This window comes from Acipenser ruthenus, chromosome 10 (assembly GCF_902713425.1).
Source record: "Acipenser ruthenus chromosome 10, fAciRut3.2 maternal haplotype, whole genome shotgun sequence".
Lineage (NCBI taxonomy): Eukaryota > Metazoa > Chordata > Actinopteri > Acipenseriformes > Acipenseridae > Acipenser > Acipenser ruthenus.
The window spans coordinates 25,415,707-25,559,885 of NC_081198.1; the positions used below are offsets into that span (position 1 = coordinate 25,415,707).

At 41.7% G+C, this 144,179-nt stretch overlaps 1 protein-coding gene across 1 annotated transcript; it reads right to left on the reverse strand.

Moving 5' to 3' along the window:
* Positions 1-279: 279 nt before the first annotated feature.
* On the reverse strand, positions 280-80,024 carry LOC117404073 (sterol 26-hydroxylase, mitochondrial-like). The gene is made up of 9 exons (XM_034006751.3): positions 79,718-80,024; positions 69,612-69,802; positions 32,874-33,073; positions 31,683-31,880; positions 30,681-30,844; positions 27,659-27,825; positions 2,949-3,030; positions 1,989-2,192; positions 280-801 (listed from the first exon to the last, which is right to left on the reverse strand). Exons 1-9 carry the CDS (start codon positions 79,952-79,954, stop codon positions 685-687), a joined length of 1,560 nt encoding a protein of 519 aa, XP_033862642.1. The 5' UTR covers positions 79,955-80,024; the 3' UTR covers positions 280-684.
* Positions 80,025-144,179: the final 64,155 nt, after the last annotated feature.

Consider the following 144,179-nt stretch of genomic DNA (forward strand, 5'->3'; position numbering starts at 1 on the left):
GTAGGGTTCTCTTGGAACCACTGATGCGTGAGCAAGATGGGCAGATTTTCACCATCTGTGAATTATTAAACAAAATACAAATATAAATAAATGTAAACATTACAACAGATTAGTGAAACGTACCCTTCTTGGACTGGACAGAGCGATGCAGCTGGTGTCTTTTTCATTCAAAAAAACATTTGAAAGAAATCGTGCAGCTCTATGCAATCATTTACCGGAAGCAAACTAAACCAGGTTCCAGGTTCCTAAATGCAGTAAAACAGGTAATGCACAATAAGGCAAATGTTTGCTGTATTTATTTTGAAGTGATAAAATTATATTTATTCAAAACTATTCCTTCAGAAATGGAGATCTTCACAGGGAACTACATATTACACAGCAATGGGTACATTTCAAGGAAATCGTGAAATCTGTAATAATCATGAAAAAATTACATCCTAAATTATAAGCACATTTAATGCCAATTTGCTAGGTGGTTCTGATAGCTGTAGAGATGTACACAGCACACAGTAGTGCATACAGACAGGAAACAGTGGGGTATCTCAATAAGAATGAGTTTCAGTATTCATCACACTGGTCTGAGTCACTCTCTAGATACACTGTCCCCAATGTAAACTCTATAACGTGTGACATGCTTTGCCAGCTCATCCCAGACAGCTGTCCTGGAGCACGTGGGCACCCCCTTCAGTCCCTCGAGATGAAGTGCAGGTTGATGGGGCCCCCAGGGATCATGAGGGTGCGTGTTCGGGGCTGAACCTCCCTATCGTTGGGCTCCGGCTGGACCTCAAAATGCTGCATCAGCTGGAAACACAGACATGACACGATTCTATCATTATGACACCTTTGTGTTGACTCCCAGCTTGCGAGATTTACATTGCCAATCTCTGCATGGTCATGAAGCATCACTTTCAAAAGATGGGCAGAATGAAATACATATGCATTAGGTAAATTATATATTTAATATATATTTAAGCAATAAAATCCTTGTATAAAATCATATCTGTCTTGTACTTCCATTCACTATATACAGTGCCTATAGAAAGTCTACACCCCCTTTCAAAATGTTCACCTTTTGTGTATTGTTAATGGAAGAAAGACCCATAAATAAAAAAAAATAAAAAAAGCAATGAGTGAGTAGGGAACAGGTTAACAGCTAACTGCTCTACCTGCTGGAAAGCGGTTATGTCAACTTGAGAATAGTTCCATGTTAGTGAGTTACATAGGTCTGTACAGTACATACAGATACGTAAGTATTCACAGTACATACAATTGCCTCCACTGTATCTCCTTCGCAAGCGATAAAGCATTGATGAAGGTCAACTTCAAATATACAAGCAGTCATGTCTGAACTGTATTTTTCAGGTATTGCAATGGTTTATAGCAACTATACTGTCTCCATCTCCACCCATACAGTCACTTTAAAGCCAAGGTGTTTATTAGGGTGACAGGTAATACCAGGAAATAAAGAAACATGCACGTTACTACCTATTTCTTAAAGTAATAAATTCCCCCTACTTATAATATGAATCATAACCAACAGTATGCCATGAACAGAGGGAGTGAGAGGGAGAGTAGAGAGCCGCTTAACAGAGGAGACAGGGAGAGCAGAGAGGTGCTGAAGAGAGACAGGGAGTCCTCTCTCACCTCCGACAGGAGAGCAGAGAGAAGCTGAAGAAAGACAGGGAGTCGTGTCTCACCTCCGACAGGAGAGCAGAGAGAAGCTGAAGAGAGAGACAGGGAGTCGTGTCTCACCTCCGACAGGGAGAGCAGAGTGGAGCTGAAGAGAGAGACAGGGAGTCGTGTCTCACCTCCGACAGAAGAGCAGAGACAAGCTGAAGAGAGACAGGGAGTCGTGTCTCACCTCCGACAGGAGAGCAGAGAGAAGCTGAAGAGAGAGACAGGGAGTCATGTTTCACCTCCAACTGAGGTTTCAGAGAGAGGACAGAGAGCTGGAGTTCAGAGAGAGAGAGGTGCAGCTGGTTTCTCACCCTGGACAATGCGAAGTACATCTCCAGCTCTGCCACTCTCTTCCCCACGCAGGCCCGCACCCCGACCCCAAAGGGGATAGAGCTGTAGGGGTGGTGTCTGAACTTGCATCCATCCCGCAACCAGCGCTCCGGCACAAACTGCTCCGGCTCGGGGAAGTTGCTCTCATCATGGGACGCAGCGTAGTGGCACAGGTGGAACTGCGTCTGGAACCAGACAGGCACACAGACACACAAATGAAGCACATATGACAAATCAGGCACTGCCAACTCTTACAGAGACTGAGCCCTGGCAGTGATGGGTACAGTACTTCAGTGGCAATACTGTCACAGCAATGGGGTTAGCTATCCCTTACAGAGACAGGGCCCTGGCAGTGATGGGTACAGTACTGCAATGGCAATACTGTCACAGCAATGGGGTTAGCTATCCCTTACAGAGACAGGGCCCTGGCAGTGATGGGTAAAGTACTGCAATGGCAATACTGTCACAGCAATGGGGTTAGCTATCCCTTAGAGACTGGGCCCTGGCAGTGAGTAATGTGTTACTGGTGTCACGCTGTAAGCACTAGTTAAAAGTTAGAATACAGATAAAATATAAAATTCAAGATGATTTTCTGATGGTGTTGTAGTTTTGCTGCTTTAGTCAGAAGCAGTAGCATGCTTGTTTCCTTCACGGGACAGTGGAAAGACATCTTCAAGGCTCCTGTTCCCTGGAGTTGAAACATATTTTAGGGGTGTACACAAACTGTGGTGAAGGGGAAACTAATAAAATAAAATAAAAGAAAGCCAACCACAAAGCATATAGTATAAAACTGAATCCTATTTTATTATAAAACATGATTGTGGGAGTTGTTTTATATTAAATTTTGAAAGTGCTAACTTTGCTGTCAAGCAAACCCTAACTACATGGACTCCAGGTTCTGGAATAAGCCATCTCTCTGCATTGTATTTGGGTGTTCCTACCTGTCGTGGGAACCAATAGTTGTCCAGTATAACTTCATTGTCTACCATCAGACGACCATTTCCTGGCACAACAGGGTACAACCTGTGGAGAAGAGGTGGGTACAAGACACCAGGGAATCAGACTTCCACTCAAAGGACTGCAATGAAATTGAGTCTGAATTGTAAAGCTGTTAACACATTCTACCTGCCAAGTGATTAGAACATGGTACTGCAGCAGTTGCCATGGTTAAAACTTTACAAGCACATAAATATAGTAAGGGAATAATTCAATCATGTTACATTTTAAGTCTTAGTAGTCAGGAGGAAAACATATTCCTTCCAGAAAACTTATTTTTTATTAATATTTATTGCATTTATGTAGTGCTTTTTATACAAAAGTATCGCAAAAGCACTGTACAGTACATAGCAGAAAAAAAGAACAACCCACAATACATTTGTATAGCATGTCACACATACAACTGCTACAGTCACACCATTTAAATAACTGTATATACATAATAATAATAATAATAATAATAATACAAATGCAGCAATTTTAAAGTTATTAAAACCCACTAAGAAAGCCATTTTATAAAAGTGCGTTTTTAGTCGACTTGAAAACTGTAACGGTCCCAGCTTCCCTGACAAACGAAGGCAGAGCATTCCATAATTTAGGAGCTCTACAAGAAAAAGCCCTGCCTCCCGTGTTGCTTTTGTTGACCCTAGGAATAACCAGCAGCTCCGCATCCTGTGATCTCAGAGTGCGGTTTGGAAGATACGGGGTCAGTAACTCCTGCAAATAACTGGGTGTTAATCCATTCAGGGCCTGTAAACTACCAGCAAAATCTTAAAATCAATTCTATACTACACAGGGAGCCAGTGGTAATATGTTCACTTTTCCTGGTTTTAGTCAGATTTCTAGCGGCGGTATTCTGAACAAGCTGCAAGCGAGATACCACACGTTTTAGGACACCAGAAAAAAGTGCATTACAATAATCAATTCTAGATGAAACAAAGGCATGCATTAGTCTCTCGGCATAAGATACGGAAATAACTGGTCTAAGTTTGGCTATATTTCTCAAATGGTAAAAAGATACTTTAGTAACTTCCCTAATATGAGTTTCAAATGAGAGATCAGGATCAAAGATGACCCCCAAACTCTTAATTCCTAGTTTAAATTTTGATGAGAGACTGCAAGGGTCAAGCTCATGTAATCCCACATTACCTTTTAGTTGGTTCTGTGAGCCCACTAGCAGAACCTCTGTTTTATCTGAATTCAACATTAGAACATTCTGTGACATCCAGTGCTTGATATCTGTGAGGCAAGTAGCTAATCACACCCAGACAGAAGAAATTTCTGGCTTTAGGGACAAATATAGCTGGGTAACATCAACATAGCAATGGAAGTTCACTCTGTGTCTGTGGATTGTATCGCCTAACGGTAGTATATATAATGAAAACAACAAGGGACCTAGAAGGGGCCCTGTGGAACACCACAGACAACTTCAGATAATGCTGACTTTACCTCCCCAATAGAGACGAACTGAAACTGAAATCAGACAGATAAGATTTGAACCAGGATAGGACAAGGCCAGACAGTCCTACTGGGCTTTCCAGATGATTCAGTAGCATGGAATGGTTTACAGTATCAAAGGCAGCACTTAGATCAAGAAGAATTAAAACTGATGAAAACCCAAGTCATAGTTTATCAGCAGATTGTTCACAACTTTGACAAGGGCTGTCTCGGTGCTATGTGCAGCACAAAAACTAAACTGAAACTTCTCAAATATACCATTAAGTTAGAAATGTTTGTAATTGAATTGCAAGAGCTCTCTCTAGAGCCTTATCTAAGAATGGTAGGTTGGAGATTGCCCTATAGTTATTGAGGATTTTAGGGTCCAAATTGTGTTTCTTAAGCATAGGCTTTACCACAGCTACCTTAAGTGCTGAGGGAACTATACCGGAGGAAAGTGAACCATTTATAATGGTTTTGTAGGAATCGGATCAAGAGATCATGTAGTAGCTCTCATTGTTGAACTAGCTCTGTCAGTTCCTGTAAGGTAATCAAAGAAAAAGCCCCCATAGTAGCCTTAATAGGTGTAGTTGGTAAAATTGTGCCGGAGTCCTCCTTAATAGAAGGTGTCTGTGGAATCTCATCTCTGATGTATAGTATTTTATTTTTAAAAGAAATGTAAAAATCACCTGTGAGAGGAGCCAATGTCAAGGGTAGAACTATTAAGGGAAGGATTAATTAATTTATCTAGGGTAGCAAAAATAAATCTAGGATTACTTTTACTTGTTTCAATTAAATTCAAATAATTTGATGATCTAGCCAAGCCAGAGCCTTCCTATATTTAACCAGATGGCCCTTCCATGCGATGTAATGAACATGCAATTTAGATTCCTGCCATCTCCATTCTATTTTACAACCCTCATATTTCATCTTAAGAGTTGTATCATTGAACCACATTGAGCTTTTTTCAAAAGAGTTTTGATTGGTGTAACAGTATCTGAGAGTGATGGAGATGAATATAATATTAGTGGGTACACACTGTAGAAGAAAGATAGACAGGACAGAAGAGACGGAGGGGTAGCGCTATACATAAGAAATAGTCTTAAAGCCCGCATGCAGTACTTGCAATAGACACAAAAATAGGAGGAGTGGCAAACACTGATGCAGCAGCATTCAGAACTGGGCAGACACATGGCAAATGACATTTAATAGAGAAAAGTGTAAAGTATTGCATGCAGGCAATAAAAATGTGCATTATAAATATCATATGGGAGATACTGAAATTGAAGAAGGGAACTATGAAAAAGACCTAGGAGTTTATGTTGACTCAGAAATGTCTTCATCTAGACAATGTGGGGAAGCTATAAAAAAAAGGCCAACAAGATGCTCGGATATATTGTGAGAAGTGTTGAATTTAAATCAAGGGAAGTAATGTTAAAACTTTACAATGCATTAGTAAGACCTCACCTAGAATATTGTGTTCAGTTCTGGTCACCTCATTACAAAAAGGATATTGCTGCTCTAGAAAGAGTGCAAAGAAGAGCAACCAGAATTCTCCCGGGTTTAAAAGGCATGTCGTATGCAGACAGGCTAAAAGAATTTAATCTATTCAGTCTTGAACAAAGACGACTATGCGGCGATCTGATTCAAACATTCAAAATCCTAAAAGGTATAGACAATGTCAACCCGGGGGACTTTTTTGACCTGAAAAAAAAGGACCAGGGGTCACAAATGGAGATTAGATAAAGGGGCATTCAGAACAGAAAATAGGAGGCACTTTTTCCACAGAGAATTATGAGGGTCTGGAACCAACTCCCCAGTAATGTTGTTGAAGCTGACACCCTGGGATCCTTCAAGAAGCTGCTTGATGAGAGTCTGGGATCAATAAGCTACTAACAACCAAATGAGCAAGATGAGCAGAATGGCCTCCTCTCGTTTGTAAACTTTCTTATGTTCTTATTTATTTGCAGTCATCTTTCCTATAATATCTATTTATTTTCCAAAAGCAACCCCAGTTGTTTATAAATCCCAGCCCTTCTTGCACACACCAACCACCCAGCCAAGTATTTAAGGCCCTAATTCTACTAAATACTTCATCCCCACAACCAACAACGGGTAGTAGACCTGAGAGAATAATTCTGCATCCTAACTTTTTCAGCTGTCTTTCAGAATTTTCTGTTCTCTATATGGTGGTCTCCCGGCACGCACCATAAACCGACTGCAGCTAGTCCAGAATGCCGCTGCCAGGATCCTTACCAGATGTAAAAAACGTGATCACATCACCCCCCCGTCTTGCCCAGCTGCACTGGCTACCTGTAAAGTTCAGGATTATTTTCATAACTCTCCTGCTCACCTATAATGCCCTTCATCACACGTCCCGAGTACCTCCTCAACCTGCTGACCTGCTATGTCCCTACCCGCAAGCTGACGTCCTGTCACTCTGGCTTGCTTGTTATCCCCAAGCAAAAGTGCACCACACTTGGAGAACGCTCGTTTAGCTTCATAGTTCCGACTCTCTGGCTCTTCATGGAACTCTCTCCCAGCTTTGGTTTGTGATGCTCCCACCGTCGCTTGCTTTAAATCAACTCTCAAGACCCACCTGTTCTCTCTTGCTTTCCATGCTCTTTAAGCCTGATATCTGCTTTCAGCTGCTGTGTTGCTGCTACTGTTTCATTTATTATGTTACTATCATGTATTATGCACTTTCCACTGTATTTAATGTATTAGAAGGTCCCGTTTTTCGCAATTAAAAGAAAAAAATAGATAGACTGTCATTACTCCCACACAGTTTGGGAACCCCTGCCTTATGTCATTTGTACCAGCATGTACAATGACCACAGACTCTCTCTTATGATTTAATAATCTGTGCACTCGATTCAATATCCTTTACTTTTGCTCCAGGGAGGCAGGTAACAACCCTATTTACGGGATCTTTACGGCTAAAATCAATGGAATCACCTACTAACAACACCTCACCCCTGTGTTCATCCACCACTAGGTCATCATTGCTAAATTCTTGGACTCTATTAGCTAGATCAATCTCCTCTCTATGTTCACTGCTCGGCGTCGTCCTCCTCTTCGTACTTTTTCTAACAGTTACCCAGTCCCCACTCACTTCCTGCCTTTCATCCATATTTACCTTCTCAGGTCCCTCTACATGTATTATTATTATTATTATTATTATTATTTATTTCTTAGCAGACGCCCTTATCCAGGGCGACTTACAATTGTTACAAGATATCACATTATACATTATTTCACATACAATTACCCATTTATACAGTTGGGTTTTTACTGGAGCAATCTAGGTAAAGTACCTTGCTCAAGGGTACAACAGCAGTGTCCCCCACTGGGGATTGAATCCACAACCCTCCGGTCAAGAGTCCAGAGCCCTAACCACTACTCCACACTGCTGCCCGTGGAGCTGTACGTGTAACTGTCATGCTGTGGCACTGAAACGTCACATGGAGCAACCGTATTTATAAAGTTAAAATCACAGTCGTTTTCAGTGTCACCGTCAGTATCCAAAACTAACCAAGTGTTATTCATTTTAAAACCGATGGGGGCCAAGGTGTTCTGTTGTCAATTCAACGCTTGTCTTCTTTCTATTCCTTAAGGATATTATCTTCAAGTATTGCTCAGACAGCTTCCAGTCCTGGGTTTGTCAATTACAAATGATGTTTCTCTGTACCTGTTGATTATGCTTCGGATACCACACCTTGAGAATCGAGTGATGTGAGCTATTTACCTATGTAAACCAGTCCGCATGGACAAGTTAACATATACAGTAAATTACTCCTGTGGGCTTACAGTTAATGAAACCTTGAGTTTTTATCTTTTTACCTGATCGTGGGTGATTAATAGTTTTAGTATTTACAGTATTGGAGCAGTGGACATAATGGCCACATTTAAAATCTATCTGGTGGATTAGATAACCATGTAACTGCTTTGTCCACTTTTGGAATAAATGAATGAATCAATTTGTCTTTCATGTTTAGTGCATGGTTAAAAGCAATACAGGGCAGTTTATCTGTTATCGAATTCAAGGAATGATCACTTTTTAGTACCTGCCAATGTTTGAAAAATATTATCGTTAGACAAATAATGAAATTCAGAGGTAAAACACACAGTTAGATCATTTTTAGTGTTTTTAACTTTCTTATTCAGAAGTACCTCTTTAGCTTTGTATATTGTTTCTTTAAGAATACGGTCACCATATCCCCGGGTAATACATTTGGAGTGCATTTCTTCAGATTTAATTTCAAATTCAAATTTACCTTTCGGTATATTTCTTATCAGTGATGAGGATGTTGACTTTTTGCCAGTAACGAATTCCAATCCGTTGGTTTATTGAATACAGCAGTTTGTAAGGTGCTGTTCTTACCTTTAGATATTTCTAAGTCTAACAAATGTATTCTAGATATGAATCTAGATCAGATTCATATTTAAATTGTATATGACTATTTGAGGAATTAATATAATCCACAAAATGATCAAGCCGAGTCTTTGATCCTGACCATAAATAAGATATCATCAATGTACCTAAGCCATAGAGAGATAACGGTAAAAAGATTATTATTGTAGATTAATTTCTCCTCCCAAAATCCCATATACAAATTGGCATAATTGGGAGGAAATGCTGCACCCATTGTTGTACCCTTTATCTGCGAAAAATACTGACCTTCAAACACAAAATAATTGGAATTTAAGCACAAATCAAGTAAATCTATTACATAAATAAAATACACGCAAGGACACACAGACCCAGTATGGAATAACCATACTGGGTCTGTGTGTCCTTGCGTGTATTTTATTTATGTATGATTATTGTTTTCATTTGTATTATTATTATTATTATTATTATTATTATTATTAAGAAGAACATAAGAAAGTTTACAAACGAGAGGAGGCCATTCAGCCCATCTTGCTCGTTTGGTTGTTAGTAGCTTATTGATCCCAGAATCTCATCAAGCAGCTTCTTGAAGGATCCCAGGGTGTCAGCTTCAACAACATTACTGGGGAGTTGGTTCCAGACCCTCACAATTCTCTGTGTAAAAAAGAGCCTCCTATTTTCTGTTCTGAATGCCCCTTTATCTAATCTCCATTTGTGATCCCTGGTCCTTGTTTCTTTTTTCAGGTCAAAGAAGTCCCCTGGGTTGACATTGTCTATACCTTTTAGGATTTTGAATGTTTGAATCAGATTGCCGCGTAGTCTTCTTTGTTCAAGACTGAATAGATTCAATTCTTTTAGCCTGTCTGCATACGACATACCTTTTAAACCCTGGATAATTCTGGTTGCTCTTCTTTGCACTCTTTCTAGAGCAGCAATATCCTTTTTGTAACGAGGTGACCAGAACTGAACACAATATTCTAGGTGAGGTCTTACTAATGCATTGTAAAGTTTCAACATTACTTCCCTTGATTTAAATTCAACACTCTTCACAATATAGCCGAGCACCTTGTTGGCCTTTTTTTTATAGCTTCCCCACATTGTCTAGATGAAGACAAAGTCAACATAAACTCCTAGGTCTTTCATAGTTCCCTTCTTCAATTTCAGTATCTCCCATATGATATTTATAATGCACATTTTTATTGCCTGCATGCAATACTTTACATTTTACACTATTAAATGTAATTTGCCATGTGTCTGCCCAGTTCTGAATGCTGTCTACAGTGTTTGCCACTCCTCCTATTTTTGTGTCGTCTGCAAATTTAACGAGTTTGCTTACTATACCAGAATCTAAATCATTAATGTAGATTAGGAATAGCAGAGGACCTAATACTGATCCCTGTGGTACACAATAAGTACTGTAAAACAAATAAAAACAGCGCAAGTCAAGACTCAAACCGGTCCACTGGTCCTGGACCAGGGATGGTATCGCTGTTTCTTACCACAATACCACCTTTGAACTGATTCTGAACGGTGATTAACCGAGCAGACAGTAAAATGAACCAAGATGAACGATCAGTTCACAGCCGCACGGTGCCTGAGCACTAGAGCTGTGCTGTACAGTACCTCTCAAGGCACGGTTCAGTGAGTTACACTCAGTGGTTGTACACTTGGTTGATACCTTTGGTCCGGTCAGGTGGTACACTGTACGATATGATTCGGGTACCCAGGTGCAGTAACCTCATATACCGAGACCAAGGCGGCACGAAACACTGCGGGAAAGATGGCAAGCAATCAGATCCAACGCAGAGCTGAGCCCAGCAACTGCTAGTGAATCGGAGTGGTAACCTCGTTCGATGTACAGAATACCGGCAGGAACGGGAGCAGGCCTGGACCCACAGTTACCACGGGAGCGATCTATAGGGAAGCCCACCTACAGCGCTCTGGTTAATCCAACAGTCCAAAAACTATGGAAACCTATTGGAGTCCTAACAGTCTTCACATTAACTGCAATTAAAAAGCATTACAAAATCCCAATAAACACAGAGGGAGAAAACTGCAAGCTGTAAGGAAATTTGATAGTCCATATTAATACATTGTTTGTATGGTACTTTCAATAGAGAGATATTGAGCACAGAGTTTAGGTGGGGTATTTTGGAATGCAAAGTGTGTCTCAGTACATTGCAGTTTGACTAGATAGGACCATTTATGGGCATTTGTGGAAAGGGTCTCTGTTCTGTTCTGTTTTGGTTGCATGGGGGAATGGGAGAATCTCAAAAGAATCTACAGATGCAAAGGAATGTTTGTGAGGCTTGGCGACTGGCCACGTACACAGGTTTAGGTGGGCAGGGTCTCAAATGATGTCATTATAGGGGAGTGTTCCATGTTATTAAAAAGTGACTGCAGCCATTGTCTGTTGCACAGATTCCACCCACTTTGACCCAGAGCATTTGTCTCTGCTTTCTTCAAATAGTTATATTCTTGTATTACACCAACAAACATATTTTTGACTTTCACTAATATTGTTTTTCAGTTTTCATCAGTTTTTCCCTACAAAGCAGAACTAAATGTGACAACGAGACACTGAGGGAGAAAACTGAAAGCAGTTTTAACCCGAAGCATGCGTCTCGGTCCAACCGTATTTCTGTGAAAGGAAACAGAAAAATACACACGAGAAACAGTAAACACTTGATTACCATTAATTAGGTATCATTAGGTATTATTTTCATAATAAAAAAACAACCTTTTTATTTTCAACTTCAACGAAGTTAGCAGCCTGAGAGAGAACACAAGTACAGACTTAAGTTATTCGATCCCGGTGAAGGGGCGAAGGAGCTTCTGGCTTCACACGTGGCACAAGGCTGCTAAGGGACGAACGAAAACCACGGCTGAGTCCACAATACGTGCAAATAGCAATTACTATAAAACACGTAAATATAAATCGCATATTCAACACTTATCTGTTCGGAGTCTTGCTCGTCTCAAGTCAGATGAAAGGAAAAATGATGAGGAGATCTGTGTTGCAGTATATTTATGCCCTCGGGGGCAGGCATGACTGCGTCACAGGCTCTGACGAGCAGTCTTTGTTATATCTATTCAGGTTACAGGGTCTTTAAGGATAAATACCCATGAGGTAATGGTTACATTTCGTACTTGATAGGGAATGAAAGGTACGCATTACATTTTGGGGTTCAATATGGAGGTTTGAAGAGTTACAGAAATAAATTAATACAAAACTAAAAATGTACAGTACATTTAATAATGATCATGCGTATTATAACAATTAACATTTCAATCATCATCAATCATTTTTTGTACTTATTCCTCAATGTGAAAGTGTGGTGGAGTCCCTATGTTGCAGCCAAATCCGTTACAACACACTTACCTCAGGATATATCTGCCAACACAGAATATCTGTAAGCTTGAGAAATATTTTAGACAGATACTACCCTTATGGAAATGTAATATGCACAAAATATATTACAGAATATAGTATAGGTCTGACCGTGCACTCGCTGCAGTGCTGTGTGTTGCAAAGGATTGTGGGAAGCGGGAGGTACTGTTGTTTGCTGGGGATTTGGGGTTTTATAATGCTCTGTAATTGCTGTTGTGCAAGTGTGTTGGTTTTGTGTTGTTAATGGTGCTTTATGTTACCATAGGTAGTTGTTTGTGTTCCTATGGTGGGCTATGCTCTTTCCAGACTTGCTTGTCTCTTTGACTTATTACACTATGCATTACTAGCAGCTGATAAGGGTGATAAGTCTTAAGAACATAAGAAAGTTTACAAACGAGAGGAGGCCATTCAGCCCATCTTGCTCGTTTGGTTGTTAGTAGCTTATTGATCCCAGAATCTCATCAAGCAGCTTCTTGAAGGATCCCAGGGTGTCAGCTTCAACAACATTACTGGGGAGTTGGTTCCAGACCCTCACAATTCTCTGTGTAAAAAAGTGCCTCCTATTTTCTGTTCTGAATGCCCCTTTATCTAATCTCCATTTGTGACCCCTGGTCCTTGTTTCTTTTTTCAGGTCAAAGAAGTCCCCTGGGTCGACATTGTCTATACCTTTTAGGATTTTGAATGTTTGAATCAGATCGCCGTGTAGTCTTCTTTGTTCAAGACTGAATGATTCAATTCTTTTAGCCTGTCTGCATACGACATGCCTTTTAAACCCGGGATAATTCTGGTTGCTCTTCTTTGCACTCTTTCTAGAGCAGCAATATCCTTTTTGTAACAAGGTGACCAGAACGGAACACAATATTCTAGGTGAGGTCTTACTAATGCATTGTAGAGTTTTAACATTACTTCCCTTGATTTAAATTCAACACTTCTCACAATATATCCAAGCATCTTGTTAGCCTTTTTTATAGTTTCTCCACATTGTCTAGATGAAGACATTTCTCAGTCAACATGAACTCCTAGGTCTTTTTCATAGTTCCCTTCTTCAATTTCAGTATTTACCATATGATATTTATAATGCACATTTTTATTGCCTGCGTGCAATACTTTACACTTTTCTCTATTAAATTTCATTTGCCATGTGTCTGCCCAATTCTGAATGCTGTCTGATCATTTTGAATGACCTTTGCTGCTGCAACAGTGTTTGCCACTCCTCCTATTTTTGTGTCGTTTGCAAATTTAACAAGTTTGCTCACTATACCAGAATCTAAATCATTAATGTAGATTAGGAATAGCAGAGGACCTAATACTGATCCCTGTGGTACACCACTGGTTACCTCGCTCCATTTTGAGGTTTCTCCTCTAATCAGTACTTTCTGTTTTCTACATGTTAACCACTACCTAATCCATGTGCATGCATTTCCTTGAATCCCTACTGCGTTCAGTTTGAGAATTAATCTTTTATGCTGGACTTTGTCAAAAGCTTTCTGGAAATCTAAATAAACCATGTCGTATGCTTTGCAGTTACCCATTTTCAATGTTGCATCCTCAAAAAAGTCAAGTAGATTAGTTAGACACGATCTCCCTTTCCTAAAACCATGCTGGCTCTCTTTTTGTGGATCGGTATTACGTTTGCATTTTTCCAGTCTGTCGGTACAACCCCTGTGTCAAGAGACTGTTGCATGATCTTGGTTAGCGGTTTGTAAATAACTTCTTTCATTTCTTTGAGTACTATTGGGAGGATCTCATCCGGCCCAGGGGATTTGTTTATTTTAAGAGCTCCTAGTCCCTTTAACACTTCTGCCTCTGTTATGCTAAAGTTATTTAAAACTGGATAGGAACAGATCAGCATGTGGGGCATGTTGTCCGTGTCCTCCTTTGTAAAAACCTGTGAAAAGTAATCATTTAATATATTTGCTATTTTTTTTTCTTCATCTATGATTTTGCCATTTGTGTCTCTTAGACATTTAACCTCCTCTTTGAATGTTCTCTTGCTGTTATAATATTGGAAAAATATTTTGGAATTGGTTTTAGCCCCCTTAGCAATATTGATTTCTATCTCTCTCTTGGCCTTTCTAACTTCTTTTTTGACTTGTGTTTGCAGTTCCAAGTACTCTTTCTGTGTACTTTGTTTTTGGTCCCTTTTAAACGCTCTGTAAAAGTGCCTTTTTTCGCTGAATATTTTTTTTAATTGATCTATTAAACCATTTTGTTTCAGATTTAGATTTGTCTACTTTTGGGATGTAATTGTTTTGCGCCTCTAGTACTACATTTTTAAAAAAGAACCATCCTTTTTCTGTGGATGTTTTCTCTATTTTACTCCAATCTACTTCTATTAGTTTCTGTTTCATACCTTCGTAGTTTGCTTTTCTAAAATTGTAAACCTTAGCTTTAGTCATTACTTTTGGGGTTTTAAAAAATATTTCAAATGAGACCATGTTGTGATCGGAGTTCGCAAATGGCTCTCTGACCTCTGTTTTAGTTATTCTGTCTTCATTACTTGAAAATACTAAGTCAAGGCATGCCTCCCCTCTAGTCGGTGCCTTGACAAATTGCGTTAGGAAGCAGTCATTTGTCATTTCCACCATTTCAATTTCGTCCATCGTGCCCCCCGTCGGGTTTTCCCATTTTATATGGGGGAAGTTGAAATCCCCCATTAGTATGGCTTCTCCTTTTCTACACACATTTCGAATGTCATTGTATAACAGATTATTTTGCTCAGCGTCTGAATTTGGCGGTCTATAGCATGCTCCTATTATTATGCCCTTTGAATTTGTGTCCATTATTCTGACCCATATTGATTCTGCATTGTTTTCTTTGTCCTGATTTAACACCTGGGCTTCAAGACTATTTCTTATGTATAGTGCTACCCCTCCATCTCTTCTGTCCTGCCTGTCTTTCCTATACAGTGTGTACCCACTAATATTATATTCGTCTCCATCACTCTCAGACAACCAAGTTTCTGTAACACCTATCACGTCGTAGTTACTTGTTAGTGCAGTAGCTTCAAGTTCTAACATTTTGTTTCTGAGACTTCTAGCATTAAGATAAATACATTTAATAGTTGTCTTACCTGAGTTGTTGCCCTTGTTTTGATGTGGTCTCCCTTCTGTTCTTTTGTTTTCTCCCCCCTTCCTTTCTAGTTTAAATGCTTCTGAACCTCCTCAAGGATCCTTTCTCCGAGTAGATTTGTTCCCTTTCTGTTTAAGTGCAGTCCGTCCCACCTGTATAGATAGTCCTTGTTGTAGAATGTGCTCCAATGTTCAAGAAAGGTGAAGCCTTCCTGTGTGCACCACGATTTCAGCCATGCATTTTGATTTTGTATTTCCAGCTGTCCATATGGTCCTTTGCAAGGCGCCGGCAGTATCCCAGAAAATACCACAGTTTTGGTCTTGTCTTTTAATTTCCTTCCTAGCTCTCTGAATTTGTTTTGCAGGGATCTTGGTCTGTCTCTTCCAATGTTGTTTGTACCGATGTGGACGACTACTACCGGGTCGTCTCCTGTTCGTTCTAGGAGCCTGTCCACGTTCTCAGTGATGTGCTTGACTGAGGCTCCTGGAAGGCAGCACACTGTTGTAGTAAGGGGGTCCAAACTGCGAACTGAACTTGCTTTGTTTCTCAATATGGAGTCCCCAACAATCATGACCTCCCTTCTTTTTGCTGCCTGGCCAGCACTGTTTATAGGGTCTTGGATGTTGTTTCTTTTGTTATCTTGATGTTTGTTTTGGTAATCTAAATGTTGAAGTGGCTCAAATGTGCTGGATGTCTGGATTTCTGGTGGTTGTGTTTGACGAAGTTTCTTTTTTTCCCTGCTTCTGCCTATCTGTACCCAGCTGTTTCGACACTCTTCCATCTCCCTGGTGGCTTTCAGTCTGCTAGGAGTGCAGACTTCCATGACTTGTAGGTGTGTCAGCTCCTCAAGTTCCTGTTGCTGTCTCATTTCCTCCAGCTCCTTTTCTAGCAGGCTTAATCGCTGAAGCAAGTCCTGGATCGTGCAGCACTTTACACAAACTTGGTTAAGCTCTGTTGGGTTTTCTCGGATTTCCTACATCATGCAGTTGTCACAGATTACTGGCTTGAAGACCATTTTTTTTGGAAGTTTAGTTTAGCTTCTGCAGTTGTCAACCTGCTTTCAAACTGCTTCTAACTGCGTTGTACTTGTTCACGACTGTACTTCTCCCACGATGTCGCTTCCACACGCTGTTGCTGGGAAGCCTGGCTGTCTTTTGTTTGTGTTTGTTCTGCGGGCTCCACCCCTCCCCCGTGTCTCAGAACGCCGCGGGATTTGAATCAGCTGCTCAGAGTTTCAGCTTATCAGAAAAATACACGCAGCTGCAAGGCTTTAAGCTGCAATGTTTTCTGATTAAAGCAACTCCAGATTTAAAGATGTAATTCCTCCTTTCTGCTTCTAACTGTGTTGTACTTGTCCATGACTGTACTTCTCCCACGATGTCACTTCCACAACTCAAAAAAAGGATAAAAAGAGCAGTTCATTTGTCCTTGCCTCTTCAGTGACCACCACACACACACACACACACACACACAGCTGCATGTGGTCCAAAGCCAGGTTATCGCTGCGCTGCACCCTAGTGCAGCACCGTGCGCTTTCATGGACTGTGCTCCTGACTGCCTACCGCAGCCACTCAAGCCTGTGTATCCACCACAGTGTATGCTATGCGCTACCCTGGGTCGTGTTGACAACACACGGTTAAGGCTAGGCGCCTCTCGGTGCTTAGACGCTCCATGCCTCGGTGCTTAGCATCCCACCATGTCAATAACACCTGCACTCGGTGCTCCGATTCTTCGGTGCACCAGTACTGTATTCTACCTCACTCAGTGTTCTCGGTGCTTCTGCACCTTTTGGTGCCCGAGTGCTTCAATACACCGGTCTATACCCTCCCGTGTTTAAACAACGCCCTTCGGGCCATACAGACATCAAGCATGGCTAAATTTCACACTTACACGTCCTGCACAACTCCCCCTGCTAGCACGGCTGAGCCGTATGGGGCGTTGGGAGCCTCTGGCCTGGCAGCAGGCTCTAGCCCTTGCTCTGACCCCGGCTCAGCCCCCTGCACCGGGGGTCACCCCGGATGTTACAGAACCGGATGTCAGCATAGCTGAAGAGGTCCATGATACATTTTCGATCGCAGTTTCATTGGATGGTGGCTCCTTCCTTCAGAAGCAGCCCTACCTCCCCTGACCATTCCTTGGACCAGCAAGGCGTCTCGGCAGGTAGCCCAGTGCTCCCCTTCTGTACTCTGGTACGGGAGCAAACAAGACGCTGGTGTCCGCCGTACTCACCAGTCTGTCCAGCCGGGCGAATGGTTTATCACACTGGACCGAAAGGACGCGGATTCCACATTTCTATTCATCCAGCGCACAGGAAGTATCTCCGCTTTGCCTTTCAGGGGAGCAGCTTTCCGTGCTGCCATTTGGCATCTCCTCAGCCCCCCGCACGTTTTCAAAGTGCATGGATGACACTCTAGCTCCCTTGCGGCTGCAAGGAATCAGGGTGATGAACTACCTGGATGACTGGTCAATCTGTCCCAGTCGCAGGAAGGAGCAGTGGCCCACACAGCAATTGTGACGAGCATCTGTTGAGGCTGGGTCTCACTCTAAACGATGCCAGAGTCAATTAATACCGGTGTACGGTCTACTTGGGTCTCGGCTGGATTTCCTTACGATGCAAGCCTAACTGTCGGATGACAGAGCAGCTGCCATTTGCAACTGTCTGGCCCGGTTCAACAAGGGTTCACAGTACAACTGGTATTGTGTTAAAAACTATTGGGTCTGATGGCCGCGGCCTCATCAGCCACCCAACTGGGGTTACTCCACATGCGCCCGATCCAAGTGTGGCCTTCTGGCTACACCGCAAGCGCGACAGACACCGTCGGCTGAACGTGTCTTGCCTATGCTGGGAAGCCCTACACTGGTGGAGGCAAGCCTCTCACCTGAGCGGAGGCGTATGGATGGGAGTGATACACAACTTACTTTCCCTCCGGGCTGTCCATCTCCAGGGAATGGTGAACTGGGCGGCGGACCTTCTCTCCAGGGAGGTCCTCATCGTCAGAATGGCCCAAAGCGCTTTTGTATGCTTTCCTGCCGATGCCGCTGCTCCCTGCCTTCCTCCAGAAGGTCAGGAGAGACAAGGCAACAGTTCTCCTGGTGGTCCCCAGATGGCCCAGGAGATTGCTGCTCCTGCAAGGCCAGCCACTGCGCATCCATCTCCTGAGCCAGGCAAAAGGCACCTTCTGGCACCCAGAACTCTAACTGTGGGTCTGGCCCCTGAACGGGACCGCCTGTCTGCTTTTAGGGCTCTCAGACGCAGTTGTCAGTACACTGCAGAACGCTAGGGCCTCCTCCACAGGAGAGTTGCACAAATATAAGTGGAAGTATTTTCAAAATTGCTGCATGACCAGAGGTCATGACCCCAATTATTGCCCTATAGCAACTATTTTCTGTAAGATCTGTTAGACGCAGGTCAATCCACCTCTACATTGAAAGTGTATCTAGCAGCCATATCTGCATGCCATGTCCCCATTGACTCAGTGTCTCAGGCGCTCATATACAGCAACCCGTTTTTTGAAGGGTGCTCGGCGGTTACGACCTCACAGGTGGGCCGTTCTCCCCAAATGGAGCCTTGATATTGTACTGGAGGCTCTCACAAAGGCCCTGTTTGAGCCCATACACTCCATAGAGCTGAACTATCTGTCTATGAAGACAGCCTTCCTCTTGGCTAGCACCTCAGCAAAGCGGGTCAGTGAGCTACAGGCACTGTCGGTGTACAGCTCCTGCATGCATATTTCGGAAGATGGCAGCAGGGTGTCACTACGTACAAACCCTGCTTTCCTCCTAAGGTGATCACAGCCTTCCACATGAACCAGTCTGGGGAACATCCTCTGTCCGGTGCGGGCATGGATGTGTTACAGGAGCTCTGCGTCATTCTTACCAGCTCTTTGTCCGATTCGGGATACAGACCCTAGGACGGCCGCCCTTGAAGCAGCAACTGTCGCACTGCATTGCGGACACAGTCTCGACTGCTTATGATAGTGCCCGGCTTGCCCCCACCTGGGAGGGTAGCCACGCATTCTACCAGAGGGTTGGCTATATCTTGGGGCCTCGATGTCCGATATCTGTATTGCGACTCGCTGGGCTACGCCGCATACTTTCTCTAAGTTCTATCGCCTCAAAGTGATAGATCCTTCCTTGCCTTCAGTAGGCACGAGGGTCCTTGAGGTTGCACACTCACACTTCTAACCTTGGGTTATGCGGTTCCAACACATCCCTCGTATGCTGCTGTTCTGTCTCCCTCACTCTGGTACACTTTCCCATAAGTATGTTGTTGGTCGTCTTCGACTTGAAAGGGAACGTTCGGTTACTTACCGTAACCCTGGTTCCCTGAAAGAGAAAACGACCAACAAACCTTGCAAGGTCGCATTGGTCACCCTCATGGGTTCGATGCAAAAAGAGAAATGGCTTCTGTGGGCTGACTGTTTTGAATCCTCTGTGGCGGGATCGAGGACATCACCCCAGGAAGGGCCTATCGGCAGCTCTAATATAAAGAGCTCAGTAAATACCTACCAATAGGCAGGCATATCCCATAAGTATATTGTTGGTTAGCTTCTCTTTCAAGGTATGGTGAACGATTTTGCAGTATTATGTTCCTGAGCAGTTGTCATGTGATTAGTTATGTTATCAGTGATGTAGCTGTTACCCAAATCCTGCATGCTCTGCACACTGGTTTTCCATCCTGAACTACAAAGGCCTCAATTTTTTTTCATACCCAAAATATCCCCAGATGGATCATTTTATCCATTTGGCAGGGGAAAGAGGTCACTTTCGTTACTTGTACCATATACAGTGCCTTGCAAAAGTATTCAGACTCCTGACCAATTCTCTCATATTATTGAATTACAAATGGTATATTGAAATTTTGTTGTTTGATATTTTATTTTAAAGCACTGAAACTCAAAATCAATTATTGTAAGGTGACATTGGTTTTATGTTGGGAAATATTTTTAAGAAAAATAAAAAACTGAAATATCTTGCTTGCATAAGTATTCAACCACCACACATTAATATTTGGTAGAGCCACCTTTCGTGCAATAACAGCTTTAAGTCTTTTGGGGTAAGTATGTACCAGCTTTGCACAGTGTCGAAGTGATTTTGGCCCATTCTTCTTGGCAGATTTGATCCAGGTTGTTCAGGTTGGTTGGACGATGCATGTGGATCGCAATTTTCAAATAGTGCCACAGATTCTCAATGGGATTGAGATCAGGACTTTGACTAAGCCACTGTAGGACATTCACCTTTTTGTTCTTGAGCCACTCCAATGTTGCTTTGGCCTTGTGCTTGGGATCATTGTCCTGATGAAAGGTGAATTTCCTCCCAAGCTTGTTTTTTAGCGGACTGAAGCAGGTTCTCTTGCAGTATTTCCCTGTATTTTGCTCCATCCATTCTTCCTTCAATTTTAACAAGATGCCCAGTCCCTGCTGATGAGAAGCATCCCCACAGCATGATGCTGCCACCACCATACTTCACTGTAGGGATGGTGTGTCTTGAGGCATGGGCAGTGTTAGGTTTGCGCCACACATAGCGCTTTGAGTTTTGGCCAAAAAGCTCTATCTTGGTTTCATCTGACCACAAAACCTTTTCCCACATCACAGCTAGGTCACTCTCATGCTTTCTGGCAAACTCCAGACGTGCTTTCAGATGGTACTTTTTGAGTAACGGCTTCTTTCTTGCCACCCTCCCATACAGGCCAGTGTTATGCAGAGCTCTTGATATGGTTGACTGGTTCACCATTACTCCACTCCCAGCCACTGAACTCTGTAGCTCCTTCAAAGTGATTGTTGGCCTCTCTGTGGCTTCTCTCACAAGTCTCCTTGTTTGAGCGCTGAGTTTTGAGGGACGGCCTTTTCTTGGCAGTGCCTGGGTGGTGTGATGCAGCTTCCACTTCCTGATTATTGATCCAACTGTGCTCACTGGGATATCCAAACACTTGGATATTATTTTGTACCCTTTCCCTAATCTATGCATTTGTATTACTTTGTCTCTAACTTCTGTAATGCTCTTTGGTCTTCATTTTCCTTCAGATTCACAGCCTGACCAATTATCTTTCAACAGTGGGTTTTTATCCAGAAAATGTGACAGCAACTTTAATGGTTCACAGGTGGAGGCCAATGGTAAGGTAATTGTGTCCTCGTTAGGGCAATTTCATTCATCGGTGTAAACTGGGAGCTTCCACAGCACAGGGGTTGAATACTTATGCAAGCAAGATATGTTTTGCTTGTTTAGTTTCAACACAACTGTTTCCTATGCTGAACACCACACAGTTTAAACAGCAATTAGGAGCTGGGTAGTGACAGAAACCCTTGAGCTACTTTTGCATACCTTGGTAAACCGTGAACTGGGTAACCATGGTATAGAAAAATGGTTGCGGTTTCCAAACCGTGGCAGTCTATACCACGGTATACCGTGACATCCCTAACACTAATATTATTTTTCATGGTAGACACACAGAAGAAGGTCTGTTTCATTATGTGTGATAACTGTAACTTTAAAGTGTGTAGACATCATATCAGGTAGCATGTAGGCCAGGGATGGCAAACCTTTTTTAGCTGGAGTGCCCAAAGTTGGATTTTTTTTTTTAATATACGTCACTAAGTGCCAAGGGTGCCAATGATTAATTAGGGGTGTAAAAGGTTATACGGCGGCTAAACAGTAACTTTTTAAAACAATATTTACTTTCCTTTTTTTGTAATTAAGTTTTTATTAAGCAAACATACCAAAAAAACAGCAATCCACAATACAAAATAATCAAGAACATTACATGAACTAGGACAGAACCCTTCCATCAGCCCTCATCCCCTCGCAACCTCCCCAAACCCTGAACCCTCCTCCCCCTCTGTTGTCTGGAGAGAAGGTGTGGGGAACAATATTTACATTCCTATGACTAATGGGACTTCTGCTGCTGAATATCCGCTGACATTTTTTCAACCCATGGTTCATAGTCAGTCATTTTTAGAGCAACACATGCAGTACTCATGTCATCTGTCAGCCTGTTGCGCATGTTAGAAGTGAAATTGCTTTTCATTGCTTTGAAAGAATTTGGCAAAGAATTCCAGACTTTCAATATCTCATTTTCTGCACTTTCTGCTTTTTCCCCATCTACTCTGTCACACTCAATCTGCTGTAATGTTACATGCAGATCAGTGAATTTTCTTTTCCACACTGCACTTTCTTGAAATTCCAACAATTCCATTTCCAAACTTTCAAGTCCCAGCCATTCCAACTTGGAAATATTCAGCTGGTCAAACATGGCTGTGTCAGGACTGCTCATGAAAGACAGTGTTGCCTCCATGTTGCGGAACTGAATAAACCTGGCCGCAAATGCTTCCCTTGAAGCCCCCACGATTTTGGAAAACTGGTGGTAAACTTCCTGCAGATTACTGGGACTGTCTGCAAAGTGTGCAGATTTCTGCAAATGTGTTTTCAGGTTTGGGAAGTATTTGAGCTGTCCACAGTTAATGTCTCTTTCAAACACCTGTAACTTTCTTTCAAAAGCCCTGATATCCCCAAACATACTTTCAGCTGTTTTGCCAAAACCCTGCAATTTTTTGTTCACGTCATTAAAATGTTTGGTGAAGTCAGTGAAAAACATGAGGTTGTTAAGCCACACAATATCAGTGAGCTGTGGATAGTTTTCCCCTTTTTCATCCATGAACAGCCTTATTTCATCTAAACAGGCCACAAATCTCTCCAGCAGTCGTCCTCGGCTTAGCCACCTGACGTTATTATACATCAATAACGTAGAGTACTGTGACTGAACCTCATCAAGAAGCATCTGGAATTGGCGGAAATTTAGAGCTCGAGCCATGATGTAATTTACAATCTTTGTGACTATCTTAAGGATGTCATCCAGTTTCTTGCTGCTATCTCTAGCTGACAAGGCTTCCTGATGGATCAAACAGTGAAACTGGACAACTGGATGTTTTGCCTCCTGCACAAGGTACTGAATGAAACCTGATGTTGCACCAACCATGCTAGGTGCACCATCAGTTGTAACAGAAACTACTTTTTCCAAGCTGATATTTTCAGCCAAAAATGCCCCTCTGACAGCATTAAAGATATCATTCCCTGTTGTCCTCCCTGGCAGAGATAACAGTTTCACTAATTCTTCCTGCATGTTTTCACCAGCTGCATAATGCACGATTACTGCTAACCTTGCATGGTTACTGACATCAGTACTTTCATCCAGACACAGTGAATAAAACTCTGACTTTTGCAACTCAGCGGTGAGCTGCTGGCTAACATCTTCAGCCATGCGCAGGATTCTGTCTTTGACAGTATTTCTACTGAGTGGCATATCTGTGATGCGCTGCACAATCTTATCCTTGTTAGAGAAGTCATGAAATAAACCAGCACTAGCCAGCATGGCACTCTTGATATATTCACCATCGGACAAGGGTTTGCCATGCTTTGCAATGCAATGAGATAATTTGAAGCTTGCAGCCACCAAATGGTTTGTTTTTTTAAGATAATTACTAAAAACAAGAGTCTGGTTTTGAAACCTCCTCACTGCCCTTTGAAGGAATTCTTTCCTTTCACTCTCATTAAGATCTGTAATGTTTTATGTTTTTGTGGTTGGTGTCAAAATGGCGTTTTACACTTGAGGTTCGATAAACAACACTTTCATTACAAATAATACACAGCGTTTTCCCTTTACTGTCAACCATTCCAAATGTTTCTGTCCAACCCTCCTGGAAGGATCTACCACTATCTGTCTGAAGTTTAGCTTTTTTGATTGTGCTCATTTTCTTAACCTTCACTTCACTTTTCAGTTAACTGACGAGAATGTTTTTCTTCAGAAGCATGCTGAAACAGGTTGTCTTACTATCTCCCCAGAAGAGGTCTCTATACAACAGCAGCTTTCAGCATGAACAGCTATCCCACTATTGCAGATATTTGCTGGGTGCCACTTAACAAAAAATGGCCACAGTTAATAATGCCCACCACATCCCCTCCCCCCATCCCCATCATAACTGCCAGACCAAACATACACTCTCTCTCTCTTCAACCCCATCCCACTCCTGTTCCCCTTTATATTTCACTGGGCACTTAATGCTGGTCTCCCCTCACCTCCCATAATTTCCACTTGTCCCTTAGAACTCGCAATCTGTTCTAAGCAATTCCCTTACATTCCCCATTCCCTGTCCCTAAGTACACTGCACATTCTAATCTACACTCACATGCTGTTCTTGCTGGACACTGCAGACGGAGAGCGTGGCTGTGGTAGAAGGCAGTGGAAGACTACTTCGCTGCAGACCAGTGGGAGGCAAAGTGAGGCAGCAAGACTGATTAAATTCAGACAAAAAATGAATAATTATGAATATGCATGTTCTTTCCATCCCTAGATCCATTTTTGCTCACAGATTATATTATATTTTTTTGTAAATTTACAATAGTGATAGTGCACCTCACAGAGACCCATCAACTTTTGCATATGCCCCTCTATATATTTTGGACAATGAGACTCTTTAATCCTTATTCAAGTAAGATCAATCAATCTTAATTTTATATAGCGCCTATCATAGTGGAACATCATCTCAAAGCACTTCACAGCTTGTAAAAGAATAACAGTGCATCATACAATAAATACATAATTTGATTATTATATTGCTAAACTACAGTAAAATACATAAATCACATTTCATGATGCATTAAGTTTAGAATTATAATGCTAAATATCAGTAAAAGCAACAATCACAGTGCATCATACAATAAATATCAGACGTTTGCTCAATTGGCTCGCTGCACCAGTAACACTGGCCATAATTGTTTTGTTTTTTTGTTTGCAGTTGCACAGTGGCAGCCATTACCGCTGTACCGTCATTTTTTTCCAACTGTATATTTACTTACATAAAACATATCTACTTTTTTTACATTTTGTAAAATAAATATTTAAAAGACGAGTAGCAGATAACATACTTATTAGAATAAGATTTCTGTGGTGTCAAACTACCTTGAAAAAAAGGAGTATCCACAAATGTACTCTGCATATCAGAGGCATAATTTATTTTGAGACGATTGTCTTTTGAGAATTTACAACCTGCTTTTCCCCACTGACACATCCATAGCTGACCACAATTACATTTGATCCTCCATGGGACAGACTTACTGTTTTTGATCAGCTTTTTGTTCCCAGGGTACTTGAATAAAGCAGCTCAGCAGCATAAACAGCCAACCATGAACGTGTAGATAATAACAGCTACAGTTAGCACTGCTTAATTACTGGGGGCGGGGCCGTCCTTGCAAATCAAACTGACTGGCTTTCCAAAGTGCCACTCAGAGGGCGTGCAAAAAAAAATAAATAAAAAAAAGCAGATAGCTGCTCACTTGGCGTGCCAACAAATACGACTTTGCGTGCCACTCTGGGCACGCGTGCCATAGGTTCGCCATCGCTGATGTAGGCTAACTACATGGTGGTTATAATAGATAATAGTAATATATAGTCTTTTATTATATTCTTTTATTTTTAGTAACCTATTGTAACTTTAAAACAGATATTTAAAATAAAAAGTCAAAGTCTAGTTATTTCTTGTGACGCTGGTTGGTGCAGTCTATCAGATATCCTAGAGAGGCCTTCTCACAGACAAGCCGGGCACTAGATTTTAAAACCTTTGCAACCACAGTTAGCCCCAAGCAGGACTTGAACGTTTCATGATGTATACCTAGTCCCGGTCAAGATGGCGCTGTTAATGGACTTTTCAGATTGAAAACTGCTCTCCACCCCTGCACAAAGTTCACAAGAATAATGGAAATGTAGTCTTAGCATTGAAAAAGTGATGAACTACACTGATCCGTTATAAAAAAAACTGTTGGGCATCCGATTTTAAGTCTTTGCACATCTTTTTAAAAACAGTTTAAGAAAATGGGTTACAATCTTAAAATGAAAATAGCAAAAGTCACATCACACAAATAGGATCTACATGCCTAGTAATTTTGATTTTAATTCACCTGGTAGTTTTAGAGAACCACAAGGGTGAATTTTTTTTTGTAATGTTACTCTATTGGAAAATACAATTTTTTTAACGTGTCAATAAAACAAAAAACTACCAAACAGAACTACTCCATTTCGGGGTAAAATTGCACCTGCCAATCAATTAATGTTAACCCCCCCTTTTTGAGCTGTGCAATAAATGCGTTTAACATGGGGAGTTCAATTTAACTGTGCCACTATAATATTTACAATATATTTACGTTGACAAATATATTTGTAAATATATTTTTATATTTTAAAAAGTATATGTTGCCAATATATTTATATCTTGGAATGACAATCATTTGCATATTTTAAAATATATTGTTCTATGTTATAACATACTGCAATATATTTACCAGAAAAATACAGCAGTATATTGTAACACATATTTTAAAATGTGTATTTTCCACTTACTATATTTTCAAAAATATATTTTTTATATATTACATTTCCATAAGGGGTATTTGCCCTCACAGCAGCGGCAACAGTGAGACCGGTGGAAGAGCAAGAGAGGAGCAATCCAGACCCTCCCAGAAGCAGATGCCAGCACAGTCCGGACGGACAGCACATTCCAGATGTGCGGGATGGCAGCAAGGGCCTAGGCCTTGGCCTCCCACTCCCTGGCCCAAAGCATCTCCCAGACAACCCATGGGGTCTCCCATACAGCAAGAAACAACCACTACCTAATAGGCATCTCCCATACCGCAAGAAGCACCCACTACTGTATAAGGCACACGGCCTTGGTTCAACACCATCGATACGGTCAGTTTATAAGCAGTGAAGAACTGGCTGACCCCTCGGACTGTGTCTGAGATGCACAGCTTCTTGGGTGCTTTGTGAAGATCTTTGCATGAAGATCGTCAAGCTTTACATCGGATGACAGAGACAGGTAGCTGAGAGGAACTACTGAGTCACCAATGAGAGATGCTGGCTGTAGTCTAGGCTGTACAGCATTTCCACCCCTATCTGTATGGCTGGCACTTCCATCTGTGCATGGACCATGCATCCCTGCAGTGGCTCTCCCCGGGGACCAAGGTGTTTTACGGACAGTAGGGCTAACTTGTCTCTCCGGGAGTGTGCTACAGGCCATGCACAGGGGACCTGGCATCGGAAATTTCGGTGTGACCAAGTACTTGGGGCGCCTGCAGGAGTGATTCTACTGGGTGTGGGGGAAATGCAAGAGAAAAATGCTGCTGTGCAAATTTAAATTTTCTTGAGGGGCTTTCTTCAATTGTTCTGTAAAAGCACACTTTCATTTACATACCATTACTTTTAGTAATCTTCAACTAAAAGTAATGGTATAATGTTTTGCAGTTTGTCCTTCATTGACAAAATGTATCACAAATGTTCACTTACACCATTAACATCGCGGATTTCCCCAGTCTCCTACCTCAGTGTCTCTTTTATGACGGCCTTCATGTAATGCATCTGGGACAGGTGTTCTGCAGTGGGGATGCGCCGCCCTGGGCAGACTTCAGCAATCTCACGATACAGCCGGGTCTGAACAGCGGGGGCTCTGGCCAGGTGGTACAGGGTCCAGGACATTGTGTTCGAGGTCTGGAGAATAATATTATGCATTTCAAAATGATGACTTATTGTGTACATGCCTCCCATTCTTATTTCTATTTTTAAATAGGTAGCCTGTGTTAGGGTTAGGGTTATTTAAATGCTGTGTTTTTAGGGTTTTTAAATGGTAGCCTGTGTTAAAGTGCTTTCACCCGAGTTCAGGAGCTGCTCTTCAGTTCTAGATCAGCCAATGTCTTTATAGTAAGAGGAGAAACCGGCTCCTTCTGCTCAATCCATGATAATAAAACACTCAATAGTGCGAGATTAAGAAATACTAAAAGAAACTGATGCATAGTTCACACACCCTAGTAAGTCGCCTTGGATAAAGGTGTCTGCTAAATAAACAAATAATAATAATAATAATAATAATAATAATAATAATAATAATAATAATAATAATAATAATAATAAACAACAACAACAAACATTTCGACTGGCAGTATTTTCATCAGCTGATCACGTCATTCCTTTTATTGAGCTGGAAATACAGCGCTTTGCCCTAAACTGAGACAATGTGCTCTGAACTAATCTAGATGTCTGCTGCCATGTTCGTACACATGTCTGTAATATTAGGGTACAGTCCTTTATATTACAGAGTAGATTATTTTTGGTTTTCAGCATGTTCTGGTTTGATCAGCTAAATGCAGCTGATTGCCTGGAACCTACAAGGTCCAAGCTTCTCTACACTGCAGTACAGCACTGTTTAACCAGACAGCGTGGACTCTTTCCTACAGGAATTCAGATCAGTGCTAATTGAAAGATGTTTTTATTTTTAAACACGTGTTTCTAAAGTGGACCACCGATTAATTGAGCTCTATTTTATTTTTACACATGACCATAGACCATTAAAAGCAGCATTCGAAAACTTTAAAATAAATGACTACAGTATTAATACATAAGACAAGTATACAACATTCATGTTATGGGCCAAAAAAAAAGAAATTCTAGAAATAAAAATAATTTGTACTTGGTTTTAACGCCATCTGAAATCAGGGGGTTGCAATCTGCCAGATTTATTACTATGTATTAGCATTTTCCTAACTAGTTAATCTGCTTTTTGAACCTGCTCAGTCCGGTATTCTGTCAAGTTCACAATAGAATATGATATTATACACACTGGTCACACCATCAGAGATTCTGTAAAATAAGGTCTGGTGTTTTCCTGTTCTTAATTGCATTGCTTTAGCTGTACAGCAGTGGTCCTCAAAATGGGGGCATCTGTACATACCAAAATAATCTCCCCCAATGACCCTGACACCTGGCAAGCAATAATCTCCCCCAATGACCCTGGCAAGCAAATAATCTCTCCCAAAGACCCTGACACCTGGAAAGGAAAGTGAAATAATCTCCACCAATGACCCAGATACAAATAATCGCTGTCTCCAGCGCCACAGGGAGGAGCCCCACTGTCTCCAGCGCCACATGGAGGAGCCCCGCTGTCTCCAGCACCACAGGGAGGAGCCCCGCTGTCTCCAGCGCCACAGGGAGGAGCCCCGCTGTCTCCAGCGCCACAGGATGAGGACTTTGCCCCATTTGTCAGCATTTCCACTGATAGGACTGTCACTGGCAGCATGGCCACTGCCAGGATTGCCCCGGCTGGAGGAACCATCCTGGGCACTGTCAGCATTGGCGCTGCCAGTGTTGCCACAGGCAGGCTTTCCGCTGCCAGGACTGCCTTGGCTGAAGCAGCCAGCCTGTAAGCTGTCAGCATTTCCGCCCGTGCACCCATTGATGCCTCCGTGCTTTGGCCAGGACTATAGGCAAGACTTTTGGGCTTTTAAAGGGGGGGAAGGTAGCCTTTAACCCTTTGCGGTCCATTGTCGGACCTGATCCGACATTGCAATTTTCCCTTTCCGGTCCAATGTTGGACCCTGTCCGAAATCATCAAAAAGACGCAAAAAACAGGTCTCTAGACGTTTTTTCTCCGGAAAAAGCAGAGAAAAACATTCATTGGCCGAGTGAGACTGATAGGAGTCGAGATAAACCGAAAAAAAGGGGGGTGTATCTCATGAATACTGATAGACCCGACACCACATAGATAACACGGACATACACAAACAAGATAGCTGCTTCCGCATCCAGCGCTCAGAGAATATCACAGACATTTGCAGAGCTTTTTGAGATGTTATAGTAATAAAATAACGACTTGGATCGCATTACTGAGGAGTTTGGTGATAAAACGAGTGATCAAGAGATGATTTATCGGTATGTACTATTATTATGAGTTATTTGAAAAATATAGCGAATACTTTTAAACAGCGTGTCTAAAATAAACTGCGTGTGTGAAAATAAATCGGACCTGACGCGCCTGACACGTGCTGAATAAAAATGGACCGCAAAGGGTTAAAACACGCAAGCAGCGCATTCATACCCCAGAGCTGTCTGCGTTGTGTCTATCTTTCTGGCCTGACGTCACCACCCAAACTATCCGTGACAGACCCTGACACCTGGCAAGCAAATAATCTCTGCCAATGACCCTGACAAGCAAATAATCTCTGCCAATTACCCTGACAAGCAAATAATCTCTGCCAATGACCCTGACACCTAACAAGCAAAGTGCCCCAGGCCAGGGGAGCAATCATGAGTGTGAATGCTGCGGCGAGCTGCCTGGGTTATTTGGAGTGTTCCCTTATTACCATGCTGTAGCTCTTTTGAGCATTTATAAAGTCAGTTCTAACAGAATGAACCATCGTACAAAAAGAGAGATGATTGTAATGAGGGTGGGGGTCCCAAGACAGTCACGAGGGGTTTTGAACCCCAGTTGTATGGCAATGCCATGAATTCATTGCAATTTGTCAGCAGGGACTGCATTTCATGTGAACATGTATCTGCATGTATGCACTTACTGTGTCGACTCCTCCCAACAGCAGTTCAGTGAGACTGGTATAGATGTCACTCAGGGAAAGTTTATTACTGGACAGCAGATAGGTGAGGTACATTCCCTCCACAGTCTCCCCTTTCTCTGTTTTCTGGTGAATCTCCTTCACCTTGCGGTCGATCAGCATCTTTGCTGAAATCAAAGTGGGAGACAGGACATAGAAAGGCTCTGAACGGATTTAATAACACATTAGATTACAGGGCATGAATAACATTGCAATACCATGGCGATTACCAGTGATTCCTGGTCTTACAGTAATTACCGTGCAAGTACATGGCAATGGGCTTGTGAACAACACTCAACTGATGTAATAACTTTTCCATGTAATTGTATCACCTGTATTTACTATTAACAAACATTAACATTGATAGTTAACTTGTTATTACTATGTTACTACACAGTTAAAAATGCTATGTAATATATTGGAAATGTAGTTTACCCGTCAGTAATAAAGATACCTTCTTTTAACCTACCGAGTAACTTGATTCCAAGGTCTCCTCCACTCACCCTTCAGTTACAGGTCATACAGTTAAAATGCAACACAATACAGTTCTAAAAGTTATCCATTATTCCCATTATTATTATTATTATTATTATTATTATTATTATTATTATTATTATTTATTTCTTAGCAGACGCCCTTATCCAGGGCGACTTACAATTGTTACAAGATATCACATTATACATTATTTCACATTATACAGATATCACATTATTTTACATACAATTACCCATTTATACAGTTGGGTTTTTACTGGAGCAATCTAGGTAAAGTACCTTGCTCAAGGGTACAACAGCAGTGTCCCCCACTGGGGCTTGAACCCACAACCCTCCGGTCAAGAGTCCAGAGCCCTAACCACTACTCCACACTGCTGCCCAGAACATCACACAGCTCACACTACAGGATGCACACTTGGATACATTCAAAAAGAGGAGGAAGTGTAAGGAACCCCAGGACGATCCACCTTACCGACATCAGAGATGTCGTCCCAGGAGCTGACGAATCTCTTCCAGTAGGGCAGGATGGAGCGAGTCCACTTGGGGAAGAAGAGGACAGTCTCAGAGAGAGCCAGCATGTCCCCCACAGCCCGGATGAACTTCTGTGTGTCCTCAGGAATCTCCTCGTCAAGGCATCCGAGACGGGCATCGAACAGGATGGACGAGATCCCTGGAGAAAACCAGACAGAAAGGCAGAAGAACATTTGAAAATTAGTGAACGAAAGGAGGCCATCAGTGCTTGTCCAGTTCCTCGTAGCTGGTTGACCTTAAAACATTCATGTAGGGTTTTAAAGGATCCCAAAAATTCGACATGACATGATGATTACCAGACAAAACCTTTCAAAATGGCTATTGGCACAAAGTTTATCTTACAGGTTCTTTTTTTTTTTTTTTTTTAAATCACTGAAATGGATTTATAAATTTAGCAGTTGCCAATTAATTTTTACCCCTTTTTTTCCAAATTTGAAATGGCCAATTGCATTTATGCGAAGCCCACCGCTACCACCCCTGTGCTGACTCGGGAGTGTCGAAGACGGAGGACAACACAGCTCTGGGAAGCTTACAGGCAAGCCCGCAGGCGCCTGTCCCAGTCTACAGGGGTTTGTGCTGGTGCGCGGTGAGCCGAGGACACCCTGGCCGACCTAAGCCATCCCCCCACCCCGGGCAGCGCTTGGCCAATTAAGCACCCCCCCCGGGAGCTCCCGTCCACGGTCGGCAGTGGAATAGCCTGGATGTCGCCGGTTCGAGTCCACGCATCCTGCATTCCACGCGGCGCGCCTTTAATGGATGCATCACTCGGGAGCCCCTAATTGTACAATTTTTAATTATTTGCTTAAATGTAATTAAACCTGTATATACATTTAACATATTTGTGAACTCTTTTTGAAAAGCTTACCGTATTAAATCACATTGATACATTGATACTATTCCACAGGGACGCCCCTTTAAATCATGGTGTGTGTGAATTAACCAGGCTAAGTGATCACTCAGGACTAGCTCAAGACATTTTGGGTCATTATTTCCGAGCTATTGGTAGATCCTTGGTAGATGCTGTTATTTTGCCACAGACACAGCAAGGTAATAAGATAAACCCATGTAAGTGAATGACACATTTCATTTAGGGTCCTAGAGCAGGTACTGACAGCCCCCTGCTCTCCAGTACCTTCAAAGCCAAACTTGTAGAGCTCCCCGGCCAGGTTCTGGACTGCAGTCCCATCGGGACTCTGCTCCCGGAGCCGGTAGATCCTGTGCAGGAGGTCAGTCACCACCTCGTTCACCACGGGGGCGTACGCAGACACCTCCCGCAGCTTCAACATCTTGGGGTTCAGAGCACTGCGGATTCGGTACCACTCCGTCCCCTTGCTGCAGAAGAGAAATAATCCAGTCTGATAGGGCAGCTGGATATACAATAGTGGAAGCATCTGATAACTGGATCAGAATCAGCACTGAGTATTAATAAAATATCTGCAAGAGCTTTTCCCTGTCATCTTCATTAGATACACTACATGTACAAATATAAGTGATATAGGCTAATAGTGTGACAGACATTCCATTAAATTTCCAAGAACGCTGCAGTTAGGTGCTTGGGGTTACTTTGAATGGAACATTGACCTCACTGTGCCATTATACGACAGAAGAGGGTGATTGTAAGGTGAACAAAATAGGCACTTATATTATTGCAATTTATAATTAGAACAATTTAAATCCTTATACTTCATGTGGTGAAAAGCCTAAAGGTGATTACATGTGTTAAATATCCTGTCTCTTGGCTGTGTGCAATAAATGAAGCCCACAGCATTACCCTGGTGTTGTTTTTCTTCTATTAAACTAACAGCAGTAAAATACTTAAAAAATACCTTATATTGCTATCACACTTATGCAACACATAGCATTAATCTTAAATATGAGTACTACTTTGTCTCAATTTTTTCCTTAAACTATGCAGGGTAAAATACACATCTTCTATGACACATTTAACACAGAAATAAAAATAAGGGGTGACCAAATTAAAGAGATTTATCCTGCCTCTAAGGCAGCTTATTTAGATTTTGTTTTTTAAAAAAGGTCAAATTATATGGATGATGTGATTATTTTTTTGTAATTGTTTCAAACTATTTGTATCATATACAGTACTCAACTATCAATGTAAATACATTGTTAAAGAAATTAAAAGGGCACATGGAGACCTGAAAACTATTGTATCGTATTGCTTTGAATTATGCTCTGTGCTCAGATATCAGATAGATGCAGCCCTCGAATAAACACCGCTCTCAATAATGAAAAATAATAATAATCCTTACCCCAACTCAAATAAATGCAGCCCTTAATAAAGAAACACACACAAAACAGTGTGGCAAAAATTACAAATAGAAACAAAATTAATTGAATAAACTTGAATAAAATGTATTTAAAAAAATACAAGAATACCACAGGTCCACAGCACTATGTACTGGTTTTTTTTATCTATATATTCATCTTGAGTTTTATAAAGAACACAGGGAAGTGTGAAGGTTTAAGATATGAAGCACGAACAAAAAAGTTTGCCCTCGCAGCATCCTGATCTGAATCACAAAAAGGTGCAGATTTAATTTTTATCAATGAATCTCTAAAAACTAAACATTCCCATTAAATTATATGTTTATTTTTGGTAGTTTAAAGGTTGTGTTTCTTACATGTTTCTTCAGTGGGAATTTCCATCTGTATCACCGACCAAGCCCTCTGAAATATCCTCACTTCTAATTGGCTACCGACCAGCGATGACATCACCGACTTAGTATGAACCGCTCTTACTAACAAAAAGTATTGTCTTAAGTACCCGTGGTGTAACTGAAATAGAAAGCGCTTAGTTCTAAACTAACGAGTAACAACTAAGGACTTAGTAGAGACTGTACATTCTAACTGAGGAATGAACTTACGCATCACTGGTACAACCCATGGCTGGAGCGAGACATTTCTTTTAGTGAGACTAGCGCTCGTCATTTTGTGTGGCAAACTTTTATTTAGCTTTGTTTTGTTTTATTTTCTTTATACCATTGCTGGTACCCTAGTGTCAGCATGGTGTGGTTAAATCTGCATGACTGGGTGGCATGTCAACACCAATACTCTGTGTCTTTCTCAGCATTATCCAGGGACTATCCACACACGTAACATATTACCCAGCTACAGGCATATATTGAAGTTTATTTATGTGGGTACAAATTGATCAGGATGGCAAAGAAGTCCTACAACTTTAAACTGAAAGCTGTTGAGCTCGCAATCAGATCAGTGTTTGACTAGGTGAGGTCACATACCCGTGTAGCATGGAGAGGGAAACAATTACAAGAGACGTGTCAATTCAACACCGAGGAGGTAGGTTTATTTTCTCACAGCAGTTTCTAAGAGTCGCAGGGCTGAACTCTTTAAAATACAGTGCGTTTCCTTCTCTTCAACCAGCAAGACAATTAAACACATGGTCTCCTAGTCCAGGATGGACACGTATCACATAAACTAGCAAATGAGATTCGGAAACGATGTATTTCCTTTCGGAATGAGGTCTTTGAGGATGATCCTAAAAAAATAAATATTGCATTTTTTCATCCTTCGTATTTGGTTTTTATTGGCATTTCCTGACAACACATGCACAATCATCTACACACTGTTGAGTGGGAAAGTCGAATTCGGACGTAAATTCCATCTCCCTATCAGTTTCTGAACAATCTGATGTTGCACTATCTTGGACCTTACCTGTGTACAGTCACCCTGTGTTGCTGAGGAAAATTTGAATTTAAACTGTCAATGACACAACTTCGATATGGCAGTGGAACGGTATGTTTTTCTTTCCGTTTGTAGATTTTTGCTTGCCATTGTCACGAAGTGATCTTAAAACTCATTCCGTGTACAAAGTGCGAGCACCTTTTTTGAGTGAAAAGTATATGCGGCCAAGATGTCCGACTCTTTGATAGAAACAGTTTAATGTATTTGAAGTCTTCCCACTAATGATGGGAATGGGAATGTAGAGATGGGAGCCCAGCTAACAAGATTGAAGTTTTTGCAGGTATCAGGCTTTTAAAGACAGTCACCCACACCTGTGAGCAGAAACTGACCCAAGACTGTCACAGCTACTGGAAGCAGGCCGATCTTTGGGAAACAAATTGAACATTTGTGAAACTGCAACAAATATTGACTGTAATGTGTTTTAGAAAATATTTTTAGCAGATGTGCACAGGCCTGTCGTGGTGTTCGCAGAACCAGTCCGAGCTGAGCCTGGTGCAGAGTTTGAATCCTGTTGGGAACGTGCTGAGTTATTGGATGATTTAAACTAACCTGTATTGATTGAAATATGATATACTCTGTCAATAATTATAATAATACTGTATATGTTCCTTTCAAATAGATCTGTATGCTCACTAGAAAACAATGGATAGTTGTGTGCAGTCTGTGAAAGCACCTGCTAGGAGTCAAACTCAGCAGGCTCTTATCATAAGTTCTTGTTAACGCATTCCAGTTTTATGAGAAAAGTAGCCAATTTCTTTCGTTACTTTACTTTCATTACTTTCGGATAACAGAAGGTAGGAGTATTAGAAAATGCTTACGGTAGTGTCTCATACTAATCAACCCTAAAATTGGCAAAAGGATAGGTTGTCTTAAAACCTGCTTTGACTGGATTTTGTATGAACAGAGAAAGGGTTCAGACTTAATTCAGTAAAATAATATTAGCAACTGTTATTAGTGAAGTAACTGAATTAGAAATACATGTTATAAAATCATTTAAAGTTAAACTGTTATACAAATAACTATTATTGTTGAAAGAACATATTACAGTTAAAAACTAAAGAAGTTCAGTACTAACTGACTGTCAGAATATTGTAATAATTGTACTGTATTTTAAAGAACATAAAAACAGCATAAATAATATCGCAGCAAATTATGAACAGGTTACAATGATTTGAACTAAGTAAACTGAACAAGTGTTAATGTTAGAAAAAAAGCTTGTCTGTGCCTTTGTTATTAGTGCACATACACTCGTATTGTTATTAGTGCACATACACTCGTATTGTTATTAGTGCACATACACTCGTATTGTTATTAGTGCACATACACTCGTATTGTTATTAGTGCACATACACTCGTATTGTTATTAGTGCACATACACTCGTGGAAGTCTGTAACCTTGAAAGGAGGCTAGGTATTGCAAATTAGTAAAAACAAAAGGTTAACCCTTTTAGACAGAACAATATTTGAAACTAAAAAAACTATTTGATTTTATTTGATTGTCTTGTTACTAAGCATAGAGGTTTTAAAAAAAAGCATTCTGATCTAATAGAGTGACAAAACTCTGAAGAGAAATAATATGTTAAGTATTTTGATCCAATAGGAAACATAATATTTAAACTAAAAAGTGTTTTTGCTTGTTAAGGCTCTTCTGAAAGACTGTAAAAGCAGGAGCGAGCATTTAATTTAATCATTTAAGAGTTAATTTTCTTTCTCCAACTAAACAAAAAATCTTTTAGCCATTACAATATCCATTAAATTAAAGAATATAAATGTTTAGTTTATAAAGGTTTTACTGCATTAAAAAACAGGAACGATTGGAATATTAGACAAATAAAGTGCAAACTATATTCAATAATTTTAGTACACAATAAATCTACAGAAAAATAGCCTTGCCCTTATCCGCTTGCAAGCAGAGCGGTGCTAGATATGGAAGGTTCTTTTTGGCAGTCAAAGTGAGATTTACTTGTAGTCTGCAGTTTTGAATCCAAGGTCTTTCTATGATAAGAAAACTTTGTCGCAGAAGGGAGCATTCCACGAATTAGGGGAGTTGTGTCCAGTCACAGTTCTTATCAAATAAGTAGCGACTTTAGTTGGGAGAAAACTGATTTCATGCGATGAATTTGGAGAAGTGCTTACAATGGTGTTTCATATTAATGAAAACAATAGTCTTAGCAAGTAAACAGGGTGTCTGGATCCTGCTTGTGCAGGCAACTTTTAGAAACAAAGAGAGGTCAGGCATAGTCAGAGAATGGCACAGTTAAATCAGGCTGTTATATTTAACTTGTTTATTATAACTTAAATTTAAATTAAACAAATTGAACTGACCACTGTATGCTTATTCAAAAGGCAGTCTTTGTCAAATACTTTGTTAACACACATTTGTATATGAAGTTAAACTGACCCATTGACAACACACTGAAAAGGTAACATACTATGTGGCTAGGAGGGACATATTTTTTTACTTAGCTTAATATAATCAAATAGAGCTGTTGTTGCATATAAAAACATCTCTCATATATACACATATACTTGTATTATATTATAGCAAGGATTCTGTGAACTTTGGTCCACCTGACTTTTCAGAAAAAGAAGGAGTTGGAAAAAGAGAGCGATGGAATCATGTTCCAATATTTTTTGGCAAGAAGTTATATCCAATCAGTTTTTGAAAAGGAGTTGAATAGATCCTTCTAGTAAGTATCATTAACTTAAAGATAAGAAATGTCAAGGCTAAGTGATGATTAGAATTACTTGGGACCTGATGTATTCAATGGAGGGAAAAACCTATAAAAACCAAGGTAAAACCCCAGTCAAGTATCGCTCAACTCGCTACACTACACTTCCATATCCTGGAAGGTAAGCATATATTTTAATTCAATATATTTTATATTGATGCATTGCTATAAGGTATAGAAATTATGTTTTAGTCTTAAGAGAGTGATATATATTGAATGTTCTACAATTTAGCGTGCATTTTACAGCCTAAGAGCTAAATATATGATAACCATATCTGTATTACTATATTGAAGTATTAATGCTGTTAAACCTGTAAAGCACTGGATCGCCCAGACTGCTTTTTACTTGGGATTTATGGTGGTCTGAGCAACCAACCAATCCAATTTTTTTTTTTTTTTTTTTTTTTTTTAATTTTAGTCATTGCCAATTAGTTTTTATTATTTTCTCCCCAATTTGAAATGCCCAATTATTTTTAGGCTCAGCTCACCGCTACCACCCCTGCGCTGACTCGGGAGGGGCAAAGATGAACACACGCTGTCCTCCGAAGCGTGTGCCGTCAGCCACCCGCTTCTTTACAGTCTGCAGACTCACCGTGCAGCCGCCTCAGAGCTATAGCGTCGGAGGACAACGCAGCTCTGGGCAGCTTACAGGCAAGCCCGCAGGCGCCCGGCCAGACTACAGGGGTCGCTGGTGCGTGGTGAGCCGAGGACACCCTGGCCGACCTAACCCTCCCCTCCCCCCGGACGACGTTCGGCCAATGGAGCGCCGCCCCCTGGGAGCTCCCGTCCACAGTTGGCTGTGGAATAGCCTGGATTCGAACCGGCGACGTCCAGGCTATAGAGCGCATCCTGCACTCTAGCGAGTGCTTTTACTGGATGCGCCACTCAGGAGCCCCCAATCCAATTTTTCAACATAAGCATTTAATAAACCGAAAAGAGCACTACTACTGCTCTGATTCGTTAAAACTTCAAATTAATGAGTCTGTGTGATTTTCTTTATTATTAAAAAGTCATCTGGATACGTTGCAAGCCTAGTGCATGAACAATGTCTGAAACATCTTAATGTCCTCCTGAACGTCTCCCCTGAGTTTAAGAGTGTGCTCAGAGCATATACATGAATAAAAAGAGTACGTTGTGATAATTCTTGACACCATTGTAACTGTCTGTTTGTGTGTTTCTGATATCAGACACCTTGGGGTATGCAGAAATAACAGACGTGCGCTGAGCAGAAGTGTGTGCTTGTTTATATCCAGGAGGAGAGGGTCTGCTCTGCAGGAACTACTACATGAAAACCCAGGAGCCCAGAAGTAGGTCAGTTTAGGGGATGTGGATCCCAAACAGTATAGAAAGGGATTGCGTAGTGTAGTAGGTTCCTGGAGCGGGACGTTCCTTTTAGTGGGACTAACGCTCGCTATTTCGTGTGACAAACTTATTTTGAGCTTTGTTTTGTTTTCTTTATTAAATGTGACACTAGGGTTACCATTGCTGGTACCCTAGTGTTAGCACCTGTGGGTTATTAAATCTGTGTGCCAGTGAGGCGTACCAACACCCAGTGCTGTGTCTGCCTCATTATTATCCAGCAACAACCCACACATGTAACACATTACCCCATCCAAATAGTTGTGATTCAGCACTGTAACAGGGGGTTTTCTTACCCGCTATGTCAATTGTGAGAGAGACAGAACATAACATAAAGTTTACAAATGAGAGGCCATTCAGCCCATCTTGCTCGTTTGGTTGTTAGTAGCTTATTAATCCCAGAATCTCATCAATCAGCTTCTTGAATGATCCCAGGGTGTCAGCTTCAACAACATTACTAGGGAGTTTGTTCCAGACCCTCACAATTCTCTGTGTAAAAAAGTGCCTCCTATTTTCTGTTCTGAATGCCCATTATCTAATCTCCATTTGTGACCCCTGGTTCTTGTTTCTTTTTTCAGGTCAAAAAAGTCCCCTGGGTCGACATTGTCTATACCTTTTAGGATTTTGAATGCTTGAATCAGATCACCGCATAGTCTTCTTTGTTCAAGACTGAAATAGATTCAATTCTTTTAGCGTCTCTGTATACAACATGCCTTTTAAACCCGGGATAATTCTGGTTGCTCTTCTTTGCACTCTTTCTAGAGCAGCAATATCCTTTTAGTAACAAGGTGACCAAAACTCAACACAATATTCTAGGTGAGGTCTTACTAATGCATTGTAAAGTTTTAACATTACTTCCCTTGATTTAAATTCAACACTTCTCACAGTATATCCGAGCATCTTGGCCTTTTTTACAGCTTCCCCATATCGTCTAGATGAAGACATTCCTGAGTTAACATAAACTCCTAGGTCTTTTTCATAGATTCTTCTTCAATTTCACTATCTCCCATGTGATATTTATAATGCACATTTGTATTGCCTGCGTGCAGTACTTTACACTTTTCTCTATTAAATGTCATTTGCCATGTGTCGTCCCAGTTCTGAATGCTGTCTAGATCATTTTGAATGACCTTTGCTGCTACAACAGTGTTTGCCACTCCTCCTATTTTTGTGACGTCTGCAAATTTAACAAGTTTGCTTACTATACCAGAATCTAAATCATTAATGTAGATTAGGAATAGCAGAGGACCTAATACTGATCCCTGTGGTACACCACTGGTTACCTCGCTCCATTTTGAGGTTTCTCCTCTAATCAGTACTTTCTGTTTTCTACATGTTAACCACTCCCTAATCCATGTGCATGAATTTCCTTGAATCCCTACTGCATTCAGTTTGAGAATCAATCTTTTATGCGGGACTTTGTCAAAAGCTTTCTGGAAATCCAAATAAACCATGTTGTATGCTTTGCAATTATCCATTGCTGATGTTGCAGCCTCAAAAAAATTAAGCAGGTTAGTTAGACATAATCTCCCTTTCCTGAAACCATGCTGACTGTCTCCCAGGATACTGTTACCATACAGGTAACTTTCCATTTTGGATCTTATTATAGTTTCCATAAGTTTACATATAATTGAAGTCAGGCTTATTGGTCTGTAGTTACCTGGTTCGGTTTTGTTTCCCTTTTTGTGGATTGGTATTACGTTTGCTATTTTCCAGTCTGTCGGTACAACCCCTTTGTCAAGAGACTGTTGCATGATCTTGGTTAGCAGTTTGTAAATAACTTCTCTCATTTCTTTGAGTACTATTGGGAGGATATCATCCGGCCCAAGGGATTTGTTTATTTTAAGAGCTCCTAGTCCCTTTAACACTTCTGCCTCTGTTATGCTCAAGTTATTTAAAATTGGATAGGAACAGATCGACATGTGGGGCATGTTGTCTGTGTCCTCCTTTGTAAAAACCTGTGAAAAAGTAATCATTTAATATTATTTGCTATTTTTTTTCTTCGTCTATGATTTTGCCATTTGTGTCTCTTAGACATTTAACCTCCTCTTTGAATGTCCTCTTGCTGTTATAATATTGGAAAAACATTTTGGAATTGGTTTAGCCCCCTTAGCAATATTGATTTCTATCTCTCTCGGCCTTTCTAACTTCCTTTTTACTTGTGTTTACAGTTCCAAGTACTCTTATGTGTACTTTGTTTTTGGTCCTTTTTAAATGCTTTGTAAATGCCTTTTTTCGCTGAATATTTTTTTTAATTGATCTATTAAACCATTTTGTTTTAGATTTAGATTTGTCTACTTTTGGGATGTAATTGTTTTGCGCCTCTAGTACTACATTTTTTAAAAACAGCCATCCTTTTTCTGTGGATGTTTTCTCTATTTTACTCCAATCTGCTTCTGTTAGTCTCTGTTTCATACCTTCATAGTTTGCTTTTCTAAAATTGTAATAGCTTTAGTCATTACTTTTGGGGTTTTAAAAAATACTTCAAATGAGACCATGTTATGGTCTGAGTTTGCAAATGGCTCTCTGACCTCTCTTTTAGCTATTCTGTCTTCATTATTTGAAAAGACTAAATCAAGGCATGCCTCCCCTCTAGTCGGTGCCTTGACAAATTGCATTAGGAAGCAGTCATTTGTCATTTCCACCATTTCAATTTCGTCCATCATGCCCCCCGTCGGGTTTTCCCATTAGTATGGCTTCTCCTTTGCTACACACATTTCGAATGTCATTGTATAACAGATTATTTTGCTCAACGTCTTAATTTGGCGGTCTATAGCATGCTCCTATTATTATGGCCTTTGAATTTGTGTCCATTATTCTGACCCATATTGATTCTGCATTGTTTTCTTTGTCCTGATTTAACACCTGGGCTTCAAGACTATTTCTTATGTATAGCGCTACCCCTCCGTCTCTTCTGTCCTGCCTGTCTTTCCTATACAGTGTGTACCCACTAATATTATATTCGTCTCCATCACTCTCAGACAACCAAGTTTCTGTAACACCTATCACATCGTAGTTACTTGTTAGTGCAGTAGCTTCAAGTTCTAACATTTTGTTTCTGAGACTTCTAGCATTAAGATGAATACATTTAATAGTTGTCTTACCTGAGTTGTTGCCCTTGTTTTGATGTGGTCTCCCTTCTGTTTTTTTGTTTTCTCCCCCCTTCCTTTCTAGTTTAAATGCTTCTGAACCTCCTCAAGGATCCTTTCTCCGAGTAGATTTGTTCCCTTTCTGTTTAAGTGCAGTCCGTCCCACCTGTATAGATAGTCCTTGTTGTAGAATGTGCTCCAATGTTCAAGAAAGGTGAAGCCTTCCTGTGTGCACCACGATTTCAGCCATGCATTTTGATTTTGTATTTCCAGCTGTCCATATGGTCCTTTGCAAGGCGCCGGCAGTATCCCAGAAAATACCACAGTTTTGGTCTTGTCTTTTAATTTCCTTCCTAGCTCTGACACCGGCCTTGTTTCTGGAGAATTTATGACCGAGCTGGCATGGTTTATTCACACGCTAAACTAGCAGCGACACAAGTATCACCTAACTCAAGTCTTTTGTACTGTGAACATCTAAGAACATAAGAAAGTTTGTAACGACTCGCTCTTAGCACAAAACTAATCCCTACGGCGGGATTACCTCCCTGTATCAAATATACCCAAATTATTAACAAAGGGGAAGGGCGAAGCGACAGTGCATCAAGGACGCAAGATCCCAATAAATACACTATAGAAACAAGGGATAACCTCAAACATTTGTTGGCTAAAATAACTGATACTGTTAAACAAAACAAATAGAAAAGATAAGTTCCGAGCAGAAAAAAACAAAACGTAAACAAGCCAGCAAAATATCCACTGCGAGAACAAAGTAACAAAATAAAACAAAAACAAAACAGACCCGCAACAAAAATAACAAAAAAAAAACAACGATCTCACCAAACTCCTGGGTACCCGCTTGCTTGAAGGTCCTCTCAGAAGGTGATGACAAGTAATCCACAAAAAATGAACATGAACTTGAAAAAACAAAACCGTCAGCAACGTGGCGCATACAAGCCGGCTCCAGGCTTTAGCGATCGTATGCAGCAGAGGTGAACGACACCGGCTAAACAGCCTGAAACTGGCACAGAGCACTTGCTGATAAAAAACAAAACAACTTCCAACAGGAACGACAGTCGAAGTAAACAGAATCGCTCCAATTGGCAGACCTCCCAGGGCAAAAGAACGCCGAGGCCTTTTCAAAACACGGAATAGAGTCACTAAACAGGAACTAAGGAGGCGGAACTCACAAGGCAGGTAAGCAGCACCCCCCTATGGCGTAACAAAGGTACTATTTATACTTGCCTAAAACAATCTTTCCATTAACAGAGCTGCCGCTTTCAGCGAATAAGAACCTCGAAATGTATTTGGAACCTGGCCAGGCTTCCGTGCTGCCCAATTAAGGCGCAACACATGGTACGCTTATTGCACCATGTAGAACAGAACATTTTAATTTAGGTGGCAGTGCCACAAGTTTACAAGCCCATCTTGCTCGTTTGGTTGTTAGTAGCTTATTGATCCCAGAATCTCATCAAGCAGCTTCTTGAAGGATCCCAGGGTGTCAGCTTCAACAACATTACTGGGGAGTTGGTTCCAGACCCTCACAATTCTCTGTGTAAAAAAGTGCCTCCTATTTTCTGTTCTGAATGCCCCTTTATCTAATCTCCATTTGTAACCCCTGGTCCTTGTTTCTTTTTTCAGGTCAAAGAAGTCCCCTGGCTCGACATTGTCTATACCTTTTAGGATTTTGAATGTTTGAATCAGATCGCCGCGTAGTCTTCTTTGTTCAAGACTAAATAGATTCAATTCTTTTAGCCTGTCTGCATACGACATGCCTTTTAAACCCGGGATAATTCTGGTTACTCTTCTTTGCACTCTTTCTAGAGCAGCAATATCCTTTTTGTAACGAGGTGACGAGAACTGAACACAATATTCTAGATGAGGTCTTACTAATGCATTGTAAAGTTTTAACATTACTTCCCTTGATTTAAATTCAACACTCCTCACAATATATCCGAGCATCTTGTTGGCCTTTTTTATAGCTTCCCCACATTGTCTAGAGGAAGACATTTCTGAGTCAACATAAACTCCTAGGTCTTGTTCATAGTTACCTTCTTCAATTTCAGTATCTCCCATATGATATTTATAATGCACATTTTTATTGCCTGCGTGCAATACTTTACACTTTTCTCTATTAAATTTCATTTGCCATGTGTCTACCCAGTTCTGAATGCTGTCTAGATCATTTTGAATGACCTTTGCTGCTGCAACAGTGTTTGCCACTCCTCCTATTTTTGTGTCATCTGCAAATTTTTTTGCTTACTATACCAGAATCTAAATCATGCAAATACATTCACAGCAACACAGTAGTTAAGGAAGCAAAATCCTCATTTACTATCCATGACCACACTATAGAAGACATCACAATTTGTGGGATGGTTCAATGCTATGGAACTAATGCTGTCAGGAAACAAAAGGAATGTGAACTTATTTTCAAACTAGGCACTTTGGGGCCATTTGGAATGAACATTCTATTCTGAGGTCATCATCATCATCATCATCATCATCATCAACAACAACATTCTGGAATTTTGTTTAAAAGACTACTTGTTTGTTTTTTATCAACTTCTTAAAGCACTGTTTTTTTGTATTCAGCCAATGAAGGACTTGTAGTCCGAAACGTCCTGATAACTGATTTGTAATCAATGATTCTACCTTTAAGTACCTGAAATATGCTTTTCTTATATATTATATATATCTATATCTATATATCTATATCTATATATATATCTATCTATATCTATCTATCTATCTATCTATCTATATATATTCTGATCTTTATATAGGATGGGGCCTCCCAAACTCACCCCTGAAGATCTACCTAATTATTTAAACACCTGATTCTAATTATCCCCTTAATTGAGCTGATAAAACCAGGGGTTCACTTACTTTTCCACATACATATCTTAATTACTCATGGTTTGTCTAATTCATACATCATTTTGTTTCAGAAGACATGGAATTGGTTAATATAAACTCTATTGGATATTTAAGAAGGCCATCGTGGTAAAACTATGGAATTTCCATAATTATCATTGGGGTTCACAAACTTTCTCGGCACTGTATATAAGGGTGCTGAAAGAAAAGGTAAGCACGGTTCTGAGTTTGTCACAATGACAGCGACCAAGGAGGAATCTAAAGTTTACAGACCAGGAGCTAAATGTATTAGCAGAAGAAGTGGTGGGGAATTATGAAATGCTTTTTGCTGCTGAATCAGCGAGAACATTAACTTCAACAATGCGCTTTGTAGGAGGAGGGCGGGAGGCTGGTCCCAAATCACAGCATCCTGCAAGAGTCTCAAAGCAGAGAAAGTAATTGTTATGGAACATTTAACTCTTCATATCAAATAAATATTTGTTTGTTCAACTTGATCTCCTTCTGATTCATAATGTAATATTAAACCAAAAAAGACAGCAAAGCACTCGCTCAGTCAATTAAAAGTTCACTATTTACATTTCAAAAGGTGTTTGGTGAATCGTCACATTAACATTAGCTGCCGTTTGATTGTTTGTGTTTATGACTGCACCTCAACTCGCACTCTGTGTACATTCATTCATTGGACATTTACAGTTTCTTTTTTATATTTTTAAGGCCATTTTAAGCATAGCCTACTAAAATATCACACGTACACAGTGACTATATAAATATATTAACATAGCCGAAAGTGTTCCATATACCCCTGCCTCGTAATCTTCATATATCCCGGACTGTCTGAGGATGTACGAGTACATTGTAACATCGGAACTTGAGTCGCTATTGAAACGATCTTTAAAAATAAAACAAACTTGCTGGAAACAAGAGTCGTTTAAAATGGTCTGTGTTGGCTGCAAAAAAAGTAACAAGCAGACAAGAGATTTTTTAAAAACAACCCTGAAATGACAAATTCAGCAACATTTGAGTTTTGTAAACCTTTAAAACGTATGTTGACACATTAATTACAATGACCGTGTAACTCCCATAGACTATTGTGCTGCCTTTAGGTAGGGAGATACTCTCGTCCGAGTGTGTCACTTGACTGCGCTGTCAAGATGCTTGTCAATAGTACCTTTTCTTAGATGATCCAAAGACACATTACAAGTTGAGGAAAACAGAATCTCATCTGCATGCAACATCCCCTTTTCGTAGCTCTGAATGCGACCTTCTGGTGAAATTAATTAGCTTTTTTTGATTTGTCAGCTGTCTGCATTTTTTAATGTGAATCATACACTGCAAGCTAATAAATCAACAATATCTAAAACAACCATTTTAAACTCCCCGCCTCTGACTTGTATGTTAGGTCATTGTACAGTATGAGGAATTCAAAATCATGAAGCCGGTATTTGTTTGACCCTGTTACCGTAGTAACCAAATGCACGGCATTGGCGCCGGACTGTGTACAGCTACTGTAGCGCTGCTTCTACTTGATAAAAGTATGAAATGAATAGGGGAGGTGAAGAGTAATGCAAAACACTAAGGAAAACAAAATGCATATTTTTCACGGTAGGCCGTCAAATACAGGATTTCTGTGAAATTCGTGATATCGTGAATTTTCCAGGGCCCTGCATATAAGGCTATGATGTGTACTCAATCTGTATCTAGTTATTACCTCCTCCTCACACAGTCCTAGTAATGTCTGCCTGATCTGAAATACTCTCTCCCTGACACCACTTCTCGCTCTCCTGTTGGTTCTGTGACACCGCCTGGTTTCAATAAGCGGTACTTTTAACACACGCTGAGGCACCTAGTAAAGTCAGCACCCTTAAGTGAATATGGTTTGCATATCAAATACCTCCCTTGTGGTATTTTGTGACTTAATTTGCACACATTTCCACACATTAACATTATTCATTATATTTAAATGATTCTAACACGGTACTTTTTCCATATGCATTTTTTTCCCTACGTTGTCTGCCACTGATTAGTGAATACAGCAGGTGCACAAAGCACGCAGTAAGGGGATTTCTGCATGCAAAACACGTCACCGCTGTTTAGTGCATGAGGCCCTATAAGCTTCATGTCAAAGCATGTGGTCTGTATCACTGATATGGACAGAGTTTAAAGCAATGCAGTAGTGAAAGCAGTGCTTAATTTGAGATTTGACTTCTCAGATTTAACTTTTTTCGTTCCGGCACCTAATTTGCCCGGATCCGGTACCTCTCGCGGAATGATTTATTATTTTTTCCACTGTAATAAAAGCGATCAGTTAAAGTTGCCTCTGCCTCGTTATTTCTCCCGCCCCCCTGTAAAAGCGCATCCTATCCTGCCACACCGATTCCAGACCTGCTCTCTTATTTGTAGATAGAGGTTATGGGGCGGGCCGGCGAGGTAAGTAAGGGATCTTGAAACAGTGGTGGTCAGCTAGTGAGAGGTCCCTACGTATCACGTCACGTAGCCTAGGCTAGTCATCGTTACTGAATTTGAAACGTGTCGAGGGGAAAGGAAAGCCAAATCAAAAATGAGGGGAAAACTGCTATGCCTTAGCTAGCAGCGCTGTCTGCGCTGCTAATCCCTCCAGTTCAGCATCACCACCGGCACGTCCTCCACTAGCTAGTAAGCCTAGTACTAGTGAGTCAGACTCGGCGGGAGAGGGGGACGGGGTCGGGGAGGACTAGTGATGGGCAGTTCGATTCTTTTTAATGACTCGATTCAGTTCAGTTTGGTAAATCAATTCATTTCGTTCATTTGATTCACTGATTCAATGACACAAAACCAATCAATGTAGACCGCATTAAGATTGTTTACGTAGGTTTATTTGAACCGGAAAGAACGAGTCGTTCACGAACTGCACATCACAAAAGCTAGGGAGAATCTATATTTGGTTGACTTGGTTCATAAACATTAAATTAAATATAGTATGACAAAAATAATAATATATATTTAGAATCCTGGAGATAAGATAACAGTTTGAACCATTAGCACTGTTTAGCCATCAGTATCAATCTAATTTAATTTCATCTTTAAAAAAAAATAGTCAATTGCTTTTCTTAAGTGTTGTTTTTCTATACATTTGGAGTCACCCATTAATTTTTACAACAAAAAAGAGAGGCTCGAACGAGTGGTATTTGTGGAACTAATCCGTGGTATTTATTCAGCACACAGCAAAACGCTGTTTGCCCAATTCCTCTTCTATTCAGTAAACCTTTGGGATTAGTCATGTGATCAATCACACATTGAAGCACACCCATAACCGCAACATGTACATTTTATATAAACAAAGTTTAAACGTGTATATATTTAGTATTTTAAAACAGTAAAATAACATTTAGAAAATGTATATTTAATGTGCATATAAAATATAATAGACATTTAAGAACGTCATCCGTTAGAATGTGCAATATCATCCTAAAAGGTCGTTGTATCGTAGCTGATACTAGGTGCCATCTTGTGGACTAAGGTGAATCACCGTCATTAACATTAAATTATCAAATATTTAACCGTAGTTGTAAATTGTCATGTATAAAACACATCATTCCTCAAGGTCAAATATGTAATCACAAGTTATATAATTAAGCCTTGGGTACAATAACGTTACAATACCAGTAGATGTTTGTATTTATTTTGGAAATGAGGTGTATATCTCAATTATTATTATTAATATTATTTAGTAATTTGGCTGACTTTACTCAAGATGACTTAGAAGTATTAATCATAATTTGTGCAAAATAGTTAACTATAGATATGATTAATTTTGTATGTGTATAAAAAAATAAGAAACACACATAGGCTACAACTAGTAGTGATTCATTTTATTATTTATTTGTTTGGCAGACTTACACAAGGTTACGTACATAGTAAACTAAGAAGAACTGTAAGAAAAATAATAATTCTGGTGCACAAACTTGTAATCTGAGTTTCTGACAGCGTGAAGCAGCACTCTAAAGTACACACCATCTGGATCATAGATATATAGCTATGGTCCGGAGGATGCAACTGACGCCATTTTGGCTCACACAGAGTTCTTATCTTGCACTAAGCGGGAATTTGGATCCAACATGGCACAAAACGGTCTTCAGTTTCATAACACTCAACGAGCTGAGAGACATCCCGGTTTCCTTGTTACAACGAACAAACCAGCCAGACTCTAGAGGTAAGGAATCACTTCATGGCTTTTGATAGACTCGACTCCTGTGCGCCATGCAGCTTGTTCATAGGGTGAATCAAAAGAACCGATTCAATAGAGACTCTAATCTGATTCCCATCGTTAAACAAGGTATGACACAGGCCCGGTTTTTGGGATGGAACCGCATAACAGTCTCGCGTTTTGATTGGTCCATGTCTGTCACATGAATATGTAGTCACACGAGTGGAAAAGCTTGCAGGCATTTTTAACATTGTGATCAGAGAGAGAGAGAGAGAGAGAGAGAGAGATCTGCTGTCCACAACCTTTCCATTAAAATATAATGTGGTATTACGCTGTACTGATATAACAAACTATGGGTGATTACTTTATATGAACTATCATGTTATGCACGAATGTAAGAATTGGCTTTCTGTGGTGGTGTACTTTTTTATTTCAAGTAGCATGTATCTATAATCATTTTTGCGATATATTTTAATATAAAATGTATACACTATTGCAGTTTTGTTAGAGGATACATTAGTTTATCTCTAATGTAATCACAGTTTTACATATAGACTGCCCCTGTTTTCATTTACGTCGCAAATTCTGGGCCGCTTTGGTTTTTAGATAACGTCCCAAACTCTGGGCCGATTTGGTTTGCAGATAACGTCCCAAATTCTGGGCCGCTCTGATAACACCCCAATTTCTGGGCTGCTCTGGTTTTTAGATAACGTCCCGAATTCTGCATTTTCGAATTCAGGCCAGTTTTTAAGATATTCTGCTTAGCCGACAGCTGAGTTTCTAACTCATGCATGCACAGTTTACCATAAACTGGACCGTTAATTCATTTAAGAGTAACCCTTAGTACATGAATCAAAGTTAATGTATTTTTTACTCTCCCCAGAAAACATTTAGGAACATGGTATACCAAAAAAAAAAAAAGGACATCTCATTTGCTTATGTAATGTCCATCAATATATAGTGAGGCGTAGGGGTTTATCAGAACTTCTGGGTTTAAGAGACCAGTGCCCTTCAACAACTTCAAATACAGTGCCTTGCGAAAGTATTCGGCCCCCTTGAACTTTGCGACCTTTTGCCACATTTCAGGCTTCAAACATAAAGATATGAAACTGTAATTTTTTGTGAAGAATCAACAACAAGTGGGACACAATCATGAAGTGGAACGAAATTTATTGGATATTTCAAACTTTTTTAACAAATAAAAAACTGAAAAATTGGGCGTGCAAAATTATTCAGCCCCTTTACTTTCAGTGCAGCAAACTCTCTCCAGAAGTTCAGTGAGGATCTCTGAATGATCCAATGTTGACCTAAATGACTAATGATGATAAATAGAATCCACCTGTGTGTAATCAAGTCTCCGTATAAATGCACCTGCACTGTGATAGTCTCAGAGGTCCGTTTAAAGCGCAGAGAGCATCATGAAGAACAAGGAACACACCAGGCAGGTCCGAGATACTGTTGTGGAGAAGTTTAAAGCCGGATTTGGATACAAAAAGATTTCCCATGCTTTAAACATCCCAAGGAGCACTGTGCAAGCGATAATATTGAAATGGAAGGAGTATCAGACCACTGCAAATCTACCAAGACCTGGCCGTCCCTCTAAACTTTCAGCTCATACAAGGAGAAGACTGATCAGAGATGCAGCCAAGAGGCCCATGATCACTCTGGATGAACTGCAGAGATCTACAGCTGAGGTGGGAGACTCTGTCCATAGGACAACAATCAGTCGTATACTGCACAAATCTGGCCTTTATGGAAGAGTGGCAAGAAGAAAGCCATTTCTTAAAGATATCCATAAAAAGTGTCGTTTACAGTTTGCCACAAGCCACCTGGGAGACACACCAAACATGTGGAAGAAGGTGCTCTGGTCAGATGAAACCAAAATCGAACTTTTTGGCAACAATGCAAAACGTTATGTTTGGCGTAAAAGCAACACAGCTCATCACCCTGAACACACCATCCCCACTGTCAAACATGGTGGTGGCAGCATTATGGTTTGGGCCTGCTTTTCTTCAGCAGGGACAGGGAAGATGATTAAAATTGATGGGAAGATGGATGGAGCCAAATACAGGACCATTCTGGAAGAAAACCTGATGGAGTCTGCAAAAGACCTGAGACTGGGACGGAGATTTGTCTTCCAACAAGACAATGATCCAAAACATAAAGCAAAATCTACAATGGAATGGTTCACAAATAAACGTATCCAGGTGTTAGAATGGCCAAGTCAAAGTCCAGACCTGAATCCAATCGAGAATCTGTGGAAAGAACTGAAAACTGCTGTTCACAAATGCTCTCCATCCAACCTCACTGAGCTCGAGCTGTTTTGCAAGGAGGAATGGGCAAAAATTTCAGTCTCTCGATGTGCAAAACTGATAGAGACATACCCCAAGTGACTTACAGCTGTAATCGCAGCAAAAGGTGGCGCTACAAAGTATTAACTGAAGGGGGCTGAATAATTTTGCACGCCCAATTTTTCAGTTTTTTATTTGTTAAAAAAGTTTGAAATATCCAATAAATTTCGTTCCACTTCATGATTGTGTCCCACTTGTTGTTGATTCTTCACAAAAAATTACAGTTTCATATCTTTATGTTTGAAGCCTGAAATGTGGCAAAAGGTCGCAAAGTTCAAGGGGGCCGAATACTTTCGCAAGGCACTGTAAATCCTATTGTATTGTATGAGTCAACATTTCCCTTATCTATTCCTGATAGTTTATACTGTAGGTCAGGGGTTTTCAACCTTTTTTTGAAACTGTACCCCTTCTATCTGGAGGTTTCAGCTCGAGTACCCCTTTACAATTTTCGCTCAACTGAACAATAAAATGTAGAATAATCTGATGACCCCCCCCCCCCCCACCCGTTTATTTAATAAATTTGGGTGACAAACTGCTGGTTTAGGACAGAACAACAAACAGTAGGCTTAATTCTTAAAACTTTTAAACTACAAGTATTTGGATGCACAGAATTAAAAAGACAAGTATTGGGTTAGGAGCACACCTATTATTTTGTAACATTGACGGCCTTTTTAAAATTTTGACAGCCTTTTGTAAAAGTGAAGGCCTTTTGATACCCAGCATACACTGCAATGCCCAGCAAAGTTATACACTGATATTTTGATAGCACAGCAATTCAAATGAAGTTTGTAATTGGTTGTGTTCCTCAAATACACAATAAAAAGTGATATTTATAGGGTATACAGTTATACAGCGATACAGTGGTTTCGGACATCTAAGAACAGGTACTGCGAGCATCTGGATTCATACTCAGAGGTACTCTGTAGCCTCCTAGGACATTCACAGCTTGTTTGACACCCTCTTGTAGTTGCCCGTTTCTGCATATAAAGCAAAATACTGTTTGTCAATCTCTCTTTTTTCTTATAAATCAGTCTTTGCAAGAATCATTCCAAAAACACTTGAATCAGTTAGGGACTACCAGTCTGACACTACAGGCCTTTAAATTGCAGTACCAATTTGCAAGTTGCCAAGTGGTTGCGATCCTCAAATTTGCACTGCAAAGTGATATTTTAAAGAATAGGGTATGTAGTGCTTTTTTTCACCTCTGCTCGCTTTTGGTGCAAGACTATGCTCCGATACACTCAAGCTGATACTGTGATCACAAAACACTTGGAATGGACTTAAATTGGTACATACACTACCAAATGTGCACATTTCAGGTCTTATATATAATGGGATTTGCCATAGGGAAGGGGGTGGTCTCTTATCGTACCCGTTTCTCCATGACCCCTGGGCCAGCTAACTCAGAAGGGCACTCTTTGCGTGCATAAGAGTCTTAGCTAAAGAATGACATCGGCCACGGGTTCATACACCATCCCACCACCAGATGGTGGGCGTTGCCCCAAAGGGGTTTTATAATGGGATTTCCTATAGACATTTTTCAGGGTGCTATATCTCGGGTTCCGGGGGTCCCAGAGACTTGAAAATCTGTATGGAGGTCCACCTCAGGGCCCCTGTCGATCCCTCCAAGCGACGTGGCCCCAGCTAGAAAGGACACCAGTTTAGACTTTTTTTGCCAACCTGGAGCTCAAAAGCCATTGGAAATGCAACCTTGACATGCCATCATGCTGAAAATGTGTAAATTTGTTGAAAATGTAGCATTTGAAAATGGATGGCACCCTGTTCAACCCGGTTTCTAGGCCCCAGGCCCCGGGTCATGGACATTTTTGGACATTTTTGACAGGGCGTATCTCGGGTTCTGTGGGGGTTAGGAACTTGATTTTTTTTTTTGCGCCCTGCACAAGGAGTCACCATTTTCATAGTTCAGATGCCAGGACGGCTTGGCAAAGTGAATTTTTTCGTCATGACGTGAGTTTTTGGGTGAACCACCACACCGTTTTAGGAGGTGGTTTGGGGTGCTCCCCTGAGTCTATATCACTTTGAATGGTGGTTCTACGTGCTCGGGTTCGAGAGATATGCCTGAAATGTGTTTTTCAACCCTGCCATAGACATGAATGAGGCTGAACACCCTGAACGCCCTGAAACTATTTTTGGCAAAGAATTGCTACGAAACTGGGCATATTACATTCAGGCTGGTCTAGAACCCTTCGAACAGTGGTTGTACAGACGTGCTCAAATTTGTTGGTACCCTTACAGCTCATTGAAATAATGCTTCATTCCTCCTGAAAAGTGATGAAATTAAAAGCTATTTTATCATGTATACTTGCATGCCTTTGGTATGTCATAGAATAAAGCAAAGAAGCTGTGAAAAGAGATGAATTATTGCTTATTCTACAAAGATATTCTAAAATGGCCTGGACACATTTGTTGGTACCCCTTAGAAAAGATAATAAATAATTGGATTATAGTGATATTTCAAACTAATTAGTTTCTTTAATTAGTATCACGCATGTCTCCAATCTTGTAATCAGTCATTCAGTCTATTTAAATGGAGAAAAGTAATCACTGTGCTGTTTGGTATCATTGTGTGCACCACACTGAACATGGACCAGAGAAAGCAAAGGCGAGAGTTGTCTGAGGAGATCAGAAAGAAAATAATAGACAAGCATGGTAAAGGTAAAGGCTACAAGACCATCTCCAAGCAGCTTGATGTTCCTGTGACAACAGTTGCAAATATTATTAAGACGTTTAAGGTCCATGGAACTGTAGCCAACCTCCCTGGGCACGGCCGCAAGAGGAAAACCGACCCCAGAGTGAACAGAAGGATAGTGCGAATGGTAGAAAAAGAACCAAGGATAACTGCCAAAGAGATACAAGCTGAACTCCAAGGTGAAGGTACGTCAGTTTCTGATCGCACCATCCGTCGCTTTTTGAGCGAAAGTGGGCTCCATGGAAGAAGACCCAGGAGGACTCCACTTTTGACAGAAAAACATAAAAAAGCCAGACTGGAATTTGCTAAAATGCATATTGACAAGCCACAATCCTTCTGGGAGAATGTCCTTTGGACAGATGAGTCAAAACTGGAGCTTTTTGGCAAGTCACATCAGCTCTATGTTCAGACGAAAAAATGAAGCTTTCAAAGAAAAGAAAACCATACCTACAGTGAAACATGGAGGCTCGGTTATGTTTTGGGGCTGCTTTGCTGCGCCTGGCACAGGGTGCCTTGAATCTGTGCAGGGCACAATGAAATCTCAAGACTATCAAGGCATTCTGGAGCGAAACGTACTGCCCAGTGTCAGAAAGCTCTGTCTCAGTCACAGGTCATGGGTCCTTGTCACAAAGACGGCCGGAGTGGGTGGCGTCAGACCAGAAGCAGGAATTCACAGACACAGACAGTGGTTGTGATGAGCTGAGTGCAATGGCTGCACTCAGCGTTTATTAACAAATAAAAGGTTTGCAACAACAAAAACACAGGACACGGCACTACACGCCAAAATAAAAAGACAAACAAAAAACGGACTAGACAGTAAACAGACAGACAGACAAACGAAACACGGTGAGCGAGACAGTTCTTTCCTTATTATTGTTATTATTATTATTCTTATTACCTCCTTCTCCACACTCGTTCTCCACTCACCGAACACCTAACCCCGAGTGACAGAAACGTGCATCTATATATACTGTTGTGCTGGGATTCAATTACTAATTAATTACTCACTTGAATCCCAGCACGTGAATTCATTACGTGAAACCCCGTGTTCACATATTATATTTTAAATGCACGTGCGTGATGTGCAATCCCGTGCCTAAATACAAATATACACTTTTTAAATACACGTGAAACACAGACCCGTTTATATCCCGTGTACCAATGACTATACACCAACATTTACACACGCACGCATATATACAACACAGAACACACAAATGCACACAGGGGCGGGGCACTTTGCCACATATACCCCCCCTTGTGCGCAGCACACATGGCCTCAACGGCCACCTCCCCCCTTAAAAACCCAGCAGTCCAGGACAAAGTCTCGGGCTGGGAAGGGAGGCTTCAGTGGGCCCATGGCTGGAAATGCTGTCAGCTCCCCTGCCGGTAGTGGCACGGCTGACAGCATGCTGGTCCCGTCCTGCAGCGAAAAAGCTGCGGGGGCAGGTGGTCCCCCGACCTCCTCTTTCTTCGTAGCCGGCAGCTCCCTCCTGTGGGGCTCCGGCCACAAGAACTCCTGCAGCGAAACTGCTGCTGGGGAAAGTGGTCTCCAGACCTCGTCCCCCTTCTTCGTGGCCGGCAGCTCCCCTTTCTGGGGCTCCGGCCACCGTACTCCCTGCGGAGGTACGGGCAGCAGAGGCAGCTCCTGCTCCTCTGCTCCGGGCGGTGGCGGAGGCAGAGGCAGCTCCAGCTCCTCTGCTCCTGGCGGTGGTGGAGGCAGAGGCAGCTCCAGCTCCTCTGCTCCTGGCGGTGGTGGAGGCAGAGGCAGCTCCTGCTCCTCTGCTCCTGGAGGTGGTGGAGGCAGAGGCAGCTCCTGCTCCTCTGCTCCTGGCGGTGGTGGAGGCAGAGGCAGCTCCAGCTCCTCTGCTCCTGGCGGTGGTGGAGGCAGAGGCAGCTCCTGCTCCTCTGCTCCTGGAGGTGGTGGAGGCAGAGGCAGCTCCTGCTCCTCTGCTCCTGGCGGTGGTGGAGGCAGAGGCAGCTCCTGCTCCTCTGCTCCGGGCGGTGGCGGAGGCAGAGGCAGCTCCAGCTCCTCTGCTCCTGGCGGTGGTGGAGGCAGAGGCAGCTCCAGCTCCTCTGCTCCTGGCGGTGGTGGAGGCAGAGGCAGCTCCTGCTCCTCTGCTCCTGGAGGTGGTGGAGGCAGAGGCAGCTCCAGCTCCTCTGCTCCTGGCGGTGGTGGAGGCAGAGGCAGCTCCAGCTCCTCTGCTCCTGGCGGTGGTGGAGGCAGAGGCAGCTCCTGCTCCTCTGCTCCTGGAGGTGGTGGAGGCAGAGGCAGCTCCTGCTCCTCTGCTCCTGGAGGTGGTGGAGGCAGAGGCAGCTCCTGCTCCTCTGCTCCTGGAAGTGGTGGAGGCAGAGGCAGCTCCTGCTCCTCTGCTCCTGGCGGTGGTGGAGGCAGAGGCAGCTCCTGCTCCTCTGCTCCTAGTGGAGGAAGCGGTGGAGGTGGCGGAGGCAGAGGCAGCTCCTGCTCCTCTGCTCCTGGTGGTGGTGGAGGCAGAGGCAGCTCCTGCTCCTCTGCTCCTAGTGGAGGAAGCGGTGGAGGTGGCGGAGGCAGAGGCAGCTCCTCTGCTCCTGGCGGCGCTGGCTCCCTCCGCTGTGGCGGCTGGGCTGGTGCGCGCCGTGCTGCCTTCAGCTGCATGAATAGAGGCTGCTGGGGGACACCAGCCTGCTGCCCCTCTACCCCCCAAAAATTTCCAGGGGGTTGGGCCTGTAACTCCTCCCCTTCCGGCTCTTGGGGCTGAACCAGCAGGCATTTTCCCTCTGCTGGTGGCTTGGGTCCCAGAGCTGTGGAAGCCCCGACTTGCCTCCCTTTGGGCTGTGGACGCACCGACTCCTCCCTTTTGGGCTGTGGACGCACCGACTCCTCCCTTTTGGGCTGTGGACGCACCGACTCCTCCCTTTTGGGCTGTGGACGCACCGGCTCCCCCCACTCAGGCGTAGGACGTTCGGGCTCCCCCCACTCAGGCGTAGGACGTTCGGGCTCCCCCCACTCAGGCGTAGGATGTTCGGGCTCCTCCCACTCAGGCGTAGGATGTTCGGGCTCCTCCCACTCAGGCGTAGGACGTTCAGGCTCCTTCCGCTTGGGCACTGGCGAGCTGGCATAGGGGCATCCTGACCAGTCATGTCCCCCTTCCTCACATCGCCCGCACCAGCTCGGTGGCACCTCGGAGCAGTCCCTCCAGCGGTGATCCACCTCTCCGCACCAGGTGCACCAGGGGAACAGGTTCTCTGGCTCCTCTGGCCGCTGTTGCAGTTGTGGTTGGGGCGGTTGGAGCAGCAGTCTACCCCCCCCTGCTGGTCGTGGAGACTGAGACGACCCCTGCTCCTCCCTCTCCTGATGGACTGGGCAGTGGGCCACGAAGTGCTCACCTCTGCAGATGGGGCATCGTTGGGGTAGCTGTCCAAGGGGGTACCAGGGGCAGTTGGTGCTGGAATGTCCAGGCTCAGCACAGCAGTAACACCCGGGCTGCTGTTCCTCCGGCTGGTGTTGTGGTTGCTGTTGCTGCTGCAGCTTTCCTTTCCCCCCTTCTCTTCTTACTCCTCCTCCCCACCTTCCTCTCCTGGGCCGGTTCCTCCTCCTCCTCACCTTGGAAGGGGCAGATCGCCACCGTGTGTCCGTAGACTCCACAGGCCATGCACCAGCCTTGGTCCTCGAGGCCCCCGAGGAGGTCCTGCAGGTCCCGGCAGCCGTCTCTCCAGCCTTCCATTTTCACTTTTTTTTTTTTTTTTTTTTGAAACCAGTCTTGTGGTTTTTTTTTTTTTTTTTTTTTTTTTTTAAAACACAAAACCCCCTCTCCTGGTCTGACGCTTGGAGGTGCTGTTATCCCACGATGACACCACGTGTCACAAAGACGGCCGGAGTGGGTGGCGTCAGACCAGAAGCAGGAATTCACAGACACAGACAGTGGTTGTGATGAGCTGAGTGCAATGGCTGCACTCAGCGTTTATTAACAAATAAAAGGTTTGCAACAACAAAAACACAGGACACGGCACTACACGCCAAAATAAAAAGACAAACAAAACGGACTAGACAGTAAACAGACAGACAGACAAACGAAACACGGTGAGTGAGACAGTTCTTTCCTTATTATTATTATTATTATTCTTATTACCTCCTTCTCCACACTCGTTCTCCACTCACCGAACACCTAACCCCGAGTGACAGAAACGTGCATCTATATATACTGTTGTGCTGGGATTCAATTACTAATTAATTACTCACTTGAATCCCAGCACGTGAATTCATTACGTGAAACCCCGTGTTCACATATTATATTTTAAATGCACGTGCGTGATGTGCAATCCCGTGCCTAAATACAAATATACACTTTTTAAATACACGTGAAACACAGACCCGTTTATATCCCGTGTACCAATGACTATACACCAACATTTACACACGCACGCATATATACAACACAGAACACACAAATGCACACAGGGGCGGGGCACTTTGCCACAGTCCTCCAACAGGATAATGACCCAAAACACACAGCTAAAAGCACCCAAGAATGGATAAGAACAAAACATTGGACTATTCTGAAGTGGCCTTCTATGAGTCCTGATCTGAATCCTATCGAACATCTATGGAAAGAGCTGAAACTTGCAGTCTGGAGAAGGCATCCATCAAACCTGAGACAGCTGGAGCAGTTTGCTCAGGAAGAGTGGGCCAAACTACCTGTTAACAGGTGCAGAAGTCTCATTGAGAGCTACAGAAAACGTTTGATTGCAGTGATTGCCTCTAAAGGTTGTGCAACAAAATATTAGGTTAAGGGTCCCATCATTTTTGTCCAAGCCATTTTCATTTGTTTTATTATTTACAATATTATGTTGAATAAAAAATCAAAAGCAAAGTCTGATTTCTATTAACTATGGAATAAACAATGGTGGATGCCAATTTCTTTTGTCAGTTTCAAGTTATTTCAGAGAAAACTGTGCATTCTTCATTTTTTGTGGAGGGGTACCAACAAATTTGAGCACGTCTGTAGGTGCTCTGGTTCGAGAGATATGACTGAAAATGTGTTTTTTAACACTGCCATAGACATGAATGGGGCTGAATACCCGAAAATATATTTTGCAAAAAATTGCTACAGTGGGTGTATGCGTGCAGGGGTTGCATGGTGGTGTGTGCGTTGCAGGGGTTGCATGGTGGTGTCTGCGTGCAGGGGTTGCATGGTGGTGTCTGCATGCAGGGGTTGCATGGTGGTGTCTGCGTGCAGGGGTTGCATGGTGGTGTCTGCGTGCAGGGGTTGCATGGTGGAGTCTGCGTGCAGGGGTTGCATGGTGGTGTCTGCTTGCAGGGGTTGCATGGTGGTGTCTGCGTGCAGGGGTTGCATGGTGGTGTCTGCGTGCAGGGGTTGCATGGTGGTGTCTGCGTGCAGGGGTTGCATGGTGGTGTCTGCGTGCAGGGGTTGCATGGTGGTGTCTGCGTGCAGGGATTGCATGGTGGTGTCTGCATGTAGGAGTTGCATGGTAGTGTGTGCATGTAGGGGTTGCATATTGGTGTGTGCATGTAGGGGTTGCATGGTGGTGTGTGCGTGCCGGGGTTGCATGGTGGTGTGTGCGTGCCGGGGTTGCATGGTGGTGTGTGCATGTAGGGGTTGCATGGTGGTGTGTGCGTGCCGGGGTTGCATGGTGGTACACGTGTGTGGAGGGGAATTGGAGTGCAGGTTTTGCGCAAAAGAGGGGCGGGGAAAAGACTGGGAAGGGTAGGGTAAAAGAAAAATTACTACAATCATTTTCACTCCCAGTCTCCTTACCCTCACTTTATTATTTTATTTTGTGATTAATTATTGTCAAAATAAACGGCCTTCATCTACTCACAGTTGCAGTCTCATTTCTGTCCAAAAAGAACCTGAAACACTAAAATATATTGATGGACCTTACATAAGAAAATGAGATGTCCTTTTTTCGGAATCCCATGTTCCTTCCCAAAAATGTGTTTTAATATTAGTCTTTAATAAAGGAAAACAACTGCTTTAATTAATTTTCATGTATCTATTTCAGTGCAATGTAGTTTCTTCATGTAATAAGAAATACGTTTTTTTTTTTTAACATTTACATTTTATTTGTTTTTTCATAAAAAAAAAAAAAATAATGATTTCTGGGGAGAGTAAAAAATACATTAACTTTGATTCATGTACTAAGGGTTACTCTCAAATGAATTCACGATCCAGTTTATGGTAAACTGTGCATGGATGACTTAGAAACTCGGCTGTCATCGGAGTCCCCAAAACTGGGCTGAATTAAAAAATGCAAAGCGGCCCAGAATTTGGGACGTTATCTAAAAACCAAGGTGGCCCAGAATTTGGGACGTTATCTGCAAATCAAATCGGCCCAGAATTTGCGACGTAAATGAAAACAGGGGCAGTCTATATGTAAAACTGTGATTACATTAGAGATAAACTAATGTATCCTCTAACAAAACTGCAAAAGTGTATACATTTTATATTAAAATATATCGCAAAAACGATTACAGATATATGCTACTTGAAAGAAAAAAGTACACCACCACAGAAAGCCAATTCTTACATTCGTGCATAACATGATCATTCATATAAAGTAATCACCCATAGTTTGTTATATCAGTACAGCGTAATACCACATTATATTTTAATGGAAAGGATGTGGAAAGCAGATCACACTCTCTCTCTGATCACAATGTTAAAGATGCCTGCAAGCTTTTCCACTCGTGTGACGACATATTCATGTGACAGACATGGACCAATCAAAACGCGAGACTGTTATGCGGTTCCATCCCAAAAACCGGGCCTGTGTCATACCTCCCTTAGTGAGTCATTCAAAAAGAACGATTCATTCGCGAACTACACATCACTAGGGAGGACAGCGCATCCACCGACGAAGTGCCTGGAGCAGGTGCAGTTTGGACGGAGGCTCAGTTCAAGAAAAAGCAAACGTATAACCCCTGACTTGTCATGCAAAATTCAAAGCTGGGCTGTACAACATGCAAAAAGGTAGGGAGCTTGGGTCCGGAAAAGACTGTAGGGATGAAACTAGCAAAAGAGTGCGTGGAATGTACAGCAACCTCCTCTGCCTCCGACGTAAAAAAACAACAAAGAGCCCTCAGAAAAAAAGGTTTTTGAACAGGCCCGAACCAAGGCCCATTTAGCGACAGCAAGCATTGTAGCCAAGGCTAAAGATGACACCTTAACACAGGTTATAGTTACATTGTCTGGCTACATTGTGTTTGTCACTTTTTTTCTCATGCGTTCCGGTACCTCAGAGCCCCCCGGAACACCCCCCCTCTCGCGCTCACTATGTGTTCCGGGTCCTCCCGATTTACAAATTAAGCACTGAGTGAAAGGGTTAATTTTTACTGGACAACACTAGAAAGTAACAAGTATGAAAATCAAAGAACATTAAGGACTATCTACGGCTTCTGCAGACTCAGACCTTGATGCAGCTATGGCACTGGCCAAAAAGAAAAGGAAAACACATTTCCACAAAGATGAAAATGGACCTGTTAGTGAAAAAAATCTGGAAATATTACTTAACACTTCACAGGGCCAAAAAACATTAATAAACAAGGAAAGAAATAACTAACAAAATAAATTCACTGGGTCACTAAGCGACAGACACTTGACATTAAAAAAATGGCATGACCTTAGGAGGATTACAAAAAAGAAAGCAGCAGAAAATAAAAAACAAACCGGACAAACTGAATGTGCTGTGGTAAACGTAGCACTGACCCTGAGCACAGCGAAAACAAACCAAATTGTAATCTAAAAGAAAGGGTCCCCAAAAACGGAAAGCATAAATAAAACTAAGCTTGTTTCTATATATAAGTTTACCATGGTAAATTTGCACGGTAATTCACTAGTTTACCATGCTTGTTTAACTTAAGAATATCGCAGAAAATGGAAAAAGAGTATAGTACATACTTTTGGCTATGCAAGTAAATACTTTGTCGTATTTCAGTTGTCTATGTACTACATAATTAATTTTTGATAAGAGGAGATTTCAGTTTGTTTAATTAAAGAACTCTGCAGTGATTTGTTTCCGTGTTTCCCTTCCATTATTAATTTGAAGTTTAAAATAAAGCACCTTAAAATATATTTTGGTTTCTTTTATATTTTAAGGTGCTTTATGTTCAAAGTAACTAAACGCTTGTAAATGTTTAAAACAGGAAGTTTCACATACGACCAGTTAGTTGAATATACACCAGTGAGAGGCATGCGTAAAATAACAGGCACAAACCGAAGTCGTAAATCTGTCCACCCTGTACTACTCTGTAAGCACTAATTCTGACACCTAGAAGTGGCCTGTATGTTTTTTACCATGATTAAACAGTTTCAGTGAAATTATAAATGTTCAGGCTAACATTTAAATGTTTTAACCCCCTAATATGTGACCATTCCTAAATGCATTTGTGGATTTCTGCCCTGCCTGAGCTCCCACAGTATTTCCGTGCCCACGCTTAGCTCTCAATAGTAGGGTTGCTGTATTCTTCCTGGCTATCACAGTCACACACTTGTTTTTCATGTTGCTGTCATAATCACTGTGGTTGAAACTGACCTGAAATAGGGGAGATGCAGCCTTTATATATACAACAGAGTGTCAATGCCATTTGTAAAACAAATTAAACAGTCGTTTGGCATATTTATATAACATTAATAGTATTGTAGCGATGTGTGTGCTTGTGTTTCCCGCCACCACTGTGTTTACCGCTGTATGTGTAATTCTAACCCAGCTTATTGTGTTCTGTGTCGTTCCCCCCACCCCCGTGATTGGTCTCGTCTGTGTGTGTTCCCATTGGTCGGAAGTGTGTGGCTGAGGACTGATGGGATGCGTTTATGCTGCACACCTTGATTTACATATGGGGCGGATCTAAGTGCATTCTGTGTCAGTGTTCTGGGATCATGTGTGGCTGACAGACTTGTGGACTCTGGTGGGTGTTGAGAGAGCGTCCAAATAAGTGTTTGAAAAGGAACCAAGCATGTCTCCTGTTTTCTGCCTCTTGCAAAATAAAAGAACATAAGAAAGTTTAGGAGGCCATTCAGCCCATCTTGTTTGTTTGGTTGTTAGTAGCTTATTGATCCCAGAATCTCATCAAGCAGCTTCTTGAAGGATCCCAGGGTGTCCGCTTCAACAACATTACTGGGGAGTTGGTTCCAGACCCTCACAGTTCTCTGTGTAAAAAAGTGCCTCCTATTTTCTGTTCTGAATGCCCCTTTATCTAATCTCCATTTGTGACCCCTGGTCCCCGTTTCTTTTTTCAGGTCAAAAAAGTCCCCTGGCTCGACATTGTCTATACCTTTTAGAATTTTGAATGTTTGAATCAGATCACCGCGTAGTCTTCTTTGTTCAAGACTGAATAGATTCAATTCTTTTAGCCTGTCTGCATACGACATGCCTTTTAAACCCGGGATAATTCTGGTTGCTCTTCTTTGCACTCTTTCTAGAGCAGCAATATCCTTTTTTAATGTAGATTAGGAATAGCAGAGGACCTAATACTGATCCCTGTGGTACACCACTGGTTACCTCGCTCCATTTTGAGGTTTTTCCTCAAATCAGTACTTTCTGTTTTCTACATGTTAACGCTACACTATGTACTACATATTTCAGAAATTTACATTTGTAGTCCCTGCTTTTGTCCGAGTAGGTTTACTAAGCTAATACTACAGTATGTCTCCTTTTCTAAAGTGAAATTAAGAACTGCTTACTTGTCTCTGACCTAAATATGAACTTTTACTGAGAGGAGAGGCTCCCACACATTTCTAAGTAGTTACTTTCCCCAGCAGGTGATACAGATCATCACTGGATATAGTGGAGAAAGGCTTACTTCCATAGATATACTGGAAAGTCACACTTGAGTGTTGCTCCTACCTAGAGCTGCTTCTCCAAATGAGATGGAACTTGCACTGGTGATGAAAACTGGTTTGTCAAAGTAATATTTGGACATAGTGTAGTAATCTACTTTCCCATGTTACTGAGGACTCGAATTGTGTATTTAAAGCTGTGGCAGGGGATGCTTATTTTTATCATGCTTGTTTATTACAATAACTGGCCCATGTGTTTTTCTAATTGTGGTAGTTTAATTTTGCTTTCTGTAATGTCATTATTTGAACATGGTGCTTATGAGAGGTGAAAGTAACAAAAAGTAAAATATAATGCAAACTCATCTACAGTGCCTTGCGAAAGTATTCGGCCCCCTTGAACTTTGCGACCTTTTGCCACATTTCAGGCTTCAAACATGAAGATATGAAACTGTAATTTTTTGTGAAGAATCAACAACAAGTGGGACACAATCATGAAGTTGAACGAAATTTATTGGATATTTCAAACTTTTTTAACAAATTAAAAACTGAAAAATTGGGCGTGCAAAATTATTCAGCCCCCTTAAGTTAATACTTTGTAGCGCCATCTTTTGCTGCGATTACAGCTGTAAGTCACTTGGGGTATGTCTCTATCAGTTTTGCACATCGAGAGACTGAAATTTTTGCCCATTCCTCCTTGCAAAACAGCTCGAGCTCAGTGAGGTTGGATGGAGAGCATTTGTGAACAGCAGTTTTCAGTTCTTTCCACAGATTCTCGATTGGATTCAGGTCTGGACTTTGACTTGGCCATTCTAACACCTGGATATGTTTATTTGTGAACCATTCCATTGTAGATTTTGCTTTATGTTTTGGATCATTGTCTTGTTGGAAGACAAATCTCCGTCCCAGTCTCAGGTCTTTTGCAGACTCCATCAGGTTTTCTTCCAGAATGGTCCTGTATTTGGCTCCATCCATCTTCCCATCAATTTTAACCATCTTCCCTGTCCCTGCTGAAGAAAAGCAGGCCCAAACCATGATGCTGCCACCACCATGTTTGACAGTGGGGATGGTGTGTTCAGGGTGATGAGCTGTGTTGCTTTTACGCCAAACATAACCTTTTTGCATTGTTGCCAAAAAGTTCGATTTTGGTTTCATCTGACCAGAGCACCTTCTTCCACATGTTTGGTGTGTCTCCCAGGTGGCTTGTGGCAAACTGTAAACGACACTTTTTATGGATATCTTTAAGAAATGGCTTTCTTCTTGCCACTCTTCCATAAAGGCCAGATTTGTGCAGTATACGTCTGATTGTTGTCCTATGGACAGAGTCTCCCACCTCAGCTGTAGATCTCTGCAGTTCATCCAGAGTGATCATTGGCCTCTTGGCTGCATCTCTGATCAGTCTTCTCCTTGTATGAGCTGAAAGTTTAGAGGGACGGCCAGGTCTTGGTAGATTTGCAGTGGTCTGATACTCCTTCCATTTCAATATTATCGCTTGCACAGTGCTCCTTGGGATGTTTAAAGCATGGGAAATCTTTTTGTATCCAAATCCGGCTTTAAACTTCTCCACAACAGTATCTCGGACCTGCCTGGTGTGTTCCTTGTTCTTCATGATGCTCTCTGCGCTTTAAACGGACCTCTGAGACTATCACAGTGCAGGTGCATTTATACGGAGACTTGATTACACACAGGTGGATTCTATTTATCATCATTAGTCATTTAGGTCAACATTGGATCATTCAGAGATCCTCACTGAACTTCTGGAGAGAGTTTGCTGCACTGAAAGTAAAGGGGCTGAATAATTTTGCACGCCCAATTTTTCAGTTTTTTATTTGTTAAAAAAGTTTGAAATATCCAATAAATTTCGTTCCACTTCATGATTGTGTCCCACTTGTTGTTGATTCTTCACAAAAAATTACAGTTTCATATCTTTATGTTTGAAGCCTGAAATGTGGCAAAAGGTCGCAAAGTTCAAGGGGGCCGAATACTTTCGCAAGGCACTGTATTAACAAAAAATGAATCTATTAACAAAACAGCATACCTTGAATTGAAATTCAATTTACCCTAGGTGCGGAAGTTCTTTATTTGAGCTGTGTACAAAAAAACAGCTTCCCTTAAATTGAAATTCAATTTATGCTAGGGTGCGCAAGATATTTATTTGAGCTGTGTACTTTTGCTCCACCATTTATTTAAATCATTTTACTTGAACTGTGCAAACACAATGTGTCAATCATTCCCCTCAGTCTCACCCACTTACATCGAGGAAATCAGGGCTTGCTCTTGCTATCTGCAGACACGTTCAGCCAATCACAGCTAACTTTAGTTGGGAACCCAAAACTGACACACTAGTTCAGGATGGGGGCTCCAAGCTTTACAGAAGGACCGGGCTGAATTTAGTTACTTATTTGCACAGTTACGTATTGAAGATTAGCTCACATTCTAAGGGGGAATTCACATAGATCAGGGGTGGCCAAGCTTCCTGACCCAGTGACCCTACGAGCCGCATACCAACATTTCCATGTGGTCTAGAGCCGCAAGACACGTACTGTGAACATGAGATGTTTGCGAGCAAGACATTTTAAATACTAGCACTGTTGTGCAGTACTGGAGTTAGGCTGTCTCTTGATGGCAGCAAACTACACAAGAACAAGGGATAGAACATTGCAGAGCCCGCACAGGTTCTGTGTAATTTGATAATTGATAATTTGTAATGCTCAAATCGCGAAATGGTTATTTTTGTCAGTGACTGACGAATCCTGACTAATTTTATATATATATATATACACACACACACACACACACACACACACATACATACATATATATATACATACATATATATACATATATATATATATATATATATATATATATATATATAACATTTCAGGCTCATATCAGAGGTTGTTTGGGCAGTAAATATTTAATAAATAGAAAAATAATAATTTTGGAATCTTACTGCATCATACTATAAAATTACTTTTGACTAAACTGTTTATGTATTTGTTTTTTTTTCTGTGCTAGGATCAATATCAGTAATACTTTGAAACAATTAAATTAAAAAAAAGACTGACATCTACGATCCTTGAAACATTGATTTATGATTTGATTGTGCCGATTATGATTTTTGGTATTTTTTTTTCACTTGTTTTCATTTTAATCTTTGTACAAATGTTTGTTTCATTTCATCTACTCTCCATTAATGTGGATTAAAGTATACAACAAAATATATATTTTTTATGTACTTCACACACAAACAATGTGTTGTATTTTAAGTATGCACTTTTTGGAGCAACAGTCAACAGTGGAAACCACTTTATCTCCGTGCTTCGAAGAAAGAGTAATTGGATTTTATATGATGGCCTAAAAAGGAAGATTTCCAGATAATTTGAGGGGGGGGGGGGGGGTAGAAAAAAAAAAAACACAAAATAAAAGCTGCAATGTGTAATGTAATTTACACACAGGTGTGAGTACTGACGTAAACACACTTATAGTAACATTACAGAAATGTGGTGCACTGCACGTACCAGGCTATTGCTTAATAACATCTGTTCCGTCATGTAAAATTTCATTCAAAGAACACAAGACATATTTTCATAAATTAAATGATTTTGATAAATGATAAATGTTTATTGAGTATATTTCACACTGTATTTGTTGCTTAATTCAAAACATGTGACTTTAATTAAATATCTGCTATCAAACAAGGCCTTTTTTCTATGCACCATACTCTATTCGCAAGACAACTGCTTAACCTTCAACATCACACCCAGCTTGAGGTGGCAAAGCCCTCACAATGTGCGCTAATATGCAGGAAAAGAAGGGTGTGTGTATATTTCACAGCATAGCCTGTGAATGCCTGCTTGTGCCACTCTGCAATCTACTTTCTGTTGAAGAGAAATGCTCAAGCTTTAAAATGATACCCTACTTGAGGTAGCACATCCACACTATCTATGATTTCCCCCTTAGAACGTGAGCTAATATTCAATACATAACTGTGCGAATAAGTAACTAACTTCAGCCTAGAATCGGGAATAAGTAACTAATTTAAGCCCGGTCTTTCTGTAAAGCTCGGGAAGCAGTTTTTTTGTACACAGCTCAAATAAAGAACTTCCGGAACCTAGGGTAAATTGAATTTTCATTTAAGGTATGCAGTTTTGTTGTTAATAGCTTATTTTTTTGTTAATAGATGAATCTGCATTATATTTACTTTTTGTTACTTTCACCTCTCATAGGTGCTGGCTAGTGCCTTCTTCAGTGTGCAAATGAGGAGCAGTTCATCATTAGTACACTGAAACATGTGTCTACTTGACCTTGTTTTGTATAGTTTTACCAGAGTGGAAGTAGACCTTTCCATGATCTGTAACTTAAATAAAGATAACTCAAGCTCCATAATTCATCTTCTTAGCCACCACCCCGTCATTTACTAGCATTTATAAAACTGTCTGGAACGCAAGGAGGGGGTTTCAGGGTAATTACATTTTTCACTTACTTACAGTTTAAGATACACAGATCACTTAGTTTTATTTTTCACCAACAATGTTTATAAAAAAAAAAAAAAGCTTATTCTTTGATTTGCTCCAAGACAACTGAATCAACTTGTAATTCTTAAATAACACAGAGCTAATAAAATAATTCAGCAAATCTTAACAAATTTGTATTCTCATCACTTCATATCTCACATTGTTCTAGTATCTACATGACAGAAGCACACATTATGTTAGACAACGACTACAGAAAACAAAAAACATATAAATGTGTGTCCTTATTGTTAAGAACTCAGAAGCTAGGCACCTCCTATGACTGACGTGTTTTCAATGTTTGTTTCAACCTCTCAAAGTTAACCGAAAGTGTAGCATTGAAGATTTCTTCATTAATAGTTTCAATAATCATTAAAACAAATTACCTTTGCCATAATGTGCATTTTTTACATAGGAAAATCTTAGAAAAATGATGGCATTACTTATTAGGTAAGAGTTCCTGTAATTATTGTGGCAAATACACTTAGCTTATAACTTTCCAGCCAATGAGAATGCAATACCCAGCTCCACCCTCCTCAAACCTCTGCCACACACTTACTCCACATGCAGGCCGTAGGCTTGTCCTCTCATGTCCCGGTACTCCTTCCAGTGTGGGAGGTAGGTCCTTACAGGGTACTTCCCTTCCTGCCGGATAACCTGTGCAATCAGGTCGGCCGTTGCCACATTGACCACGTCAAAGGGGCCGAACTTTGACCGCCAAATCGGCCCATACAGCTTCTTGTGCTCCACCTGAGACAAGAGGGAAAGGAAATCAACAGCGGTACCAGGGGGCTCACAGGTGTGGCAAGCAATGCAACATAAATAATACAGCCTATACTTTTAATAAGAACCAGCATTACAAAATGACGAGAAACTATGACAAAGTTTTTCTTGTATTTTTTCCTACGATTGCCGTTGATTGATGGCTGGTTTCACTGACCCGATACGCACTGGTCGAGCACTAATCTGGGTCTGTGTTTAAAATGAATGGATTACGAATTACAGAATCATAAAGGACAACATCGGGCAGTACGTTGCTAAATCACTGGCTATATTTGGGCTGTAACTTGAAGATAGCAATTCAAATATGTTGAAAGGTCCATGATAACCACTAGCTGATGAAGATGCCTGGTGTGGTATGTTAATATAAAAATATAGATGTGAATAATTTTCTACAAAAATGAATTGTTGTATATATTATCAGTATATACATGGATTTTAAGACAGACAAATATGGGTATACATAGAAACAGGCGAGTTATACATGACTTCATCAGCATGCTTGTTTCTCAGTGGAAGTGTTGTGTCGCCCAAAAAGAAATCACATCATTCTGGTGTGTGGCAGCCTTTATGGGGCAGTAAACACATTTCTATTAAATGTTAACACATTGTTTTGTTGCTAATTCAGGGCTGTGTTACACTCTGCCCTAGTGTAATATGACCACTGACGCCTACTTACATTGCTTTGAATAATTTAGCGTAGGAACATCAGAAATCGACAGATCAAGTCTTGTTTGAAATAAGAAGCTTCACTCTATTCATCAAGACATCACAGGTTGCCATATAAGGAATATACAGGAAGGTGAACAACAGAGTTCAGTGAGAAGCTGGGCGTAAACAGCACAGAGAACTTAGTGGCTTCAAAACAAGCCCAGAAAGCAAAAGATGGCTCTTCAGGAGTACAAATTACAGCGGATGAAGTGTCAGAAATGCCTTTTCACCAGTCAAAGTGATTATTCTGACAATGATTTGCTGTAATCTGACAAAGAGGAGGAGGTGATTTCTCAGGGATACTTTACACAAAAGTATCACAAAGCACTGTACAGTACATAACAGAAAAAAAGAACAACTCTCAATACATTTGTATAGCCTGTTACACATACAACTGCCAGTCAGACCATGTAAATAACAGTATACACAATAATACTAAAGCAGCAATTTTAAAAGTTACATTAAAACCCACTAGGGTAAGAAAGCCATTTTATAAGTGTATTTTTAGTCTTGACTTGAGAACTGCAAGAGTCCCAGAGTCCCAGTTTCCCTGACAAACGAAGGCAGAGCATTCCATAACTTAGGAGCTCTACAAGAAAACGCCCTACAAGAAAGTTGCTTTTGTTGACCCTAGGAGTAACCAGCAGCCCCTCATCCTGTGATCTCAGAGTGCAGATTGGTAGATACGGGGTCAGTAACTCCTGCAAATAACTAGGTGCTAATCCATTCTGGGCCTTGTAAGTTAACAGCAAAATTTTAATCAATTCTATACTAACAGGGAGCCAGTGTAAAGAAGCCAAAACAGGGGTAATATGTTCACTTTTTCTGGTTTTAGTCAGATTTCTAGCGGCGGTATTCTGAACAAGCTGCAAGCGGGATACCACACATTTTGGGACACCAGAAAAAAGTGCATTACAATAATCAATTCTAGATGAAACAAAGGCATGCATTAGTTAGTCTCTCGGCATCAGGTATGGAAATAATTGGTCTAAGTTTGGCTACCTAAAACCCTTATTCCTAACATAAGCTGTGAAATACATAATTATTATTTCAGACCATGCCCCAGTAAAACTCCAAATAAATATAGATGTAACTATACATAGGAATCTTAGGTGGAGGTTTGATCCAATGCTTTTGAATGCTTTGGATTTTAAAACATTTATTGACAAAGAAATTAAGGAATTGTGGCGGAGTGTCCCGCCCCTATGTATTATTATTTGTATTTTTGTTTGCGGCACGGGTAAAAGCGCCACGTCTTTTATTATTATATTTAAAAACCCTGTGAGGATGCATGGCTGATCAGCTACTGATTATTTAACTAGCTGACAGTCATGCATCATTACCAAACGCGTGCAGACTCTGGCCGAGGGATAATAAGATAATTAACTACTAGTTAATCCCTCGGCCAGAGTATATAAACCTGCAGCTCTCTGCACTTGATGTTGGGTGTACAGAGGAGAGTACGGGGAGCGGAGAGAGCAAGTAACATTTAAAAAAACAATTGCTAAAACGTGCTGGATTACCCAGCACATCACTTACTTGTTTGTTTGTTCATTCGTTTGGCCCTCGTGCCCTTTTGTTTTGTTTAAATCTTGTTTTTGTTTTGTTTATTAAATACGCTGAGTGCACAAGCATTCAGCTTCACCCGCCCATCCACTGTTTTTGTGTCAGTAACTTCCTGGTCAGTGACGTCATCACACTCACCACTGCCTGCCAGACTGCCACATATGGTGTCCGAGGTGGGACAAACAACGCCTCCAACAGCCGGACCAGGAAAGGATAAGGACGATTTTTTTTGTTTGTTTCAAAAAGTATTTTTGTGGGGTTTTTTTGGGAAAAATAAATAAATAAATAAATAAATAAAAATGGGGAAAAGTAGCCGGAGGAGAAAGCAGCAGCAGCAACAACAACAGCAGCAGGAGGCGCAGCAACAGCAGCCTTACCTTGCCACACTGGACGTCTGCCTCACCTGCCTGAAGGGTGAGGAGTGGTGCTTCGCAGTTGGTGAGGTCGGGCACGTGGCACCAGACCAACCCCCTCCATGGCAGGAGATCGAGGAGCCTGAGCGTCCGGCGTCAGGGGGAGAGGGCCCATTGGCTAAGATAAGTTCACTCTCCTCTGAGGGAATCTGGGACTGGCTGGTGGAGCCTGGGAGGAATGCTGAAGAGGCCCTCCCCAATGTGATCAACCTCCTGTGGGCCAGAGATGGAGAGCGATGGGAAACCTGGGAAAAGCAACACTGCCCAGTGTCCCTCCCGGAGGTTGCGGACATGGTAATCCGCTACCTGGCTGCAGATATGGCAGGGTTACCGCTATCTCCTTCTCCAGCGCCAAAGGGAGAGGAGTCATCGCTGCCGTCTCCAGCGCCAGAGGAGCCATCGCTGCTGTCTCCAGCGCCAGAGGAGCCATCGCTGCCGTCTCCAGCGCCAGAGGAGCCATCGCTGCCGTCTCCAGTGCCAGAGGGAGAGGAGCCATCGCTGCCGTCTCCAGCGCCAGAGGGAGAGGAGCCATCGCCAGAGGGAGAAGAGCCATCGCTGCCGTCTCCAGCGCCAGAGGGAGAGGAGCCATTGCTGCCGTCTCCAGCGCCAGAGGGAGAGGAGCCCTCGCCACTGTCTCCACCACCAGGAGCAGAGCAGCAGGAGCTGCCTCTGTCTCCACCACCGTCAGGAGCAGAGCAGCAGGAGCTGCCTCTGTCTCCACCACCGTCAGGAGCAGAGCAGCAGGAGCTGCCTCTGTCTCCACCACCGTCAGGAGCAGAGCAGCAGGAGCTGCCTCTGTCTCCACCACCACCAGGAGCAGAGCAGCAGGAGCTGCTTCTGTCTCCACCATCACCAGGAGCAGAGCAGCAAGAGCTGCCTCTGCCTCCGCCACCTCCACCAGCAGAGGGTGAATGCCTGCTGGTTCTGCCTCCACCGCCGTGGGAGGACTGCTTGCCCCTCCCACCTCCACCAGCAGAGCGTGAATACCTGCTGGTTCCACCTCAGCTGCCATGGGAGGACTGCTTTCCCCTCCCACCTCCACCAGCAGAGGGTGAATACCTGCTGGTTCCGCCTCAGCCGCCGTGGGAGGACTGCTTTCCCCTCCCACCTCCACCAGCAGAGGGTGAATACCTGCTGGTTCCACACCCACCGTCATGGGAAGGACTGCTCCTGCCCTGCCTCGCACCACCCGGGGCTGCCTGTTGCTCCACATCGCCTAGAGAGCCACCAGCTACAGGGAACGAGGGAGAAGTGGAGCTCCCGCTGCCGCCTCCATGACCAGGGGCTCCCCTCCCGAGTTCACCTCCCGAGGGTCCGCTGCTGCTGCTGCCGTCGCCTCCCGAGGGTCCGCTGCTGCCATCGCCCCCCGAGGGTCCGCTGCCGCTGCCGTCGCCTCCCGAGGGTCCGCTGCCGTCTCCTCCCGAGGGTCCGCTGCCGTCGCCTCCCGAGGGTCCGCTGCCGCTGCCGTCGCCTCCCGAGGGTCCGCTGCCGCTGCCGTCGCCTCCCGAGGGTCCGCTGCCGCTGCCGTCGCCTCCCGAGGGTCCGCTGCCGTCGCCTGGGGTCGCCAGGGATCCTGCTTCGCCTGGGGTCGCCAGGGATCCTGCTTCGCCTGGGGTCACTACACTATGGCCGGAGCCCTACGGAGGAGAACGGACGGCCATGAAGAAAGGGGGAGAGGTCCGGAGACTGAGGGGGGAGGTGGCCGAAAAGGCCATGTGTGCTGCGCACAAGGGGGGGCATGTGTGGCGGAGTGTCCCGCCCCTATGTATTATTATTTGTATTTTTGTTTGCGGCGCGGGTAAAAGCGCCACGTCTTTTATTATTATATTTAAAAACCCTGTGAGGATGCATGGCTGATCAGCTACTGATTACTTAACTAGCTGACAGTCATGCATCCTTACCAAACGCGTGCAGACTCTGGCCGAGAGATAATAAGATAATTAACTACTAGTTAGTCCCTCGGCCAGAGTATATAAACCTGCAGCTCTCTGCACTTGATGTTGGGTGTACAGAGGAGAGTATGGGGAGCGGAGAGAGCGAGTAACATTTAAAAAAACAATTGCTAAAACGTGCTGGATTACCCAGCACATCACTTACTTGTTTGTTTGTTCATTCGTTTGGCCCTCGTGCCCTTTTGTTTTGTTGTTTTGTTTAAATCTTGTTTTTGTTTTGTTTATTAAATACGCTGAGTGCACAAGCATTCAGCTTCACCCGCCCATCCACTGTTTTTGTGTCAGTAACTTCCTGGTCCGTGACGTCATCACACTCACCACTGCCTGCCAGACTGCCACAGGAATATATGTAAATAAATGAAAAATTAGTTGATAGTTATATATTACTTTATGAGATTCCCTTAAGGCTTTTTTATAAGAGGCAGAATTAGTTGGTATGCTGCATAGAAAAAAAAAACAAACTAAAAATGGAAGAACTAGAAAAAGAAATTAAAAGACTAGAAAACGCTGCTTCAGATACACAAGACAATAGATTAGATTACACCTTAGTTCAAACTAAATATAAATATAATATGCTACAGACAAAAGCATTAGCTAACTCCAAACTGACCTATTATGAGGAAGGGGATAAGGCAGGGAAACTATTGGCTAGATTGAAAAAAGAAAAAAAAAGCACTTGATTTATACATATCGGGTATTAAAACACCAAGGGTAATTTGAAAACTGATTTGAAAAACTATTAACGACAGTTATAGTCTTCAGAAACACCTCTTAAGATACAAACCTTAATAGGTTTTTTAAAAAGCTAACACTACCAAAACTGTCACTGGAAAATAGACAGCTATTAGATGAACCAATAACCATAGTGGAAATGGGGGAGGCCATTTCTGAGTTACCTAAACACAAATCACCTGGAAATGATGGTTTCCCTGCCAACATGTATAAGGCGTTCAAAACTACACTGTCCCCTTTCTTGTTAAAGGTATATAATGAGTTCTTTGAGAAGGGATGTTTGAGCGGAACTATGTCTGAAACATTGATAACACTGATTCCAATACAGGGCAAAGATGGAACACTATGCTCCAATTATCGTCCTATCACGCTACTCAATGTGGACCAAGATTGTTTCAAAATTACTAGCAGGTAGACAATGTTATCTCTCCCTTAATATCGCCAGATCAAGTAGGCTTTATAGCCAACAGGAATTCAAATATTTATAAAGCACAATCAGCTAATACTCCAGTCGCTGCTCTTCCTCTTGACGCGGAGAAAGCATTTGATCAAGACGAATGGAACTATTTAATGCACACATTAAATAATTTTGGTTTGGGTCCCTCCTTTTTGAAATGGATATCTCTTATTTATAGCAGACTTGGGTGATCAATGGTGTCAAATTGAGCAGATATATCCCAAAAAGACAATCCCTGTACCACAGGGATCAGTATTAGGTCCTCTGCTATTCCTAATCTACATTAATGATTTAGATTCTGGTATAGTAAGCAAACTTGTTAAATTTGCAGATGACACAAAAATAGGAGGAGTGGCAAACACTGTTGCAGCACCAAAGGTTATTCAAAATGATCTAGACAGCATTCAGAACTGGGCAGACACATGGCAAATGACATTTAATAGAGAAAAGTGTAAAGTACTGCACGCAGGCAATAAAAATGTGCCTTATAAATATCATATGGGAGATACTGAAATTTTAGAAGGAATCTATGAAAAAGACCTATGAGTTTATGTTGACTTGGAAATGTCTTCATCTAGACAACGTGGGGAAGCTATAAAAAAGGCCAACAAAATGCTCGGATATATTGTGAGAAGTGTTGAATTTAAATCAAGGGAAGTAATGTTAAAACTTTACAATGCATTAGTAAGACCTCACCTAGAATATTGTGTTCAGTTCTGGTCACCTCATTACAAAAAGGATATTGCTGCTCTAGAAAGAGTGCAAAGAAGAGCAACCAGAATTACCCTGGGTTTAAAAGGCATGTCGTATGCAGACAGACTAAAATAATTGAATCTGTTCAGTCTTGAACAAAGAAGACTACGCGGTGATCTGATTCAAGCATTCAAAACCCTAAAAGGTATAGACAATGTCGACCCAGGGGTCTTTTTTGACCTGAAAAAAGAAACAAGGACCAGGGGTCACAAATGGAGATTAGATAAAGGGGCATTCAGAACAGAAAATAGGAGGCCCTTTTTTACACAGTAATGTTGTTGAAGCTGACACCCTGGGATCCTTCAAGAAGCAAGATGGGCTGAATGGCCTCCTCTCGTTTGTAAACTTTCTTATGTTCTTAACCAAGACATCAGGATCCAATCTAGATTTTTTAAGTACTGGCTTTACAATTGCAAACTTTAAACTAGCTGGAACAGTTCCAGTTTTTAGGGAGAGATTCTCACTATTACAAAATCACAGGGGCAAGCGTGTCTGCACAATGACAGACAACATTAGTCAGCCAAGGATCAAGAGAACACAAATACTAGACATAAGAAATGAGATTACACAGACACCTTCTATTAAAGAGGACTATGGCACAATTTTACCAGCTACACCTATTAAGGCTACTATGGGGGCTTTTTCTTTGATTACCTTACAGGAACCGACAGAGCTAGTTCGACAATGAGAGCTACTACATGCTCTCTTGAAGTTCTTGGTGTTATTAATATCCACATTTTAGAAATTATAAATGGTTCATTTTCCTACGGTATAGTTCCCTCAGCACTTAAGGTAGCTGTGGTAAAGCCTATGCTTAAGAAACACAATTTGGACCCTAAAGTCCTCAATAACTATAGGCCAATCTCCAACCTACAATTCTTAGATAAGGTTCTAGAGAGAGCTCTTGCAATTCAATTACAAACATTTCTAACTCAATGTTATCTTCGACAAGTTTCAGTCTGGTTTTCGTGCTGCACATAGCACTGAGACAGCCCTTGTCAGAGTTGTGAATGATCTGCTGATAAGCTGTGACTTGGGCTTTCCATCACTTTTAATTTTTCATGATCTAAGTGCTGCCTTTGATACTGTAGAGCATTCCATGCTACTGAATCATCTTGAAAGCACAGTGGGACTGTCTGGCCTTGTCCTACCCTGGCTCAAATCTTATCTTTCTGATAGGTTTCAGTTTGTCTCTATTGGGGAGGTAAAATCGTCATTATCGGAAGTTGTCTGTGGTGTTCCACAGGACTCCATTCTAGGTCCCCTGCTGTTTTCATTATATATGCCACCATTAGGTGACATTATCCGCAGACACGGAGTGAACTTCCACTGCTATGTTGATGATACCCAGCTATATTTGTCACTATAGCCAGGAATTTCTTCTGCCTGGGTGTTACTAGCTACATGATTTCAGATCAAAACAGAGGTTATGCTAGTGAGATCACAGAACCAACTAAAAGGAAATGTAGAATTACATGAGATTGACCCTTGCAGCCTCTCATCAAAATTTAAACTAGAAATTAAGAGTTTGGGGGTCATCTTTGATCCTGATCTCTCATTTGAGACTCATATTAGGGAAGTTACTAAAGTATCTTTTTACCATTTGAGAAATATAGCCGAACTTAAGACCAATTATTTCCGTATCGGATGCCGAGAGACTAATGCATGCCTCTGTTTAATCTAGAATTGATTATTGTAATGTACTTTTTTCTGGTGTCCCAAAAAGTGTGGTATCCCACTTACAGCTTGTTCAGAATACCGCCACTAGAAGTCAGAGTAAAACCAGGAAAAGTGAACATATTACCCCTGTTTTGGCCTCTTTACACTGGCTCCCAGTGCAGTCTAGAATTGATTTAAAGATTTTGCTGTTAATTAACAGGCCCTGAATGGATTAACACCTAGTTATTTGCAGGAGTTACTGACCCCGTATCTTCCAAACCGCACTCTGAGATCACAGGATGCAGGGCTGCTGGTTATTCCTAGGGTCAACAAAAGCAACACGGGAGGCAGGGCTTTTTCTTGTAGAGCTCCGAAATTATGGAATGCTCTGCCTTCATTTGTCATGGAAGCTGGGACCTTTACAGTTTTCCAGTCAAGATTAAAAAACACACTCTTTTTAGGTAGAATGTCAGGTATAAACCCACGGTTAACAATTACATAGACTCCTACATGTGCATTATTCACAAATGTAATAAATAATAATCTGGGCTACTTTCTCTGAAGTCCCTTTACCTTGTCTAAAGCATTTTTCTTCCTAATAAAGGGAACCAACAGCTTATTTTTATTTTATTTTTTTTAATGAGATTTATAGTAAGTACAGATGAATATGCTGGGTCCTGACTACAGTATTTGCACTAAACGAGCATGGCTGCACTGTACAGTGTTTCAAATGGTTTTGTTTATTTGGCAGTTCCGTGTTTTTGTTTTATAACGGCTAATTGAGATTTTATTTTAATTCTACACATTCCATGTTATTTACACTACAACATCAAAGTGCATTGCTATTTGTTTTACATTAGAAATAAACAATAATGATTAGTTTGGACGTTCTTCTGACTTATGGTTATATGGGTTAATGTTTTCAATTTTTGTAAACCAAATGTAATGTAAATAATCGTTTTAGGCCTATTTGAAATGTTTTGCCATTATTTATACCTGCGCTGGCCCACAGTCGCTCAGCTTAACTGTACATGTAGGTTTTAAATACTCGTTCACCTTCTATCACTGACTGACACGGTTTTTATTATTTATTTACTTACTCTGTACAGTACAATACAATGCTTGGTTACGCTTGTGAAAAGCTTGAAATGTTATCTACGATCAGCCGTTCGGTGTGCATTCCGGGAGCTGTAGTTCAAACTGGAGAGCGTTCCGAAGTGATTGAATTGTTACAGGTCCAGTCAGAAATACACAAAACGGGTCCCAAATCGTACAACTGCGCATGCGTGGCATTCGTTTTTAAAAGTACTTTTTTATATTAAAATACACATTTTTAAAGCTCCCCACCCACAAAAGGCACTAAAGACTACTTACATGCAGTAACTTGCCAAATGGGAGTAGAAACTGTCCAGTATTTTTTTTTTGTACCGACATGTGAATAATAAAAAACGCTCTCCCGAAATCCAAAACGGCAGGCAGATTCATTGAAATTAACCCCACTTTTGGAGCTGCACAAAATAGGGCTTATAATGGAAATAACATTGTAACCATATGTTTTTAATAAACGCCACTACACATTTTATCAAAACGTGCTTGCATTGTATAACTATTTTAGTACAGTTTTGTGACGTGTTGTAATTACCTGCAAAGCGTGACTCTTATCTGCGTACTCCTTAACAAAAAGCCAGTAAGCTGTGTTTGCAAGACTTGGTCCCCGCAGATCATCGATGCATTTGTATTTGTATTTGCCGTGGCTGCTTTCTGCTTGTAAGTTTAACTTGCTTGTCGTAGACTTAAGCCTGCAATGAATCTGCATTGCACCGGCAAGATCAAAGGATAGTCTGAAAGGCAACAAAACTGGTCTGAAGACAGTAGACATTGTGCTGTGCAGCAAGATTCCACGATCTGTAGACCGATCACACACACTGATCTTTAAAAAGCCAAAGTCTCTTTTTCACCAGCTCCGCCCAATAAAAAAAAAAAAAAAAAAACTTTCTAGCAAAGTCCACCCTTACACCTCTGCACACGTTTACTGATTTTTGTGCGATTATTTCCCTCAGTCATGATCGACTTTTCATTAACTATTGCTTGCATCTGCTAAAACAGTTTACTTACAGGAACTGCGCTGAACACTCTGCTTTATCCAATAGCACACCTCATCTATAGACTAGTTTGTTTACTTCTCCTAATATACATTTGGCTGTCAAAGCTTCACTCAGGTAAATAATACTGTAACATGAGTTCATTCAATTGTTACAATTCAGTTTAATAAACAAAAAATACAAGTTATATAAACTTTTGTATCTGAAGAAACTTTATTCTTCTGAGGATCTACTTCCTCATGTTACTGTTTGCCCTGTCTGAATTTGCAGCCCTGTGGCAGATGAATGACACCAACATGCTTATTACCTTGAGTAGCTGGGTGGGGAATATGGGAAGTAAACAAACTGCGAGCACTTGTATACAATTTTGCAAAGTCCAAGTAATGATTGTTCCCAATGTTTTCAAAGATGGCTTTAATTTTTCCTTGTGATATCCTCAAGGAAATTAATTCTTGGCTGTAATATTTTTAAAAGCTTTCTTAGTTTGAAGTTGGACACAAGCAGTTGTTCATCCCAGGAGGCAACAGTGTGTTTCAGGAGAAGTTACTCAGATGGTAGGCTGTAGCTTTCAACATTTCCCTACCGGAATGAGATACCATTTTTTTGCTAATTTCCAACAAAGTCCTTAGTTTTGTACGTAGGTGAAAATAGAGCCCAAATTTTGTCAGGCCGTCTGTACTGTGGATTCCACAGTGCTTGTCAGTGAGCCAGGACTGTTTCTTCATATCATAAATATCACTGAGGTCGGGACCTAGGGTTACATTTGAAATCTTAAACATGTACGTTCTGTATCATATTCACACTTGACAATGTCAGTCTCTTCTTTTACAGGGAAAAGGGGCCTGTAATTCAATAAAAACTGAATTCATGTGCAGTTAACTTTAATTAATGAAAGCCCAGGCATAAATTCACCATGACCAGGGATAGCATTACTGGTCACATATTTATAAAATATTAGTATTAATAAATTGAATTAGTATCTAATTCAATAGTGATTCAGATTTAATCTGGGGCAGTAATATAACAGCATGGCTACAATTCCATGTTCACAGTATAACAGCATGACTGAGCAAATGTGCTAAAGCTATTCTTCCTTACAGAAGATGTGCTTCTTCCAATGTGACTCAGCATACCCACAAGAACAAAGGACTTGATAGATTCGGTTTGTAAAAAAAAAAAGATGCATACTGTAGGCATGTATCTGTAGAGGTGTCCCAACAGACCCAACCTTTTTTTGTCTCTTTGGGGTCTTTCACAACACCTCCTTTCCCTACAGGAAACCATTTAAAGACAAAAACGATTGTTCTTGTATTGCATCTCAGTACACGCGTGATTTAGAAGTGAAACGATTATTCTTGTATTGCGTCTCACAGCATACGCATAATTTAGAAGTGAATGTGTTGTGTGAGTGTGTCTCGACTCACTCGATTGTATTACAAGTATGCTAAATATGTTACCATTGTGGCACCATTCTACCAGTGGAACATACAATTTATTTATTTATGTATATATTTATTGCATTTGTATCGCGCTTTTTATACAAAATTATCGCAAAGCACTGTGCAGTACATAGCAGAAAAAAAGAACAAACTACAATACATTTGTATAGCATGTCACACATAACTGCCACAGTCAGAGCATTTAAATAACAGTATACACATACTAATACAAAAGCAGCAATTTTAAAGTTAAATTAAAACCCACTAAGTAAGCCATTTTATAAGTGTTTTTTAGTCTTGACTTGAAAACTGTAACGGCCCCAGTTTCATTGACAAACGAAGGCAGATCATTCCATTATTTAGGAGCTCTACAAGAAAAAAGCCCTGCCTCCCGTGTTGCTTTTGTTGACCCTAGGAATAACCAGCAGCTCCGCATCCTGTGATCTCAGAGTGTGGTTTGGAAGATACGGGGTCAGTAACTCCTGCAAATAACTAGGTGTTAATCCATTCAGGGCCTGTTAATTAACAGCAAAATCTTTAAATCAATTCTAGACTGCACAGGGAGCCAGTGTAAAGAGGCCAAAACAGGGGTAATATGTTCACTTTTCCTGGTTTTAGTCAGAATTCTAGTGGCGGTATTCTGAACAAGCTGTAAGTGGGATACCACACTTTTTGGGACACCAGAAAAAAGTACATTACAATAATCAATTCTAGATTAAACAGAGGCATGCATTAGTCTCTCGGCATCCGATACGGAAATAATTGGTCTTAAGTTCGGCTATATTTCTCAAATGGTAAAAAGATACTTTTGTAACTTCCCTAATATGAGTCTCAAATGAGAGATCAGGATCAAAGATGACCCCCAAACTCTTAATTTCTAGTTTAAGTTTTGATGAGAGGCTGCAAGGGTCAATCTCATGTAATCCTACATTTCCTTTTAGTTGGTTCTGTGATCTCACTAGCATAACCTCTGTTTTGATCTGAAATCATGTAGCTAGTAACACCCAGGCAGAAGAAATTCCTGGCTTTAGGGACAAATATAGCTGGGTATCATCAGCATAGCAATGGAAGTTCACTCCGTGTCTGCGGATAATGTCACCTAATGGTGGCATATATAATGAAAACAGCAAGGGACCTAGAATGGAGCCCTGTGGGACATGACGGACAACTTCCGATAATGACGATTTTACCTCCCCAATAGCGATTAACTGAAACCTATCAGAAAGACAAGAGTTGAACCAGGATAGGACAAGGACAGACAGTCCTACTGTGCTTTCCAGATTATTCAGTAGGATGGAATGGTCTACAGTATCAAATACAACACTTAGATCTCAAAGAATTAAAACTGATGGAAAGCCAGAGTCAGAGCTTATTAGCAAATCTTTCACAACTCTGACAAGGGCCATCTCGGTGCTATGTGCAGCACGAAAACCAGACTGAAACTTGTCGAAGATAACATTGAGTTAGAAATGTTTGTAATTGAATTGCAACATCTCTCTCTGGAACCTTATCTAAGAATGGTTGGTTGGAGATTGGCCTATAGTTATTGAAGACTTTAGGGTCCAAATTGTGTTTCTTAAGCATAGGCTTTACCACAGCTACCTTAAGTGCTGAGGGACGTATACCGGAGGAAAGTGAACCATTTATCATTTTTAAAACTTGGGTATTAAGAACACCAAGAATATCTTATAATAGTTTTATAGGAATCGGATCAAGAGAGCATGTAGTAGCTCTCATTGTTGAACCAGCTCTGTCAGTTCATATAAGGTAAATCCTTAATAGGTGTAGTTGGTAAAATTGTGCCGGAGACCTCCTTAATGAAGGTGTCTGTGGAATCTCATCTCTAGTATTTTATTTTTAAAGAAATGTAAGAAGTCATATCAGCTGTGAGAGGAGCCAATATCAAGGGTAGGACTATCAGGGGAAGGATTAATTAATTTATCTAGGGTAGAAAAATATATCTAGGATTATTTTTATTTGGTTCAATTAAATTAGAATAATATGATGATCTAGCTAACACCAGAGCCTTCCTGTATTTAACCAGGGATCCCTTCCATGCGATGTAATGAACATGCAATTCAGAACAGAAAATAGGAGGCACTTTTTTACACAGGGAATTGTGAGGGTCTGGAACCAACTCCCCAGTAATGTTATTGAAGCTGACACCCTGGGAAGTAGCTGCTTGATGAGATTCTGGGATCAATAAGCTACTAACAACCAAACAAGCAAGATGGGTTGAATGGCCTCCTCTCGTTTGTAAAATTTCTTATGTTCTTATGTTCTTAATTTAGATTCCTGTCATTTCCGTTCTAGTTTACAACCCTCATATTTCATCTTACGAGTTATATCATTGAACCACGGTGAGCTTTTTTTTTAAAAGACACTCTGAGTTTTGATTGGCGCTACAGTATCTAAGATACCAGTCAAGGTGGTGTTAACCAGCTCATCTACTAATGAGGACTCAGAGAGAGGTAATGAGCTCAAAACATCAGAAATCTTAACAGCATTTGAAATTATTTACCCAGGATTTAAATGTATGGTCCACAGTCTTTGTAGATACTGGCAGATTCACCTCAAAAAGAATGGCAAGATGATAAACAATAATAAGATATAGGGTTATGTCATTCTTAACAGCTAAACCATGAGAAATTACCAGATCTAAAGTATGGCCATGATTATGCATATGACCTTTGACATGCAGGATATAATCTAAGGCATCCAGTAGCCTCAAAAATTTCAAGGAGTTAGAATCAGGATCAATGTCAACATGAAGGTTAAAATCACCCAATAAAAGAATCCTATCATATTGACTGTCAATATAGTTAGCAGATCCCCAAATTCTGTCAGAAATAGTGGGTTTGACTTAGGTGGTCGAGAAATAATTACAATATGAACAAGTAATGGTCTGTTTAATGTCACGGTTAAAACTTCAAAAGATGAATAACCTTCAACAATTTCCTGTTTGATTCTAAGTTCACTTCGGAAAACAGTAGCAAGTCCACCTCCCCACCCACTAGAGCGAGCTTTCTGGAAAAAAGAATAGTTAGGTGGAGAAGCCTCAATCAGGAAAACATTGTCATTCGGTCCAAGCCAAGTTTCAGTTAAAGAGAGAATATCAATGTTGTAATCCTGAATAAAATCACTTATTAACGGAGCCTTATTAGACAGAGACCTGACATTAAATAAACCAAGGTATAAATTGGTCCAGTCAAGAGCATGTGATTGCGCAGGGGTAATAACTTCTAGCATTTATCTTAATGCTAGAAGTCTCAGAAACAAAATGTTAGAACTTGAAGCTACTGCACTAACAAGTAACTACTATGTGATAGGTGTTACAGAAACTTGGTTGTCTGAGAGTGATGGAGACGAATATAATATTAGTGGGTACACACTGTATAGGAAAGACAGGCAGGACAGAAGAGGCGGAGGGGTAGCGCTATACATAAGAAATAGTCTTGAAGCCCAGGTGTTAAATCAGGACAAAGAAAACAATGCAGAATCAATATGGGTCAGAATAATGGACATAAATTCAAAGGGCATAATAATAGGAGCATGCTATAGACCGCCAAATTCAGACGCTGAGCAAAATAATCTGTTGTACAATGACATTCGAAATGCGTGTAGAAAAGGAGAAGCCATACTAATGGGGGATTTCAACTTCCCCTGTATAAAATGGGAAAACCCGATGGGGGGCACGACGGACGAAATTGAAATGGTGGAAATGACAAATGACTGCTTCCTAACGCAATTTGTCAAGGCACCAACTAGAGGGGAGGCATGCCTTGACTTAGTCTTTTCAAATAATGAAGACAGAATAACTAAAACAGAGGTCAGAGAGCCATTGGCAAACTCAGACCACAACATGGTCTCATTTGAAGTATTTTTTAAAACCCCAAAAGTAATGACTAAAGCTAAGGTTTACAATTTTAGAAAAGCAAACTATGAAGGTATGAAACAGAGACTAACAGAAGTAGATTGGAGTAAAATAGAGAAAACATCCACAGAAAAAGGGTGGCTGTTTTTTAAAAAAGTAGAGGCACAAAACAATTACATCCCAAAAGTAGACAAATCTAAAACAAAATGGCCAAAATGGTTTAATAGATCAATTAAAAAAATATTCAGCGAAAAAAGGCACTTTACAGAGCATTTAAAAGGGACCAAAAACAAAAGTACACAGAAAGAGTACTTGGAACTGCAAATACAAGTCAAAAAGGAAGTTAGAAAGGCCAAGAGAGAGATAGAAATCAATATTGCTAAGGGGGCTAAAACCAATTCCAAAATGTTTTTCCAATATTATAACAGCAAGAGAACATTCAAAGAGGAGGTTAAATGTCTAAGAGACACAAATGGCAAAATCAAAGAGGAAGAAAAAAAATAGCAAATATATTAAATGATTACTTTTCACAGGTTTTTACAAAGGAGGACACGGACAACATGCCACACATGTCGACCTGTTCCTATCCAGTTTTAAATAACTTTAGCATAACAGAGGCAGAAGTGTTAAAGGGACTAGGAGCTCTTAAAATCAACAAATCACCGGGGCCAGATGAGATCCTCCCAATAGTACTCAAAGAAATGAGAGAAGTTATTTACAAACCGCTAACCAAGATCATGCAACAGTCTTTTGACACAGGGGTTGTACCGACAGACTGGAAAATAGCAAATGTAATATCGATCCACAAAAAGGGAGACAAAACCGAACCAGGTAACTACAGGCCAGTAAGCCTGACTTCTATTATACGTAAACTTATGGAAACTATAATAAGATCCAAAATGGAAAATTACCTATATTGTAACAATATCCTGGGAGACAGCCAGCATGGTTTTAGGAAAGGGAGATCATGTCTAACTAACCTGCTTGACTTTTTTGAGGATGCAACATTGAAAATGGATAACTGCAAAGCATACGACATGGTCTATTTAGATTTCCAGAAAGCTTTTGACAAAGTCCCGCATAAAAGATTAATTCTCAAACTGAACGCAGTTCAAGGAAATGCATGCACATGGATTAGGGAGTGGTTAACATGTAGAAAACAGAAAGTACTGATGAGAGGAGAAACCTCAAAATGGAGTGAGGTAACCAGTGGTGTACCACAGAGATCAGTATTAGGTCCTCTGCTATTCTTAATCTACATTAATGATTTAGATTCTGGTATAGTAAGCAAACTCGTTAAATTTGCAGACGACACAAAAATAGGAGGAGTGGCAAACACTGTTGAAGCAGCAAAGGTCATTCAAAATGATCTAGACAGCATTCAGAATTGGGTAGACACATGGCAAATGAAATTTAATGGAGAAAAGTGTAAAGTATTGCATGCGGGCAATAAAAATGTGCATTATAAACATCATATGGGAGATAGTGAAATTGAAGGAGGGAACTATGATAGGAGTTTATGTTGACTGAGAAATGTCTTCATCTAGACGATGTGGGGAAACTATAAAAAAAGCTAACAAGGTGCTCGGATATATTGTGAGAAGTGTTGAATTTAAATCAAGGGAAGTAATGTTAAAACTTTACAATGCATTAGTAAGACCTCACCTAGAATATTGTGTTCAGTTCTGGTCACCTCGTTACAAAAAGGATATTGCTGCTCTAGAAAGAGTGCAAAGAAGAGCGACCAGAATTATCCCGGGTTTAAAAGGCATGTCATATGCAGACAGGCTAAAAGAATTGAATCTATTGTAGTGGAAGTTTTCAATCCCCCTTGAACCTAAGTATGGTAAGGGGGTTATCCTTCCAGGTCCTTTATCCCAGCCCGCGTATTGACTCAATGAGGAGACGTTGTAATTCAATCAAAAGCTTTTTATTTCGTTTGCAAACGGGAGCGTTCAACAAAGTAACGCAGACTCTGTTAGCAATAGCAGACTCGCTCACCAAACCTGTGTTTGGTGTTTCTTTATATAGGTAGTTCAATTAATGTCTACGTGGCTTTAGTCACACATAATCAAATTAATCACATGAGGGTTATGTAATGTTGATTCAGGTATTAGCATACCTCAAAAACATCTAGTTAATCACATGAGGAGCAGGTAATGTTGATTCAGATGCTAGCATATGAGAAAACCTATTCATTGCTGTAGATAAGCAAGCAGATAGCAGGATGGTAGTTTGAATGTACGTGCGGAAAGCCACATCTAACTCATCCTGCTATCTCACAGCTACAGTCAAAAGCACAAATACAATTTTTAGACCTACTACACATAAAGTTATTATTTCTTATAGCTCATGTTCCGCTCGTCCTATAGACTCGGGACAGGTCTCTACTTAAACTTATTGTTGCAAACTGTATTGTTATCTGAAAACCTATTTGTTTGCCATTGAGCAAGCTAAGCAATTGCAATGTTACAAAAATTCCATTACACTATTCAGTCTTGAACAAAGAAGACTACGCGGCGATCTGATTCAAACATTCAAAATCCTAAAAGGTATAGACAATGTCAACCCGGGGGACCTCTTTGACTTGAAAAAAGAAAAAAGGACCAGGGGTCATAAATGGAGATTAGATAAAGGGGCACTTTTTTACACAGAGAATTGTGAGGGTCTGGAACCAACTCCCCAGTAATGTTGTTGAAGCTGACACCCTGGGATCCTTCAAGAAGCTGCTTGATGAGATTCTGGGATCAATAAGCTACTAACAACCAAACGAGCAAGATGGGCTGAATGGCCTCCTCTCGTTTGTAAACTTTCTTATGTTCTTATGTTCTAATAGGAATTTGATGAAGGTTACTGTAGCACACACCTCTGTGTTTACTGATGGGGGTAACGGGAATGGCAGGATACTTTAACCTGGTATTTTGGTAATGACTAATGCATTCAAAGAATCTCTGCTGCAAAGCTGACACTGCAGTTCCGACACCTGAAACAGGTAAGCAATTTCACAATTGAGATACAATACAAAGTCCAAGGACGTCCCCTGGTTTATACAGCTGCCAATTGATATTTAACTCACCCAGCAATAACAGCTAATGAGGTTCAATTAATAGCACACAACAGCAGGTTTATATAATGCAATTGCACAAACAAGAGTCCAGCCAAACGCATGCACAGTGGCCTTTGTTATCACACAACATGTCATTAATACTCTTAATCTCCACTATTTGTCTCTGACTGTGTCTCTTATGGTCCAGTCAGACCCCTCTCCTCTCCTAGACCCTCACCTCACCAATCCCTCAAGCTCTTCTGTGGGACATCCTCAATCCCAGAGTCCATCTTAAAACCTGAACGTGCAACAGGGAATGGACGTCGAAGAGAAACCCACAACTGTGTCAGAGGTCATGAGAAAATGAAACAGCAAAGAATAATGGAACTCCTGGATTTAATTCATTAAACAAACAGAGAAATAAACGATATAGATATAGCAATGATATAGAATCAAATACAATTCCAAGGGCAATACAGGATCAAATATGGAATTAGGCCTTGGCCCTAATCAAGCAGAATCTTACCTCGCAAACTCATTTTAATCACAGGGTTTAGATCTTGATCCTTGTTCTGTGAGAACCATTAAAATAAATATTTAGCATATTTCCATTTAGGACACGATTTAAATTGCTATAGTAGTCATTTAGTAGTTACTCAGTACAGAAAGAGTCAAACCTTTTTTTATAATCCTGTTTACTTACCATACTTTATTTAAAGATAGTTTTTATTAAATATATGTTTTGATAGTTGATAGTGTCACAGACGGTTCTGGCACGTCCCTTTTGTGCTGTAAGTCATTAGATCCTTTTGCATGGAAGGCCTCGGTTGCAAGGATGTGCAGTTCTTTGATGAACCCAAATTCAGTTAAAATGTGTTTTTCCACTAATGATGGGAATGGGAATGTAGAGATGGGAGCCCAGCTAACAAGATTTAAGTTTTTGAAGGTATCAGGCTTTTAAAGACTGTCACCCACACCTGTGAGCAGAAACTGACTCACTGAGAGCAGAAACTGACCCAAGACTGTCACAGCTACTGGAAGCAGGCTGATCTTTGGGAAACAAATTGAACATTTGTGAAACTGCAACAAATATTGTAATGACTAATGTGTTTTAGAAAATATTTTTAGCAGATGTCTACAGGCCTGTCGTGGTGTTCGCAGAACCAGTCCGATATACTCTTTGTCAATAATTATAATAATACTGTATATGTTCCTTTCAAAAAGATCTGTAAACTCAGTAGAAAACAATGGATAGATGTTGTGTGCAGTCTATGAAAACACCTGCTGGAAGGAGTCAAACTCGGCAGGCTCTTATCATAAGGCCTTGTTAACATATTACAGTTTTATGAGAAAAAGTGGCCAGTTATTTCATTACTTTACTTTCATTACTTCATGTCTCATATTAATCAACACCAAAAAATTGGCAAAAGGCTAGGATGTCTTAAAATCTGTTTCAACTGGATTTTGTATGAACAGAGGAAGGGGTCAGACTTAATTCAGTAAAATAATATTACCTGAATTAGAAATACATGTTATAAAATCATTTAAAGTTAAACTGTTATACAAATAACTATTATTGTTGAAAGAACATTGTGACGGAGTAAAGAGATCCTGTACTGCAATTCAACCTCCCAGTCATCAGAGGGCAGTTACAGTGGTCGCCATCTTTGTTGGGGGCAGCAACCCTGGAACATGCCGGAACATTCTCAAATCAGCAGATAATTGAGTGCTGTTGATTGGAGGGGGGCGGTTCCTTGTGTATATAGGGCCCAGATTGTAACAGCTCGAGGTTGGTTGGTGGAAGGAGACAAGCATGCTGTTTGCACGGGTGCTTGTTAAAAGAGGACGCTAATACACTATGTGGACTTTTTATCAAGTAGATCCAGAGAGAGAGAGAGAGAGAGAGAGAGAGAGAAAACCCAGCGGGACGCTGACTCTTCCCACGGAGTGAAGCCCTCCGGAAGCTTTAAAAACTTTAAAACAGTCTTCTTTTGTTTATTGTAAGTCCTTTGATAGTGGTTCTCTTATGTTTAAGACTTTTTAATTTAACCAAACCGAATACCATTGTTGGTAGGAGGGGAGGATTTTCTTTGAGAAAATATGATCTTTAAAGGAACTTTGATTTATCAAAGTAAGAAGTAATTAAGAAACGTGTGAACAGAAAGCCTGTGGAATTATGAAGATTTGATTTGTGATTGTGAAAGGTAATAAACAGAAAATAAGAGAACTTTCTAGAAACTCAATACTGCCTCAAGTGGTTTTATTCGGTAGTGCACCCCACACTCCCACTGTCTGTGACAAACATATTACAGTTAAAAACTAAAGAAGTTCATTACTAACTTTCAAATTTGTAATAATTGTATGTTTTAAAGAATATAAAACCAGCATAAATAACATTGCAGCAAATTATGAACAGGTTACAATTATATTTGAACTAAGAAAACTGTTAATGTTAGAAAAAAAGCTTAGAACATAAGAACATAAGAAAGTTTACAAACGAGAGGAGGCCATTCAGCCCATCTTGCTCGTTTGGTTGTTAGTAGCTTATTGATCCCAGAATCTCATCAAGCAGCTTCTTGAAGGATCCCAGGTTGTCAGCTTCAACAACATTACTGGGGAGTTGGTTCCAGACCCTCACAATTCTCTGTGTAAAAAAGAGCCTCCTATTTTCTGTTCTGAATGCCCCTTTATCTAATCTCCATTTATGACCCCTGGTCCTTTTTTCTTTTTTCAAGTCAAAGAAGTCCCCCGGGTTGACATTGTCTATACCTTTTAGGATTTTGAATGTTTGAATCAGATCGCCGCGTAGTCTTCTTTGTTCAAGACTGAATAGATTCAATTCTTTTAGCCTGTCTGCATACGACATGCCTTTTAAACCCGGGATAATTCTGGTTGCTCTTCTTTGCACTCTTTCTAGAGCAGCAATATCCTTTTTGTAACGAGGTGACCAGAACTGAACACAATATTCTAGGTGAGGTCTTACTAATGCATTTTACAGTTTTAACATTACTTCCCTTGATTTAAATTCAACACTTCTCACAATATATCCAAGCATCTTGTTAGCCTTTTTTATAGCTTCCCCACATTGTCTAGATGAAGACATTTCTGAGTCAACATAAACTCCTAGGTCTTTTTCATAGTTCCCTTCTTCAATTTCACTATCTCCCATATGATATTTATAATGAACGTTTTTATTGCCCGCATGCAATACTTTACACTTTTCTCTATTAAATTTAATTTGCCATGTGTCTGCCCAGTTCTGAATGCTGTCTAGATCATTTTGAATGACCTTTGCTGCTTCAACAGTGTCTGCCACTCCTCCTATTTTTGTGTCGTCTGCAAATTTAACGAGTTTGCTTACTATATCAGAGTCTAAATCATTAATGTAGATTAGGAATAGCAGAGGACCTAATACTGATCTCTGTGGTACACCACTGGTTACCTCGCTCCATTTTGAGGTTTCTCCTCTAATCAGTACTTTCTGTTTTCTACATGTTAACCACTCCCTAATCCATGTGCATGCATTTCCTTGAATCCCTACTGCGTTCAGTTTGAGAATTAATCTTTTAAGCAGGACTTTGTCAAAAGCTTTCTGGAAATCTAAATAGACCATGTCGTATGCTTTGCAGTTGTCCATTTTCAATGTTGCATCCTCAAAAAAGTCAAGTAGGTTAGTTAGACATGATCTCCCTTTCCTAAAACCATGCTGGCTGTCTCCCAGGATATTGTTACCATATAGGTAATTTTCCATTTTGGATCTTATTATAGTTTCCATAAGTTTACATATAATAGAAGTCAGGCTTTATTGGTCTGTAGTTACCTGGTTCGGTTTTGTCTCCCTTTTTGTGGATCGTTTTTACGTTTGTAATTTTCCAGTCTGTCAGTACAACCCCTGTGTCAAGAGACTGTTGCATGATCTTGGTTAGCGGTTTGTAAATAACTTCTCTCATTTCTTTGAGTACTATTGGGAGGATCTCATCTGGCCCAGGTGAATGGTTGATTTTAAGAGCTCCTAGTCCCTTTAACACTTCTGCCTCTGTTATGCTAAAGTTATTTAAAACTGGATAGGAACAGGTCGACATGTGGGGCATGTTGTCCATGTCCTCCTTTGTAAAAACCTGTGAAAAGTAATCATTTAATATATTTGCTATTTTTTTCTTCGTCTATGATTTTGCCATTTGTGTCTCTTAGACATTTAACCTCCTCTTAGAATGTTCTCTTGCTGTTATAATATTGGAAAAATATTTTGGAATTGGTTTTAGCCCCCTTAGCAATATTGATTTCTATCTCTCTCTTGGCCTTTCTAACTTCCTTTTTGACTTGTGTTTGCAGTTCCAAGTACTCTTTCTGTGACTTTGTTTTTGGTCCCTTTTAAATGCTCTGTAAAGTGCCTTTTTTCGCTGAATATTTTTTTTTAATTGATCTATTAAACCATTTTGGCCATTTTGTTTTAGATTTAGATTTGTCTACTTTTGGGATGTAATTGTTTTGTGCCTCTAGTACTACATTTTTAAAAAACAGCCATCCTTTTACTGTGGGTGTTTTCTCTATTTTACTCCAATCTACTTCTGTTAGTCTCCGTTTCATACCTTCATAGTTTGCTTTTCTAAAATTGTAAACCTTAGCTTTAGTCATTACTTTTGGGGTTTTAAAAAATATTTCAAATGAGACCATGTTGTGGTCTGAGTTTGCCAATGGCTCTCTGACCTCTGTTTTAGTTATTCTGTCTTCATTATTTGAAAAGACTAAATCAAGGCATGCCTCCCCTTTAGTCGGTGCCTTGACAAATTGTGTTAGGAAGCAGTCATTTGTCATTTCCACCATTTCAATTTCGTCCGTCGTGCCCCCCATCGGGTTTTCCCATTTTATATGAGGGAAGTTGAAATCCCCCATTAGTATGGCTTCTCCTTTTCTACACGCATTTCAAATGTCATTGTACAACAGATTATTTTGCTCAGCGTCTGAATTTGGCGGTCTATAGCATGCTCCTATTATTATGCCCCTTGAATTTGTGTCCATTATTCTGATCCATATTGATTCTGCATTGTTTTCTTTGTCCTGATTTAACACCTGGGCTTGAAGACTATTTCTTATGTATAGCGCTATCCCTCCGCCTCTTCTGTCCTGCCTGTCTTTCCTATTTAGTGTGTACCCACTAATATTATATTCGTCTCCATCACTCTCAGACAACCAAGTTTCTGTAACACCTATCACATCGTAGTTACTTGTTAGTGCAGTAGCTTCAAGTTCTAACATTTTGTTTCTGAGACTTCTAGCATTAAGATAAATACATTTAATAGTGGTCTTACCTGAGTTGTTGCCCTTGTTTTGATGTAGTCTCCCTTCTGTTTTTTTGTTTTCTCCCCCCTTCCTTTCTATTTTAAATGCTTCTGTACCGCCTGAAGGATCCTTTCTCCGAGTAGATTGGTTCCCTTTCTGTTTAAGTGCAGTCCGTCCCACCTGTATAGATAGTCCTTGTTGTAGAATGTGCTCCAATGTTCAAGAAAGGTGAAGCCTTCCTGTGTGCACCATGATTTCAGCCATACATTTTGATTTTGTATTTCCAGCTGTCCATATGGTCCTTTGCAAGGCGCCGGCAGTATCCCAGAAAATACCACAGTTTTGGTCTTGTCTTTTAATTTCCTTCCTAGCTCTCTGAATTTGTTTTGCAGGGATCTTGGCCTGTCTCTTCCATTGTTGTTTGTACCAATGTGGACGACTACTACCGGGTCATCTCCTGTTTGTTCTAGGAGCCTGTCCACGTTCTCAATGATGTGCTTGACAGAGGCTCCTGGAAGGCAGCACACTGTTGTAGTAAGGGGGTCCAAACTGCGAACTGAACTTGCTGTGTTTCTCAGTATGGAGTCCCCAACAATCATGACCTCCCTTCTTTTTGCTGGCTGGTCAGCACTGTTTATAGGGTCCTGGGTGTTGTTTCTTTCATTCTCTTGATGTTGGTTTTGGTCATCTAAATGTTGAAGTGGCTCAAATGTGTTGGATGTCTGGATTTCTGGTGGTTGTGTTTGACGAAGTTTCTTTTTTTCCCTGCTTCTGCCTATCTGAACCCAGCTGTTTCGACTCTCTTCCATCTCCCTGGTGGCTTTCAGTCTGCTAGGGGTGCAGACTTCCATGAATTGTGGGTGTGTCAGCTCCTCAAGCTCCTGTTGCTGTCTCATTTCCTCCAGCTCCTTTTCTAGCAGGCTTAATCGCTGAAGCAAGTCCTGGATCGTGCAGCACTTTACACAAACTTGGTTGAGCTCTGTTGGGTTTTCTCAGATTTCCCACATCATGCAGTTGTCACAGATTACTGGCTTGAAGACCATTTTTTGTTTAGTGTAGCTTCTGCAGCTGTCAACCTGCTTTCAACTGCTTCTAACTGCGCTGTACTTGTCCACTCGTACTTCTCCCACGATGTTGCTTCCACACGCTGTCGCTTGTCATATGCCTTTGTTATTTGTGCACATACACTCGTGGAAGCCGGTCAGACTATTGCGGAGGTATGACACAGGCCCGGTTTTTGGGATGGAACCACATAACAGTCTCGCGTTTTGATTGATCCATGTCTGTCACATGAATATGTCGTCACACATAAAATCTTGCAGGCATTTTCAACATTGTGATCAGAGAGAGCGAGAGTGATCTGCTTTCCACAACCTTACCATTAAAATATAATGTGGTATTACTCTGTACGGATATAACAGACTATGGGTAATTACTTTATATGAATGATCATGTTATGCACGAATGTAAGAATTGGCTTTCTGTGGTGGTGTACTTTTTTCTTTCAAGTAGCATATATCTATAATCATTTTTGCGATATTTTAATATAACATGTATACACTATTGTAGTTTTGTTAGAGGATACATTAGTTTATCTCTAATGTAATCACAGTTTTACATATACACTGCCCCTGTTTTCATTTATGTCACAAATTCTGGGCCGCTTTGGTTTTTAGATAACGTCCCAAATTCTGGGCCGCTTTGGTTTTTAGATAACGTCCCAAATTCTGGGCCGCTTTGCATTTTCGAATTCAGCCCAGTTTTGGGGACTCAGCTGACAGCCGAGTTTTGCATGCACAGTTTACCATAGACTGGATCGTGAATTCATTTGAGAGTAACCCTTAGTACATGAAGCAGAGTTTTTTACTCTCCCCAGAAATCTTTTTTTTTTTATGAAAAAACAGAACTAAAATGTAAATGTTAAAAAAAAACGTATTTCTTATTACGTGAAGAAACTACATTGCACTGAAATATATACATGAAAATTAATTAAAGCAGTTGTTTTCCTTTATTAAAGGCTAATATTAAAACACATTTTTGGGAAGAAACATGGTATTCCGAAAAAAGGACATCTCATTTTCTTATGTAACGTCCATCAATATATTGAAGTGTTTCAGGTTCTTTTTGGACAGAAATGAGACTGCAACTGTGAGTAGATGAAGGCCGTTTATTTTGACAATAATTAAATAATCACAAAATAAAATCATAAAGTGAGGGAAAGGAGGCTGGGAGTCGAAAGTGAAAATAAATGATTGTAGTAATTTTTCTTTTACCCTACCCTTCCCAGTCTTTTCCCCGCCCCTCTTTTGCGCAAAACCTGAACTCCAATTCCCCTCCACACACGTGTACCACCATGCAACCCCGGCACGCACACACCACCATGCAACCCCTGCACGCATACACCCACCATGCAACCCCTGCACGCATACACCACCATGCAACCCCTGCACGCATACACCCACCATGCAACCCCAGCACGCACATACCACCATGCAACCCCTGCACGCATACACCCACCATGCAACACCTGCACACATACACCCACCATGCAACACCTGCACGCACACACCACCATGCAACCCCTGCACGCATACACCCACCATGCAACCCCTACATGTATACACCCACCATGTGACCCCTGCACGCACACACCACCATGCAACCCCTACACGCACACACCACCATGCAACCCCTGCACGCATACACCCACTGTAGCAATTCTTTGCAAAATATATTTTCGGGTATTCAGCCCCATTCATGTCTATGGCAGTGTTAAAAAACACATTTTCAGTCATATCTCTCGAACCAGAGCATCTACAACCACCGTTCGAAGGGTTCTAGACCAGCCTGAATGTAACATGCCCAGTTTCATAGCAATTCTTTGCAAAAAATATTTTAAGGGCGTTCAGGGTGTTTAGCCTCACTCATGTCTATGGCAGGGTTGAAAAACACATTTCAGGCATATCTCTCGAACCCGAGCACGTAGAACCACCATTCAAAGTGATATAGACACAGGGGAGCACCCCAAACCACCTCCTAAAACGGTGTGGTGGTTCACCCAAAAACTCATGTCATGACGAAAAAATTCACTTTGCCAAGCCGTCCTGGCATCTGAACTATGAAAATGGTGACTCCTTGTGCAGGGCGCAAAAAAAAAAAATCAAGTTCCTAACCCCCACAGAACCCGAGATACGCCCTGTCAAAAATGTCCAAAAATGTCCATGACCCTGGGGCCTGGGGCCTAGAAACCGGGTTGAACAGGGTGCCACCCATTTTCAAATGCTACATTTTCAACAAATTTACACATTTTCAGCATGATGGCATGTCAAGGTTGCATTTCCAATAGCTTTTGAGCTCCAGGTTGGCAAAAAAAAGTCTAAACTGGTGTCCTTTCTAGCTGGGGCCACGTCGCTTGGAGGTGGACCTCCGTACCGATTTTCCCCGAGGTGGACCTCCGTACCGATTTTCAAGTCTCGGGGACCTCCGGAACCCGAGATATAGCACCCTGAAAAATGTCTAAGGGAAATCCCATTATAAAACCCCTTTGGGGCAATGCCCACCATCTGGTGGTGGGGTGGCGTATGAACCCGTGGCCGATGTCTTTCTTTAGCTAAGACTCTTGTGCACGCAAAGAGCGCCTGAGTTCATTGGCCCAGGGGTCGTGGAGATATGGGTACGAGAAGAGACCACCCCCTTTGCTATGGCAAATCCCATTATAAAAACACCATCGGGGTAAGGCTTGGCCAATGGCGGTCGTAGGTTGTACGAACTCGAAGGAACCCATTTTCTTTAGCTAAGACTGTTGTGCATCTAAAGAGAGTACTAGCAAGTTTGTTGGCCCAGGATTTGTGGACTCATGGGGTACGACAGGAGGACCCCCCCCCCCCCCCACCGCAATTTCCTAAAGCAAAATACATACAAAAAATGTCCATTATATATAAGACCTGAAATGTGCACATTTTCTAGTGTATTTATGCAACAGAAGCACCAATTTAAGTCCATTCCAAGTGTTTTGTGATCACAGTATCAGCTTGAGTGTATCGGAGCACAGTTTTGCACCAAAAGCGAGCAGAGGCGAAAAAAAGCACTATATACCCTATTCTTTAAAATATCACTTTGCAGTGCAAATTTGAGGAACGCAACCACTTAGCAACTTGCAAATTGGTACTGCAATTTAAAGGCCTGTAGTGTCAGACTGGTAGTCCCTAACTGATTCAAGTGTTTTTGGAATGATTCTTGCAAAGACTGATTTATAAGAAAAAAGAGAGATTGACAAACAGCATTTTGCTTTATATGCAGAAATGGGCAACTACAAGAGGGTGTCAAAAAGCTGTGAATGTCCTAGGAGGCTACAGAGTACCTCTGGGTATGAATCCAGATGCTTGCAGTACCTGTTCTTAGATGTCTGAAACCACTGTATCGCTGTATAACTGTATACCCTATAAATATCACTTTTTATTGTGTATTTGAGGAACACAACCAATTACAAACTTCATTTGAATTGCTGTGCTATCAGAATATCAGTGTATAAATTTACTGGGTATTGCAGTGTATGCTGAATATCAAAAGGCCTTCACTTTTACAAAAGGCTGTCAAAATTTAAAAAAGGCCATCAAAGTTACAAAAAAATAGGTGTGCTCCTAACCCAATACTTGTCTTTTTAATTCTGTGCATCCAAATACTTCTAGTTAAAAGTTTTAAGAATTAAGCCTACTGTTTGTTGTTCTGTCCTAAACCAGCAGTTTGTCACCCAAATTTATTAAATAAACAGGGGGGGGGGGGGGGTCATCAGATTATTCTCCATTTTATTGTAACTGAGGTACCGTTCAGTTGAGCGAAAATTGTAAAGGGGTACTCGAGCTGAAACCTCCAGATAGAAGGGGTACAGTTTCAAAAAATGGTTGAAAACCCTTGACCTACAGTATAAACTATCAGGAATAGATAAGGGAAATGTTGACTCATACAATACAATAGGATTTATTTGAAGTTGTTGAAGGGCACTGGTCTCTTAAACCCAGAAGTTCTGATAAACCCCTACGCCTCACTATATATTGATGGACATTACATAAGCAAATGAGATGCCCTTTTTTTTGGTATACCATGTTCCTAAATGTTTTCTGGGAGAGTAAAAACTACATTAACTTTTATTCATGTACTAAGGGTTACTCTTAAATGAATTAACGGTCCAGTTTACGGTAAACTGTGCATGCATGACTTAGAAACTCGGCTGTCAGCTGAGCAGAATATCTCAAAAACTGGCCTGAATTTGAAAATGCAGAACTTGGGACGTTATCTAAAAACCAGAGCAGCCCAGAAATTGGGATGTTATCAAAGCGGCCCAGAATTTGGGACGTTATCTAAAAACCAAAGCGGCCCAGAATTTGGGACGTTATCTGAAAAGCAAAGCGGGCCATGAGCAGTCTATATGTACAACTGTGACTACATTAGATCTAAACTAATACATCGTCTAACAAAACTGTAATAGTGTGGAAGACATATATTTGATATTAAAATATATCGCGTAAACGATTATAGATATATGCTAAAAAGTACGCCATTACAGAAAGCCAATTCTTACATTCATGCATAACATGATAATTCATATAAAGTAATCGCCCATAGTTTGTTATATCAGTACAGCGTAATGCCACATTATATTTTAATGGTAAGGTTGTGGAAAGCAGATCACTCTCTCTCTCTCTCTGATCACAATGTTAAAAATGCCTACAAGCTTTTCCACTTGTGTGACGATATATTCATACATGGACCAATCAAAACACGAGACTCTTATGCGGTTCCATCCCAAAAACCGGGCCTGTGTCATACCTCGTATTGCGCGTGGAAGTCTGTAACCTTGAAAAAAAGGCATCTGGGGGAACTAAACACGGAGGTATTGCAAAGTAGTAAAAACAAAAGGGTAACCCTTTTTAGACAGAACGATCTTTAAAACTAAAAAGACCTATTTGATTTTGTTGTTACTAAGCATAGAGGTTTTAAAAAAGTATTCTGATCTAATGACAAAACTCTCTGAAGAGAAATAATATGTTCTAAGTATTTTGATCTAATAAGAAACATAATATTTAAAATAACAAGTTAAAAGGTAACAATAAAGGTAACAATATATGCAACAACAGCTCTATTTGATTATATTAAGCTGGGTCAAAGTATATGTCCCATATACTTTGACCCAGCTTAATATAATCAAATAGAGCTGTTGTTGCATATTAAAAACATCTCTCATATATACACATATACTTGTATTATATTATAGCAAGGATTCTGTGAACTTTGGTCCACCTGACCTTTTAGAAAAAGGAGGAGTTAGAAAAAGAAAATGATGAAATCACGTTCCAATATTTTTTGGCAAGAAGTTATATCCAATCAGTTTTGAAAAAGGAGTTGACCAGATCTTTCTAGAATGTATAATTAACTTAAAGATAAGAAATGTCAAGGCCAAGTGATGATTAAATTTACATGGGACTTCTCATGTATTTAATGGAGGGAAAATCCTATAAAAACCTAGGGAAAACCCCAGTCAAGTATCGCTCAACTTGCTAACTACAAGCTGATGTGATCCATGCTCTGAGGATCTCTGAAAAACTGATTGCTGTTTGGTTGTATTCACAAGTCTCTACCTCTTGAAGACAGTTCTTATGTTTCAATATATCTCTGACAAGCAGGCTGTAGTGGTGACGTCAGACCCGGAAGAAACACACAGTACTAAGAAGTGAAATGTGAATTGCACTGTTGCGCGGTTTTAAAAATGAAAAAAATAAAAGGTTTTAAACAAAAAACAGCACACGGCACTTGCGGCCAAAATAAATAGATAAACAAAACAGACTAACACTTAAATGAACAGTGGACTAACCCCGAGTGACTAAAACGTGCATCTATATATACTGTTGTGCCGGAATTCAATTACTAATTAATTATTCACGTGAATCCCAGCACGTGAACCAATTTGTGCAACCCTGTGCTCACATACTATTAACTACTTTAAATGCACGTGAAGTGATAGTGCAATCCCTGTGCCTAGATACAATTATACATTTTAAACACTTGTGCTCATTACCCGCATTATATCCCGTGTACCAACTACAATACACCAACATATAACACACAAATGCACACAGGGGCGGGGCACATTGCCACAATATCCTACACTACACTCCCATATACTGGAATGTAAGCATATATTTGAATTTAATATCTCTTTTATGTTGATGCATTGATATAAGGTATAGAAAAAAAAGGGGCGTATCTCATGAATACAGATAGCCCCGACACCACATAGATAAACAAACAAGATAGCTGCTTCTGCATCCAGAGCTCAAAGAATATCACAGACATTTGCAGAGCTTTTTTTAGATGTTATAGTAATAAAATAATGACGAATCGCATTATTGAGGAGTTTGGTGATAAAACGAATGATCAGGAGATGATTTATCGGTATGCACTACTTTGTAGAGGTATGTAAAAAATACAGCGAACAAGGGTTGGGCTGGAGATGCAGTACTGAGTGTCCTGTTGATATGCAGTGCCTTTTAAACCTGTTTTACTGTGAAAAAAATACTTTTAAAAAGCGCGTCTAAAATAAACTGCGCGTGTGAAAATAAATTGGACCTGACGCGCCTGACACGCGCTGAATGAATGGACCACTAAAGGTTAATAAAATATTGCATCGTTTGTAAAGCATAGTGAAGTAGGGAAAACTTATTTTGCTGTCAGTTGTTTTGCTGTAGAATGCCACTAGCTATAATCTCCGAATTGTGCTACACCAAGTTCCTCTTCTTGCTTGCTCAATGAACCTAGTTTCGACAATAACAGTAAGTCCTAGCCAAACCGCAGGCAGGGCGTACGTGCCAAACTGCACAAAGAGCTGGGACAGCTGACTGAGCCTTAAGGTAGCACAGAAACAGAGCCAAACCCATATATGAATGACAGAGATAGAGAGTTCCAGATGGAATGCTATATATGGTAGTACGGACGACTGTTGACTGCTGTAAGGGCGTTTACTACCCCACTGATGTAACATATTGTCATAATGCCTATTCCTGTACTGTATAAAATAAACTGCAAGCTGCAAATTGGAGAGCTTGCCTTATGTTGTACCACAGGTGTAACCTCCCGGGCTCATGATTAAAACTTTTCCTTACTACAAAGACAAAAGGACTGGTGTGAATTTATTTCCCCCTACATCAACTGCCACTGCGAGCAGGGTATTCCCCGATCCAAGGTTCCGTGGAGCAAGTGACAGACGACTAGAAAGAGGGTAAGTACCTTTGTTATTTCCCCTCTGTCTGCTTATTGGTTACGCGGCGGATTGAGGAATATCTTAAAAATAAGTAATTTGCGGGGAATTCACCAGTATTGTATTTGTGAGTAGTGCGTTTGGTTTGTTGGTCTAGACAGAGGTGCAGTAGGAATCAATAGCCTGTGGTTGAAACGACACCACGAATATCGGCGTCTGATGTAAGAGACATCAAGGGGGAATTGAAAGGATAATTCCCCATTGTTTATGTGTATGTCTTTGTGTGACTTGGCCAGTCTCAGGGTATATTCTTGCGAAATTAGAGAAAGTTGAAGCAAAGATGAAAAAGGAAGGTTGGTCCCCAGACCAGCCGTCCGAAGTTAGTTTGAAATATTGGGAAAACATGAAAGACAATAAGACAGATAAAGGCACTATTATAGTTATTAATGAGAACAAAAAACTAACCAGACAAAAAGAAAAGCATGAGATCAGGTATAAAAATATGGCAATGGAAGTGACGGATAATAAATGCGAGGTATAGCATTTAGAGGGTCAAGTTAAATCGTTAGAAAAGAAGGTGGAAGTAATGCTGGAACAAAACAAGAAACAGACGAGAGTGGGGCTGAAATGCGCCTGCCTATTTGGTATTAGTAATGTAGATGAAGAAAGCGAAGACGGTCCCAACTGGGACTACATTGATTATGAAGCAAGTAGATACGAAAGTGACATGTACAGAGGGGCTTTTGCTAGCGCTTCCCCTCCCCCATATAATCCAGACGGGAAAGCACAAATGACACCCATCTCCAAGACCCGACGACTAGTAGCTGGAGATACCGCAGGGAACGACCGTTATGTAAGCATCGAGAATCATAAACCATTTTCACCGGGAGAATTAAATATATTATTAGACCAACTGCCCCCCCTGCGGAGCGAATGTGGCAATGCAAAGTGTTGTGCAAATCGAAATGCCCCAGAAAGGGAAGATGCAATATTCGTTAAAATGTTTAAAGAGGGGCTGAGCCCAAAACACCAAAAAGTAATTGAAATGGGTATCCCCGTAGGGAACACCCTCACAGAAGTACTCCAATGGGCAAACAAAATAGAGTACAAAGCGAACCAAAAGAAACACATTGCCGCTATTACCGAATTGACTGGGTCAGTAGCTGCGGTAGGAGGGTAAACCACCGGTTACGTGTTATCACTGCGGGAAGCCAGGTCACATCTCCCACAATTGCCACTCAAAAGGAAATACTAGCAATACGAATATGAAGAAAGGCAGCTGTGAGAAGTGTGGAAAGAAAGGACCTCCATATTTACGTAAACGCATTGATAGGGGGTCGACAATGTACCATGTTGGTAGACACGGGTACATCTGTATTGATAACCGATCTCAATCTGCCCCCCACTAGATGAACCATGTACATATCTCCAACAGAAGGGTGGTCCATTGTAGCACGCTTAAGCGACACCGCCTTGTAAATAACATATATACGTACCCGTTAGCTTGTGGGTGTGTAAAAATAGCGAAGGAACCATTTTGAGTATATATATCTTAAGAGAACTAGGTGCAGTGATCAATGCTGCAACTAACTGTGCTTAAACACAACCACTTCTGTTTCTTGTGCCCACAGGATAGCCGAGGACGGGATATTAACTACTTTTGTTCTAGACCTTTCTCCACCAGGTGATCATCGACACGTGAGCTACCTCGCGCAATGTATCCCCGCTGTTTTCTCTGGGTGATGGGATGTGGGGGGAAGGTACCCCCATGTGAGAAAACGGAATGACATTGGCAGACTAACCCTCCACCTCCTGGAGTGCTTCGCTTTGACTGCCTAACCCAACTTCGAACAACAATCTGGGGACATGTGCCAGCCCATTTGCGGTGACGTAGAATGAATTAATGACACAATGATAAGGGTAAGGTACAATCAAAGCAGCCTACGGACTGCCACCGAGCGAGACACACTTAGAGCCGATCATGTAGAACCAGGGGAGTACAAACTTTTGGGAGCTTACTCTTTCCAACACAATTACTTCGCCATTTGTAATGACGGCACGAATACCCAAACAGCAGTAGTATCCTACACCTGGGAATACAAAGGGGAAGGGCCACAGAGAGAGGGGTCCACTGAATGCCACAATTACACCGGCCGAGTACCGGTCGAGCTAGGACCAGTGGATAGCGGATGGGGTGCACCACTAATGGAAGCCCAATTGGTGGGAACGGCATGGTTAAATTGGATGCGGTGTTACCACACTCTTGAGTGCCCCAGCTCCGAGACAATTGTGCGAGTAGCCAGAGAAAGAACTGAGCCCCCTGATTGTGTGGTCTGTCCCTGGCAATACCTGGTCCCGGATCCGGGGTTGCTGGGGATGGGCCCCACTCTCCCAGTGCTCACATCTGTCGTGTCTCACACGCATAAAGTAGAAGTACAAATACCCCTCGGGGCGCTGAGGGAGGTGTGCGGGGAAAACAGCCAAGAGTTGGCCACAAAACTCACCCAACTCTCAGACCAAATAGGTAGTCGGCTGTCCAGGACCAAACGGGGGGTGCGGGATGATATAGCCGGGTGGTTTGGGGCGGGCAACTCCGCCGTTAACTCATACAGCGATGGGCTGGAATTTTGACTCTCCAGCACCCAAATCTCTGCCGCCCGTAGGGGTATAGACACAGATCAGGCTAGCCATTTAATCATGGACAGCCTGTGAGACTCGTCTGACTCAATAATAACAACACTGGACATAACCAGCTACCTGAGCCAGACTCCTACAAGCAGTCACCAAAAATAGAACCCGAGAACAGAATTGCTGGAGGGCAGGACAAATATTGGCCCTAAAGCTCCAGGGAATAGTGTCTGACCTATTATCACAACGAGTACACCCACTGTTATTCGAGGCAATAACGCCAAAATTGCCCTCTTCCTCCCCGTGGACATGGAGCCACAGGGAGTCTATGCGGGCACAGCGGCCCACCTGGACCGGAGCCAGTATCTGATTTGACTTGTTAGCCCCATTGGGAATTCCCCAACCCGATAAGGTGAGGATGGTCACCTCATTACCAATTGTTAGGGCCGGACATGTTACCAGAATAGTAGGAGTGTCGTACACTAGCGTTGACACCCGGGAAACATTATACACCCAGGACTTTTGCACCCACTCGGACCGGGAGGTGCTATGCACCTGCTCCACTGACTCCATGACTAACCTCACCAGGTTCGAGCTCACCGTAACCGACCAGCCCTGGCATACTAAACTAATACAAATGAATGAGACTGTGTGGTGTATTGCCGGGCCCAACAATTTGATAGAAATCAACTGACAAATATACCTCTGCACCGCCCCCTTGGTATGCATGGAAGTGCCGCGGCACATGGTGCTCACAGTCGGAGGACGCCGCCTCTACTGCACCTCTCCCCTCCGAGGCAACCTGACCTGGGACCCCTCGTGGCATGGTGGGAATGACGAGCTGCTACAGGGGCTGTCAGCATTAGAGGAGAAAATAAAGCACATGGTGGCAGAAGCCAAGCAACACATACACCATGCCCTAATGCAATACACCAATATCACAGACACCCTCACGGACAGCAAGAATACCAAGAATACCGGACAGCAGAAGCCCAGGCGGTGGTCGTTAAGAATTCGATATACGGGAGAGGCCTGACTGGTGGGGGAGTCACCTGGGGATGGATTTGGGTAATATTTTGCCAGGTAATGTGGGGGGTGTCGATACTTACGTTCCTGATGGTGTTAGTGCTGTATTGGAAACTCCGCTCCAAACTCAGGACACTGCAGATTTTGTATATGACCAGTCGGGCTTGGGACCCCCTTCCGGGAGAAAATCGTTATTAACTAACCATAGTGTGTTTGTAACCCATGTCACGATTCAGGGTGCATCCTGGAAGACGTCGGCCCAACCACCCTGTAACACGAACCTCAAAATCTGCCCTGGGAGGGGCACCGATGTAACCCTTAGCTCACAATGGCTTATGTGCTCATGTTGTCTTGCTGCTAGCCTCTGTCCAGGGCCTTGGGAACCTCCAGCCCGCCGTTTCACCCCTCCCTGGGAAAGTGTTGCTGGAACCACCAACAGGAGGGACCTAGATCTGACATATGGCATCTGTAAAGTAATGCTATTCTAAATGTTAATCATACCGCCTGGCATTTGCCTCATAGGGCGGCAACTCAAGCCTAGGGTTGGGCCCGGCCCTCGGCTGTAAGCAGTTTTATTCCCCCAATAAGGGTTGCAACCTCTTGGGGTAATAACAGGAGGGACTGAAGTAGGGAAACTTGTCATTCAGTTATTTTGCTGTCAGTTGTTTTGCTGTAGAATGCCACTAGCTATAATCTCCGAATTGTGCTACACCTAGTTCCCCTTCTTGCTTGCTCAAAGAACCTAGTTTCGACAATAACAGTAAGTCCTAGCCAAACCGCAGGCAGGGCGTACGTGCCAAACTGCACAAAGAGCTGGGACAGCTGACTGAGCCTTAAGGTAGCACAGAAACAGAACCAAACCCATATATGAACGACAGAGATAGAGAGTTCCAGATGGAATGCCATATATGGTAGTACGGACGACTGTTGACTGCTATAAGGGCGTTTACTACCCCGCTGATGTAACATGTTGTCATAATGCCTATTCCTGTACTGTATAAAATAAACTGCAAGCTGCAAATCGAAGAGCTTGCCTTATGTTGTACCACAAGTGTAACCTCCCGGGCTCGTGATTAAAGCTTTTCCTTACTACAAAGACAAACAGACTGATGTGAATTTATGTCCCCCTACATGACATAGTATTATTTATAAAGGCCGCCCTCATTTAAGGGCCGCAGTCATTTTGATCAATTTAAAATAAACGCTGCGGCACCAAATTGAAGTAATCCAGTATTTTCTGCTTCCTGTGTTTTAACCAGTATAACAGAAGATAGGAGGCACTTTTTTTACACAGAGAATTGGAATAGGGTCTGGAACCAACTCCCCAGTAATGTTGTTGAAGCTGACACCCTGGGATCCTTCAAGAAGCTGCTTGATGAGATTCTGGGATCAATAAGCTACTAACAACCAAACGAGCAAGATGGGCTGAATAGCCTCCTCTCGTTTGTAAACTTTCTTATGTTCTTATGTTCTTATATCAAACAGATTCACCGTACTCTGCTCAGTAAACTGCTTAGTTTATTTATGACAACTAAAATATATTACACCAAAAATAGCTGTAATATTTTTTTTTAAACTGTCATTATGAATAACAGAAGACATATAAATAAAGTCACAGACAGAAGTGTTGGCACCCTGCGTTACTCTACCGTAATTCAAGGGAACAGATCAAGGACAAGCATTTAGTAAACCTTAACCACTTTTTAATAAAACAAGAAGCATTATATACACAATCTCTAGTAATTTCACAAATAATCTTCAAAAAACAAACACACTTATTTCAATTGAAGTATTCATTCATGACAAAAATATTGGCACCCTGTAACGGGAGATCTGTACTGACTATCTGGTGTATGCATGGTTCTGCAGGAAGAGGACGGCAGCCTCTTCAGATCTGCCTGTCAGTCATGGCAATGACACGGAGAGGTGAGGAAGAGGGTGTGTTAGATTTCCCTCTCTCTGAGTGGCTGAGAGGTGGGCCTTGGAGGATTGCTGAACCTTTAAATAACGCTCTGTTGTTCTCTCAGATCTGCCCCTCTAAGACGAGAAATGAGCCAGCGGAAGCGCTGCTGCCGGACCAAGCACAGCCAGAGAGGACCAAAACAAAACAAAATAAAACGAAAGAAAACATTATTTTTTAGTAGCAGGGATAAAGTCTTGGGCAGAACCCTGGAGAGTATCCGTATAGCACAGTGACGGAAGAAGTGAGCGTGGACGGATACCCGGGCCGTACGGTTAGCGACGGTCAGGGTAAAGCTGCAGAGTGCAGCATCTTTATTTTATTATGTGTTTTATTTTCCCTTTTTCTTTCATCTTTTGTCATTCATTATTATTATTTTTAGAGTAGCTGTGAGTGTATCCACATTGTGAACTGTTTACCTGTGTTGGTACTCCTGTGAAACTGATTACCGTTGCCTGTATTCAGGCCACAGACAACAGCGCCCTCTGCAGGCTAAAATAAAACAGCACACCTAAGCGGCATTACAAATAAAGTTCTGTCTCCTGTGTGCCAGTGAATTGTCCACCACCCTTCCACACGTGTGTTAGCAGTGGGATTCATTGGCACTGCCCTCAAAAAGCAGTGCACCGAAAAGGAGCAGAAATGGATGCCGCCCAGTTTGCAGCCAAGATGGATCTCCTACGCCATACCCTAACTGCTGCGGTGCAGAGGGCTGCTAGGCCAACAGGACCAGATCCCAGGTTGCAGAGGCCGACCAAGATGACAGCAGAGGATCACCCTGAAGTCTATCTAGAGGTGTTTAAGGCAATGGTGACTTCTGCTGGTTGGGACCAGGCACAATGGGCTAGCTACCTCTTGCCACAGCTGATAGAGGAGGCGCAAGCAGCGGCGAGGGCGCTGTCTCCCGAGCGGATGATGGATTACCCCACACTGAAAGCAACCATCCTTAATCGCGTGGGAGCCAGGCTGGAGGGATACCGCCAAAGGTTTCGGGAGGAGCACTTCTCAGCGAAGGAGCATCCCAGAACCATCGCCCATCGGCTGAAGGATTACGCCATGGGCTGGCTGAACCTGGATGCGAAAACAAAGCCAGGTTGGTGGAAGTGATCGTGGTTGAGTGATTTTTTGAGTTTTTGGCTCTGGGACCTCGGCTATGGGTACAGCGACAGGCAACTGCCACTCTGGAGTGGGAGGTCGAATTGGCAGAGCAGTACCAGGCAGTAGAACCAATGCCAACTGGACAGAGTCCAGCTGGCATTGTGGAAGGGTGGTGGGCAATTCGCTGACACACACGGGAGACATAAGTTTTATTTGAAAACACCGCACTGGTGCCCAGTTTTATTATTTTTTCATGTTTTCTTTTAGCCCGCAGAGGGCGCTGTTGTCCGTGGACTGAGTACCGGCAACGGTACACAGGACCACAGGAATACCAATACTGGTAAACAGTGAAAGAACTGGTGCACTCACAGGTGCTCAAAATAATAATGAAAACAAAAGACGAAAGAAAAAAGGAAAATAAAACACAGTAATAAAACTACAAAACAAAAGTGCTGCTTACGCAGTGCCCCCACTGCCTCTAAGCCGGTCAGAACGGGCCTCTGACTTACGCTCAGTTATCCTATACACTGGGGTGGCCAGAGTTCCCCATACAGCTACACACGTCCCCTCGGGTACGTAATTATTTCTTCTATTTGTTTTAGTTTCTTTCAAGGCAGGCTATCTTACTCAGCCGTGCTTGCCTGTTCTTTGTCTACACTGACGTCTTCCGCCAGCATCACTGGGTATCCTCTCTCCGGCCACCCGAATGCACAACCAAGCGCAGATCTTATGGGCCAAGCAATTCCCCAAGGCCCGTCTCTCAGCCACTCAGAGGGAAATCCAAAACACCCTCTTCCCCACCTCTCTGTGTCATTGCCATGACTGACAGACGGATCTTGTGAGACTGCTGCCGTCTTCCTGCAGAACCACAGACACACCAGACAGTCAGTACAGATCTCCCCTGTTACACATCCTCCTTCCCAGAATGGCACCAACTGTCCATTCAAAAATCCTACATCCCCATGCCTTCCCGAGAGAAAAAATCTGCGTTTTGGTGCAGTTTCCCTGTCGATGGACTACCCTGAAGGCATAGGGCTGCAGGGCCAAGTACCACCGCATGATTCTGGCATTGTTATCCTTCATCCGATGAAGCCATGCTAAGGGGTCATAATCTGTAATCAGGGTGAAGTGTCGCCCCAGGAGGTAGTACCGGAGTGACTCGACTGCCCATTTTACTGCGAGACACTCCTTCTCGATGGTACTATAGTTTTTCTCGCGGGGAAGGAGCTTCCTACTGATATACAGGACTGAGTGCTCGCTTCCCCGCACCTCCTGAGACAACACTTCCCTGAGACCTGTCTCTGACGCATCCATCTGCAGGGTGAAACTCCTATAAAATCAGGACTGCATAGCCTGCTACACAGCCTTCTCTTCAAAGCAAGAAAGGCTCTCTGGCATGGCTCCATCCACTGAACCGTATTTGGGGCAGTCTTCTGGGTGAGGTCTGTAAAGGGAGCTGCGAGCGTGGCGAAGCTCGGGATGAACTTCCTATAATAGCCCACTAGTCCCAAAAAAGAGTGCACCTGGGTTTAGGTCGTAGGTACCAGTCAGCCAAGGCTTTCACCTTAGCAATCAGCGGTCTGATCTGGCCGCTCCATACTCGATACCCCAAATACTCCGACTCACTCTTCCCAATGGCACATTTCTTTGGGTTAGCAGTGAGCCCAGCCTCCCGCAAGGATTGCAGTACTGCTGCTACTTTACACAGATGACTCGGCCAGTCCTCACTTTGGATAACCACGTCATCTATGTAAGTGGCGGCGTACTGCTGATGGGGCCGCAAAATGCGATCCATCATCCGCTGGAAAGTGGCTGGTGCTCCGTGCAACCCAAAGGGCATGGTCCTAAATTGGTACAACCCGAAGGGAGTCGAAAACGTCGTCCTCTCTCTGGATTCTGGGGTCAGGAGTATCTGCCAGTACCCCTTCGTTAAATGCAGTGTCGTCATAAAATGAGCCGTGCCCAGATGCTCCAGCAACTCATCTACCTGGGGCATGGGATAAGCATCAAACTTCGATTTTTCATTAACTCACCTGAAGTCAATGCAAAATCGAGTTGACCCATCCGGCTTATCCACTAAAACAATCGGACTGTTCCACTCTTAGGACTCCTCTATACACCCATTCTAAGCATCTCATCAATCTCCGCCTTTATTATCTGCCTTTTGCGCTCAGGTATGCGGAACGGCCTCTGGCGAACTGGCACCCCCGGCTCAATCTCAATGTGATGGTGGGCTACTCAACTCTGCCACCAGCGCCCGAGCCTGACATTTCTGTGTTGGTGTCAGATTATCTGCACTCTGTACCTACCCCTTTTTCGCCAACACAGAAAGATCAGGTCCCAGGTCTGTGACGTCATCTGCTTGCGCCACTAACAAAGCCTCCTGCTGTAACCAAGGTTTCAACAGGTTTACATGATAAATGTGTTTTTCTCTCTGTCGCTCCGGCTGGTAGATCTCATAATCCACCATCCCAACCCAGTGTGTAACCTCAAAAGGTCCTTGCCACATTGTCAGAAGTTTGGACTCAGAGCTGGATAACAATAGAAGCACCTTATCCCCTGGCTGAAACGTGTGCAACCGGGCCCCCCTGTTATATTGGGTCTCCTGTCTGTGCTGAGCCTGCTGTAAATTGTCATGCGCCCATTTTTCCACAGACTCAAGACGTTTGCGCAGGTCCAACACATACCGGACAGTATTGGTCGAATTGTCCTGCTGCTCCTCCCACATCTCTCTGGCCAGATCGAGCACACCCCGGGGTCTCCGCCCATACAGCAGCTTGAATGGTGAAAATCCCGTAGAAGCCTGAGGTACCACTCTGATAGCAAAGAGAAGGGGAGGAATCAGCTGGTCCCAGTAGCGCACGTCACTGTCAATAAATCTGCGCAACATGTTTTTGAGGGTTTTATTAAAAAAAAGACCATCAGTCTGGGGGTGAAAGACCGAGGTCCTAATGGTCTTAATCCCCAAAAGTTTACATGTTCTGCCGGACTAGTCGGGACATAAAGTTGGTGCCTTGGGTCGGTCAGTATTTCCTTGGGGATCCCCACCCAGGAGAAAACCTTCATGAGCTCGTTGGCAACAGATTTAGCAGACGCAGATCGGAGGGGTATGGCCTCTGGATAACGCGTAGCATAATCCAAAATGACCAATAGGTGTGTGTATCCTGCCGCACTCCTTTCTAGCGGTCCCACTATATCTATTCCAATACGCTCAAATGGAGTTTCCACTAGGGGTAATGACACCAGTGGAACTCATGGGACGGCTCTAGGGCTAGCTTTCTGACATTCCCCACAGCGTTCGCAAAAATGCCTGACATCACCATCCAGCCCCAGCCAATAGAACCATATCACGAGCCTTGCTTTGGTCTTTTCCCTTCCCAAATGTCCAAACAGGGGAATAGCGTGAGCAAGCTGCAAAAAATCCTCTTTAAAGGGCTGAGGAATGAGCAACTGGTGACTCACTTCCCCCTCTGGTGTAATTTCAAAGTGAGGGTACATGGCGGTGCGTCTGGGCTCGACCACCCGACCATTAACTATAGCTGCTTGGTCAAAGAGCCTGCCCAATACGTTGTCACGCCCTTGCTCGAATCGGAAGTCACGGGAACAAGCTAATAAATCAGCTCCCATGCTTCCAGCTCGGGATCAGGTCAGTCCTGAACGGAGGCAGCCGAGCCAGACACCTGCGCTGGCTCTGCGGCCTCCCCCCCAGACTCTTCACCAATTGCCCCCACCTGAAACCTCTCGGACTCCCTCCATTACCAGCCCATATTCTTAGCGGCCCGGCATTCCCGTTTAGTTTTGCGGGGTCTAAATCTATGGCACTAACAGTCCGGGTCACGAAAGGGGAAGAGTTACCAATTGCTTCCTCTTTCTTAGCCAATAAGGAGGACAGGGCTGTCACAGCAGCCAACCATTCTTTAAACTGCTCACAGTCTCGAGAGGAGGCCATTCAGCCCATCTTGCTCGTTTGGTTGTTGGTAGCTTATTGATCCCAGAATCTCATCAAGCAGCTTCTTGAAGGATCCCAGGGTGTCAGCTTCAACAACATTAATGGGGAGTTGGTTCCAGACCCTCACAATTCTCTGTGTAAAAAAGTGCCTCCTATCTTCTGTTCTGAATGCCCCTTTATCTAATCTCCATTTGTGACCCCTGGTCCTTGTTTCTTTTTTCAGGTCAAAAAAGTCCCCTGGGTCGACATTGTCTATACATTTTAGGATTTTGAATGCTTGCATCAGATCACCGCGTAGTCTTCTTTGTTCAAGACTGAATAGATTCAATTCTTTTAGCCTGTCTGCATACGATATGCCTTTTAAACCCGGGATAATTCTGGTTGCTCTTCTTTGAACTCTTTCTAGAGCAGTAATATCCTTTTTGTAACGAGGTCACCAGAACTGAACACAATATTCTAGGTGAGATCTTACTAATGCAATGTAAAGTTTTAACATTACTTCCCTTGATTTAAATTTAACACTCAGCATCTTGCTGGCCTTTTTTATAGCTTCCCCACATTGTCTAGATGAAGACATTTCTGAGTCAATATAAACTCATAGGTCTTTTTCATAGATTCCTTCTTCAATTTCAGTATCTCCCATATGATATTTATAATGCACATTTATATTGCCTGCGTGCAGTACTTTACACTTTTCTCTATTAAATGTCATTTGCCATGTGTCTGCCCAGTTCTGAATGCTGTCTAGATCATTTTGAATGACCTTTGCTGCTGCAACAGTGTTTGCCACTCCTCCTATTTTTGTGTCGTCTGCAAATTTAACAAGTTTGCTTACTATACCAGAATCTAAATCATAAATATAGATTAGGAATAGCAGAGGACCTAATACTGATCCCAGTGGTACTCCACTGGTTACCTCACTCCATTTTGAGGTTTCTCCTCTAATCAGTACTTTCTGTTTTCTACCTGTTAACCACTCCCTAATCCATGTGCATGCATTTCCTTGAATCCCTAGTAATTGCCCCTTGACACTGAAGTGTGGATATACTAGCGTCCCAGCGCCATCAACATCCTTACCTTCAATAGACCGGACCTGCCCTCAAGCGTGCACTAGTGACGGGTCATTATGTTGGCCCCACACTATGTCCGCGCTTGAGTACCACATGTCCGGTATATTGAGAGGGGCCGGAGTAGCATCTGCCCTGGATGGCCCAGTAACCTTGCCCTCTCGGTCACACTGCGTTCCGACTCCTTTTGACTGGCGTTTGTTACCATTCAAGCACTCTCCCACCAGACCCCAGCCTTGTCTCAGTGATGCTCCCTCCCATTTTGTCGTCCTTCTCTCTTTATTTGTTTTTCTAGACCGAAAAAGAGGAGAAAACATTTCGGCTTGAGAAGGAAACACATCACCAATTCGTTCCTTTTTCTTTTTTTCTGCCATGTTTACGTGTGCGGCTGAGACTGCCATTATTTGCATTAATTCTTTAAATTTTGGCCATTCTCGGCCCAAAATAACTGGATGTGGCAACCTTTCCGCCACCCCTACTACCAGGTGACGTTTTATCTGTCCTACCGATAAATATACTTTTAGTGTGGGGTATGCAGCCGTGTCTCCATGGATACAGGAGATGGCCACCTGACCTCGTGGCCGCCAGGACACACCGCCCAAGAGAGCTGTTCTAATGAAGGTTTGCTCACATCCTGTCCACTAATGCGTGGGTTTTCACATTGCCTAAAACCACATCAATCATACAAGGCCCCTCCCGACCATTTTCCCCGCGCTTACCTATCTCAGGTGCCCAATTACACGCGGCCACGTCACACTCCATGGCAGCGGGGCATGACCTGGCCAGATGTCCCTGTTGGTTGCACCTAAAACACGTTGGGGGGACAGAGGGAACATTGGTTATGTAGTTGCCCGTTGCTGGTAGGGTAACGGGGCAGGGTCAGCACCTCTACCCCAGCTGGGGCCCAACCTCTCCATGAAGAGGAGGCAAGGGGGCCCATTGGGGTCGGTGGTCTCGGAGGTCTGGGTCCCGGGACGGATGGTAGGGGTGGTGTTGGAGGAGATAGAGGTAGGAGTCGGCTGCTCCGAGGGGCGGGAACTGACAGTATCCCAATCCGAGCGGAGACCAGGGAGTCCTCGTAATCCTCCGCCAGTTTTATGGCGGCTTCCTGGGTGTTGGGGTTGTGGCGCCGTATCCAGACCTGAGTATCGGCGCCGACCACATGGCAGAATTGCTCCACCACTACTGCTTCCCCCATTTCCAGGTTGGTTTTCTTCTCGGGGGTCAGCCAGTGGACCATGTGGTCACACAACCGCTCTGCAACCACCCTGGGGCGTGTCTCCGGGGATCTTCGGTACTCCCTGAACCATACCCGTTGGGTCTCTGCCATAATGTTGAGGCAGCGGAGAATGGCCAGCTTGACCAGGTCATAAATGGCAGCGCTGAGGTCGCTCATGGTCTGGTAGGCTGCCTGAGCCTCCCCGATCAGGCAGGGTCCCAGCTGGCTTGCCCAGAGCTCCCGCAGCCATGACGCGGTGGTAGCCATCCTCTCAAACGCCACCAAGTACTCCTCTGGGTCATCCTCCGCCGTCATCTTCATCGTCTGAGCCTTCGGTGCCGACATTGCTGGTGTTATGGTAGGGGCTGGTGCTGTGGAAAGTGCCAGCCCTACCTTTTCAATAAGCGCAGTGTAGCGCTCCTCCCTTTCTCTCCTCTGTATCCCGTCTGCTATCCAGCGCCTCCAGCAGCTCCGCTAATGCGTTGCGATCCATCACGTGTTCTGACACCACGTGTGGCAAAGTGGTTGCTGATTATATACAGGTGCAGAGGTGATACAGTGCAGGAATAAACAGACAGAGATTTGTAATCTGGTATGGAAAAATATATGTTTTATTTTCGTTATAATACAGGTCTGATGACCAAATAATAAACTCTGGATACACAGCGATGCGTAAAACACAGAGAACAGTAACAGGGATTGCAGCCCTAAACAATAAACACAGTATCTCTCCCACAATATACAACCACAGTCACCAGTCCTGGCTGCCTGCTGTAGTGCTCGTGGTGGGTGATACAGTTTAAAGAGTGACAAATAGTGCAGTGCTGTTCCGGGTTCAGTGCTGGCTCTTAGCAACAGCTCCAGCATGTGTTAGCCGTCTATAAACACACAAGTAACAATTATAGACAAGACAAACAAAACAAACACTCACAATACTTTTAATACACAGTGCTCAGGGTCCTTCCGGGTCTATTTCAAAACCAAAGCGAAGGAAAAGATTTACAATTCTCTGGCCCCTTTTATGCATGACCCCTTGGTAAACGATTTCAGCTGACTCTCTTGCCTGCAGCTGCTACCTCGTTTACCTTCCAGGTCAATACATTCCCGCACTGGAGACTCGTCTTTTTCCAGGCTGACTGACTTCCCGACCCAGGGAATGAACTGTCAGGACAACCTGTCCAAAGCCTTTCCCTTTCGCTACTTAGTACCCTCACAGGTCAAGAGGGAGATTTACAACCAGAACTCATTATATTTCCATCACACACCGTCACTGGGCTAGCATCTAAATAAATTCCAAAAATCTTCCCCTGTCTGAAGAATGGGTGGAACAATACACAACAGCAACACAACAGCAGGACAACCGATATTTGTACCTGACTGGCTGATATTTTCCAATGGTTCCTGCCAGAAAAGGCAACCCAGAATGTGGTATAGGAATCTTGGGAAAATAATAATGGAATTTATGAAGAAACTCAACATCACTCTGAAGTGGTGTCAGGTCGATCTGTTGAAGAAGCTGAAGCTAAAGCCCTTCTAAAGGGACTTCAACTGGCTCAAAATCTGGGGATGCTCAGTGAGACCATGTTACTAGTGACAGACCCCAGCTATTGCGCCCAAGCATACAAGATTCACTCTCTAGCCTGGAAAGAGAATAGTTACTCTGACCACAGAGGCAAACCTATAGCACATGCCAGTATATGGAGAGAGATTGAACAGCTGAGGGGTAACAGAATCGTGTTCAGCATGCAGCAGGTCACTGGAGAGGGAAGGAGGTTACAATTGTAGGTAACAATTGTGCTGATGAATTAGCACAAGGAGCCGTACAGAGAAACTAAAATGTAACCTTTCAGGCAGTAACTGCTAGAGCAGGGGTGGGCAATCCTGGTCCTGGAGGGCAGGTGTCTCTCCTGGCTTTTGTTCCAACTGTGCTCTAAATTACTTAATTGTACTGATTATTACCAATTATTGGTCTAATTAAGTAATTTAGAGCACAGTTGGAACAAAAGCCAGGAGGGACACCGGCCCTCCAGGACCAGGATTGCCCACCCCTGTGCTGGAGTGTTTAATTTGCTTACTGACAGTCAACTGCTATTTGAATTTCTGAGAGATGTAGACAGATGCCAGTTGGAGCAGGTAGTATTGTACAGACTGTTTGTTTAAAACAAGAAAGAGAATAGTACCTCCTACTTTAAGCAGGAGGGCTATTTTGATGAAAGCTCACCAAGAAATAGGAGCACTACATAGTGTATTAAGGGATCCTATATCAGCTAAGAGAATACTGGTGCGCAGAACTGCATGCTGAAACCACAGAGATCTGCAGAGCATGTTTACTTTGCCAGCACTTTATTGAAGTGTTACATGCAGGCAGGCAGAGGCAAATGAGAGAGACTTCTGTTTGATAAGGTGACTGTGCAAATGGAACAGATTAAGAATTGTACCTGTTAATGGTGCTAAAAATATTTCCATAAATGAAGTTACTGTTTTCAAGAGTGACAAATACATATTTGGATTATAGATCATTTGGCTTAAATGATTTAGGAAAAGAAAGTATACATTACACTATTTAACTCTAGAGTATAAATTAAATAAATGAAATTCTGTTACTAACAATTAAAAAAAAATGTTATTGCAGTTTACTGGTAATTCTGTAATGGCTTTAAGTAAAGCCTGACATGGTTTTATTTTATTTTATTACATGAATTGGAAAAAAAAATTAAACTTTTAAAATACAAATTAGTAATAATAAATGTGAACAGTAATGCAATTAAAACATTTATGTTTTGCTTTTGTAAAAAGAATGTAACAGAATTATTGTCTTGACAAGTAAAGCAAAACCATGTAAAGAAAATAATAGCAATTTAAGAGAGCAGTTTGGAAAGTACAGAATGCTCATGACTGTTTATTGAGAAAGTGTGTTAATATACACCATCCTCTTGAAATGCAGCAGGCAGCTTGTGTATTGAAAAGCCATAAAAAAGAAAGAAAAGGGGAGAGTACAATGAATATTTTTTCTTGTAACACTTTCTTAAATTCAGTTTTAATGTGTTCTAGGCATTTTGCCAAATGGAAGAGACAAGGAGTTTAGTCTTTGTGTTTTCCAGAACTGAAAGAGGGAGTGAAACTTGCTTGGAAACCATGGCTACACTGATAAGCAAGCCGTCTGGGAGCCAGATTAACTCCTTAGGTACAGGTACAGTGGAAGCAGCTAATGGGGTATGCTATTGTAAGCAACGAAATGTTATAAGTTTGAAAAAAAATACTTCAAGGACAGCTGAGTTGGTTAAGACCTATGGGTTTTTGTACATCATTTTGAGAAAATAAAATAAATTTTTTAGCAACTTGGAAGTTTATTTTTCAAGTTTGTGAGATGTATTAATTATAACGTATTGTAATAAGACAAAGAAAAACTTGCACTCATATTTCAATAGAGACCTTGCAAATGGATAGCCATAAAAGGTGACACAGGTCATTGAATCAAGAAGCAAGCACTTTGTTCTCTGTTACAAACTGCTGCATGAGGTATGTGTTCCCAGATAATAATAATAATAATAATAATAATAATAATAATAATAATAATAATAATAATAATAATACATTTAAAAATTATAAAATTCCGGATCTGGTACTGTCGAACGAGACAGAGGGGGAAATGTCACGAATAAATCTAAAACCTGTCTTCCCTTGTACAAGGTGTGATCACCTTTTTTGAGAGAAAGGTGTATGTGGCAGAGATAGATGTCTCTTTGATAGAAACAGTTTACTTTATTTGAAATCTTCCCACTGATGATGGGAATGAGAATGTAGGGATGGAAGCTCTGCTAACAAGATTTAAGTTTTTGCAGGTATCAGGCTTTTAAAGACACACCTATGGTGGCTTTGACAGACTCACTGAGAGCAGAAACTGACCCAGGACTGTGACAGCTACTGGAAGCAGGCTGATCTTTGAGATGCAAATTGAACATTTGTGAAACTGCATGTGTGTTAAAATGCTGTAATAACTGTACTGTGTTTTAAAGAATATAACGCCAGCAGAAATACTAAACAAATTGTTAAAACACACTGTTCATACAAAAAGTTATAATATGCTCTGTATTAACCTATAGTTATGCTAGATCATTCTATATTATTATTATTTGTTTATTTAGCAGACGCCTTTAGCCAAGGTGACTGTCAGAGACTAGGGTGTGTAAACTATGCATCAGCTGCCGAGTCACTTACAACAATGTCTCACCCAAAAGACGGAGCACAAGGCGGTTAAGTGACTTGCTCAGGGTCACACAATGAGTCAGTGGCTGAGGTGGGATTTGAACTGGGGATCTCCTGGTTACAAGCCCTTTTCTTTAACCACTGGACCACACAGCCTCTTGTTTATTCTGTTATAACAGTAAAAATATTATTGTATCTTTGTAAGTCTGAGAAAAGGGAGCTAGGTTGGGGTCACGCTAACCAAAAAACACATGTGAAATGAGCTAAGCTTGTCTTTGTCTGAGTTACTGGTGCCAGGTTTATAACCTTGAGCAGAAAGTCAGACGCGGACATCAAGTTTCTTATTTAGAGAAGTAAGCTTGATCTGAAAGTAGTCTTTAAGCTAAACACAGGTATTCTAGAATAATTCAAACAGAGTATAAGTCTAAATGTTTTATTTTAACTTGTTTTTTTGTGTTTGGGTCATTGCCATGACCATGGGCCGTGTCATTATACCATTGGTTTAAGGCTAGGATGGGTGTGGCACATATTATTTTGAAATGAAGACGAGTTTCATGCCAGCGCCATTACGATTGAGTGGACAGGGGACTCAAAATGCTTTACCTACAATTCTACAATTCCAGGACTGATAATCAGCACATAATCTAAAAGGTAAATACTTAAAATAATTAGTCATATTGTTTTTTTTTCCTTATTTTGTTTTTAAAACTTCATATTTGTTGGGTAAAAAAAAATAAAAAAATCACTGCGTCATGTCTGTGTATGTGTGTGTGTGTGTGTGTGTGTGTGTGTGTGTGTGTGTGTGTATGTGTGTGCGCTTGCTTGCTTGCTTGCTAACAAGGGCTAACTTTTATGACTGCAGACATCACTTTTTTTTTTTTTAAAACACCTTTCTTATAGTTAGTTTCACATATATGTTTTTATTTTAGACTTGTTTTTCCATTCTTTTAACTAAAATAGGTCTTCGCATGTGATACCAAAAGTTAGGTGTTTGTGTACATCTTAGCTAATTATTTTTGTACTTTTTCTAGTTGATTCATTATTTATCTGTAGTCGTTATTATTATTTAGCTTTGCATTTATTGTTTTTTTTTTAACTTAATATTTTTTTATTCGATGTGTAAAAGAACGTAATTATTTTTACGTTGTGTATGTAGCCTATGTAAAGAACAAAGACATTTAGCTGTAGTTATTATTATTATTTAGCCATGTATTTTATTATTAGTTTACTGTGTGTGTGTGTGTGTGTGTGTGTGTGTATAAAGAACAGAGAGATATTATTTAGCTGTAGTTATTATTATTATTTAGCCATGTATTTTATTATTAGTTTACTGTGTGTGTGTGTGTGTGTGTGTGTATAAAGAACAGAGAGATATTATTTAGCTGTAGTCACTATTATTATTTAGCAATGTATTTTATTATTAGTTTACTTTTACTTTGTGTATGTATGTATGTGTGTGTGTGTGTGTGTGTGTGTGTGTGTGTGTGTGTGTGTGTGTGTGTGTGTGTGTAAAGAAGTCATTATTATTAGTTTACTTTTTTCTGTGTGTGAAAAAGGATGGAGAATTATTATTATTATTATTATTATTATTATTATTATTATTAATAATGTGGGGTGTGTAAGCCAGAAAATTGATGGAGACAATCGGCTATAGCATCTGGTTCAGTCACTGAGGAGGAGATCGAGGGCATTGATGCCATGGAGGCTGACCTCCTTGATGAAGAGCTGCTGCAGGAGGATAAGAAGGAGGAGAGTGATCTGGAGGAGCCCCAGCCCAACACTTCAACTGCAGGGTAGTTTTGAAGATAAATAAATACTCCCTCCCACCCAAATAAAATTCTTAATATCGGGGTCCTCTAGATGGCGTCTGATGGAGTAGAAGAATAAAAAGGGAGCTCCTTACTATTATAGAATAATCTCTTGCAATCCTCCATATTTAGCTGAAAACTAATTTCCAGTCCAAATCAATATAGATCAGTTTATATTTTATTTGATAGTTTTGACATATTTGTTTGTTTGCTTTATCGTTTTCATAGTTTTTTTTTTCTTTTTTTTACGCATGATGCCAAGGCCTCCGAGTAAGAAGCCAGTCACAGAAGGCCTCGTACTTATCGAGTCTGATGATAGGGATAGTGCCTCCCCACGCCCTGACCAGTGTGATGCGAATCCCGTAACACTGGAGAGCATTTGACTAGTTTTCAGAGGGGAGATTGAGATATTGCGAGCTGAAATTAAATCGGACATTGCTCCATTGCAATCTGCATTGTCATCCTACTGCGAGAGAGTAGACGAGGTTGAGGCAGCAGTTACAAACATAGACACCCGTCTTAACGCCATGGAAACAAACTACGCAAATCTACTGGCTATGGATGAGAAAATGCAAGCGAAAATTGATGATCTGGAGAATCGTTCAAGACGTGACAACCTTCGTGTCGTCGGGATCCCAGAGGGCGTGGAAAAGGGCAATCCAGCCGAGTTCATGTCCAATTTCTTCTTCGAGGTCCTTGGCCCGCTGGGCCTGGAGTCCCCACCCTCTTTGGAAAGGGCCCACCGCGCAGCTGGAGCGAAGCCCGGGGCGGATGAGCGTCCGAGAGCCATGATTTTAAAAGTCCACAGGTTCCAGGTAAAGGAGCGGATACTCCGTCTGGCGAGGCAGCAAGACAAACTCATCTTTCATGGGAGCATGAAAGATGAAACATTTCAGCGTGGACAACACCGTGAAAAATCAACTGAGTATGGCAGTATGGCCTGCTCTACCCTGCCCGACTGCGTGTATCTTTCAATGGAACAGACCAGGTATTCCTCACGCCACAAGCCGCAGAGAACTTTTTCTCGAACGTGATCCAGCCAAGGCTTAATAAATAGCTAAGTCTTGTTATTTAATGGGGCGGAAAGTTCGCAATAAGGTACTGTGAATTATCGGTGGATGTGTGTTTGATTTAAAGCAGACGTTTTATGCTTTTGAGGGAGTGGGAGATAAGGAAAGATAATAATAATAATAAATCACCGGTTTATTCTCTGGGGTTTCTGTTCCACCCCCCTCCCCTCTGATTACTACACCTTAAAATGTTTGTATATTATTCACGTACTATGTTGTGAATTGCTATATAGATAGAGGCAAAGGAACAGACTACAGTTTCCAGTAGCACTTGCTTACTTAGCCAGAGCTGAGAGACTGGCGTGGTCTTGAGAACAGTGCTTGCAGCTCGGGTTATTTTGCGGTGCCTGGTCCACTTTGCTCGGCGTTGTTCACATATTCCTTAACATATCTGTCAAAATTGAATACGTATTTACATATAATAACATGTTTGCAAATCATGTTATAGATGGTGAGGCTCATTCATTCACATTCATGATTGCTCTATAGTATGTATGTGATAGACTAGGTGCGTTTTTTTTTTTTTTTTAACATGCAAAATTGAGTGGGTTTCATACATTGCATGTTATTATTATTATTATTATTATTATTATTATTTTTTTATTTTTTTTAACATGCAAAATTGAGTGGGTTTCATACATTGCAAATTATTATTTATTATTTATTTTATTTATTTTTTTTAACATGCAAAATTGAGTGGATTTCATACATTGCAAGTTATTATTATTTTTTTGGGTTTCATACATTGCAATTTATTTACTTGTTTTATTAATGTTTGAAGGGATGGCAATACATTCTTATGGATTCATTACTAATAAGGATTGCATTTGTTCATAGATATAGTTCAGCTAGGGGTCTCCTATTAGATTGTCCACAGAAGACTAAGTGTATCTTAGGTTAACCTAGTACTCTTACAATGTGGGTAAGCTGCCACCTTGTTTTAGGTGGTATTGGGGGGTGGGGGGTGGGGGGTTAGGGTTCTGTTCTTTGTGTCTTTCTACTTATCTCTGTTTTCTTTTTCCTCTTTTCTGTCTCTTCTCTTTTCAGCATGCTTGCCAGCTGCTGTAGTGCAGAGGCATCCTGAATATGGGACTCTACATATCTTAATATTTCGCCACTGATAATTACAGTGTACAATTTTTTTTATCTACCTTCTAAATTATGGCTGCCACTAAGACTTTAAACACCAATGGTTCTCCTATCAATTTCATTAGTTGGAATGTTAAAGGGCTCAATCATCCTGTGAAGCGCAAGAGAGTAATGTCCCACCTCCAGAAACTTAATGTGGGTATTGCATTTCTCCAGGAGTCTCATCTTAGACCCTCAGATCATTTTCGGATGCGCAGGGGGTTGGTAGGGCAGCTTTTTCATTCCACTTTCACTGCCAAGGCTAGAGGTGCAGCAATTTTGATACATAAATCTATCTCTCTAATTGTTTCTGAGGTGATGGCAGACCCGAGAGGCCGCTTTGTAGTAGTCAAGGGCAAGCTCTTTGATACACCTTTAATCCTGGCTAATGTCTATGCGCCCAACTTCGATGACAGTCAATTTTTTAAGAATTTCCTATCCTCTCTCCCTGACATGCATTCCCATCACTTAATTCTCGGGGGTGACTTTAATTGCACTCTGAACCCCAGCCTAGACCGTTCATCTACAAGGCGAACCCCCCCCCCCTCAAAATCGTAATTCGTAATTCATAACTTCTTTGATACGTACAAAGTTTCAGATGTTTGGCGCTTCTTGTTCCCTACTGGTAGGCAGTATTCATTATTTTCGCCTGTACATCAGTCATACTCACGTATTGACTATTTTTTCTAGATAGCAGACTGCTTCCTTCTGTTTGTTCATGCTCTTATCAGAGCATCGTGATATCTGATCATGCACCCCTAGTCCTGGAGCTCTTTTTTCCCAATAAGCCAATTTCACTGCGATCTTGGTGCTTTAACACCCTGTTGCTCTCAGACCAAGAGTCTGTTCAGTTCATATCCTCGGAAATAGATTTTTTCCTTGAAACTAATGCCACCCCAAACATCTCCCCATCCACCCTATGGGAAACACTGAAAGCCTATCTGAGGGGCCAAATTATATCTTACTCTGCTCAATCTAATAAACGCCACAATAAGAGAATTGCTGAGCTAACTGACCAAATTTTACAAACAGACCAACAATATGCCAGCTCCCCCACTCCTGCTCTTTATAAACAGCAATTAATGCTTCAAAGTGAATTTGATCTTCTCTCTTCGAGGAAGGCTGAACAGCTTTTGGTTAAATCCCAACATGCAGTGTATGAATATGGAGATAAAGCCAGTAAACTACTAGCACACCAACTTCGCCAATCAGCAGCCTCTCACCTTATTACGCAAATTAATACCATAACAGGAATCCCCACTGTAGATCAGGTGGAGATAAATGACCAGTTTAAATCATTCTATTCCTCGCTATACACATCAGAGTCACCTGCCGACCCCCCTCTAATAGATTCCTTCTTTGAGAATCTCAGTATTCCCACGGTAGATCCAGTTTCCAAGGCTGGTTTAGAGGAACCTCTAACATTGGAAGAAATAACTCTAGCAATTAATTCTCTGCAGAGTGGCAAATCGCCCGGCCCAGATGGTTTCCCCTTAGTTTTTTAAAAGATTTAGCACCAAACTGTCTCCACTTCTGAACTCTATGTTCTCAAACTCCCTGTCATGTGCAATTTTGCCTCCGACACTACATGAAGCATGTATTACACTACTGTTAAAAAAGAACAAGGACCCTCTGGACTGTGGCTCATACCGTCCTATCTCCCTCCTAAATGTGGATGTCAAGATCCTTGCCAAGGCTCTTGCCTGTCGCCTTGAGACTGTTCTCCCCTCTGTAATATCATCTGATCAGACAAGGAAGACACTCATTTTTTAACATTCGGAGACTTTTCAATGTTATTTACACATATTCTCCTTCTCCACTCCCGGAAGTCTTAGTCTCTCTCGATGCTGAGAAGGCATTTGATCGTGTTGAGTGGGACTACCTATTTGCTACACTCCACATATTTGGCTTTGGTCCAAATTTTATTTCATGGATTAAATTGCTATATTCCTCCCCCCTGGCCTTTGTAAGAACAAACAGTACTCTCTCAAAAAGCTTTCCGCTTGGTCGTGGCACCAGGCAGGGTTGCCCACTCTCTCCCCTTCTGTTCGCTCTTGCGATTGAACCCCTCGCCATCTCCCTCCGTTGCAACAGTAATATTCCGGACATAGTTCGTGCAGGGCGGGAACAAAAGGTCTCCCTATATGCAGATGACCTTCTATTATATCTCTCTGACCCAGCATCCTCTCTCCTGCATGTCCTCTCAACTTTAGAACAGTTTGGTAAATTTTCAGGCTACAAATTAAACTTACACAAAAGTGAACTGTTTCCAATCAATTCTGCGGTAGTTAGTATGACTTTTAACGACTTTACGTTCAAACTGTCCCTTGAAAGCTTCACTTATTTGGGTGTCTCAGTTAATCGATCCTTTAAAAAACTATTTAAGACTAACTTTATTTCTTTGTTGGAACGTATTAAGCTTGACCTGTCACGCTGGTCTATGCTACCCCTCTTGCTGATAGGCCGGGTCAACTCTGTCAAAATGAACGTGCTTCCCAAATTCCTTTATCTTTTTCAGTGCATCCCAGTCTTCATTTCTAAAGCTTTCTTCCTTTCTTTAGATTGCATTATTACGTCATTTATTTGGAATGGAAAGAGCCCTAGAATTCGGAGAGACTATCTTCAGAGACTGAGACCAGGCGGAGGTCTAGGTCTTCCGAACTTCCAATCTTACTATTGGGCCGCCAACATCCGTAATATGCTATGTAATATGTTACAGGTCCACCCCCAGCATGAACAGCCTGAATGGTTATATCTAGAAGAAGCCTCGTGTAAAGCATCCTCAGTGTCTGCACTATTGTGTTCTTCTATCCCATTTTCTCCATCTCAGTATAGCACTAACCCACTTGTTATTCACTGTCTCCGAACCTGGATTCAATTCCGAAGGCGCTTTGGTCTGTCATCACTGTCAACATTTACTCCAACTAAAGGCAATCACTGATTTCCTCCCTCACTTGTAGATAAGGCCTTTAATATTTGGCATCGCAATGGGATTTGCTGTCTTAAGGACCTTTACATTGAAGGCAGCTTTGCTTCATTTGAACAACACTGGCAAAAATGTAATTTACCACAAACACATTTTTTCCGCTACCTTCAAATCCGTGACTTCGCGCGAAATAAGACCTCCACTTTTCCTCACCTTCCACCTGAATCCCATATTGATTCTATATTTAATCGCAATCCCGGCTGTAGTAGAATCATGTCAAAAATCTATGGCACTATCCTCTCCTTGCATTGCCCGTCTCTATCATCAATAAAAAACGCATGGGAACAGGATCTGGATCTTGAGCTTCCAGATGAAGTGTGGGAGTCCGTCCTGGGGAGAATACATTCCTCATCAATCTGCACCCGTCATGGTTAATACAATTCAAATTGTACACCGGTTACATCTATCAAAAACCAAATTAGCTAAAATTTACCTGGACGTGGACCCCATCTGTGACCGGTGCAATTGAGAACCTGCTTCTCTGATACATCTGTTTTGGGCCTGTGACAGATTGGTTCCATTTTGGTCTTCTATTTTTGAGATGCTTTCCACAATTTTGGATATAACATGTGTGCCTTCCTTAATAACAGCTCTTTTTGGAGTTGTGCCCAGTGACTGCCTCTTAACGAAACTACAAGCTGACACCTTGTTGGCAAGACGCCTGATTTTACTATCTTGGAGGCAGGCTGCCCCGTCCTCTCATGCACACTGGGGAGTTGGTTCCAGACCCTCACAATTCTCTGTGTAAAAAAGTGCCTCCTATTTTCTGTTCTGAATGCCCCTTTATCTAATCTCCATTTGTGACCCCTGGTCCTTGTTTCTTTTTTCAGGTCAAAAAGGTCCCCTGGGTCGACATTGTCTATACCTTTTAGGATTTTGAATGTTTGAATCAGATTGCCGCGTAGTCGTCTTTGTTCAAGACTGAATAGATTCAATTCTTTTAGCCTGTCTGCATACGACATGCCTTTTAAACCTGGGATAATTCTGGTTGCTCTTCTTTGCACTCTTTCTAGAGCAGCAACATCCTTTTTGTAACGAGGTAACCAGAACTGGACACAATATTCTAGGTGAGGTCTTACTAATGCATTGTAAAGTTTTAACATTACTTCCCTTGATTTAAATTCAACACTTCTCACAATATATCCAAGCATCTTGTAGGCCTTTTTTATACCTTCCCCACATTGTCTAGATGAAGACATTTCTGAGTCAAAATAAACTCCTAGGTCTTTTCATAGATTCCTTCTTCAATTTCAGTATCTCTCATGTGATATTTTTATTGCCTGCGTGCAGTACTTTACACTTCTCCTCAATTAAATTTCATTTGCCATGTGTCTGCCCAGTTCTGAATGCTGTCTAGATCATTTTGAATGACCTTTGCTCCTGCAACAGTGTTTGCCACTCATCCCATTTTTGTGTCGTCTGCAAATTTAACAAGTTTGCTTACTATACCAGAATCTAAATCATTAATGTAGATTAGGAATAGCAGAGGACCTAATACTGATCCCTGTGGTACACCACTGGTTACCTCACTCCATTTTGAGGTTTCTCCTCTAATCAGTACTTTCTGTTTTCTACATGTTAACCACTCCCTAATCCATGTGCATGCATTTCCTTGAATCCCTTCTGCGTTCAGTTTGAGAATTAATCTTTTATGCAGGACTTTGCCAAAAGCTTTCTGGAAATCTAAATAAACCACGTTGTATGCTTTGCAATTATCCATTGTCGATGTTGCATCCTCAAAAAAAAATCAAGCAAGTTAGTTAGACATGATCTCCCTTTCCTAAAACAATGCTGTCTGTCTCCCAGGATACTGTTACCATATAGACAGTTTTCCATTTTGGATCTTATTAGTTTACATAATAGAAGTCAGGCTTTATTGGTCTGTAGTTACCTGGTTCGGTTTTGTCTCCCTTTTTGTGGATCGTTTTTACGTTTGTAATTTTCCAGTCTGTCGGTACAACCCCTGTGTCAAGAGACTGTTGCATGATCTTGGTTAGCGGTTTGTAAATAACTTCTTTCATTTCTTTGAGTACTATTGGCAGGATCTCATCCGGCCCAGGGGATTTGTTTATTTTAAGAGCTCCTAGTCCCTTTATAATATTGGAAAAACATTTTAGAATTGGTTTTAAGGTGGCTCCCGAGTGGCACATCCAGCAAAAGCACTCGCTAGAGTGCAGGATGCGCTCTATAGCCTGGACATCGCCGTTTCGAGTCCAGGCTATTCCACAGCCAACCGTGGACGGGAGCTCCAGGGGGCGGCGTTCAATTGGCCGAGCGTCATCCGGGGGGAGGGAGGCTTAGGTCGGCCAGGGTGTCCTCGGCTCACTGTGCACCAGCGACCCCTGTAGTCTGGCTGGGCGCCTGCGGGCTTGCCTGTAAGCTGCACAGAGCTGCGTTGTCCTCCGACGCTGTAGCTCTGAGGCAGTTGCACGGCGAGTCTGCAGAGTGTAAAGAAGCGGCCGACTGACGGCACACGCTTCGGAGGACAGCACGTGTTCATCTTTCTATCTCTCTCTGGGCCTTTCTAACTTCCTTTTTGACTTGTGTTTGCAGTTCCAAGTACTCTTTCTGTGTACTTTGTTTTTGGTCCCTTTTAAATGCTCTGTAAAGTGTTGTTTGTACCGATGTGGATGAGTACTACCGGGTCGTCTCCTGTTCGTTCTAGGAGCCTATCCACATTCTCAGTGATGTGCTTGACAGAGGCTCCTGGAAGGCAGCACACTGTTGTAGTAAGGGGGTCCAAACTGCGAACTGAACTTGCTGTGTTTCTCAATATGGAGTCCCCAACAATCATGACCTCCCTTCTTTTTGCTGCCTGGCCAGCACTGTTCATAGGGTCCTGGATGTTTTTTCTTTCATTCACTTGGTGTTTGTTTTGTTCATCTAAATGTTGAAGTGGCTCAAATTTGTTGGATGTTTGGATTTCTGGTGGTTGTGTTTGAAGTTTCTTTTTTTCCCTGCTTCTGCCTACCTGAACCCAGCTGTTTTGACTCTCTTCCGTCTCCCTGGTGGCTTTCAGTCTGCTAGGGGTGCAGACTTCCATGAATTGTGGGTGTGTCTGCTCCTCACGCTCCTGTTGCTGACTCATTTCCTCCAGCTCCTTTTCTAGCAGGCTTAATCACTGAAGCAATTCCTGGATGGTGCGGCACTTTACACAAACTTGGTTGAGCTCTGTTGGGTTTTCTCGGATTTCCCACATCATGCAGTTGTCACAGATTACTGGCTTGAAGACCTTTTTTTTGTTTTGTTTTGTTTTTTTTGTTTAGCGTAGCTTCTGCAACTGTCAACCTGCTTTCAACTGCTTCTAACTGTGTTGTACTTGTCCACGACTGTACTTCTCCCACAATGTCGCTTCCACACGCTGTCGCTGGGAAGTCTGCCTGCCTTTTCTGGTCTTAGTTGATAAAGAATAAAGAATACTTAAATCTAGCCCGAGAAGTAAACTCTATGTAACCTGTATTCCTGAACTGTATTCCTGTATTATAAACCTGTCTTTGGAAAGACCATTGCTTGGTACAGAGAGGTATTCTTGGCACGAAAAGCGGGGATCCTTTTATCAATACACTTATGGCGCCAAGGCCAGAATTAATAAGGAGAAATACCTTCTCGTCTTAGAGGAAGGGAGGTTAGGGTAGAAATGGACTTATTCCAATATATATTAAAAATAATTAGTTGCCTTGCAGAAAGAAGCATGCAAGGTACAGGTGTAGAGATAGGGAATGTTACTAAAAACATTTATCAACATTGAAATTGGGAAAAGAGGTGTCTCCAGTAAACTGGTTTTAGCCAGATTGTGTACAGCTGAAAAATAAAAAGTCATCTGAAGTTCAGCTAAGTTCAGGCTGCTAGAAATTCATAGGAGAGAGACACTACAGCCTTACAATTCAAATAGAAACAATTCGATTTTCCCCGGGGAGAAACTCTATACTAAAAAGACATAGGATGGAAGTTCCCTATATATCTGCTAAACACACACCTGTAGGGAGAGAAGGAAACTAATTTGAAAAATATGATATGAGGGAATATATTTTTAGAAGCCAGGTTCATGTAATCAATTATAACTATTATAACTATAACTGCTATATTATAATACAACTGTTGGTGTTGTATATATTCAAACAACACTCTTTTTTCTTTGTAATGCACCTATAAAAAGTAGTGATTCAAGGTAGCAAGGATCTTGTGACCTCTGCTTCACCTAACTTTTCAGTTAAAGGAGGGGGTCGAGAAAACCCTGGGATCCTTCAAGAAGCTGCTGATAAGATTCTGGGATCAATAAGCTACTAACAAACGAGCAAGATGGGCTGAATGGCCTCCTCTCGTTTGTAAACTTTCTTATGTTTTTATGTTCTTAAATGAGTAGATGAGATCATGGGCCAGTGTTTTGGACAGGTGTTATACCTTTAATTTGTTGGCATATGACTCCAATTAAGTCTGAAGAGTTGGTGGGATTTTTTAGAGATGTACTATTTGCCAAAAAGGTAAGAGCTGTCTACATAGATTGATGATTGGATTTAATTGGGGCAAAAATCCTATAAAAACCCAAGGCAGATCATACTAAAAACACCACACCACTACCACTTCTCAGCCTGGCAGGGTGACGTGGTCCTTCCTCTGCAGACTTCCGTATAGAACTAATTACTGTTTGATCAGAACTTAGAATTATCTGCCTTTTGAAGACAGTTCTTTTCTTTTTGTACAAACCACACTTCCTTGTTACTGGAAGGTAAGGGAATATTTAATTATTATCTCACATGTATTGAATGCATTTCTATAAGGTATGGAAACTATGTTTTAGTATTAAGAGGGTGATGTATTGAATGTGCTAAAATATAGCAGTGGGTGCTGTCAGCTTTTTCGCTCAGCCAGCCTGAGGGCTGCACATAATACATATAACTGTATTATTGTATTGAAGTATTAATGCTAAGCTTGTAATACCTCTAGACTAGTTGTTATTACCTGATGGGATTCTTGTGATATGCGCAATCTACCAATCCAATATTAAAAGCATTTTAATAAACCGAAGGAGCACTGAAGTCGCTCTGATTCGTAAAAACTTCAAAATAAATGAGTGTGTGATTTTCTTGATTAAATGAAGGTTGTATGGAAACGCAGCTCGTCCAGTGCTCGAACATAAACCACTAGGAGTTTTAAACATCTCTGTCCTCCTAAACGTCTCCCCTGAGTTTAAGAGTGTGTGCAGAGCAAATATATGCATAAAAAGAGTATGTGAAAAGTGAAAATGTGACAGTGTCCCACCCCTATATATATATATATATATATATATATATATATATATATATATATTTGTGCGCTGTTTTATTATTATTTGTATTATTGTTTGCGGCACGGATAAAAGCGCCGTGTATTTGTTATTTGTTTTTATATTTTAAAAATCTCGTGAGGATGCGTGACTGATCAGCTAGTGATTTAGCTGGCTGACAGTCACGCATCCTTATTAAACTCGTGCAGACGGTGACCATCTCCTCAGTTAATTCAATGATTAATTGTTGCTAATCGGGAAATGGTCACTGTATATAAACCTGCAGCTCTCTACCCTCGGGGTTGGGTGTGTCAGGAGCGAGAGAGCGAGAGGAGCGAAACTTAAAAATAACTGCCAAGTATCATGCTGGGGTAAAACCAGCACGCTTTATTTGTTTATTTCTATTTGTTTGGCCACCGCTCCTTTGTTGTTTTGTTGTTGGTTTAAACCTTTTGTTTTTTTATTATTTAATAAATAGCGCCGTAGCGTTCAGTTCCACCACCATCCATTGCCTTTGTTTACTGATACTTCCTGGTCCGTGACCTCACTACTCGCACATCACTGCAACAGCTGCTCGGCCACAACCCCCTTGAACTTTTTTCACATTTTGTTGTGTCAGTGTGTGACAGAGAGAGAAAGAATTCAAACTGTAAATCTCCCTCCCGACCAAAGAAGGCGCTTGGTAAGGTGGATCGTATGCTTCCTCCTAGATGGACTGCCTTGACGGTAGGCGGAAACCGGAAGGTGACCATATTAGGGGGAGCGCGTGGCTGCTTCCCCTTTGTACCCAGAACCTCCTCCCTGCAAGCAACCCGTTGCCATGGTTTCTCCAATAGGGGCCCGCCCCGTAGCTGATTGCAATGGAATCCTTCCAGGTACATGCAACTACGCGCTCCCCCTAATATGGTCACCTTCCGGTTTCCGCCTACCGTCAAGGCAGTCCATCTAGGAGGAAGCATACGATCCACCTTACCAAGCGTCTTCTTTGGTCGGGAGTGAGATTTACAGTTTGAATTCTTTCTCTCTCTGTCACACAGTGCCTCAGAGTTTCATGCATTTAAATTTTTCCACTTATCTACACACCATACTCCACACTGTTAAGGGGAAAAAAGTTTTTATTGAGAACAATTATATATAAAAAATACAAAACTGAAAGATCATAATTGGATAAATCTCCACCCCACGTTAATACTTGGTGGAAGCACCTTTGGCAGCAATTACAGCTGTGAGTCTGTTGGGATAGGTCTCTACCAACTTTGCACACCTAGATTTGGCAATATTTGACCATTCTTCTTTACAAAACTGTTCAAGCTCTCTCAAGTTCCTTAGGGAGCATTAATGGACAGCAATCTTCAAGTCATGCCACCAATTTTCGATTGGATTTAGGTTGGGGGTCTGACTGGGCCACTCAAGGACATATTACCTTTTTGTTCCTTAACCACTCCAGTGTACATTTGGCTGTGTGCTTTGGGTCGTTGTCATGCTGAAAGGTGAACCTCCGTCCCAGTTTCAGCTTTCTTGCAGAGGGCAGCAGGTTTTCTTTAAGGACTTTTCTGTACTTTTCTCCATTTTCCCTTCTATCCTGGCAAGTGCCCCAGTCCATGCCGATGAGAAACATCCCCATAACATGATGCTGCCACCACCATGCTTCACATTAGAGATGGTGTTCTTTGGGTGATGCGCTGTGTTGGGTTTGTGCCAAACATAACGCTTTGAATTTAGGCCAAAAATTTCCATTTTAGTTTTGTCAGACCACAAAACTTTTTGCCACATGGCTACAGAATCTCCTGATTTTTTTTTTTCATACTTCGTACTGGATTCAAGGTGGGCTTCTTGAGTAAAATACAGGCCAGATTTGTGGAGTGCTTGATATTGTTGTCACATGCACATTTTGACCAGTCTTGGCCATAAAAGTCTGTAGCTCTTGCAAAGTTGCCATTGACCTCTTGGTAGCCTCTCTGATCCGTCTCCTTCTTGCTCAGTCATCCAGTTTGGAGGGGCGGCCTGATCTAGGCAAGGTCTTGTGGTGCCATATACCTTCCACTTTTTAATAATCGTCTTAACCGTGCTCCATGGGATATTCAAGGCCTTTGATATATCTTTTTTTTATACCCATCCCCTGATCTGTGCCTTTCAACAACTTTGTCCCAGAGTTCTTTTGAAAGCTCATTGGTGCTCATGGTTGAGTCTTTGCTTTGAAATGCACTACCCAGCAGAGGGAACCTACAGGAACTGCTGAATTTATCCTGAAATTATGTGAATCACTGCAATTTAACACCGGTGGAGGCCACTTAACTTGGTGTGTGATTTTGAAGGCGATTGGTTACACCTGAGCTAATTTAGGATTGCCATTACAAGGGGGTGGTGGACACCTATCCAACCAAGCTATTTCAGTTTTTGCTTTTTTATTAATTTTCTACAAATTTCTACAATATTTTTTTCACTTGGAAGTTGTGGGGTAGGGTGTGTAGATCAATGAAAAAAACTATTTTAATGCATTTTAATTCCAGGCTATAAGGCAACAAAAGGTGACAAATTTGTAAGGGGGTGTAGACTTTCTGTAGGCACTGTGTATATGTGTTATATATATATATATATATATATATATATATATATATATATATATATATATATATATAACAAAAATGACACATACACTGAGACATACAAACACACACACACACACACACACACAGTCTCAGTGTGTGGGAGTGTGTCTGTCACTTCAAGTCATACAAAGAGCATTTCAAGTGGAGCGATTAAAGTGGAGCGAAGCGATCACAAAAAGGCGCCAAGTTAGAAGCAAGAATTGTGTGAATGTTGGGCCCCAGCACCTTTCCAATTGTGCCTATTTGCTTGATGCTTGACAAGGTTGCCCCAATTGCTTCTCCTAACTTGGGCTTTTGTGTTTGATATCACCCCTTTAAACGGCTGTTGCATTTTTCTAACTTGTTTTTTTACATTGACAATGTTTTTGTAATAGATATCATTTCTTTTTTTACTTCAAATAATGAATAAAGCTAGGGAAATATATTTGAGAATGTGTATGATAAATAGACAGACAGGCAAGCCAAGAGAGTCAATAAGTCAAGTAAAACAGTAATGAGAAGACTTGAAAGTAAGACAGTGGTATATAAGGGACTTTGTTGAAAGTGTAAAGATTTTATTATTTTGGTTGCAAATGTACATCCATCAGTGGTAAAAACAATGTCTATTTTGGTAACTTGATTTTTACGCAGGTACAAAAGTAAAATGTTATGAATGGTTAAAAATGTACATATGAATGTCAGTGCTAAAGGGCAGTATACTAAGAGATACTGCAATTGATAGAATGCAGAAAATCCCTGAAGTTTTTCACCGAATCTCCAGTGCCAATACAATTCATACATGTACTTCATCAATCCAATGAAGAAATGTGTAATATCCAGCTTGCAGTGAAGAAGTCATAGAAGCATCCACTTTCTTCAAAACTTTCCCACAACGTGGTGTGAGAAACAAGGTTGTTTTCATAACAAATCCAACAAAACAATTTTTATTATTTATTTTTTAGCAGACACCCTTATCCAGGGTGACTTAGTTGTAAACAAATACATTTCAAGAATCACAATACAAGTATTAATACAATTAAGAGCAAGATAAAATACAATGAAGTACAAGTATATACACATCATATGACAAAATATGATTCAATAACAGAGCAGATAAGTGTCAGTGATAGTTACATCAGGATATCATTAAATACAAAATACTACAGATTAAATAACACTTGTGACAGATTACAGTACTCAAATACAGGATTAAATGCAGTAAAATAGGGAGCAGATAAGAGCAAGTAAAGTGCATTAACCCTTTGCAGTCCATTTATTAAGTGTGTGTCAGGCGCATCAGGTCCAATTTATTTTCACACGCGCAGTTAATTTTAGACGCGCTGTTTAAAAGTATTTTTTTCCCACAGTCAAACGGGTTTAAAAGGCCCTGCATAGCAACAAAGCACTCACTAGGCCTCTCCAGCCCCGCCCCACCCTTTCGTTCGCTATAGCTTTCACATATGCTAAGAAATAAATAATAATAATAATAATAATAGTCGTACATACCGATCAATCATCTCCTGATTACTAGTTTTATCACCAAACGCCTCAATAATGCGTTCCAAGTCATTATTTTACTACTATAACATCTCAAAAAAGCTCTGCAAATGTCTGTGATATTCTCTGAGCGCTGATGCAAGTACAGCCAGCTTGTTTCCTTCTGGCCGCCGTTATCTGATGCCAGGGGCAAGTATGACTATTCATGAGATACACCCTTTTTTTTCGGCTTGTCTCAGCTCCTGTCGCTCCCACTCAGCCATTGAATGGTTTTCTCAGCTTTTTTCTGGAGAAAAAATTACTAGAAACCAGTTTTTTGCGTCTTTTTGATGATGTCGGACAGGGTCGGACATTGGACAGGATAGGAATAATTGCAATGTCGGACCAGGTCCGACATAGGACCGCAAAGGGTTAAGGAAGAGTGATAAAGTGTCCAGAGGGAAAAGAGGAGTTCTACAGGTGCTGTCTGAAGAGGTGAGTCTTGAGGAGGCGCCGGAAGGTGGTCAGGAACTGGGCAGTCCTGACATCTGTAGGAAGGTCATTCCACCACTGCGGGGTGAGGGTGGAGAAGGAGCGGGCTCTGGAGGCAGGGGAGTGTAGAGGAGGTACAGCCAGTCTTCTAGTGCAGGAGGAGCGGAGAGGTCGAGTGGGGGTGTAGGGAGAGATGAGGGTCTGGAGGTAGCTGGGTGCAGTCTGGTCAAAGCATCTGTAAGGTGAGTACAAGAGTCTTGAACTTGATGCGAGCGGTGATCGGGAGCCAGTGGAGTGAGCAGAGTAGTGGAGTTGCATGGGAGAAGCGAGGCAGAGAAAACACCAGGCGAGCAGCGGAGTTCTGGATGAACTGGAGTGGACAGGTGGCAGACGCAGGGAGGCCAGCCAGGAGGGAGTTGCAGTAGTCTAGGCGGGAGAGTACCAGGGCCTGGACCAGGAGCTGGGTGGCGTAGTTGGTGAGGAAGGGTCGGATTCTTTGGATGTTGCTCAGGAAGAAAATCGGCAAGTGCGTGCCAGAGTGGTGATGTGCTGGGAATAAGAGAGGCAGGGGTCCAGGGTGACTCCGAAGTTCTTAGCTGAGGAGGAGGGAGAGAGTGTGATAGATTCCAGAGGAACAGAGATAGAGAGATCAGAGGGGGAGGGAAAGAAAAGGAGGTCAGATTTAGAGAGGTTGAGTTTGAGGTGATGTGAGTGCATCCAGGAGGAGATAGCAGACAGACAGGTAGAGATACGGGAGGGGATGGTGGAGTCAGAGGTGGGGAAGGAGAGGAAAATCTGAGCATCATCAGCATAGAAATGGTATGAGAAACCATAGGATGCGATGAGTGGGCCCAGGGAGCGGGTGTAGAGAGAGAACAGGAGAGGACCCGAGACCCTTGGGGGACTCCTGTTGAGAGAGGGCGAGGTGTGGAGGTTGCTCCACGCCATGTTACCTGGTAAGGTGCGGTTGGAGAGGTAGGAGGAGAACCAAGCCAGAGCAGTGCCAGAGATTCCCAGGTCAGTGAGAGAGGATAGTAGAATAGAGTGATCGACAGTGTCAAAGGCAGCAGAGAGGTCGAGGAGAATTAGGACAGAGGAGAGAGAGAGGCAGCTTGGGCAGAGTTTAGTGAGTTAGTGACAGACAGGAGGGCGGTTTCAGTGAAGTGAGCAGAGCGGAAACCAGATTGGAGAGGATCGAGCAGAGAGTGGTTAGACAGGAAAGCGCTGGCGGTGTACAGCCCGCTTTAGGGGCGAGCAGGTCGCGAGGTGAGGGGACAGAGGGAGTCGAGGGAGGTGGTGAGTGAGGAGAAGAGGGTGGAGGTAGCAGAGTCTACAGAGAGTTGGGAGAAGGAGTCGATAGGAGGGAGGTGAGAGAGCGGTGGAGGCAAGGACAGAGGGGGAGAAAGAGCGGAGGTTACGGTGAGAGGTGACAGTGGGGGTAGGAGGAGCAGGGAGAGATAGAGAAAGAGATGAAATAGTGATCAGACAGGTCCAGGGGTTGACAGAGGGTGGAGGGGCAGCAGGCCCTGGAGAAGGTGAGGTCCAGTTGACGGCCAGCTTTGTGGGTGGGGGGGGGGGGGTGGAGAGAGATAGAAGTCGAAGGAGTGAAGGAGAGGGAGGAATCCGGCAGAGTGTCTGAGGTTGGAGAGATGGATGTTGAAATCACTTAACAGGACAGCTGGGGTAGACAGAGAGGGGAGGGAGGAGAGTAGATAGTCGAGATCATCGAGAAAGTGAGCGAGAGGTCCAGGGGGACGGTACAGTACAATTAGCAGGAGTTGACAGGGAGAGGTTAGTTGGACAGCATGAAATTCAAAAGGAGTTAACAGAGAGTGAGGAGAGGTCGGAGGGGACAGAAAAGAGTAAGGAGGGAGAGAGGAGAAGACCAGTCCCACCTCCCCGTCCAGTGAGACGCGGGGTATAGGTCAGGATGTAGAGAGAGGGCAGGGCGGCAGGAGTTAGTGTTATCAGGGGACAGCCAGGTTTCAGTGAGAGCAAGGAAATTGAGAGAGAGTTGGGAGGCAAAGGCAGAGATGAAATCTGCTTTGTTAGCAGAAGAGTGACAGTTCTAGAGTGCACCAGAGAGAGTGCGAGGGGGAGAAGGCAAGGGGGGGGGGGGGAGAGGCAGAGGGGTTGGAGGAGCAGCGGCAGAGAGAGGGCAGAGGACAGAATAGGGATGTGAGAGACAGTCATAGCAGGACAGGCGAGACAAATAGGCACAGTGGGAGCGGTGGGGAGGAGGGTACAGACCTGACTAGTAGATGGCGTCTTCCAGAGCGCTGCTAGGTTCGGATCTTTTCCCAACAGCGTCTCACGGAGCAGGCCTCCCCTTTCTGGACTCCCACAGCTAGACTCCCGGCTCTTTTGTTGTGAGGCTCTTCGGTTTGCTGGCGCACAAAATAGCCTAAATGACTAATATAACAATTAGGTGGAAAAAAGCTGAATGGAAACCAATCAAATAGCAAATCAATCTCTATTCATTAGAGGATAACATGGCAGCAGGCATGATAGGTGTCTTCAAGCATATGTTTCTCAGAGCCAAATGCTATACCGATTCATTTGGGGCTATATGATGAATTGAAATATATATATATTATCACTAAGACATAACCTATAAACCAGGTGTTTAACACGTAGGCTATACTTCACACTTTTTAAACACGTTACTGAATTTATGATTCTAAATGTGTTTAGGAACTAAACACCTTGTGGCTTTTATTTTATATACTCTTAGACCTGTTTGTAACACTTTTAAAATGTTCATACGCATTAACAGGGTTGTTTTTTTTCCCATACAATTAGCAATGTTTATTTCTGGAGCAATGGGTAAAAAGAGCAGTGTGTCCCCCACCTGGTATGGAACCTACGACCCTCCAGTACGTAGTGAAGTGCCCTAACCATTACACCACTGACATATATTGCCAAATGCAGGCACGAAGCCATGGCTCACTAGTGTCATATTGCATGTCTAATAAGCTACCGGTATAGGCTGCTATATATATATATATATATATATATATATATATATATATATATATATATATATATATAATATTTTTGTTTCACTTTTTATATGGGTAGGCCTATACAAATATCAATTGCTCTGGATAAAAGCATCAGCCAACTCAATTGACATGTATTTTCCTGACTTGCCATTTATTAATTTATGTAAGTTTAAAAATTAAACATATTTGAACAGTTACCCAGTGGCGCAGTGGTTTAAACCGTATCTGTATCGCAGTCTAGAACTCACGTTGCTAGTTTGAACCTCGGGATTTCTTTATTTTCTTTTTGTGCGATATGTTGGAGGATATTCCCTGCCAAAATTTGAAATAAATAAATGAATGAATAAATAAATAAATAAAAAATAGACCTTTATTAATTAATTTATTTCGATATTTATTAGAACATAAGAACATAAGAACATAAGAACATAAGAAAGTTTACAAACGAGAGGAGGCCATTCAGCCCATCTTGCTCGTTTGGTTGTTAGGAGCTTATTGATCCCAGAATCTCATCAAGCAGCTTCTTGAAGGATCCCAGGGTGTCAGCTTCAACAACATTACTGGGGAGTTGGTTCCAGACCCTCACAATTCTCTGTGTAAAAAAGAGCCTCCTATTTTCTGTTCTGAATGCCCCTTTATCTAATCTCCATTTATGACCCCTGGTCCTTTTTTCTTTTTTCAAGTCAAAGAAGTCCCCTGGGTTGACATTGTCTATACCTTTTAGGATTTTGAACGTTTGAATCAGATCGCCGCGTAGTCTTCTTTGTTCAAGACTGAATAGATTCAATTATTTTAGCCTGTCTGCATACGACATGCCTTTTAAACCTGGGATAATTCTGGTTGCTCTTCTTTGCACTCTTTCTAGAGCAGCAATATCCTTTTTGTAACGAGGTGACCAGAACTGAACACAATATTCTAGGTGAGGTCTTACTAATGCATTGTAGAGTTTTAACATTACTTCCCTTGATTTAAATTCAACACTTCTCACAATATATCCGAGCATCTCGTTAGCCTTTTTTATAGCTTCCCCACATTATCTAGATGAAGACATTTCTCAGTCAACATAAACTCCTAGGTCTTTTTCATAGTTCCCTTCTTCAATTTCACTATCTCCCATATGATATTTATAATGCACATTTTTATTGCCCGCATGCAATTCTTTACACTTTTCTCTATTAAATTTCATTTGCCATGTGTCTGCCCAATTCTGAATGCTGTCTAGATCATTTTGAATGACCTTTGCTGCTTCAATAGTGTTTGCCACTCCTCCTATTTTTGTGTCGTCTGCAAATTTAACGAGTTTGCTTACTATACCAGAATCTAAATCATTAATGTAGATTAGGAATAGCAGAGGACCTAATACTGATCCCTGTGGTACACCACTGGTTACCTCACTCCATTTTGAGGTTTCTCCTCTAATCAGTACTTTCTGTTTTCTACCTGTTAATCACTCCCTAATCCATGTGCATCCATTTCGTTCAGTTTGAGAATTAATCTTTTATGCGGGACTTTGTCAAAAGCTTTCTGGAAATCTAAATATACCATGTCGTATGCTTTGCAGTTATCCATTTTCAAAGTTGCATCCTCAAAAAAGTCAAGTAGGTTAGTTAGACATGATCTCCCTTTCCTAAAACCATGCTGGCTGTCTCCCAGGATATTGTTACCATATAGGTAATTTTCCATGTATTTATTTTCATGTATTTATTTCAAAATTGCCAATTAAATATATGTCATAGTTCTGAGATTTGATTCGCAAGTGTAATTTCAGTTTTGCTGTCAATTACTTCAAATTAAGCAGTGAGACACTATAATTAACATGTACAACACAGGACAGGAGTAAGTTAACTTGGCTGTTCGATAAACTAAGTTTAGTCAAACTTAATCGAATTTCACTACAAACAATCAACTACTGGGTTAGACAGTGAGTGGCATCAAAGCCATTGGTTAATCATCAGCCAATGGAGTCGTTGATACCACTGTGATTGACAGAAGCAGTTGTGGCACATTGAAAAAGAAACATGGAGACCACATCAAAAAAGAAACCATCACATCAAAATGTAAAAAGCAAAGTGGAAATTGTTAAATACATGAAAATAAATAATCAAAATAAAATCTTTGGCAGTTTCTCAATGTAACCGGATAACTGCTGATTTTAAAACCGGAAGCTGGAGATTCAGTCGAGCAGAGCAGCGCCTACAAAAGGTACCACGAAATGTTCCTGTCAGGACAACTGAGGAAGTCAGCACCTCCGGTTATTTATTTTTTTTTTAATTTTTTTTTTTTTTTTTAAAGTAACAAAAACGCTTATTCGCTGCCAAACATGAACTACTTTAGATGTGTAATGGCTGCAGTATAGGATACTGACCTTAGGTTTAGGGTTTCGGTGTTGGGAGAGGATTATTCATTGTTTTATTAACAATAAAATGATAACCAATCAGAGTGCAGTGTCCTGACAGGAACATTTGGTGGTACCTTTGTAAGGACAGCTTGAGCAGATCCTGCTGAGTGCAAACTCGTCAAGCACAGATATAAGCATCAAAACTGTAGGAATTTCCAACAGCTGACCCGGGGCACAGCGGGCTAAAGCGTGTCTGTATCAGCATAGAATTCTCATGATGCAACTTCAAACCCCCAGGGTTTTTTTTTCCCCCACGAGATGTGCTTTTTTAAAACATAAATAAATTCTGTAATATAACTGGTATGTATGTCAAAGTGCTTGATTTCTCTGGTGTATTTAGAGGTTGACCAACATGTGAAATGCCATGACTGGAACATATCCCGTTCTTGAGTTATTGTTTTCCAAGAGCGATCACTACATACTGTAACGAAACCTGTCCTGGCTAAGTTGTGCTCTAACTGGATTGAAACAGAGTAGCGTGTAGCTGCCACCACCTTTGGTTAAGCGGGACTGTCCGGATAAATAACCCCAGAAGTAGAATGTTATATAATTATGATAGCTAGGGAACAGAGTGAGGCACCAGGAAACAGCTATAATCAAAAAGGATATCTTTACTTTTAAAAGGAGTCTGAGTATACAATTTAGTACAGGCAAAGTGGACAATGGTAGAAAAAGTTACAGCAACCAACAAAAATATTTGCTCCAATCAGTTCTCGTAGAACAAGTCAAATTACTATATACTGCAGTTAGACCTTCAGTTAAATTACCATACAGCAATAAACCAAACTTCAATATAAAACAATCAAATATTACATTTAAAACCAATATGTGCGACTAAAACAAATCAAATAAAACTAAGTGTTGGTACACAAACCAATATTCAAATCATAAGAGAAAAAACACAATCAAGAAACAACAACTTCAGTGCAAAACGATCACACCCACATTTCAATTATAACAAACAGGTTAGATTAATTGCTGTATGGATAATTGGCAAAACAATGGCAACTCAATCACTAGGCACAATTGCTGAGTATCACCTAGCGGAGATTAGCGTTTTTAAGAAGTACGCAGTAGTCAGTCTGCAAATACAATACTATCAGTAATTCATAAACTATTCAGTGCAAATCAGCATCAATTAATATTACGTTTAAAAACCAGGTTATATTATATCAACATTTCATGCCCAGCCGGTGTAGATTAGCAGCAATCAATATTACGTTAAAACTAGATTCAATTATATTAGTAATTCATAAACCATTCAGTGCGTATTAACAACCAGTTAACATTACGGTTTAAACCCAGGTTATTGTATCAGTAATTCATAAAACCATTCAGTACATATTCGCAGCAGTAAAAGTTGTATTTAAGCAAGCCCAATTATCAGTAGTTCATAGACTATTCCGGACGTTTCAGCAGGGACAGACAAACGAATGACAAAACGGAATGCCCATTGATTACAATGGGGAGTGGAATACCCATTGACTACAATGGGGAAAACAGAAGGATGGTCAATATCTCCAAATCCCAGACAGGAATCCTAAAATCCCAAATATACTTTCTTTAAAATAAACTAGTACACAAAATAAAAGTGGAATTACAGGGAATGACGGCTGCTTTCTATGGAATGACAGACCTGGAATACTGGAAACGCATTAAAAACATAGCACAAATAGGAATGACAGCCTATATCTCGAAATCTCTAACAGGAATCTTAATCCAGCATGTGTCTTCGCATTATTTTAGCTGCTTTTGCAAGGAGGCTAGCTTCACTGTATTCAGAAGCTTGGGAGAGAGCTAAGCAAACATCTTTCTTGAAAGCCAGGAGTACATCCCTCCCTTTCTGGTGCGATTCTATCTCTGGCATATGCAACAATAACTGGTCTTTTAGTCTGGTTGAGTTGACATCTGGTGACTCTACCCCCAGTTGTTCCAGTCGCTGCTTGTATAGTTTTACTAGATCTGCAAGTCTGAATATTGTGGGAGTGGTACCTTCACAACAAGCTTTCAGCTCAGTTATATAGGTGACTAGTTCAGAAAATGCCAGTGGATTCCCTGCCAGGTAAATCTCGACCACTCTTCTCATAATTAAGGTGGGCTGTCTCTCTGTTATACAATCCTGCCAAGCAAGCAGGATGGTACTTCAGCTCCTGTGCCACAGCATCTCCACCACTGAGTTTTGCCAAGAGCTTTCCATCATTCAGAGTCCTTGCACATTCATTTAGTCTATCATTGAGTTTCATGGTCATTGCTTGTCTCAGTGCAGATTCTGGATCTTCTTTCTCGCATAAAAAGCCTTTGGACAATTGAGAAATACTAGTTCTCAATATTTTGCTGTGGCTGGAACTGTGTCTATTTCAACAGTAGATGCTCTTTCTTGAGCTTGCTGTAACTTGGTGTTGTTGAACATCAGTCTACAGGTTTGATGATATTTTGCTTAGTTCCTTATTAATGTGTCTTCTATACCAGCACCTTCATCTAATCTGCCTGGATCAAGGATGATGGGTAAAGCATTGACAGCATGAAACAAAGGACCATTTATTGCAATGTTTCTATAACCATTTTGTTCTGCACTGTAGGAACTCGGTGGTGACTTGAGCTCTTCTGTTTTGTCCAGTTGACAAAGGCAACAATTGCTCCAGTCGGTCTTCCATTTAGATTGAAAGTTAGCAGGAATGGCCATTTTGAATGTTTGAAATAAAATAGCAAGTCAATGAAATCTTAAACTGGAGAAACTGCAAATAT

Bases quoted from the DNA above. Each gene is read 5' to 3' on its own strand.
- LOC117404073 (XM_034006751.3), bottom strand. From the start codon at position 79,954: ATGTCTACTGTCTTCAGACCAGTTTTGTTGCCTTTCAGACTATCCTTT. The intron at 33,074-69,611 runs GTAAGTGTGTGG...TCTCTTCTGCAG, and splicing joins GCCTACGGCCTGCATGTGGA to CAAGGGGACGGAGTGGTACC. The intron at 802-1,988 runs GTGAGAAACCAG...CTGTGTTTCCAG, and splicing joins TGTACTTCGCATTGTCCAGG to CTGATGCAGCATTTTGAGGT.